This window comes from Manis pentadactyla, chromosome 2 (assembly GCF_030020395.1).
Source record: "Manis pentadactyla isolate mManPen7 chromosome 2, mManPen7.hap1, whole genome shotgun sequence".
NCBI classification, from domain to species: domain Eukaryota; kingdom Metazoa; phylum Chordata; class Mammalia; order Pholidota; family Manidae; genus Manis; species Manis pentadactyla.
Genome location: NC_080020.1, coordinates 18,766,485 through 18,910,663, shown reverse-complemented (window position 1 = coordinate 18,910,663; position 144,179 = coordinate 18,766,485).

Below are 144,179 nucleotides of genomic sequence, written 5' to 3'. Positions count from 1 at the left end.
TAAAGTCATTAAAATAAATCTGCATTGCAGCTGAGTGCTTAGTGGGCAATCAGAGAATTCTGGGAAAGAGCATATGAGGTAAAAATTAGCTTACTGTTACCTAAACAATCCATCAATACAGTTACCTAGCCAGCCCATCAATAAACACTTGCTTGTATAACAATACCCCTTGGAGGCTCCATAGAAAGGATCTCTCCCTGAATATTTGGGGACCTGTCTGACATTAGGTCAGGGACCCTCCGTTACAAAGTGTAATAAACTGCTGGCTTTCTTGACTTCATTGCCTGTTCAGCTTCCCCACATCATCAGACCAAACTCCTTCCTAACACGAGTAGCAGTATGTCAAGTGTTTAAGACATTATGCCATAATTGACTTAAATATTTTTGACAAGTAGAATGATACATAATTACAAAAAAACCACAGTCATATCATCAACAAATGGCAATTAACTATCCTCATGAACCAAATATATAACTGAAAAATTCTCAGTGGTCTCTCTACGTGAACTGTATTGTTCTAACTTATAAAAAGTGAACATAAACCCAGTTCTGCAAACGTCGTGGTTGAAGAGGAAAATTCTGAACTGGTATTAGACCTTTATTTTCCTGACTGAACACATGTAATACTTTTCACTCTCTCCCTCAAATGTCACTAAATATACAATGATTCATGGAATACTTGAGTGTACAATCTCATTCCACCTTTAAATTTTTATAAAACTATTTTTGGGAATATCTTAACTTTTTGCAAAATATTCTCCTATCAGTTTTCTGCTTCAAGCAGCTTAACTGGTGTTAAGGAGAGAGAATCTGAGAAAGAACATGAGCCAGAAAGACAGTGAAAAACACAAAAGTTTCAAAAGAGAAGGCAGAAAGAGAACATGGTTTCCAGTTGTCCCTTCCTACTGCTAGTTGTATTATTTTGCATCTACCTTGTTTTTCAAATTCCTTAGGGGCATGAAAGGTATTTCCTGTGTGGCAGTTCATCAGTGCACAAAGAATTAGCTTGCCTATGGTTCTTGTTTTAACCAAAGGTTTCTTACTTCCAGCAAAAACTTGAAATTAACATTGAGAAGCTCATCCTTCTCCCAGAATCTTTGAAGCTCTGTAAGAAGAGCAACTGTAATAGTTAATAGTTTTATATAAAGTAAACATGGCATTTAAAATTAGTGGGGAAAGGAATAAATAGTACATAAGCCTCACTGGAGTGACTACTATAATAATACTAATAACAATTATAATAATAAATATACCATATTCCAAAATGCACTGTTAAAAATCTAAGTAATTACATTTCCAAATATGAATCATAAATTAATTTTTAAATGGGCAAATATTTATCTGATTTAGTGTGAGAAGAGATTTCTAAAGAGCTCTTATGAATAAACAAGGAAAGTATAAACCACTTAGACAAAAACGGAAAAGTGTATTAGTCACTGTTATTTTGTGTACATTGATTCACATTAGATGGAACCATACACAATTTAAGGGTCATACTTTTTACTACTAAGAATTTCACATGGTTGATTCTAATACACTTATGTGGGAGGTTGGTCAAAATTCTCTAGGGATGCATGAAACAGCATCAGATTAAACATAGACTTGGTCTAATTTATTCCATTTAATTTTTTCTTTTAAGGAAAATATTAAGATTTATTAACAATAATTCTATCTACACCATGTTTAAAATGAGACATTGGATAAACCTAAAAGCCCAACAATAGTAAAATGGTTAGATGAATGACAGAACATCTTTATAGCAGCAGTCTTTGTAGCTAATAAAATCAGTGGAAGAAAAATGTGTTTATACTAGACCACCAAGAGGTGCTGGGAGGTTGGTAGGAAATGTCTTTTCATTTTTTTTCCTATTTCTCAATAATTCATCCTCCACATTCTCCCTGTCTAGCTACTCCTGCTCTAACATTGTCTTGCTCTACCTTGTGGGACATCATCTTAATAATATTGTTTCTGTTTGTCCAGACATAACCAAAGAATAAAAGCTGGTAAAAGCAGGGGTTTCAACCCTAACTGGCTCACATGGATCAGGCAAGGCAGCAGCGAAATTCAATCATGGCAGAGCTGAAGAGAAGGGGATTCTGTGGTATGAAAACACCTGGTGATGGTAGATCAAGAATCCTGGGCTGAGGAAAAGTGGTCAGAAAGACCACAGGATAGCTCAGAGGTACTGCAGGTTGGAGCTGATGTGGAAAGTAGGGGTCTGCAGCTTGAAATGAGCTCTAGATGAAGTTAATATTACAGAGAAATCCGTGGAACTAGGGACCAGGGCAGAAACCACTTGTAGTCAATGGAAGTTGATCCAAATGTTCCTTGGCCATGTGAATATAGTTTGTTATATTGTGCTATTATCTTACTTTTTTAGAACATTATCTGAAAATATTGCACATTATTCAGTATTTTTCTTTTCATGACTGATATGCTAGACCATAAAGGCATTTGTAGCTAATAGGTTTTATTTGCCTTTCATCTTGAGTTATTTTTAAGCATTTGAATCTCTGCATTTTAAGAAATTGACATGGGATATTGGTCAGTAGTAAAATATAATAATAGTAATAGTGGTATTAAAAAAGCGATAAAACAAAAGTTTTAATCAGTTAAGGAGCAAAGATTATTTGACATAATGATGCTCTTGGCAATTAATTATTATGATTTTGTGCTTAGGGTAGGAGATTCTGACAAGTGGGGAAAAAAAAATCCCAACATTCTTTTACATTGTTCCTTGACTGAATTACTGATACAGGATACAGTAGAATTTCACTCATGTCAGGGAACACTTCCTTTTTTCTTTCTGATAATAAGGAATGCTCTTGAAAACAAATATATGCCACAGAATAATATGACTCTAGTCTTCCCCACCGTCAATATAATTTTACATAGTGTGGGGGTAATGAAGTTAAGGGGAAAATATATATCCTTTTAAGACACAATTAAATGTGAAAAATTCTCAAAATGATTGAAAATGTTCTTAAAGTCCAGGTTCACATATAACATTTTCTATGGAAACAAGAGCCAGTTTTCCCCAAGTTTATAAAGTGTTCATGAAATACTGACTGAAATACCCTGCAGGGGCCCATCCCTGACAAGATAGACTTGGAAGAAGACTCTGATCAGACTGAGCTACAACTTCCATGAAGTCTCTCCTCCTGGAATATGAAGAAAAGGGCCTCAACAATTTCAAGTGGGGCAGAGTTACGTCAGAGAAGAACTGTAGCAGGTGGAGGTGCGCCAGATAAGGCGATGGTCACCACGGAGTTAAATGGGCAAGGAAGACTGTATTCAAGACTATTGCAATAAGAAAGAGAGACTGGACTCAACTCCCTGACACAGAAGGCAGTAGAGATTTTTAGGCACTGGGCTGTCAGTGGAAAAGTACTGGGGGACACCTGGAGGAGTGTGGTCAGTGTGATTGGGCTGTCTGTGCTGATAATTGGTATTTGTTGGAATTAGGGTCCCATCCTCCCACAGAGACTGGGAGACAGGGACACTGTTTTTCTTGGTGACTACAGTTCATAAGGATGGCTCTCAGGTCCTTGAGGAAGACATTTCTGGGTTGTAGAAGATTGACATTTCAAAGGAACAGAGAAAAAAACTTATAAAAATGCTCTAAGAAAAGGAAAGTCAAAGGCCTAAAGTCAGGAAGAAATCTGTCTAAATTTAGTCAAGTTAAGGAGAATGGTGAGTTGTTCCCAGTTAGCTGCCTTATGTGACTTGACAGCACACCAATGCTCAACCCACCAAGTCACTGTGGCAGAGACACTATCCAGCAGAAGACAGGCAAGCCTAGAGGTGGAGGTGATGCATGCTGGCATGGTGCAATGATTCCTGACTTTCTGAAGGCTTCTCTACACTTGCTAAGAAGCAAGGTCAGAGTCAAATTTAACCTCAGTCTATATTAAATACCAATAATGGAATTTTGGAGGCAGGAAACCAAGGTTTTGTGATGGCTCTAGTCTCACACCCACCATCAACATACATTTTGTTTTGTTTTTCTAACTCAGTGGCTCAAAGTAAGGACATTAGAAGCCAAGCTATTATTCCTTTTATTTTTTCTGATTATCAGCAGAGAATGTGTAAAACAGTATTATTTACTTCATGGTTGGAAGTAATAAGAGAACATGAAAAGAATTTATAACAGAACAATAGCATGTTAAAGATATTGAATAAAATGGCAAAGATTCTAATCATGGCCCTCCCAATAAATGGCTTGTTATGAATTCTCAGGCAAGACACTTTTCTCTTCTACCTTATTTTTGTCTCAATGATAACAACACCTGTTCTGCTTAGCCAAAGGGATGTTGTGAAGATCAAGTGAAACAATGAATTTGAAAACTTTGCTAAAATACCACACAAACGTATGTAGTATACAAATGTAACTAGTGGTGTAATTAGATGATTGCATTTTCAAAATGTTAGAAATTAGTTGCCTTATCTTAAAAGTCTACAACTTCAAAGCAAACAGATGGCTAAGAATAGCTCTTAGATGCCAAATTCAGCATGCTGTGTTTTCTTGTAGGTATGCTTGAAAGTTGCATCCAAGAAGAAATTGCAGAAATAAAATATCAAGTTCCCAAATAGTGCATGAATACAAAAGGGCTTGTTTATTGCCAAACAAGGAAAAGAATAAAAATATAAACTAAATAAGGCATGAATGTACTCATGAATTTATTATGGGTTAGTGTAACTACAAACAGTTCAAAGGAAGCATTTACTGTAGGGTTAACAATCACTGGGCCTGTTGCTTGATGTTATCGATGTGATTAACCTTAACCATTTCTGTATTCTACATTCTGGTCCTTAATCACTTCCATAAATGTGTTTCATTGCTATAATAGCCTTTCCACTTTTAGTTGATGAGAAAGTTCACAAATGCTTTGGCTTCTCTCAGATAGAAAGCTCTTGTACTTAACTGGCTGTTTTTAAGTAGTTCTTAATTGCAACTGGTTCTTGCATATAATTTCCATTCCATCAGTTTCCCTTTTCTCAATTGCTCCCTACTTATGTTCCATAGACTTTATTAACTTGCAATCATTTTTATGCTACTGAATGGTTATGATTCCCTCATGATATTTTTAGAATTGGTGACAATTTTCTAGGTGATGAACTGCCAGAATTATGAAAATAACTGAATTTTTAAATATTATGAAATTACTATGAAACAAACATTACTACAACAAGAATACCAGTCAATTGTAAGGCATCTTGTATGTGGCTTAGTTCAAAAGTCAAGGAGAAAGGCTAAAATGGTGTTTGCTTACTACATGTACTGAAACATCAGAAAGGAACACAATCATTTAAAAAAATGCTATCATTCATAAATTGTAAACTCAGAGTTTTTATAAATATGATAAGTTTTGGGAAAATTATCATGGGAAGAAAAGTGAAAAAAGTGAAACTGAAACAAGATAATGAACATTTCTGAAATACTCAGAGGCCAGGTTAGAGAATGCTGCTGGGTGTTTTTTTGTTCTCACACAAGAAAAGCAAATTTTATAACTAACATACTGAAGGAGAGATCCTGGAAAAGACTGTTAGCTTAGGTAGAACTTTTTAGTCTATGGTTACACAGAAATCAAGATGTTGAAAATGGTTATGAATAAGGTTTTCATCAGTGACAGTCATGCTGACTCATGCCTTGAGCCATGAGCTCACTATAAGATGGAAGTTAACACATATATGGGAGTAAAATTATATAATCAGGGTGCGGCAAATCTGGGCAATACATTTCTTTTTATGACAAGAAGAAAACCAAAATCAGAATGTTTGTCTGACAAATGAGGTGACTGATGTATGTATGTCAGGCTATGAAGATGCTGGGAAATGTGGGCAGTAAGACCTAGAAGAACACTGGTCAGTGACTCCACTTCCTCTCAAACTAACCCTGCCCACAGATCCCTTACATAGAAAATAAAAAGGGAAGTGACAATTATTTCATAAAACTTACGGAAAATTTTACTAACACATTTTCTCTATTATAAGAACTTCAACAACCAAAAAGAGATGGTGATTGGGGGCAACACATGGTCACCAAAAGAGGGAAGAATTCAGATTGACTTTGCGACCCATAAGTTACCTCTAAGTGGATAATGAGGATGAAGGCAATGAGTAAGAGCTAGCCCTTACTGAGTAGAAACTGAGGGCTCAGTATATGCCAGGCCTTGGGCAAGATGTGCTCTTCTGCCATCCCCATGTGAATATGGAGTGCACCACGCAGCCTGTACCGTAAGTCAGACCACTCCAAAACTAACTTCCAAATCTGGTGAAAATACATTTGAATGTATATTTTGATGTCATGATAGACAAATGAACAGAACTACCATTTTATTCACAATGAATATTAATTTCCAGTTAAAAAAAGTTTAAAAACATAGTAAATAAATACTTCTTGCTTCTTTATCATTTTAACTTTTAGTAAACCACAAACTTAGTTGTAATTCCACAGTGAAATATATTCTCTCCCGTAGGTCACATGGGGCCCTGCTTTTGCGCTCCAATCAAATGGGCTTGCAGTGGCCTCCCTAAGCCTCTAACTATAGACAAAGTGAATCAGGCAATAGGGAAAACTGGCTCATTAGGATCCAATGTGCTGTAGTCAGAATTAAATTAGAGTCTCACCCCATCAAACTCAAGAATCCGCCATAACCCAGACACTGATGAACAAAGGCCACTGTTTCACAATAGAAGGTGGCTCAGTCTTTCGGATTCTGAATGTATACACAGCACAGCCTCCTATTTTGATGTTTCTGGTCAATTCACAAGGTCATCTGGGTTTTTCAAAGGTTACGTTCCAGAGTTTCCTAGGGGTATCCTGGGACTGAGCTGCTCAATGTATTTCAACTTTTTCTTACCACATTTCATCCAAGAGTTTTTCCAAGTGTATTTCTGTGCTCAGACTGTGAAACAGTCCAAGCAATGTGGGGGCTGAGAAAACAGAAGTGAATTAGAGCACAGAAAGCTTTGTTAAATTAGAGTTTGCTTAGTGCTCTATTTATTTCCAAAATAAATTGATATTCAAATTTTAGAAAATGTTTTTCAATTTTTATTCCACAGCCACAAAATGTGATCATTAAGGCCACTGAATATAATCAACATACCTTAGAGGAAAAATGACTAACTGGAGTTTTCAGATGGTTTGTTAAAACAAAAACCTCTCAAAACACTGGAATAGAGAATCAGGAAAGCAAAACTTTTTATAAGGGAAAAAATGACTTTTTTTGACTTTTTGAACGAGAGATTAAATTTATTTTATGTTTTAGATTCCACCGGTGAAGCTAGAACAATTTGCCAACAATTTCAGCATCATTTCCCAAATATTTGGACATTGAATTTCTTTCTTGAGCAGATAATCTGTTCTAATGGGATAATGTTACACAGAAAATGCTTTTAGAAGCATTTTTAAGGATACCTGTGGTCTGTTCATGTAAGCAACAGAATGGTCCTTTATTTTAACCTCTTTGCTTATAAGTGTTACAAAATTTCCTGTTTTGAAATTACTGCTTTGGTTATATTTGCTGAACCAACCCCGTCAACCCTTTGCTGGTGTCTCAGGTTCAGAATGAAGCAGGCCGATAAAAGCCACCTGCTGTATGCAACGGTACTCTTAGAACACACCGAAGTACATTGATGCCCTTGCCCCTATACTGAAAATCTATAAACTGCATGGTTTGGCTTGTCTGTTGTCAGTTTAAAAAAATTAATTTGGAGGACTGCATTTTTACTTTTACTGCATTTCACATTATGGCTTGTTCTGTATCATCCATTGTAAGCATGAACACCAAGTACAAAACTTGTTAGAATGTATGTCACCGGAGGAGTTTGTCTATCAGTGAAATAAACATAAAAGGTTGATAATGACTTGAACTCATACTCTATAGTACACATGGGCGTAACTATATTTAACAGGCTCTGCAGCCTATCTAGGGTAATTCTGATGTAAATTTCCAATTCAGAATTTAAGATTGGCGAAAGCCCTGAACCAAATATATTGTCTGTGATCCTGATTCATCTTTTTTTGGCCCTTATTATCTTTTGCTATGTGTTGTGTGCTACTTTTTTCCTTGACAGAATATTGATTACTTATAACTGAGTCCTTGTTATTATTTGAGGAAACACTAAATCTCAGCTCAGGAGTTTGAATGAAGTCTACTTTCAATACAGTTTTTAAGTCAAGTTAACTGACTTAAAGTGAAGATTTTTAAAATCTGGTAGAACCAACTGGTTACCTTCTAACAAAAAAATTGATGCTCTTTGTATTTTGATAGCCTATGGCTTTCATTTCCTTTCTAGTCTGTATCCTCTGTGTTCTCTGGTCAGGTGTCTCAGTGTTCTGACCACATTGTGCTAATGGGAGGTATTTTTTATTGCCTTTTTAGAGAGAATAAAAGTCTAATTGTATTAATGCTGAAAATAATATGGATAAAATGGATACTACACTGCTTCCTCTGTGGGGCAACATGCTGCCCATAGCAGCTCAGGTCAGCTCCTTAACTGTTTTGCATTCAGTATTTATGTGGGTTGCAAAAGGACTGTGGGGAAGCAGGTGTAGTAGCTGAAGACCTTTTAAGATTACTCCTGGTGTTCAGGTTCATTCAGTAGGAAAACTTGTAAAATATCCGTTTTTAACAGGAAGACAATGCTTAGCAAGTAATGTAGTTCTTACAATTTAGGAGAAAATGAAAGGAAATGATAGAACATTAAAGGATTGGAATTTAAAGAAAATTAAATTCTATAAATAGATTCTTAGTATAGCTTGCCAACCAGGAGAGAGACAGCCGCCAAGGAAATGTGGTGAATTGCTGGGCACTTTTCAATTCAATCACAGTAATTGAATCTAGTATGTGCCAGGGACTATACTTAGGTACCATACATAGAATGTAAAAATAGGTAAAACATAATTCCTATTCTAAGGGATTACTCAAGAGTTGACAGAATAATAATGCAATAATTACAATAACAAATATATGGCTAAGGAATCAGTCTGGACAGAGAAGAAAAGGTGACACTGAGGATGACATCAGAACTGTGTGTTCAAGGGTGAATAGAATCTCCCCAAGTACATAAAGCTAAAGATAGACAATCCATGGAGACAGACCAGCATGTACGTGTTAGAACTGTCTGAGAGTAGGGTGTGTCCTGGCAATTCTGAGCAGCTTGCTCCGGCTTGACTTCAGGCATCCTGTGATAAGAGGTGAGGGTATAAAAGGAGATAGAAACCAAATCATAAAGGGCAGGAGACACCCAGGGCCCTATAACAAAAAGGATAGATGTTTGGCTTTATTTGATGAGAGACAGGAATCTACAGTAGGCTTTAAAAATTGAGTATCGATTTGGGAAAATAAGGTAAGGTCAGGAGAGAAAGTCGAATTGTAAAGCCAGAAGAGCCATTACAAGTAGGTGATGAAACATTATGGTGAGAGTGTATCCTTACCTTTTCTGCCACTGGAAGATTAACCAAGTTGTGTGTCACAATGAACTTAACTTTGGTTAACTGGCCTTTTCTCTCTCTAGGTTGCAATGAATGTCAGATCTTCCTGATATTCTGCGCTGACTGTTGTTTTCCATAACTGGAAAATGAAAACAAGGTTGAAGGACTCAAGGTATAAATCCTGATGCACACTTACCTGACTGATCTTGTTAAAAAAGTTCAACAGAAAGCAACATACATGGCCAGAAGAAAATATCTTTGAAGTTTTAACAAAGGACAAATAGGTGCCCACACTATTGTATTCTTCAGCGAGCTGGTGAAGCAAGAATTCTTCAGGCCATCCATCTTTCTGTGACCAGACCAAGCATTTCATTCCAGTCAATGACTATTCCCATGCTTAATATTGGCCATGGGAGTGAAAGCTTAGATAGGACTCCAAGAAAATGGCCATTTTATTTCTTCATTTTTCCTTTATTGAACACCACAAAGATATTTTAAATAGTTACTAAGATACAGGCTGTCACAGCATCTCTACAAAAAACAGAGTATTTTTCACAACAGTCCTCTTCAGAGTAAATAGAAAGGACCTTATTTTATTTGCTGAGGTTTGACCCATAGCTTGTCAGTTCTGTATTGAAAGAAAAGTACCCATTTTTATTGCACAAAATAATCAAGAGAGCTAAACAGACACTATTATATTTTCCATTGTATAAAATAATCCAGAGTTATGCAGTAAATCAAATGTTTTACTATTATGCTGTACACAGTGACCTACAAATTTTTCTTTTTTTAATTCAGCAATATATTCCGGCTGAAATGCATTCTTTTAGAACATAGTCTAAAAAATCATATGCTTAGGTTTCATTTGCAAAACAGCAAAATCTGAGGAAATGGAAAATTTTCAGTTGTGGGCAAAAATGAAATTAAAATGCACTTAAACTTTAATTCTCATATTGAAAATAAAGACACAAATCATAGAATAATGTGATTAATAAAGTCATTTTGATGCTTTACTTTAAAGCTATTTCCAGAAATGTTTTAATCTTATAAAAACAAAAGTGTTTTCCATGTACATGTAGAAATGAAAATAGACAATGGTCACTTATCATAGGTTAAGTGATAAGAACGCATTTTTCTTTTCCTATATTGCTGTTTTCAATTCTGAAAATCTACAGCTAAAGAAAAGGAGAAAATTATTTCTGTAATTCAGGATTCTTAGTTTTACTCTGGGGAACTAATTAAGAGATACTTCCTCACAGGTCTCATGAAGCAATACATGTTAAATCTCTTAATACAGAGCAATTTTAGAGTCTTAAGGATGTATTTTATGTATGTGCATTTCTCAGCATTGTGCCTTTCTCTGAGGTACTATTTAGTCATCTATTCAACATATTTTTTCCAAACATTTACTCTATGTTATACACTGTGAGGTGCTCCAATAAACTTAGTGTTTTCGACAGAACACCTAGTGAAGAATGTTCGTCTCAGGCGACAGTGCCACTGAAGCCAGCCCATGGAGCAACGCCACCCTGACACTGTCTAGGCCCCAAGTGCTCTGGCATAGAATTATGTAATGTTTCTTTAGAGTTTACTAGCAGTAGTGCTTGCAAAGAAATCATGTTACCACCATACCCAACAAATTCTAACCACATTAAAGTGGTTTAATGGGGTTATTTCCTTTTTATCTAACAGGGTTAGATGCTGTGGGGGATGCAAAGATGAACTCACACAAAACTCTGCTCTCAGTCGTATGCATGCCTGGTGGAAGGCATGCCAATAATAAAAAGAAATTGAAATGTTGTGGGTTTTTTCTTCATTTACAAAACAGATTATGGAAACATAGAGGGGCAAGTCTTCTCTTACTGAGAGAGGATGGTTGACAAGAAAGTTCTACATAAGTGGTCCTTAAAAGGTGGATAAGAGATCATCTGATAGAGTGGGAGAGGGAAACCATTTTAGACAGAACGAGTGAAGTTGATAAAAGCAGAGAGATAAGGCAACCATGGCCGCTTATGGGAAACATAACCACACTAATTCTAGATGTTGTGCCTGAGTGAAGAAAGCCATGAGAGATATTCACAAGTCCACTGAATATAAATTAAATATCTAATAGTTGTATGGTGCCATCAAGCAGAAGGTATGTGAAAAAGAAAATGCAAGCTTCTTTAAGGTCTTTAGCCTTCCATGGGAATGAATTTACCTACCTTAGGAGCCAAAGAAATACAAAATCCAATCAAATGAATAGAAGGAGGCTAAAGTTTGCAGTCTCTTCTTTTTATAAGGGAGAATTAGGTAATATAGAATTAGAATTGAAATTAGATTATGTGACTACCTCGATCTCTGGGTTCCCTCTTGAATTACGGGGTCAACGAAATGGCAACTGTATGCCGGCTGGATATGCATCCCTTAGGTTGTGCACCAGGGTTGATCTTTATATCTCATCAGCACTGACTACAAAAACTCAATCATACACTTGCTGAACTTTTGGTCATTTAGTAAAACCACAGGAACTGAGGAGGCAGACTCAGGAAATCTGCATGAAAGGTATACCAGTTATTGATTGCTGTGCAAAAAAATTACTCCCATGTTTAGCAGCTTAAGATAACGTTTGCTATTTCATGCAATTTCTAAGGACAGGAAACTGGGAGTAGTTTAGCTGGGTGATTGTGGCTCAAAGGCTCTCATGAGGTCACAGACAAGCTGCTGGCTGGGACTCAGTCACCTGGAGGCCCACCTGGTCCTGGACATTCAGCTTCCCTGCTCAGTCACATTGTTCTGGCAGAACTCAGCTCCTCATTGGCTACTGGTTGGAGGGTCTCAGTTCCCCACCATATGGGCCTTTCCCCAGGGCTGTTTCCTCTTCACAGAGGAGCTGGCTTCCCCCACTGAGTGATCAAGGAGGAGCCTGCTGTGTCTTTCATAACGTAATCTTGAGGGTGACATACCAGCATTTCTTCTGTGTTCTGTTGATCACAAAAATCAACCCTGGTACAATGTACAAGGAGATAATGAATCTTAGAGACAGCCACAGAAAGTCACTTCAAAAATTGTTTCTGATGACATAATTATTTTCTTTGTATATGCTTATTTTTAGACCTAAGGATATTTGGAATTAAGTGCAGAATTATTGAAATAATCATAGTATTATATTTACATTTTTGTATTTTATGTAGAGTTTAACTATTTTAGTGTTTAGGCAATTTGGGCTAATTAATGTAAGTTATCCTTGCAGTTTCAATTAAAATTTTTAATTGACTGATACAGATTTTTGATTTTAAACAGAAATCTTAACAAGTGTATATGTTATATGAGATCACTTAAGAATAAAGATGTGAGTAAATCTTATTAAACTTATGAAAAGCATTTAATTATTAATATATTTTAAAAGATTGCATATGAAAATTTCTAAGTACAGTTTAACAAATTTGAACGTTTGATTTGTAAATAGGACTAAGTATCTCTCAAAGTCCACTAAAAGTGGTTGTTAAATTTATTAGATCTTATACTCCACGGCATAGTTCTGAGGATTTAAATAGGATGATGTATACTGTGTACAGTACACAGGGTTTAGAGTAGGCATCATTAAACTGTAATTATTTCCTTATTTTTCTAGCATATGAGTGAGCATCTAGTTGGTTCTTAACAGATATTTGTTAAGATGAATTATATCGGCATTTTACCATTTAATACTAACCTGTCATTAATTCACTTCTTTCAGAGGAAATAGAGATCAAGGGAGATTATAAGTAATGTTAATGATCATAACTGCAATTCTGAAGAGAAGCTCAGCTCCTTTATCCCATGTTAGCATTGTCATTCCAAGTGGGCAGGACGTAAATGGCTTGGGAATGATAGGATTCATTTTACTGTGGGACTGGGAACGTGTCATTGTGAAAAGCATATATGTCTGCTGGATACTGACAGTGAGAACAAGAACAGAATGGGGAGCCAGTGGGAAATGTGCGGGGGATTTTGAGAGCAGAGGGACATGAAGGAGACGAACCAGTGCCTCCCAGCCTGGAAATGCTAACACAGTATTCCTTTTCTCTGAAGGAAGCTATGGAGACATGGAGTCAGAAATGTGCGTGAGCAGGACTATGCAAATTTGCGTAACAAACACAAGACAGGTGTGAACACACTAAAGGACTCAAGATTATCATCAGAGGAACAATAAGAAGGGATATTCTTACCAGAGGCAATATGGGGGGCCAAGGCATGTAGCTGAAACATTGGAAAACAGGTGTTAACATATTTTATAATCTGAGGAGATTGGAACACAATATTTAAATGAGCTCTTTTCCAATCACACACACTTCTGTATTCTATACCTTCATACTAACCCCTACCTACACCAACACTTACACTGTCAGGAGAAGCACAGGTCCTTCTCAGGTCAGGCTGACAGTTTGTCTCCCCACTCCAAGCCTTCCTGCATGTGAAGTTCTCTTCAACATCCGCAACAAATCTAGACTTCTAATTAATGTGGCCCAAGATTAGGAGGCTCAGAAAAACTTTAAGGTATGGGACCTAACAGCGCTGTACATTGTACCAGGGTTGATCTTTATGATCAATAGACACAGAAGAAATGCTGGTATGTCATCCTCAAGATTACGTTACAAAAGATACAACAGCTCATCTAGAAATTTCCTTAATGCGACATTCCCAAAGAAATAATGTCCTCTTCCTACGTTATACCAGAAAGTACACAGAATGTACCTTTAGGGAGAATTTTAGGTAAGAGTGGGACAAAAGAACATCTTTTCTCTGCTCTTTTAGCAGAAAATCATTTCTGATACACAGAAGGAAAATGCAAGCCTATGAAGCTTCCATTAAGTGATAAATTCTTTGAAAAGTACAAGATTTTTCTTGCTTTATAAATCAGTGTCCTAGTGTCTGTACTTTCATTGCTGGCTAAAATATGCTGTCATTTGATACTCTGGAGATGCACTCCTTACAACCAGCTACTTTTCATAAGAAATCATTAAAATTGCAATGTGAAAATCTGCCTTGATTACATACATGCACTTGTTCCGTGCTGCTAATATAAATGTTCATACATTTGACTAGTTTTTCCTGCCTGGAGAGCTGATATTAAGGAGCCATTAAGAAAACCTAAATCATGGATCATTATTCATTCAACAGTCAAAATATTTAAAAAGTTCGTGCGTATTAGATGCCATTAACACATGCTGAATGCCTGTTATAATGATCCCATTAAAGCAGAGGTGATGAACGGTTCATGAAGTCTGACTTTATGTTATTTCTGGAACTTCTGTTTATACATATTCTTTTCTGGAAAAAACGGTCGAAGGCCTGATGTGCCTGGGAGCTATGCTGCTTTTTTCCGCAAGGTTTCTTTGTCCAGCTCCAGGGGTTATAGTTTTCTATTCAGACAATACAGACAGAAAAGGTCATCTCTCAAACACTGTGAAGAGGCCACCGTTTCTTTGCTTTCTTTTTTTTTTTTCTGTGAAATGGAGTGTTTAATGTAGAGATTTAGGCTTAATATTATTATAGTCATTATAACGTGAATAGGAAACAGGATATGTATTAACCTACAAAATATTAACCGTAAACCAATGAGTCTTTCTGTTTTAAGGATACTTCTTGCAGCATGCCCAAGTATTCTCTCTGTGTGTATGAGACGCAGCCAAAACTGTGCTAGCAAAGTAAAATGGAAGTTTATCAATTAGCTCAGAAATTTCTGACAGAATGTTGAATTATCTTGGTAACCCTTATTCTCCTGACCTGTATTAACTGATTGCTGTTTTGATGTTATGAATTTTCCTAGCAAATCACCGCTTTTCCTGCTTTTCATGAACAGAGTAAATCTAACCATAACCATTATACAAAATAAAATTTGCTCATTGAAATAGCCAACCTGAAACAAAATAAAGTATTGTAGAGGTTAAAAGTACATTTAGCTGTCTAGAACAACATTAATATCAATAAGAATCAACTTGACCTACAGTGTCCTAAACAAATAGGAGTCAATATTTCTCATAGATGAAGAAATAAGGAAATAGGTAGCTTGTGACATTAGTTTGAGCAAAAATGTATATCTATGGGTGGTAATGGACGTTACCTAGACTTATTGCGGTGATCATTTCACAGTATCTACAGACTCAATATCACAATATCTGAGTCATTATGTTGTACACCTGAAACTAATATAATGTTATATATCAACTATATCTGAAGAAAAAAGGAGCTCAATGATATTGGTCTTAGAATCTTGGAGTTTCTCTACCTTTTTGTCATGGTGGCATGAACTATGCAGCAGCTCTAAGCCTCATGTATGAGTTTAAGAGGACAGACATGAACGGCACCGCTGCATCTGTTCCTATTTTATTTTTTATTTTATTTTAATTTTTTTTTTAATTTTTTTTTTTTTATTGAAGGGTAGTTGACAAGAGTATTGCATTACATTAGTTTCAGGTGTACAACACAGTGATTCAACATTTATATACATGATAATTCTAGGTACCAGGTATCACCATACCAAATTGTTACAATATTTTGACTATATTCCTTATGCTATACATTACATCCCAGTTACTTATTTATTTTACAATTGGAAGTGTGTTTATATATATATATATATATATATATATATATATATATATATATATATATTTACTTATTTATTTATTTATTTACTTATTTATTTATTTTGTGAGGGCATCTCTCATATTTATTGATCAAATAGTTGTTAACCACAATAAATTTCTGTATAGGGGGGTCAATACTCAATGCACAATCATTAATCCAAACCAAGCCTAATTTTCGTCAATCTCCAATCTTCTGATGCATAACGAACAAATTCTTACATGGAGTACAAATTCTTACATAGTGAATAAGTTACATGGTGAACAGTGCAAGGGCAGTCATCACAGAAGCTTTCGGTTTTGCTCGTGCATTATGAACTATAAACAGTCAGTTCAAATATGAATATTCATTTGATTTTGAAACTTGATTTATATATGGATACCACATTTCTCTATTATTATTATTTTTAATAAAATGCTGAAGTGGTAGGTAGATACAAGATAAAGGTAGAAAACAGAGTTTAGTGTATAAGAGAGCAAATGTAGATGATCAGGTGTGTGCCTGTAGACTATGTGTTAATCTGAGCTAGACGTGGGCAATAAACATCCATGTATGCAGAAGATTTCTCTCAGAACATGAGGGGGGAGGTTTGAAGCCTCACCTCTGCTGCTCCCCATTTTCTCACCAGATGGCCCCCTGCGACTGTGCCTGTCTTAGGTTGTTCCTCCCTTGAGGAATCTTACCCGTCTCTGGCTAGCCAGTCATCTTCTGGGGCCATACAGGGAAATGTTAAGTTGGTAAGTGAGAGAGAAGCCTTATTGTTTGAAAAGGTTAGCTTTTTACTTCTTTGCATATTTATGCCCTGTGGCTTCTATGCCCAGCATTTGTCTTGAGGTGTCTTTACCACTTGGAAGAATTATGATACTCGGTAAATTCGACATGTGGCACGAGTTCTATTTAAAGGTTGTGATTAGGTAGGAAGAAGAAAAGCTATAGAAGTAGCAGGCAGAAGAAAACCTGGGAAGATTGATTATTTCTTTGACATATCTTCTTGTAGAGTAACTTCAGCATGGATAGGTTTTAAACTACTGATTAAATTGTGCACACACATTAACATAGTAGGAATATAGTTACCTAACCAAAGCATACCTGTAATTACCAGCCATCTCCAGTGAAACCAAGAAAACCAGTTAGGCACCTTAGGCATTTGTGAAAACTTATCTATGATATGGTGGATATTGTCCGACTAAACTTAAACAGTCTGAGAGAATTCAGATAAACTAGAACAACCCATTCCTGTGGACTGTTCATATCCCATATGTTCTTTTAACGATAAATAGTCTGTGGTTGTAAGATTTTGCAGTGCTACAATTTGCACTTCTCCTAATTCTTGGTTGAGTTCCAACAGTATAGATCCAGTCCAATTTTTGTTTTACTGTATGCACAGGCCAGCTTAGATATCTCCTTCATCATTCCCATGGCAAGTCCAGGAACTGGTGGGATGAGTGCATCTACACCTGTGACAGTGCGTGGATCTTTGTTGGGGTTTTTTTGTTTTTGCTGATCTTCTTCTGTCATGAGTCTTCCCGAGAGTGCTGATGTTGGAAGTTCTTTTTCATATCGTATCTTAGTTCATTTTCGGGGTAGCCAAATTAGGCTTTGATCCTCGGTATAAACACAAACAGACTCTTTGCCTACACTTTTATATGCCCTTTATATCATTGTGTAGAACTCATTAGAGGTCACCACATAGGAACTGCTTTTTTTTTTTTAATCATTAATCTACACTTACATGACGAATACTTTGTTTACTAGGCTCTCCCCTATACCAGGTCCCCCCTATATACTCCTTTACAGTCACTGTCCATCAGCGTAGCAAACTGTTGTAGAATCACTACTTGTCTTCTCTGTGTTGTACAGCCCTCCCCATTCTCCCACCCCGCTATGGATGCTAATCTTAATACCCCTCTTTTTCTGCCCCCCCTTATCCCTCCCTACCCACCCATCCTCCCCATTCCCTTTCCCTTTGGTACCTGTTAGTCCATTCTTGAGTTCTGTGATTCTGTTGCTGTTTTGTTCCTTCAGTTTTTCCTTTGTTCTTATATTCCACAGATGAGTTAAATCATTTGGTATTTCTCTTTCTCTGCTTGGCTTGTTTCACTGAGCATAATACCCTCCAGCTCCATCCATGTTGCTGCAAATGGTTGGATTTGCCCTTTTCTTATGGCTGAGTAGTATTCCATTGTGTATATGTACCACATCTTCTTTATCCATTCATCTATCGATGGACATTTAGGTTGCTTCCAATTCTTGGCTATTGTAAATAGTGCTGCGACAAACATAGGGGTGCACTGATCTTTCTCATACTTGATTGCTGCATTCTTAGGGTAAATTCCTAGGAGTGCAAATCCTGGGTCAAATGGTAAGTCTGTTTTGAGCATTTTGATGTAACTCCATACTGCTTTCACAATGGTTGAACAAGTTTACATTCCCACCAGAAGTGTAGGAGGGTTCCCCTTTCTCCACAGCCTCACCAACATTTGTTGTTGTTTGTCTTTTGGATGGCAGCCATCCTTACTGGTGTGAGGTGATACCTCATTGTAGTTTTAATTTGCATTTCTCTGATAATTAGCGATGTGGAGCATCTTTTCATGTGTCTGTTGGCCATCTGTATTTCTTTTTTGGAGAAAAGTCTGTTCAGTTCCTTTGCCCATTTTTTAATTGGGTTATTTGTTTTTTGTTTGTTGAGGCGTGTGAGCTCTTTATATATTCTGGAAGTCAAGCCTTTATCGGATGTGTCATTTTCAAAGATATTCTCCCATACTGTAGGGATCCGTTTTGTTCTATTGATGGTGTCTTTTGCTGTACAGAAGCTTTTCAGCTTAATATTGTCCCACTTGTTCATTTTTGCTGTTGTTTTCCATGCCTGGGGAGATATGTTCAAGAAGAGGGCACTCATGTTTATGTCTAAAAGGTTTGTGCCTATGTTTTCTTCCAAGAGTTTAATGGTTTCATGACTTACATTCAGGTCTTTGATCCATTTTGAGTTTACTTTTGTATATGGGGTTAGACAATGGTCCAGTTTCATTCTCCTACATGTAGCTGCCCAGTTTTGCCAGCACCATCTGTTGAAGAGACTGTCATTTCGCAATTGTATGTCCATGGCTCCTTTATCAAATATTAATTGACCATATATGTCTGGGTTAATGTCTGGATTGTCTAGTCTGTTCCATTGGTCTGTGTCTCTGTTCTTGTGCCAGTACCAAATTGTCTTGATTACTATGGCTTTATAATAGAGCTTGAAGTTGGGGAGTGAGATCCCCCCTACTTTATTCTTCTTTCTCAGGATTGCTTGGCTATTCAGGGTCTTTGGTTGTTCCATATGAATTTTTGAATTATTTGTTCCAGTTCATTGAAGAATGTTGCTGGTAGTTTCATAGGGATTGCATCAAATCTGTATATTGCTTTGGGCAGGATGGCCATTTTGACGATATTAATTCTTCCTAGCCACGAGCATGGGAAGCGTTTCCATCTGTTAGTGTCCCCTTTAATTTCTTTTAAGAGTGACTTGTAGTTTTCAGAATATAAGTCTTTCACTTCTTTGGTTAGGTTTATTCCTAGGTATTTTATTTTTTCTGATGCAATTGTGAATGGAGTTGTTTTCCTGATTTCTCTTTCTGTTGGTTCATTGTTGGTATATAGGAAAGCCACAGATTTCTGTGTGTTGATTTTGTATCCTGCAACTTTGCTGTATTCCGATATCAGTTCTAGTAGTTCTGGGGTGGAGTCTTTAGGGTTTTTTATGTACAGTATCATGTCATCTGCAAATAGTGACAGTTTGACTTCTTCTTTGCCAATCTGGATTCCTTGTATTTTTTTGTTTTGTCTGATTGCCGTGGCTAGGACCTCCAGTACTATGTTAAATAACAGTGAGGAGAGTGGGCATCCCTGTCTAGTTCCCGATCTCAGCGGAAATGCTTTCAGCTTCTCGCTATTCAATATAATGTTGGCTGTGGGTTTTTCATAGATGGCCTTTATTATGTTGAGGTACTTGCCCTCTATTCCCATTTTGCTGAGAGTTTTTATCATGAATGGATGTTGAACTTTGTCAAATGCTTTTTCAGCATCTATGGAGATGATCATGCGGTTTTTGTCTTTCTTTTTGTTGATGTGGTGGATGATATTGATGGACTTTCGAATGTTGTGCCATCCTTGCATCCCTGGGATGAATCCCACTTGGTCATGGTGTACGATGGTTTTGATGTATTTTTGAATTCGGTTTGCTAAAATTTTGTTGAATATTTTTGCGCTACATTCATCAGGAATATTGGTCTGTAGTTTTCTTTTTTGGTGGTGTCTTTGCCTGGTTTTGGTATTAGGGTGATGTTAGCTTCATAGAATGAGTTTGGGAGTATCCCCTCCTCTTCTGTTTCTTGGAAAACTTTAAGGAGAAAGGGTATTATGTCTTCCCTGTATGTCTGATAAAATTCCAAGGTAAATCCATCTGGCCCGGGGGTTTTGTTCTTTGGTAGTTTTTTGATTACCGCTTCAATTTCGTTGCTGGTAATTGGTCTGTTTAGATTTTCTGTTTCTTTTTGGGTCAGTCTTGGAAGGTTGTATTTTTCTAGGAAGTTGTCCATTTCTCCTAGGTTTCCCAGCTTGTTAGCATATAGGTTTTCATAGTATTCTCTAATAATTCTTTGTATTTCTGTGGGGTCCGTCGTGATTTTTCCTTTCTCATTTCTGATACTGTTGATTTGTGTTGACTCTCTTTTCCTCTTAATAAGTCTGGCTAGAGGCTTATCTATTTTGTTTATTTTCTCGAAGAACCAGCTCTTGGTTTCATTGATTTTTGCTATTGTTTTATTCTTCTCAATTTTATTTATTTCTTCTTTGATCTTTATTATGTCCCTCCTTCTGCTGACCATAGGCCTCATTTGTTCTTCTTTTTCCAATTTCAATAGTTGTGACATTAGACCGTTCATTTGGGATTGCTCTTCCTTTTTTAAATATGCTTGGATTGCTATATACTTTCCTCTTAAAACTGCTTTTGCTGTGTCCCACAGAAGTTGGGGCTTAGTGTTGTTGTTGTCATTTGTTTCCATATATTGCTGGATCTCCATTTTGATTTGGTCATTGATCCATTGATTATTTAGGAGCATGTTGTTTAGCCTCCATGTGTTTGTGAGCCTTTTTGCTTTCTTTGTACAGTTTATTTCTAGTTTAATGCCTTTGTGGTCTGAAAAGTTGGTTGGTAGGGTTTCAATCTTTTGGAATTTACTGAGGCTCTTTTTGTGGCCTAGTATGTGGTCTATTCTGGAGAATGTTCCATGTGCACTTGAGAAGAATGTATATCCTGTCGCTTTTGGATGTAGAGTTCTGTAGATGTCTATTAGGTCCATCTGTTCTAGTGTGTTGTTCAGTGCCTCTGTGTCCTTACTTATTTTCTGTCTGGTGGATCTGTCCTTTGGAGTGAGTGGTGTGTTGAAGTCTCCTAGAATGAATGCATTACATTCTATTTCCTCCTTTAGTTCTATTAATATTTGTTTCAGGTATGTTGGTGCTCCTGTATTGGGTGCATATATATTTATAATGGTTATATCCTCTTGTTGGACTGAGCCCTTTATCATTATGTCATGTCCTTCTTTGTCTTTTGTTACTTTCTTTATTTTGAAGTCTGTTTTGTCTGATACCAGAATTGCAACACCTGCTTTCTTCTCTCTGTTGTTTGCTTGAAATATCTTTTTCCATCCCTTGACTTTAAGTCTGTGCGCGTCTTTGGGTTTGAGGTGAGTCTCTTGTAAGCAGCATATGGATGGATCTTGCTTTTTTATCCATTCTATTACTCTGTGTCTTTTGATTGGTGCATTCAGTCCATTTACATTTAGGGTGATTATTGAAAGGTATGAATTTATTGCCATTGCAGGATTTAAGTTTGTGGTTACCAAGTTTTAGGGTTAGCTTCTTTACTATCTTACTGTCTAACTTAAGTCGCTTGTTGAGCTATTATAAACACAGTCTGATGATTCTTTATTTCTCTCCCTTCTTATTCCTCCTCCTCCCTTCTTCATATGTTGGGAGTTTTGTTGTGTGCTCTTTTTAGGAGTGCTCCCATCTAGAGCAGTCCCTGTAGGATGCCCTGTAGAGGTGGTTTGTGGGAGGCAAATTCCCTCAACTTTTGCTTGTCTGGGAATTGTTTAATCCCTCCTTCATATTTAAATGATATTCGTGCTGGATACAGTAGTCTTGGTTCGAGGCCCTTCTGTTTCATTGCATTAAGTATATCATGCCATTCTCTTCTGGCCTGTAGGGTTTCTGTTGAGAAGTCTGATGATAGCCTGATGGGTTTTCCTTTGTAGGTAACCTTTTTTTTCTCTCTGGCTCCCTGTAATACTTTGTCCTTGTCTTTGATCTTTGCCATTTTAATTATTATGTGTCTTGGTGTTGCCCTCCTTGGATCCCTTGTCATGGGAGTTCTGTGTACCTCTGTGGTCTGAGAGGCCATTTCTTCCCCTAGTTTGGGGAAATTTTCAGCAATTATTTCTTCAAAGACATTTTCTATCCCCTTTTCTCTCTCTACTTCTTCTGGAATGCCTATGATTCTTATATTGTTCCTTTTCAATTGGTCACTCAGCTCTCTTAAAGTTCTTTCATTCCTGGAGATCCTTTTATCTCTCTCTGCATCAGCTTCTCTGCGTTCCTGTTCTCTGTTTTCTACTCCATTAATGGTCTCTTGCATCTCGTCCATTCTGTTTTGAAGTCCTTCCAGAGCTTGTTTTATTTCTGAATTCTCCTTCCTTAGTTCTTGCATATTTCTCTGCCAGTCCATCAGCATGGTTATGACTTTTGTTTTGAATTCTTTTTCAGGAAGACTGGCTAAATCTATCTCCCCAGATTCCTTCTCAGGGGAAGATGTAGCAGATGCCGAAGCTGTCTGTGTTAGTTTTGTCTGGATCATATTTTTTTGCCTTTTCATGTTGACAGGTGCTATTGACTGTCAGCTGGGAGGGCCAAAATTTTCACTTGCTACTGGCCTTTCTTTACTGGGACAACTGCGACCCCTAGTGGCTTGTGTTGGGTAATTGCGTGTAGAGTGGGTCTTTGTGTCTTGCCTGGCCGGAAGGGAGAAATTTCCCTTTCTGTGGGCGGAATTTGTCTCAGGCTGCTTCTCTGCTTTCACAGCGCCCGGATGGGTAATGGGTGGGGGCCTGCTTGACTGTTTGCCTCCGTGAGGGGTCTCAGAACTGTTGCCCAGGGGGTTAGTGCACCCGGTTTTCCCTGTAATTTCCAGCTGCTGTACTGTGACCTGGGTTGTTTCCGTCAAGCTGTTAAGTCCCTGTCCCTTTAAGACTTTCAAAAAGCCCCCGCTTTTCTTTGTCACAGGGGCATCAGCTTTGGCACCCGCTCAGAGGTCTTACTCCCTGTTCCCCCAGTATCCAGGGCCCCCTGGGTACGTACTGTGTCTGCGCTCTGGCCCGGATGGCTGGGGCTGGGTGTTCGGCAGTCCTGGGCTCCGTCTCCCTCCTGCTCTGCCTATTGTTCTCCCGCCGGGAGCTGTTGGGAGGGGCGCTCGTGTCCCGCCGGGCCGGGGCTTGTATCTTACCCCTTTCACCAGTCGCTGGATTCTCGCTGGTGTAGCTGCAGTCTGGCCACTGTCCTGCGTCTTCTGGTCTCTCTTTTAGGGCTAGTTGTGTTTGTTGTATTTTCAAAAGTATATATGTTTTTGGGAGGAGATTCCCACTGTCCTACTCATGCCGCCATGTTGGCTCCGCCTCCTCTTTGCTTTCTTAAACCAGAGGTGGAAAGTGAACAATCATTCTTTTTGAGGGCCTTTCAGGGTTCCTTCCGTATCTCCGTCATTACCTTCGCTGTTCTGGTGGCAAACATTTCCTACTCCGCTCTCAGGGGCACCTTGCCTCCCCAGGAACTTGTCTTGGGGATGGAGCTACACGCAATATCGAAAGGAGTCAATCAAGATGGCCTCATAAGGCTACCTCCTCTGGAAGGGGCTCTCTGCTTAGTGCTGTCGGCACAGTAACAAATGAAGCCTCAGCAGCAGTTCACCTGGCTGACGGGTGGTGAACGTGGACCTCTATCACCCAGGCTTTCCATAGGGCCCAGCTTGTCAAGAACTGCTGCTGAGGATACCAGATCCCAGCAGACCTCAATAAACGAATTATGCTTCTGGAGAAGAGAGAAGAGCTAATAAATTTTAAGCATGCTAACGGGGGTTCCAGACAGTATTTTCCATGGCTTTGGCATGCATACTGAGAGACTCCTGAGCAAAGTGATTGAGGTCAAAGGGGCCATGGTCGTTACAAAGGAACTGAAACCCTAACCAAAAGGAAGGGAAGACACCAGGGTGAATTTCCAAGAACTGTACATTTAAGAAATATGCAAGTAGTCTTTCAGTAGGTAAAATATTAGGGGGTGATGGAAAGACTCCAAGAGAGAAAAAAGGTGAAAAAGACTATAAGGAAAGTATAAAATAGGCAACAAAGAACATCTGGGAGACAGGACTGAATCATCAACCAGGCTTCAAAAACTCAAAAAAAACTGTTCCTCGTATTTTTTGATGTCTGGCGCACACACAGAAACACATCACCTACATAATCATTGATATAAATTAGGGACTAAAATTATTACTATAGTACAGTAGTATGTATTGACACAAAAGTATCAATGAATAAAAAAGTGTTTATATAATGTGTTGATGAGTGAAATGAGATAAGTTAATTGAATGTGACTTTCCTACTCCACAAAGAAAATCGGTCTGAGAAAATCAGAGACTGAGAGGAACTCTGGGGTCACCTTGTTCAGCTGAGGGTCCGGACATCACCACTACTAACTGCTGGAAAGACACTCAGGTGAGATTTGCAGGATGCCTGTCACAGGTCTACCCAACATCGTGATTAGAAAGTTGAATTTTGTTAGTTATATTTTCTTTACATATGTAATCCCTACCCAACCTTTGAAGGAGAAATACAATTAAAAAATGAAATCTTCTCCCAACACAGAAATTCTCTCCACAAACGTAGTATAGAAAGAAAACACTTTCATTGCTGAATAAGCTTAACCTAGATGTGCATCATGATATATCCACGATTACTGCACACAGCCTGGTCACCTCCCATAACTGGCTTCCCCCTTGTCCCACCCCCTCTGTGGTTAGCAACAGTGGTATTTAAGGCGGTGGGTTGCACCATTTCAAGGGGTTACTCAGTGTTCCTGGGTATTTCCCATGGATACAAGAGGCACACATGTTATTTAATTTCTGTTTGATTTTCTCCTGTTGATCTGTCTTTTATTATAGGGAGTCTCAGCCAAGAGCCTAGAAAGGTAGAGGGAAAATTATTCTTCATCCCCACAAACCCACTACATACAATTCTCTAGATGGACAATAACTACTCTTAAGTGTTAAAAAGAAAGACACAGGCTCACCGTGGGGTCCAGGCCGACTCACCCAGAGCTTAATGCCCAACCTGACTGCAGCTTTCACCTCCTCCAGAAATGCAGGCAGTCAAGGATTTTCTGGTTAGCATTGATCATGTCACATGGGTCCTCTCCATCCCCCAAAGGAATCCATCTAATAAGACCCTTTTGTCCCCAAATGAAGGTGACCTTACTTAAAATAATCTTTTTTTCTGTTCATGACTTCCTTGTCCTGCCTGTAAAAAACCTCTCCCTTTCCATTAACCTTCAGAGCCTCCATGTACTTGCTAGAGATGAGATGCTGCCCAGTTCATGAATCACTTAATACAGCCAATTAGAACTTCAAATTTACTTGGATGATTTGTTTTTAACACAAGTAGAAGACTTGAAAACAGCATTTGTCATTTGTAGTTTTATATGGTAAAACACCATCATTGTAGTTGGAGTGCCCATCTGTGTTAGCTAACTAGCTTTAACCAGAGGAACAACAAATTTCTCATTTCTTTATGACAGGAAGTAATTTTGCAGAATGACAGAGGTGTCCTCTCTTCCACAGAAACTGGGAAATGGGGTGCTATCCCCTCAATGTTTCAATTCAAAGATATAGTTCCCAGGTGCTAGAGAAAGACATTCCTAATGAACACACATTGCAGACATTGGTGACAAATGAACTATCTAGTCTTCAAAAGGATTTGAATATATTTCAAAGAGAAGAGAAACTACGTACAGTTTTTTTAAAGAAAATGTTCTAAGAAAAAATAGGAGAGGGAAACTCCCTTGTTTTCAACAGGGAAAATTAAGGCTTTTCTTTTTAGTGGTATTTGTCCTCATACCCTCCTTTTTTGCAGGGCCTTCCTGTTCCCATACGACCACCCTGAATTAGCACAGTCCTTCACCTGCTGAGCATTTCGCTCCAGTGGCTGGTTAAACCTGAAGTCCATGGATGGCAGTCAGGAAGCCCACAGATGCCCTGAAATCATTTTTGAATATGCTTTCTTTTAATGAATGGGTAAAGGATTCACAGCTTTCAGTATTTTCTTATTTTGTTTTTTCAGGAAATCTTTCTGCATATTGGGTCATTGTTGTCCACTTCCTAACAAATTTCTATTAATATCACCTCCCTCAGAGCCTTCTAAAAGGGAAGATCCTCCTTTTCCCATACTCCTTGCATCAAGTCAAGCCTTCCGTTGGAGCTCTTACTGCTCAATGACAGCAGAGATACAGACAGATACATAGATAGAAATAGATAAAAAGATATGAACATGGAGATACATTTGAAAGTTAACTGATATTAATCTATATAAACACAGTCTCTTAAGTAAGCATAAGGCCTCACAATGATCTGCCTTTGAGAACCCAGCTGTCAAGAGATTCCCCTGATCAGGGTATAGATTATAAGTTATTTAAGTGGAAAGATATTTTATGGGTGTTATTATGGAACCCACTCACTCCATAGGTGAAGAAACAGATGCCCTGAGGTATTAAAGGACTTCTCAGTCTGCTGCTCTGTATTTCTGAAAAGGTAAGCATTTATATTTATTCTGTGCCTAAACTTTTATAGGCTAGGATCTGTTAATTAGGTAATTAGGTAGTTCAAGAATATTTTACTATTTCTCTTGAAATGATTTCCTGATTAATTTTTTAATTGATACACGCAATTCCCTAGACACGGCCTTACCTGGCTGGGTCTCATCTAAAGGAAAGGAATGATGTGGAACCTGGCTATAGGGCTTTTGTGGGGTAAATATAGAACAAAATGTATGGAGTGGCACAGCCTGTCTTCTAGGTGGCAGCAGTCCTCAACATGAAGGTTTCCTAAATATTTAGAAAGGAAAGATCTTTCAAGATGAGGTAAAGGATTTGAGAAGCCCCCAGTTGAAAGGAACAGACACGAACCAAGAGAGAGTCAGAGACTCAAATGCACCAGAGCTGGGAGGGGAGGTAGGGTGCCCGTGCCCCACAGCAACCTGGCTTCAGGCATTCAAGGAAATAAGTATCTGTGTTACAATAACCTGTGGGAGATGAGGGGCAGAAATGGGAGCTAGTAATGTCATTGACCAGAAACTATGCAATTAACAGATGACAAATATAAACTAGAACAGTGGGAATGCAATCAACAGAACTTTTCTAGATCCGCTTGTCAGTGGGCTGGGACCCACAGGGTTTCCCTTTATGTGGCTATCCAGAGACCAAGTGAAAAATGGGGCAGCTGATTCAAGAATGGTACAGGCAGAATCCAATGAAGTCATACTCACTCTCTGAGCTCCCTTGGTAAGTTACTGTAAGAAACACCTAAAATCATAGATGACTTGAAAATGATTAACATGAGATATTTCCACTCAAATCCTTAATCATGTATAAAAGATATCTTTAAAATAATTCAATAATGTACATGTAGATATTTGAAATCTTAAAACTCAAAATCAAAATGTAGAAAGTTATTGTAAGAGGTATTAAATCTAAGTGTATGCTCTAGGTTTAAGCATTTAGCCTTTACCATATGTTTTAATAACATAAATTTATTGGTTAATATAATTTCAATTTTTATAAAGGAAGGTCTTCTTAATATGGTTCATAAAAATATCCTGTAAGAAATGGTGGCCTGGAGTAGCTAACAATAAAGCTGATAACAGCAAGACTAAGGAATTGTAATAAAATTGGTAGCTAGATTCACCATCACCAGAGGTGAAATTCACCATTACAGTGAGTTTAATAGTTATTTATCTATTTCAATGTCAGGAATACTACCTCCCAAATATTAGTTACTTAATAAATATTTTTGATTAAATTATTAATTTTGTCTTATTAGAATATTTGGCTTATTTTGGCCTTGGGAATCAGAAAGACATGAGTCTGAGCTCCAGAAGCACTGCTTGCCATCCGTTTGTCTCTGGGGATATTACTAGCTAACTTTCCTAAGATTCTAGATGAAATTTACTAGGACCTACTTCATTGGTTGTTTTGAAGATTTAATGATGTAAGATATGTCATTGTTAACTTACTCTCTGACATGGAATTCCCTAATACTGTTCTTTTGAGTTGGAGAGATTAAACAAAGAAAATAGAGATGTCTATTTCATAATTAAAAAACAGCCACTAAAAACATTTTCTGAACACAATTAGATTATGATGCTGTATAACACTGAGAAAACCTTTTTAGTGTTTAGGGAGTAATTTTATTTAAAGCCTTCTTTATTTTAAAAACAAAAGGGTTTTTCTGACCAGACGCCCTCATCAAGGGGGAAGAGGTTGACTGTCTCATCAGGCAGTACACCCCTGCCTGTTTTAAGTCCAAGTCCTCCTAGAGAACTCGAAGTTTTGCTCACTGAACCGCAAAATTAAAGTACCATGGAAGAAATCCAGAATAGCCACACTGCCATAATATGTATCACACAATACTGAAAGGCTTCAAAATTACTGTGTTTAAAAAAGGGTTTAACAGATGAAATAAATGAAAGTTTTATGGTCTAAGAAAAGAAACAATTTTAGTTAACTAGCACATTTCTGCTGTTCTAAACCTTTTAATGGGTGCAGAGGGAATTGGCACTTACTGAAGTAGATCAGTGAAATGATAATTTGTCTTTGAATAGAGTACTTTTATCCCATTAATTTCTGCCATTATGGTGGGAGATAAGATGTAAGCCAATGACTAACTGAAAATTAAGGTCCAAAAAAAGAGGAAAAGAAACAGAATAGTTTATGTCACATTATACAGTGTATGTATGACAAAATGAATCTTACATGACCATTTGTTACTATCATTTAATATCAATTACATGCACTTAATTTGCTTGATTTGTCTTTATGGTTATTACAAATCAGTCCCTTTAAAAGCTACATTTCATTGTTTTTTCATAGTTAACAGAAGAGATCTAGAGCAGAGAAAATAGGGAAAAACAAATAAGTTAAAGGATTAAAAGAATAAGTAGATAATTTTAAACCCTTGAATTGGAAATAAGTGTCTTAAAATTATAATATTTCCTCTCATATGTTTCCTAGGTTTGATGCTAAAGAGCAAAATCAATGTCCTCTGAAAAACAATAGTGACAAAGGAGAAAATACTCAGATAATATTTTGACTAAATGACATTTTAAAATTCAAAAAATATTTGCTAAGGGTAAATTAGTATTGAATAAGTTACTAATCAGGGAGATTATTAGGTACATTTTGGAAATTTTAATTTATTATTTTGTTTATTAGAAAATCAATTTTATTTAATAAAAATATTATACAGAACAAACCCATAGAACAATGGACAGACTAGAAAGCCCAGATATAAACCCAAGTATATATGGTCAATTAATATATGATAAAGGAGCCATGGATATACAATGGAGAAATGACAGCCTCTTCAACAACTGGTGTTGGCAAAACTGGACAGCTACATGCAAGAGAATCAAACTGGATTATTGTCTAACCCCATACACAAACGTAAATTCAAAATAGATCAAAAATCTGAATGTAAGTCATGAAGCCATAAAACTCTTAGAAGACAATATAGGCAAAAATCTCCTGAATATAAACATGAGCAACTTTTTCCTGAATGCATCTCCTCAAGCAAGGGAACAAAAGCAAAAATGAGCAAATGAGACTACATCATGCTGAAAAGCTTCTGTACAGCAAAGACACCATCAGCAGAACAAATAGACATCCTACAGTATGGGAGAATATATTTGTAAATGACATATCTGAGAAGGGGTTAACATCCCAAATACATAAATAACTCACATGCCTCAACACCCAAAAAGCAAATAACCCGATTAAAAAGTGGGTGGATATGAACAGATAATTATCCAAAGAAGAAATTGAGATGGCCACCAGGCACATGAAAAGATACTCCACATTGCTAATTATCAGGGAAATGCAAACTAAAACCACAATGAGATATTACTTCACACCAGTTAGGATGGCCAACATAGAAAAGACTAGGAACAACAAATGCTGGTGACTATGTGGAGAAAGGGGAACCCTCCTACACTGCTGGTGGGAATGTAAAATATTTCAACCATTGCAGAAGGCAGTATGGAGGTTCCTCAAAAAACTCAAAACAGAAATACCATTTGACCTAGGAAGTCCACTTCTAGGAATTTACCCTAAGAATGCAGGAACCCAGTTTGAAAAAGACATATGCACCCCTATGTTTATCGCAGCACTATATACAATAGCCAAGAAATGGAAGCAACCTAAGTGTCCATCAATAGATGAATGGATAAAGAAGATGTGGTACATATACACAATGGAATATTATTCAGCCATAAGAAGAAAACAAATCCCACCATTTACAACAACATGGATGGAGCTAGAGGGTATTATGCTCAGTGAAATAAGCCAAGCAAAGCAAGACAAGTACCACATGATTTCACTCATCTGTGGAGTATAAGAACAAAGAAAAACTGAAGGAACAAAACAGCAGCAGACTCACAGAACCCAAGAATGGACTAACAGTTACCAAAGGGAAAGGTACTGGGGAGCGTGGGAGGGAAGGGAGGGAGAAGGGGAATAAGGGGCATTACAATTAGCACACGTTACGTTGTGGGGGGACACGGGAAAGGCAGCATAGCACAGAGAAGACAGGTAGTGACTCTATAACATCTTACTACACTGATGGACAGTGACTGTAACGGGGTATGTGGTGGAGAGTCGATAATAGGGGGAATCTAGTAACCACAATGTTGCTCATGTGATTGTATATTCATGATACCAGAAAAATATTATTATGAGATATTTCATCATATAGAAAGCATAAACTAATACAAGTGCACACATATGCACTTGCCATCCTAAGAAATAAAACAACCAATACAGTTGCAGCTCTCTATGTACTTTGCCAAAACACATTTTCTTCTCATCTACACACAGGTAGCCACTACCATTCATTTGCTGTTTACCACTGTCATGAATTTCTTTATACAGTTATATGCACAGTTACTTCTTCTGGCTTTATTTTTGCTCATTCTGTCTTCTTTTCTAACTTCATATGTGGGATGCTTGCTTCATTAATTTTCAGACTTTATTCTTTCCCTATACAAATTTTTAAAAGTAAATTTTTCTCTGCTGACTACTTTAGATGGATCTCTGAAGTTTTGACATCTAATTTTTGATTCTCATTCAGTTCTAAATATGTTCCCTTTCTGATTATAATTTATTTGATTTGGTGCTATTTAGAAGACATATGTTTGAAAGTATCTTTTAAAATTGATTCCTAACTTTATTAACACTAATACTTTGCTTATATTAAACCAAATCTTTGAAAATTTTTGAGATTTTATTTATGACCTAGTACATGGTCTATTTTTGTAAATGCCCCATGGATACATTTCAAGAATGTGGCCACTGACTTGTAGCAAAAAGTGTCCAATAACTGTAAATAGCCACTTTGGTTTGAAAAAGTTTGCAGTATTCTAGAATTTCATTTCATATAATTCTGCTGAAGTACAACAAAGGCACTTATAAGGATAAATGCACAAGGTTATTCATAGCAGCCTTACTGAAAAAAATTAATGTCAACAGGAGATTTGTTAGTAAATTGTGGATATATGTAAAAAAATCAAAGAAACCCCACTGTTCAATATTTTAAAAAATGAGGTGACTTCTTAGGTATAAACATGAAGGAGCATATATTAAATATTTTTGGGTCTTGGAAAACCTGGGAGTGAATGACCTTTTCCAACACCAATCAGTACATATCAGTAGAATATAGGATACTGTGTTTTGGCATACCCAACTTGAGAAATTACTGTATCTTCAAAATTAAATTTACTGATTCATAGTTGAGAAAAACCTGACTGTTGATTTGAATTTTGGCATCTATATATTGAAAAGAAAATGTGATGGGTTAGTAAGAAATAGAGCTCAAATACAAAGAGGGATAAATATTGTTCTGATAATAATTAGCATTGCCATCTTGAAAGCTTACCCATGTGTGAATCTTGTTAGTCTCTAAGTTCATTAATCACTTATGTTTAGTGAGAGTGTCCTGAGAGATGCTGCCATATGTTAAATAAATACATAAAATTCTAAAATAATAATTTTCTCAAAATTGAGCTCAATTCACCCTTCTGGGACCTGTGAACAACACACAGGTATGATCAGAATTCCTATGGTTAAGTACAAGCAGCCCTACTGTGTTTTGCATGAGCTACAAAGGGAATGGGCTGTGTGTTTCTCCAGGGATTTACTGCCCTCTTTATTATTTGAAGGAGACTCAGATACAACATATTCTGATTGCTGAAGCCTTTGCTCACAATTCAGTCACTTACAATAATTACAGTCTAGCCATCCACTCCTAAACTGCAAATCCCCCTAAGAAGTGGGTAAATGAAGCTCCTCACATCTAAATGGATATGTTCTTAAAGTGGGATTTACAGGCCCACTTCTCCAGAAGCCCCTCAAAAAAGTCATCAAACTGAAAAATGCCAAAGGTTGTGTTCAGGAGACAGTGTCTACACCACCAAATAAATAGAAAGACTCAAGGTGTGTAAAGATGAAAAAGCACCAACTTGGGAGGGAATTCTATTGAACATTTTTCTCTGAGTAGCCTTATTTTAGTGCTATATAAAGGATTCTTCATGTTTTTTTCCCACTGTGCTCACAATGTAATGTACACAGCAACATACTGAATTGTATTGTTGTCTCATAATTTACCTAACATCTCCTTTATTTTCACTTAGTGTGTTTTGTTATTTCCCTTTTGCAGATTTTTTTTATCATATGTATTTCATGTCTACATTTTGGTACAATTCCCAAGAGTTGATTAAGTCTAAACAGACCTTTTCTGTATCTCAACTATCACTAACCTGCTTTTTAAACAAAATCTTTATTTTAATAAGAGAAGAACTGTTTTATACACTGTGCATATCTGACCTTCTTTCCAGAATCCATTTTGGTGAAACAGCTTGCTGAGGACCTATCTAGACATTATTAGGGGTGTTCCGTTGGGTTTCAGGCACACTGCCAAGTGAGTAACTTGCCTGACTTTAGAGGGCTAGCTTGGCCAAGCCAGCTCCATTTCAGGAAAAGCAGACATTGAAAAGTCCACAATCAATGGAACAGATGCTGCTATAGTGCTTCTAAGCCCACAGGGCTCCTGGGGAAGGATGGCAGCAGTTGCCTATAAAAGAAGATATTGTCTTCATTACCCCTACTTCTGCTGGGCCACAGGAGGTTTTCAGTATAGGATTTGGATATGCTGTGATAGAAATCTATGTCAGTATCAAACTCTGACATGGATACATGGGGCAAGGCTTTGAATATCCTATCGATATGAAAATTCACAACAGGTACAGGTCAAGATTGTGTGGCAAACAGGACCAATTACATGTGGAAATAATAAGATAGCAAATAGCACTTGCTAAGTAATATGCAATACTCCTGAGCTGTACATATGAACAAAATATGGCTCCTGTGCAGTAGAGGTACATAATTTAGTGAGGGAGAAATAAAACAAAAATAACTGACACCAGAGGAAACCTGGTATAATCACAAGTGCTCTAGATGAAGGAATTTCCAAACATTCACAAAAGGCACAAAAGGAAGTGATTTTTAAGCAGTATAAAATTGTTGAGTATCATTACAATAGAGTTTGAATTTATTGGTTGCTGGGCAGCAGCAATAACCTGATCTTCCTAAAGGGTACCTTAGTTATATGGCTCCACCAGAATGGCTGCAGGATGTGGATTTTAATAGCAACATTGCAGCCATCCAAATATATAGGACACTAACTGTGTATGCCAGCATTTCTCTCTTCTTTACTTTCCTTTAAGGTGTCTAGAAAAAGAAAGTGGATCCTTCTCATAAGAAATCTAGTTAGACTAAATTACATCCAGTTAGACTAAACACAGTAAAATGCCTATTCTTACTAGACAATGAACTTTTTTAGAGCAGAGTGTATATTTTACTGTATATGAGTACTGTATGACCTAGTACAGTAACTGTCAATGTTGGTGTTCATTAAGTGTTTGCATTAATGAATGAATCCTTCATTATGAGTCTGGGTATGATAGCTGCCTCTAAGCTGGGCTCTGGGGTAGTGAGTGAGCACACAAGCCTTTTAAGAGGTGTTTCTCAGTCCATTACCACCTCGTGGTCTTGGGGTACAAGCCCCATTTGTTTTTTAAAAAATGGGTGTTTTTGCCTAAATAACCAATAGATCAAAAAAGAAATTTAAGGGGAAATAAAAAAGTTTCTTGAGTCAAACAGAAAATGGGAATACAACATATCAGAACAAATTTTGTTTTTATTTTTGGGGGAGTAAAGCAAAAGCAGTTTTAAGAGGAAAGTTCACTGCAATGAATGTCTACATTAAAAAGCAAGAGAGATCCCATATAAACAGCCTAAGTATGCACCTTAAACAACTAGAAAAAGAAGAAAAATGGAGTCTAAGACTAGCAGAAGAAAGGAAATCATATGAAATCGAGAACAGAAACACAACAGAAAAGATTGTCCAGACCAGGGGTTGGCTCTTTGAAATGAACAACAAAATGGATAAATTCTCAAGTAGACTAACCAAGGAGAAAGAATCAGGACCAAATTAACAAAATTATAAATGAAACAGGCAACATTACAACTGATACTACAGAAATTCATAGGCTCATAAGAAGCTACTATGGACAACTACACATCAGCAAATTGGACAATCTAGAAGAAATGGATAAATTCTTAGAAACATATAATTTACCAAGATGGAATCAGGAAGAAATAGAAAATCTCTACAGACCAATTGCTCATAAGGAGATTGAACAAGTTTATTGAAAACCTCCTAAAAAAGCCCAGGGCCAGCTGGCTTCATACCAAACATTTGAAAAAGAGTTAACACCAATCCTTCCCAAACTCTTCCAAGATATCAAAGAGAAGAAAACACTCCCAAACTCTTTTTACAAGGCCAGAATTATCCTGATACCAAAATCATGAAAAGATACTACTACAAAATAAAATAGGCCAATATCTCTGACGAATATAGACACAAAAATTCTCAGTAAAATACTAGCAACTGAACAGCAGCATAGTAAAAGGATCATACACCATGATTAAGGGGGATTTATGCCTAGGATATAAGGATAATTCAACAAATACAAATCAATAATGTGATACAACATATGAATAGAATGAAAAATCAAGAACCATATGATTACTTCAATAAATGCAGAAAAAGCACATTACAAAATTTACATCCAATCATGATAACTCTTTAACATAGTAAGCATAGAAGGAACATATCTCACCATTATAAAGACTTATATGACCATCCCACAAATAATATCATACTCAATGGTAAGAAGTTGAAAGCTTTCTTCTAAGATCAGAAATGAGTTAAGGGTGCCCATTCTCACCAATCCTATTCCACAAGTGAAATAAGTGAGAGAGAAAAACAAACACGAAGATTTCACTTAAATGAAATAGAAAAAGACACCAAACTTGTGGTTCCCAAGGCAGAGGATGGGAGGAGGGGAAGTTTGAGGAAGGTAGTCGGAAGGTACAAACCTCTAGTTATCAGAGAAATAAGGACCAGCGATGCAATGTGCAAAATGATGACTACAGCTAACATTGTAGTGTGATATTTAGGAAAGTTCAGAGGAAATGCTATTATCAACACAAGGAGATATTTTGTTGTTGTTCTTTCTTTTGTATCTATACAAGAAGATGGATATTAGCTGAATCTACTGTGGTAATAATTTCTCAATATATATAAATCAAACCATCATGCCCTAAATCTTAAATTTATATACTGATATATGTCAATTATTTTTCAATAAAAATAGGGAAAAAATTACATGTTTTGGGGGTTCATTTCTAAAGTGAATGTCTTAAATTTGAAGTGCCTTATGTGGAAGTTTGAACTCTTCACTCTTCAGGGTGAAGCTCCGGGTTTTGAACATGCTCCTAATTTTCGGTCACTGCACCAGGGGTGAAGTTTATGGTGAGACTGTGTTCCAGCCTCTGCTTTAATTGTGTCCCAGCACCTGCTTTGATGTAGCTTTCTTTCTATTTGCCTGATGTACAGTCATCACTCAGCTAGGCTTTAGTTTTTTATTGTTGTTGTTGTTGTTGTTGTTTTAAATAATTATTTTTTATTGAAGGGTAGTTGATGCACAGTATTACATTACATTAGTTTCAAGTGTACAACACAGTGGTAGAACATTTATATACATAATACTATGTTCCAGCTATCACCCTACCAAGCTGTTACAATATCTTGACTATATTCCTTATGCTATACATTACATCCTGGTTACTTATTTATTTTACCATTGGAAGTCTGTCCTTTTTTTTTTTTTTTTTGTGAGGGCATCTCTCATATTTATTGATCAAATGGTTGTTAACGACAATAAAATTCTGTATAGGGGAGTCAATGTTCAATGCACAATCATTAATCCACCACAAGCCTAATTTTCGTCAGTCTCCAATCTTCTGAGGCATAACAAACAAGTTCTTACATGGAGAACAAATTCTTACATAATGAATAAGTTACATAGTGAACGGTACAAGGGCAGTCATCACAGAAACTTTCGGTTTTGCTCATGCATTATGAACTATAAACAGTCAGTTCAAATATGAATACTCATTTGGTTTTTATACTTGATTTATATGTGGATACCACATTTCTCTCTTTATTATTATTATTTTTAATAAAATGCTGAAGTGGTAGGTAGATACAAGATAAAGGTAGAAAACATAGTTTAGTGTTGTAAGAGAGCAAATGTAGATGATCAGGTGTGTGCCTGTAGACTATGTGTTAATCCAAGCTAGACCAGGGCAATAAAACATCCACGTATGCAGAAGATTTCTCTCAGAACAGGGAGGGTGAGGTTCTAAGCCTCACCTCTGTTGATCCCCAATTTCTCACCTGATGGCCCCCCTGTGACTGTGCCTGTCTTAGGTTGTTCCTCCCTTGAGGAATCTTACCCGTCTCTGGCTAACCAGTCATCTTCCGGGGCCATACAGGGAAATGTGAAGTTGGTAAGTGAGAGGGAAGCCTTATTGTTTGAAAAGGTTAGCTTTTTACTTCTTTGCATATTTATGCCCTGTGGCTTCTATGCCCAGCATTTGTCTTGAGGTATCTTTACCACTTGGAAGAATTATGATACTCGGTAAATTTGATATGAGGCACGAATTCTATTTAAGGGTTGTAATTAGGAAGGAAGAAGAAAAGCTATAGAAGTAGCAGGCGGGAGAAAACATGGGAAGATTGATTATTTCTTTGACATATCTTCTTGTAGAGTAACTTCAGCATGTATAGGTTTTAAGCTACTACTTAAATTGCACACACACATTAACAGAATAGGAGTATAGTTACATAACCAAAGCATATCTGTAATTACCAGCCATCTCCAGGGAAACCAAGAAAAACAGTTAGGTACCTTAGGCATTTGTGAAAGCTTATCTATGATATGGTGGATATTGTCCAACTGAACTTGAACAGTCTGAGAGAATTCAGATAAATTAGAACAACCCATTCCTGGGGACTGTTCACATGCCATATGTTCTTTTAACAGTAAATAGTCTGTAGTTGTAAGACTTTGGAGCGCTACAATTTGCACTTCTCCAAATTCTTGGTTGAGTTCCAACAGTTTAGATCCAGTCAAATTTGTTGTTTTACTGTATGCACAGGCCAGCTTAGATATCTCCTTCCTCCTTCCCATGGCAAGTCCAGGAACTGGTGGGATGAGTGCATCTACAGCTGTAGCAGTGCGTGGATCTTTGTTGGGGTTTTTTGATGATCATCTTCTGGCATGAGTCTTCCAGAGAGTGCAGATGTTGGAAGTTCTTTTTCATATCGTATCTTAGTCCATTTTCGGGGTAGCCCAATTAGGCTTTGATCCCCTGTATAAACACAAACAGACCCTTTGCCTACACTTTTATATGCCCTTTATACCCTTGTGTAGAACTCGTTGGATGTTACCACACAGGAACTGCCTTTTTTTTTTTTTTGCTTTGTTTTTGGTATCACTAATCTACACTTAAATGACGAATATTATGTTTACTAGGCTCTCCCCTATACCAGGTCTCCCCTATAAACCCCTTTACAGTCACTGTCCATCAGCATAGCAAAATGTTGAAGAATCACTACTTGTCTTCTCTGTGCTGTACAGCCCTCCCTTTTCTCCTACCACCCCACGCATGTTAATATTAATACCCCCCTACTTCTCCCCCCCATATCCCTCCCTACCCACCCATCCTCCCCAGTCCCTTTCCCTTTGGTACCTGTTAGTCCATTCTTGAGTTCTGTGATTCTGCTGCTGTTTTGTTCCTTCAGTTTTTCCTTTGTTCTTATATTCCACAGATAAGTGAAATCATTTGGTATTTCTCTTTCTCCGCTTGGCTTGTTTCACTGAGCATAATACCCTCCAGCTCCATCTATGTTGCTGCAAATGATTGGATTTCCCCTTTTCTTATGGCTGAGTAGTATTCCATTGTGTATATGTACCACATCTTCTTTATCCATTCATCTACTGATGGACACTTAGGTTGCTTCCAATTCTTGGCTATTGTAAATAGTGCTGCAATAAACATAGGGGTGCATCTGTCTTTCTCAAACTTGATTGCTGCGTTCTTAGGGTAAATTCCTAGGAGTGCAATTCCTGGGTCAAATGGTAAGTCTGTTTTGAGCATTTTGATGTACCTCTATACTGCTTTCCACAATGGTTGAACTAACTTACATTCCCACCAGCAGTGTAGGAGGGTTCCCCTTTCTCCACAGCCTCGCCAACATTTGTTGTTGTTTGTCTTTTGGATGGCAGCCATCCTTACTGGTGTGAGGTGATACCTCATTGTAGTTTTAATTTGCATTTCTCTGATAATTAGCGATGTGGAGCATCTTTTCATGTGTCTGTTGGCCATCTGTATTTCTTTTTTGGAGAACTGTCTGTTCAGTTCCTCTGCCCATTTTTTAATTGGGTTATTTGTTTTTTGTTTGTTGAGGTGTGTGAGCTCCTTATATATTCTGGACGTCAAGCCTTTATCGGATGTGTCATTTTCAAATATATTCTCCCATACAGTAGGGATCCTTCTTGTTCTATTGATGGTGTCTTTTGCTGTACAGAAGCTTTTTAGCTTAATATAGTCCCACTTACTCATTTTTGCTGTTGTTTTCCTTGCCCGGGGAGATATGTTCAAGAAGAGGTCACTCATGTTTATGTCTAAGAGGTTTTTGCCTATGTTTTCTTCCAAGAGTTTAATGGTTTCATGACTTACATTCAGGTCTTTGATCCATTTTGAGTTTACTTTTGTATATGGGGTTAGACAATGGTCCAGTTTCATTCTCCTACATGTAGCTGTCCAGTGTTGCCAGCACGACCCCTTGAAGAGACTCTCATTTGGCCATTGTATGTCCATGGCTCCTTTATCAAATATTAATTGACCATATATGTCTGGGTTAATGTCTGGATTCTCTAGTCTGTTCCATTGGTCTGTGGCTCTGCTTTTGTGCCAGTACCAAATTTTCTTGATTACTATGGCTTTATAGTAGAGCTTGAAGTTGGGGAGTGAGATCCCCCCTACTTTATTCTTCTTTCTCAGGATTGCTTTGGCTATTCGGGGTCTTTGGTGTTTCCATATGAATTTTTGAATTATTTGTTCCAGTTCATTGAAGAATGTTGCTGGTAGTTTCATAGGGATTGCATCAAATCTGTATATTGCTTTCGGCAGGATGGCCATTTTAATTATATTAATTCTTGCTAGCCACGAGCATGGGATGAGTTTCCATCTGTTAGTGTCCCCTTTAATTTCTCTTAAGAGTGACTTGTAGTTTTCAGAGTATAAGTCTTTCACTTCTTTGGTTAGGTTTATTCCTAGGTATTTTATTTTTTTTGATGCAATTGTGAATGGAGTTGTTTTCCTGATGTCTCTTTCTGTTGGTTCATTGTTAGTATATAGGAAAGCCACAGATTTCTGTGTGTTGATTTTGTATCCTGCAACTTTGCTGTATTCCGATATCAGTTCTAGTAGTTTTGGGGTGGAGTCTTTAGGGTTTTTTATGTACAGTATCATGTCATCTGCAAATAGTGACAGTTTAACTTCTTCTTTACCAATCTGGATTCCTTGTATTTCTTTGTTTTGTCTGATTGCCGTGGCTAGGACCTCCAGTACTATGTTAAATAACAGTGGAGAGAGTGGGCATCCCTGTCTAGTTCCCGATCTCAGAGGAAATGCTTTCAGCTTCTCGCTGTTCAATATAATGTTGGCTGTGGGTTTATCATAGATGGCCTTTATTATGTTGAGGTACTTGCCCTCTATTCCCATTTTGCTGAGAGTTTTTAACATGAATGGATGTTGAACTTTGTCAAATGCTTTTTCAGCATCTATGGAGATGATCATGTGGTTTTTGTCTTTCTTTTTGTTGATGTGGTGGATGATGTTGATGGACTTTCGAATGTTGTGCCATCCTTGCATCCCTGGGATGAATCCCACTTGGTCATGGTGTATGATCCTTTTGATGTATTTTTGAATTCGGTTTGCTAGTATTTTGTTGAGTATTTTTGCATCTACGTTCATCAGGGATATTGGTCTGTAGTTTTCTTTTTTGGTGGGGTCTTTGCCTGGTTTTGGTATTAGGGTGATGTTAGCTTCATAGAATGAGTTTGGGAGTATCCCCTCCTCCTCTATTTTTTGGAAAACTCTAAGGAGAATGGGTATTATGTCTTCCCTGTATGTCTGATAAAATTCTGAGGTAAATCCATCTGGCCCGGGGGTTTTGTTCTTTGGTAGTTTTTTGATTACCGCTTCAATTTCATTGCTGGTAATTGGCCTGTTTAGATTTTCTGTTTCTTCCTGGGTCAGTCTTGGAAGGTTATATTTTTCTAGGAAGTTGTCCATTTCTAATAGGTTTCCCAGCTTGTTAGCATATAGGTTTTCATAGTATTCTCCAATAATTCTTTGCATTTCCGTGGGGTCCGTCGTGATTTTTCCTTTCTCGTTTGTGATACTGTTGATTTGTGTTGACTCTCTTTTCTTCTTAATAAGTCTGGCTAGAGGCTTATCTATTTTGTTTATTTTCTCGAAGAACCAGCTCTTGGTTTCATTGATTTTTGCTATTGTTTTATTCTTCTCAATTTTATTTATTTCTTCTCTGATCTTTATTATGTCCCTCCTTCTGCTGACCTTAGGCCTCATCTGTTCTTCTTTTTCCAATTTCGATAATTGTGACGTTAGACCATTCATTTGGGATTGCTCTTCCTTTTTTAAATATGCTTGGATTGCTATATACTTTCCTGTTAAGACTGCTTTTGCTGTGTCCCACAGAAGTTGGGGCTTAGTGTTGTTGTTGTCATTTGTTTCCATATATTGCTGGATCTCCATTTTGATTTGGTCATTGATCCATTGATTATTTAGGAGCGTGTTGTTAAGCCTCCATGTGTTTGTGAGCCTCTTTGCTTTCTTTGTACAGTTTATTTCTAGTTTTATGTCTTTTTTTTTTTTAATTATTTTTTATTGAAAGTAGTTGATGCACAGTATTACATTACATTAGTTTCAAGTGTACAACACAGTGATAAAACATTTATATACATAATTCTAGGTTCCAGCTATCACCCTACCAAGCTGTTACAGTATCTTGACTATATTCCTTATGCTATACATTACATCCCAGTTACTTATTTATTTTACCATTGGAAGTTTGTCCTTTTTTTTTTTTTTTTGTGAGGGCATCTCTCATATTTATTGATCAAATGGTTGTTAACGACAATAAAATTTTGTATAGGGGAGTCAATGCTCAATGCACAATCATTAATCCTCCCCAAGCCTAATTTTCGTCAGTCTCCAATCTTCTGAGGCATAACAAACAAGTTCTTACATGGAGAACAAATTCTTACATAATGAATAAGTTACCTAGTGAACAGTACAAGGGCAGTCATCACAGAACCTTTCAGTTTTGCTCATGCATTATGAACTCTAAACAGTCATTTCAAATATGAATACTCATTTGGTTTTTATACTTGATTTATGTGTGGATACTACATTTCTCTCTTTATTATTATTATTTTTAATAAAATGCTGAAGTGGTAGGTAGATACAAGATAAAGGTAGAAAACATAGTTTAGTGTTGTAAGAGAGCAAATGTAGATGATCAGGTGTGTGCCTGTAGACTTTGTGTTAATCCAAGCTAGACCAGGGCAATAAAACATCCACGTATGCAGAAGATTTCTCTCAGAAAAGGGGGTTGAGGTTCTAAGCCTCACCTCTGTTGATCCCCAATTTCTCACCTGATGGCCCCCCTGCGACTGTGCCTGTCTTAGGTTCTTCCTCCCTTGAGGAATCTTACCCGTCTCTGGCTAACCAGTCATCTTCCGGGGCCATACAGGGAAATGTGAAGTTGGTAAGTGAGAGAGAAACCTTATTTTTTGAAAAGGTTAGCTTTTTACATCTTTGCATATTTATGCCCTGTGGCTTCTATGCCCAGCATTTGTCTTGAGGTATCTTTACCACTTGGAAGAATTATGATACTCGATAAATTTGATATGAGGCACGAATTCTATTTAAGGGTTGTAATTAGGAAGGAAGAAGAAAAGCTATAGAAGTAGCAGGCGGGAGAAAACATGGGAAGATTGATTATTTCTTTGACATATCTTCTTGTAGAGTAACTTCAGCATGTATAGGTTTTAAGCTACTACTTAAATTGCACACACACATTAACAGAATAGGAGTATAGTTACATAACCAAAGCATATCTGTAATTACCAGCCATCTCCAGGGAAACCAAGAAAAACAGTTAGGTACCTTAGGCATTTGTGAAAGCTTATCTATGATATGGTGGATATTGTCCAACTGAACTTGAACAGTCTGAGAGAATTCAGATAAATTAGAACAACCCATTCCTGGGGACTGTTCACATGCCATATGTTCTTTTAACAGTAAATAGTCTGTAGTTGTAAGACTTTGGAGCGCTACAATTTGCACTTCTCCAAATTCTTGGTTGAGTTCCAACAGTTTAGATCCAGTCAAATTTGTTGTTTTACTGTATGCACAGGCCAGCTTAGATATCTCCTTCCTCCTTCCCATGGCAAGTCCAGGAACCGGTGGGATGAGTGCATCTACAGCTGTAGCAGTGCGTGGATCTTTGTTGGGGTTTTTTGATGATCATCTTCTGGCATGAGTCTTCCAGAGAGTGCAGATGTTGGAAGTTCTTTTTCATATCGTATCTTAGTCCATTTTCGGGGTAGCCCAATTAGGCTTTGATCCCCTGTATAAACACAAACAGACCCTTTGCCTACACTTTTATATGCCCTTTATACCCTTGTGTAGAACTCGTTGGATGTTACCACACAGGAACTGCCTTTTTTTTTTTTTTTGCTTTGTTTTTGGTATCACTAATCTACACTTAAATGACGAATATTATGTTTACTAGGCTCTCCCCTATACCAGGTCTCCCCTATAAACCCCTTTACAGTCACTGTCCATCAGCATAGCAAAATGTTGAAGAATCACTACTTGTCCTCTCTGTGCTGTACAGCCCTCCCTTTTCTCCTACCACCCCACGCATGTTAATATTAATACCCCCCTACTTCTCACCCCATATCCCTCCCTACCCACCCATCCTCCCCAGTCCCTTTCCCTTTGGTACCTGTTAGTCCATTCTTGAGTTCTGTGATTCTGCTGCTGTTTTGTTCCTTCAGTTTTTCCTTTGTTCTTATATTCCACAGATAAGTGAAATCATTTGGTATTTCTCTTTCTCCGCTTGGCTTGTTTCACTGAGCATAATACCCTCCAGCTCCATCCATGTTGCTGCAAATGATTGGATTTCCCCTTTTCTTATGGCTGAGTAGTATTCCATTGTGTATATGTACCACATCTTCTTTATCCATTCATCTATTGATGGACATTTAGGTTGCTTCCAATTCTTGGCTATTGTAAATAGTGCTGCAATAAACATAGGGGTGCATCTGTCTTTCTCAAACTTGATTGCTGCGTTCTTAGGGTAAATTCCTAGGAGTGCAATTCCTGGGTCAAATGGTAAGTCTGTTTTGAGCATTTTGATGTACCTCCATACTGCTTTCCACAATGGTTGAACTAACTTACATTCCCACCAGCAGTGTAGGAGGGTTCCCCTTTCTCCACAGCCTCGCCAACATTTGTTGTTGTTTGTCTTTTGGATGGCAGCCATCCTTACTGGTGTGAGGTGATACCTCATTGTAGTTTTAATTTGCATTTCTCTGATAATTAGCGATGTGGAGCATCTTTTCATGTGTCTGTTGGCCATCTGTATTTCTTTTTTGGAGAACTGTGTGTTCAGTTCCTCTACCCATTTTTTAGTTGGGTTATTTGTTTTTTGTTTGTTGAGGTGTGTGAGCTCCTTATATATTCTGGACGTCAAGCCTTTATCGGATGTATCATTTTCAAATATATTCTCCCATACTGTAGGGATCCTTCTTTTTCTACTGATGGTGTCTTTTGCTGGACAGAAGCTTTTCAGCTTAATATAGTCCCACTTACTCATTTTTGCTGTTGTTTTCCTTGCCCGGGGAGATATGTTCAAGAAGAGGTCACTCATGTTTATGTCTAAGAGGTTTTTGCCTATGTTTTCTTCCAAGAGTTTAATGGTTTCATGGCTTACATTCAGGTCTTTGATCCATTTTGAGTTTACTTTTGTATATGGGGTTACACAATGGTCCGGTTTCATTCTCCTACATGTAGCTGTCCAGTTTTGCCAGCACCACCTGTTGAAGAGACTGTCATTTCGCCATTGTATGTCCATGGCTCCTTTATCAAATATTAATTGACCATATATGTCTGGGTTAATGTCTGGATTCTCTAGTCTGTTCCATTGGTCTGTGGCTCTGCTCTTGTGCCAGCACCAAATTTTCTTGATTACTATGGCTTTATAGTAGAGCTTGAAGTTGGGGAGTGAGATCCCCCCTACTTTATTCTTCTTTCTCAGGATTGCTTTGGCTATTCGGGGTCTTTGGTGTTTCCATATGAATTTTTGAATTATTTGTTCCAGTTCATTGAAGAATGTTGCTGGTAGTTTCATAGGGATTGCATCAAATCTGTATATTGCTTTGGGCAGGATGGCCATTTTGACGATATTAATTCTTCCTAGCCACGAGCATGGGATGAGTTTCCATCTGTTAGTGTCCCCTTTAATTTCTCTTAAGAGTGACTTGTAGTTTTCAGAGTATAAGTCTTTCACTTCTTTGGTTAGGTTTATTCCTAGGTATTTTATTTTTTTGGATGCAATTGTGAATGGAGTTGTTTTCCTGATGTCTCTTTCTGTTGGTTCATTGTTAGTATACAGGAAAGCCACAGATTTCTGTGTGTTGATTTTGTATCCTGCAACTTTGCTGTATTCCGATATCAGTTCTAGTAGTTTTGGGGTGGAGTCTTTAGGGTTTTTTATGTACAGTATCATATCATCTGCAAATAGTGACAGTTTAACTTCTTCTTTACCAATCTGGATTCCTTGTATTTCTTTGTTTTGTCTGATTGCCGTGGCTAGGACCTCCAGTACTATGTTAAATAACAGTGGAGAGAGTGGGCATCCCTGTCTAGTTCCCGATCTCAGAGGAAATGCTTTCAGCTTCTCGCTGTTCAATATAATGTTGGCTGTGGGTTTATCATAGATGGCCTTTTTTATGTTGAGGTACTTGCCCTCTATTCCCATTTTGCTGAGAGTTTTTAACATGAATGGATGTTGGACTTTGTCAAATGCTTTTTCAGCATCTATGGAGATGATCATGTGGTTTTTGTCTTTCTTTTTGTTGATGTGGTGGATGATGTTGATGGACTTTCGAATGTTGTACCATCCTTGCATCCCTGGGATGAATCCCACTTGGTCATGGTGTATGATCCTTTTGATGTATTTTTGAATTCGGTTTGCTAATATTTTGTTGAGTATTTTTGCATCTACGTTCATCAGGTATATTGGTCTGTAGTTTTCTTTTTTGGTGGGGTCTTTGCCTGGTTTTGGTATTAGGGTGATGTTAGCTTCATAGAATGAGTTTGGGAGTATCCCCTCCTCCTCTATTTTTTGGAAAACTCTAAGGAGAATGGGTATTATGTCTTCCCTGTATGTCTGATAAAATTCCGAGGTAAATCCATCTGGCCCGGGAGTTTTGTTCTTTGGTAGTTTTTTGATTACCGCTTCAATTTCGTTGCTGGTAATTGGTCTGTTTAGATTTTCTGTTTCTTCCTGCGTCAATCTTGGAAGGTTATATTTTTCTAGGAAGTTGTCCATTTCTCCTAGGTTTCCCAGCTTGTTAGCATATAGGTTTTCATAGTATTCTCCAATAATTCTTTGCATTTCTATGGGGTCGTCGTGATTTTTCCTTTCTCGTTTCTGATACTGTTGATTTGTGTTGACTCTCTTTTCCTCTTAATAAGTCTGGCTAGAGGCTTATCTATTTTGTTTATTTTCACAAAGAACCAGCTCTTGGTTTTATTGATTTTTCCTATTGTTTTATTCTTCTCAATTTTATTTATTTCTTCTCTGATCTTTATTATGTCCCTCCTTCTGCTGACCTTAGGCCTCATCTGTTCTTCTTTTTCCAATTTCGATAATTGTGACATTAGACCATTCATTTGGGATTGCTCTTCCTTTTTTAAATATGCTTGGATTGCTATATACTTTCCTCTTAAGACTGCTTTTGCTGCGTCCCACAGAAGTTGGGGCTTAGTGTTGTTGTTGTCATTTGTTTCCATATATTGCTGGATCTGCATTTTGATTTGGTCATTGATCCATTGATTATTTAGGAGCGTGTTGTTAAGCCTCCATGTGTTTGTGAGCCTCTTTGCATTCTTTGTACAGTTTATTTCTAGTTTTATGCCTTTGTGTTCTGAAAAGTTGGTTGGTAGGATTTCAATCTTTTGGAATTTTCTGAGGCTCTTTTTGTGGCCTAGTATGTGGTCTATTCTGGAGAATGTTCCATGTGCACTTGAGAAGAATGTATATCCCGCTGCTTTTGGATGTAGAGTTCTATAGATGTCTATTAGGTCCATCTGCTCTACTGTGTTGTTCAGTGCTTCCGTGTCCTTACTTATTTTCTGCCCAGTGGATCTATCCTTTGGGGTGAGTGGTGTGTTGAAGTCTCCTAGAATGAATGCATTGCAGTCTATGTCCCCCTTTAGTTCTGTTAGTATTTGTTTCACATATGTTGGTGCTCCTGTGTTAGGTGCATATATATTTAGAATGGTTATATCCTCTTGTTTGACTGAGCCCTTTATCATTATGTAGTGTCCTTCTTTATCTCTTGTTACTTTCTTTGTTTTGAAGTCTATTTTGTCTGATATTAGTACTGCAACCCCTGCTTTATTCTCACTGTTGTTTGCTTGAAATATGTTTTTCCATCCCTTGACTTTTAGTCTGTACATGTCTTTGGGTTTGAGGTGAGTTTCTTGTAAGCAGCATATAGATGGGTCTTGCTTTTTTATCCATTCTGTTACTCTGTGTCTTTTGATTGGTGCATTCAACCCATTAACATTTAGGGTGACTATTGAAAGATATGTACTTATTGCCATTGCAGGCTTTAAATTCGTGGTTACCAAAGGTTCAAGGTTAGCCTCTTTAGTATCTTACTGCCTAACTTAGCTCGCTTATTGAGCTGTTATATACACTGTCTGGAGATTCTTTTCTTCTCTCCCTTCTTGTTCCTCCTCCTCGATTCTTCATATGTTGGGTGTTTTGTGCTGTGCTCTTTCTAGGAGTGCTCCCATCTAGAGCAGTCCCTGTAAGATGTTCTGTAGTGGTGGTTTGTGGAAAGCAAATTCCTTCAGGTTTTGTTTGTCTGGGAATTGTTTAATCCCACCGTCATATTGGAATGATAGTCGTGCTGGATACAGTATCCTTGGTTCAAGGCCCTTCTGTTTCATTGTATTAAATATATCATGCCATTCTCTTCTGGCATGTAAAGTTTCTGTTGAGAAATCTGACGTTAGCCTGATGGGTTTCCCTTTATAGGTGACCTTTTTCTCTCTAGCTGCCTTTAACACTCTTTCCTTGTCCTTGATCTTTGCCATTTTAATTATTATGTGTCTTGGTGTTGTCCTTCTTGGATCCTTTCTGTTGGGGGATCTGTGTATTTCCGTGGTCTGTTCGATTACTTCCTCCCCCAGTTTGGGGAAGTTTTCAGCAATTATTTCTTCTAAGATACTTTCCATCTCTTTTCCTCTCTCTTCTTCTTCTGGGACCCCTATAATACGGATATTGTTCCTTTTGGATTGGTCACACAGTTCTCTTAATATTGTTTCATTCCTGGAGATCCTTTTGTCTCTCTCTATGTCAGCTTCTATGCGTTCCTGTTCTCTGATTTCAATTCCATCAATGGCCTCTTGCATTCTATCCATTCTGCTTATAAACCCTTCCAGAGTTTGTTTCATTTCTGCGATCTCCTTTCTGGCATCTGTGATCTCCTTCCGGACTTCATCCCATTTCTCTTGCGTATTTCTCTGCATCTCTGTCAGCATGTTTATGATTCTTATTTTGAATTCTTTTTCAGGGAGACTGGTTAGGTCTGTCTCCTTCTCTGGTGTTGTCTCTGTGATCTTTGTCTGCCTGTAGCTTTGCCTTTTCATGGTGATAGGAATAGTCTGCAGAACTGGACGAGTGATCGCTGGAAGGACTTCCTTTCTTGTTGGTTTGTGGCCCTCCTCTCCTGGGAGGACAGCGACCTCTAGTGGCTTGTGCTGCGCAGCTGCGTGCAGACAGGGTTTCTGCTTCCTGCCCGGCTGCTATGGAGTTAATCTCCGCTGTTGCTGTGGGCGTGGCCTAGCTCAGGCAGCTACTCCAAAATGGTGGAGTCGCGTTGGAGCAGGACCTGCTGGGAGGCTATTTATCTCTGTAAGGGGCCTCCCTGCTCCCTGCAGCCCAGGCGTTAGGGTGCCCAGAGATCCCGGATTCCCTACCTCTGGATTAAGTGACTCGCCCTGCCCCTTTAAGACTTCCAAAAAGCACCCGCCAAAACAAAATAACGCCCACCAAAAAAAAAAAAAGAAAAGAGAAAAAATGTTTAAATTAAAAAAAAAAGAAAGTTTTTAATTAAAAAAAAAAGGTGGTCGTTCCTTTTTCTTTATTCTGCGGTGCCAGCCTCAGGCCTCTGCTCACCGGTCTTTCTGCCCTGTTTCCCTAGTATTGGAGTCCCTATCCCTTTAAGACTTCCAAAAAGCGCTCCCCAAAACAAAACAGCAAAAAAGCAAAAAAAATGGTCGCGCGCTTTTCTTATGTCCTCTGTCGCCCAGCCTCCAGTGCCTGCTCACTGTTCTTGCTGCCCTGTTTTCCTAGTATCGAGCGCCCTGAACTCTGGCCCGGATGGCGGGGGCTGGGTGTTCGGCAGTCCTGGGCTCCGTCTCCCTCCCGCTCTGCCTGTTCTTCTCCCGCCGGGAGCTGGGGGGAGGGGCGCTCGGCTCTCGCGGGGCCGGGGCTTGTATCTTACCCCCTTCGCGATGCGCTGGGTTCTCTCAGGTGCGGATGTGGTCTGGATATTGTCCTGTGTCCTCTGGTCTTTATTCTAGGAAGGGTTGTCTTTGTTATATTTTCATAGATATATGTTGTTTTGGGAGGAGATTTCTGCTGCTCTACTCACGCCGCCATCTTCCGCCCCCTCTGGCTTTAGGTTTTTTAAGAGGAAATTGTTCCATGTATTGTAGACTCAGTGTATCCATGGGAAGAGGTAATTCAAGATCTTTTTACATTGTCATCTCGAACCAGGACCAATATCCCTGATGAACAAAGATGAAAAAATCCTCAACAAAAGATTAGCAAATCAAATTATGCAATAAATTAAAATGATCAAGTGGGATTTATTCTAGTAATGTAAGTATGGCTTGAAACCTGCAAATCAGTGTGATACACTACAAAATGAAAGATAAAAATATTACGATCTTGTTATATGCAGAAAAAGAATTTGATAAAATATAACATCCATTTATGATAAAAATTTTCAACAAAGTGGAGATAGGAGAACATGTCTCAAATAATAAAGGCCATATATGATAAGATCAGAGGCTAACATCACACTCAAAGGTAAAAAATTGAAAAATTCTCCTCTAAGATCAGGAACAAGTCAAGGATGCCCACTTACCAAACTTTTATTCAACATAGTATTGGAAGTCCTAGCCAGAGAAATTGGGCAAGAAAAAGAAATAAAAGGCTTCCAAATCAGAAAATAAGAAGTAAAACTATCACTACCTGCAGATAATGTAAGCAATGAGCTACCACAAAAAGACATACACATTAGTAAGAGAAAGAAGCTAATCTGAAAAGGCTGCATACTGTATGATTACAATTACATTACATTCTGGAAAAGGAAAAATTATGGAGACAATTAAAAGATCAGTGGTTGCCAGGTATTAGTGGGACAGGAGGGTTGGATAGGCAGATCAGAGAGGACTTTTGGGGAAGCAAAACTACTCTTTATGATATTATAATGGTAGGTACATGTCATTTTATTTTTGTCCCAACCCAAAGAATGTAAAAACCCAAGAATGAACTCTAATGCAAACTACAGACTCTGGGCAATAATGATGGGTCAGCATAGGTATGTCAATTCTCTCGGTGGTGGGGGATGTTGTTAGTGGGGGAAACTATGCATGTTGGGGCAGCAAATATATAGGAAATCTGTACTTTCCATTCAATTTTGCTGTGAATCTAAAACTGCTCTAAAAAATAAAGTCTATTAAAAAAGATAATTCAACAAAAAATATCTTTTAATCTAGTATTTTCCTTTCATTTTTTTCTGCAATGTGTCAAGGAGTGTAAGAGTAGACTATAGTAGGTTTTTGGATTAAAGATGTCGGGCATGAGAGTGTATCAACGGTACCTTAATAAAAAAAAGAGTAGACTGTAGTAGAAGATCTAAGGCCCCATGATGGGTTCACTTAACTAAAAAATTAGTCATTGTAAAATATCATATGAGAATCAAAGCTGTCTCTCAGAACAGACCTTGGCCTAGATCATTGTCATCTACTGTAACGGCATGTACTACAAATGTTTCCGTTAAAATAGTTCTAACACAATCCAAAATATATTTATGATGAAACAAAAAATTCTCAGGGTATATAATTAATGGTTATAATGAAAATAGCAATCTCAAATAGCATAACATCTCAGCATAGAACTTACCTGAATCAGCTACCACAGCACGGAGACCGAAAAACACAGTGGAACGAAGCATTGAACCTCACGTGCCAGATAGGCTTTTTCTAGTTGGCAACGAAAACAGGATTTCACTCATGTGAATTGTGCTATGCAATACTCGTGGTTTTTGTTCTTTGATTTCCCTCTGCTTCCTTTGAATTGGAAGTATAAAAGTGGAGAGATGAGAGAAGTTACAAGATCAAACTTTCAGAGGAAAAAGGGTATTATGAGAATATAAAAACAATGAAAGTTAAGTACATGCATAGTTATTTTAAGGGAAGACCCAGCTCTAAAAGGCAATTTCCAGAGCACAACCAGTCCTTGGTATTCCAAACATGCTGCAGCTCCTAATTTTTTTTTACTGAATTAACTTCCTGAGTCGTCCAGAAGCCCATGATGGGTTCAAGCTCTTTTCCCACCAGTTTTATTTAGCTACAACTCTTTAAACATTTTTGGAAATTGTCCTTATTGGTTGATATTATATGCCTCTTACATGTGTTTTATCATCAAAAGCCTCAGCAAAATGCCTGTGCGACCACCCAGCCTTTTCTTATACTACTGTACTAGTACATCAGGGTTAATTGAACTATGCATCAATTTTGAATTTTAGTGCTTAAGTCCAAAGTTGTTATTTCAAATGGAAATCACATTTGGCATGACATTAAGAAGTTATTTTTATAGAATTACATTTAATGGTTCAACAGAATTCTATTGCATAGATTATAATGCATTTTAATCAAACCTACATGGTATTTTCAACATTATTTCTGCTTGTATACCAACAATACACTAGCATTCTATAATTAAATTTTAGTGTTTCCCTGAATTGTTGAAAAAAAGAGTTATATACATTTTTATCTCTTGGCTAATATTTTAGTAAAGTTTATCTCTTTTTCCATTATTCTAACTGTATGTGCATTTCCTCCTACACCTACCAGCTTTAAATATTTATTTTAAAAACTTGTTCCTCCAAAAAAAAGCTACTACCATGCAGATGAGATGAAATGCAATTTGTTGAATGCAAGTATATATGTTTGAGAACAATGGAGGTCTAATTAATTCATCAGATATTTACTTTTAACATTTAAAAATGTGCTAATTTTGTCCTTTGGCTATTTTTATAGGACAGCAACTTTTTATTGATATGTAATGTTTAAAATAATGATAATGAACCTTTTTTCTGTAATTTTCCTTTTAATATTATTTACCTTTTAAGTGCAGGATTATATTTATGAGGTCAAATTAAACTGTTTTAAAGGATATATTCCTATTTATTCATGCCTATCTCTATATAAAATTCTATAAATATCTACTCGATTTTTAATTCTAATAATCCTATGGTTTCTTTTTTTTCTTCTCTTTTTTCATTTTAAGCTTTAAAAGCAGATGTTAAAAGATAGTGATTTGAGTCAAATCATTGAGTACTCCTCTCCCCACATGTCTAGCTGGTGTGTTGTACCTGAGAAAATGGCTTGTTAGAAAGTCGGCCTTTTATTCCTTCACAGTAACAACTAAGGGGTGCTTTGGGGTGTTTGCCAGTTATTTATGCTTCTTGGGCAGAAGGATACATTATTTCTAGAGGGTAAAGAGAGGAGAAATATTGTTATGAATGATAAGGGGAGGAAACCTTCTTAAGGGCTTGGTAGAGTCCTCAACTTTATCTGGCATATCATTACATGTGTTAAACAAGAGGCCACTATTCAAATCTGGGATTGGGGAAACCTATGTAAATTTATTTCTTACTAAGGAAAGGAAACTCCCAATCCTTGTAAAGCAACGATCTAATGTAAGGTAAATTTTGGCAATGTGCAAAGTTAGGGATTAGCGAATTTTTAGAAGCCTGAGTGTTAACAGATTGGTATTTTTAGGGGTAGAGACTAGTAACTACTTATTTTCAGACGTCTTCTAAGGGATTTGCAGTAAGGAGAATGCTACTAAGTCTGCTCCATGAAACTGCTCATTTACCTACATTAAACCTTCACCTTTTTAAAAAATGTATGTTTCTGTCAATCATTATCACCCATATGCATGATATCTATTATGAAAAAAATATTGCAATAAAAATGGACAGTTTTAAAGTGAATCTGCAAGTTACAGTGCAGATATTAGCCCATAATTCAATTTCATGCATGTACAAGAGAAGCTCACCTGGAGAATTGGTCCACTGGATTCCTGGAATGGATTCCACTAACATCCACATTTAGAACTATAAGGGCCTGGGGAAATAACTGGCTGGGCAAGTCAATCATGAGAAAATTCCACCTGTCCTGATAAATTCTGAGTACTTGTGCATAGTGAGGCCAACTCAGTTTTTCTTTTTCTGACCTGTTGAATTTGCTTTGAATTTTCCCCTGAAAAGACTTTAGTTTCATCTCCTAATAATGTAATGATTATTTTCTAACATATTCCAATTGTTGCTTAATATTTATTTTTTTCTAGTTTGTTTAATAATTTCATTGTTGTTGTAAATTATTACCTGTATATTTTAAATAATAGGGAACTTATTTAGGGATTTGTGTATGTGTATATGTGTGTATTCTGTGTTGAAATGCTCCCAAGTTTTCCATACTTTCATTAGAGTATACTGATCCCATTAAAATTTTACTGTCAATACCTGGAAGTGGCACACATCCCTTCTACTTACCATTCAGTGTTAAGAACTTAGCCCTTGTCCAAACCTACTAACCAAGGAGTCTGGGAAATAATGTCTCCAGCTGGCTGATCATGTTTCCAGTCTAAACCTCATAACTATGGGAGAAAGAAAGACAGGTTTTAGGGGTAAATTTAGCAATATGCCACAAAGACTAAGAAGGTATTAAACTCTTCTTTGCACTTGTGACTTATTCAATTGTATCTTATGATTCTATATATTTTATATCATGTTACTCAGCTCAGAGGTTAATGCTCCCTCCCACCTTGCCCCAAAATAAAACAGCAAATTTCCTACATTATATGAAAGCACTCATATGCAAAGGTATAAATATATACATCTGTGTACATAGCGACCATATACACACATAATCATACATACCCACACAGATATGCAGGTAAAATGTCTAAACTCAGGGGTGAGAGAGAGATTCCTGTAACTTCCAGGAAGAAAAATTAGTGTAGTTACAAAAAAATGAAACTCAGAGTCTCAGACTTCTCATATGGGGCTTAAAAATATTTATAGAGTTCTGAGGGTAGGAGTCTTTGAAACCCATTTGTATATGAGGACAAGATAAACACTCTTCAACCATGCAGGAAACTGAAACATATCCCATATATTCTTCTTTTAAAAAAATAAAAAATAAACAAAATGTACTTAGAAAAAAAATTATAATCAGAATAAATAATTCAAGAAAAACATACAACAGAAAATAATACACAGTTGTTTTTAAATAGCCATTGTCATAGTGAAATTTTAATTATTAGGAAATAAAATATAGAGATTAAAAATAATGCCCACTTTAAACTAAGATTATTGCTGATTTCAATAAAATCTTGGCAGTAGGGGGTTCTAGAGAGGGAGAATAAGCATGAGAAAAGGTGTGTGGTGGGTGTAATTTATTTATACTGCTAATCTATAATTTATGTTGATTTAAATATGCTTTTTGTGGGTTATAAATGATAGATATTGCTTAGCTATAATTTTATTTGATGAAGAAATAAGTAAGTAATGTCAACTTTAAGGATATATACTAGATTAAACAAGTAGATGGAGAATTTGTAAACCACTACAACTTAGTAGGAGATGGGACAATAAACAATACTCAATTTTTCATGAAAGAGCAGGAAATAAGGAAGATTAGTAAACAAGAAGCATATGTATATTCCATTAAAACAAAGTAAAGTAAATTATGTCAGCAATAAGACAAAATATGACTAATTATAAAAAATCTGAAATGGCAAAATAATGTGACTAAAGTTCAAGCATTCTTGAATTGAATTGGAAATGCAAAACTTAGCTATGCCCCATTTACAAATGTCATTTACAACTACATAACATATAAACAATTGAAAATAAAGCAAATAAACAGATAAACGCAATGGAACTCTTATCCAAACACTGAACTTTATGACAAAATGAATGAATGTGAATAACAGTGTTTAATATTGAGAAAATGGACCTGCCCTGGGATAACATGCAGGAATCACTGAAGACACCATTGAGAGGGACAAACATAAGTATTTGACTCCATTTATATGCAACCCCTCAAAGTGCAGCCCCTTTGACTGGATGCAGAACCCAGTCCTTCCAGAGCCTGCAAGGCCAAGCTTTCCTCTCCCTTTCCTGTCTCAAAGAATTCCCTTCCCCTCTTCCCTCCCTCCTCTCCCATATATTTTTATATTGCAGACATTTTAGCGGCCAGGTGATCTAGTGAAACCAAGCAGAAGCCACTCCCTTGGTGGTGGCTGAAATGGTCTGGAATTTGTCACTCCAAAAGCATTACCCCTTTTCCAAATTTCACAAATTAGCAGTTCTTTTTCTTGTATGTATCTTTTTTGCTTGTTTTTGTTCCCTGTTTTGGCTTCCTCTTCCCAGTCTGAAAACGACCACAAAGCTGAGACCCGAGCTGCTGATACTACTAGGCTCAAGTCCTCACCATTTTGTGACCCCAACAGAAAGTGGCTTCTTGCTTCCAGGTCTGGACTGGAAAATCCTGGGACGGACTCTGCGTCAGGCCTGTTTTCAGTCCTTGATTCTGCTTCTACCAGCTATGTCACCTCAGGCAAATGACTTAAGTTCCCTTTAAGGGTTCTCAGCGTAAGATGATGATAATAATGGGTCAACTTTATAGGGTGTTGTAAGGAGTAAATAAGGAAATGAATATTAAACTGCAGTATGTTTGCCAAAACTAAATGTTAAAAAACGTTGTTTATCATGGTGCATATAATATGAATTATTGTATTAGTGCAAATATTCTTGCTCTTAACGGGCTGTTCTTGATCATGTATTTTCCAACATTCTGATCAGTTCCTTGAATGAAGACACATTGGGAATATGTATTAAACTTATACATATTAAAAAGGAAGGGTAGCTATTTTTCCTACCTGTATGCATATGTATAACTAAAAATGATGAAATTTAGCAGGAACATAAATTATATTCATTGTACATTAATAATAAGGGTCAAAATATATTTGTATAAATTTATAAAGGGGAGTCAATTAAGCCAGCCATGACTATTTCATATGAAAAGTAAGTACCCAGCATTAATTAGAAATTTGTTATCAATATGCAGTAACCACAGTGATTTGGTTGCTTACAGATCTAATGCCAATTCAGTACAGAAAAACAAAGTACACCTTTATAATGATGCTAAGTAATATTTTTCTTAGTCTCATATTTACTTGTATCACTTTCAGGATGAGTATTAGACAAAGTCTGTGTCTATAGGCTCTGACTTTGTCACTTGGAAACCCTGCCATATATAACAGAAGGAATGTTGTTGGAATATATAATTTAAAGTCATCTTAGAATATGAGTTAAAATAGGATTCGGGTTCAGAAACATTTGATTTAAACTCCAGGTTTGCCGATTGCTATCTGTATGATTTGCCCAAGTTGCTAAATCTCTCTAAGATTTAGTTTCCTGATCTGTAATACCGAGGGGTTGTTAGTATCCACCTTCTGAATATATGGGAAAAACTGCTCAAATCGTTCAAATCTCAAGAACACAGAAACAAGAACATACGGCCCTGCCTTGTGAACTAATGAATTATCCTCCCATCAGTAGAATGGATAATCACCTGTGTGTCATCCTAACTCTACTAGGCTGACATTAGTCTAGAAAATACCTGGAGTCCTTTCTGCTTGGGAGTCTGCATTTGCATAAAGTGCAAAACATGGAACTACGTGCAATGAAAATGCCACGCTTTTTTCAATTAGTTCTATTAGCAGGGTCACCCAGAAAGCTTTACCATCATTTTCGTTGTGGTTCTTAGTCCTTCGTTTGGAGCAAAGCCATTTTATTTTCACCAAAATTTAGCTTCCTGTAGCTACATAGAAAATGTTTTAATTCAACTTTAAGTCCTTTGGTATGATAGCACTTTCACAAGTACTCAGTTGTTCATTGAGTGTTGTCCGTATATCTCACGGAAAACATTTTCAGAGAGTAGTACTCTTTGGACATAATGCCACCAGGCAATGGTTCCTTAAAATAAGTGACAGCTCTGAATGTCAAGAGCATAACCTTTAGTTGCTGCTGTTCAGTTCATTTTTTCTAACTTGTATCACAAGATAATCAATCCCCTTACTCTTTCAAAAGATGGATCCACTGAAGAAAATATTTTGATGCAATTTAAAAATGACACATATTTAACCAAAACACTAAACCAGCATCAAAAAGTAGGCACAAATTAGGCTGATGGTTTTGAAAAGAAATGTTTAGTTATTTTCAAGTAATGCAGTATTACTACTTAGAATTGTTTTTGTCATTTACCAAAAATCGTTTAGACTAATTGATTATTTAAAGTTTTCCTTAGGCACTACCACTTGGTATGTTTAAACAGCAATCTTGGCGGGCACAGATAAATTCATGGAACATTTTTTTAAATGAAATGCATGCATAATACTTCTCAATATTTCAATAACTATTTATTCTGCTAAAATGAGGAGTAGTGCACATGGTTCAAATTTCATTCTTAGATGGGTCTATTTAAACATTTTCACAGTTAAAAACAATTAAGAGCTACTGTTCAGTATGTACCCCAATTCTGTAAAATTTAGCCATTACTCTATAAAATGTGTGTTTGTCGCAGATGTGTCAATAAAAAATGTATCAATCAAAAAAACATATGCCCAGATAACAAGGGACATTTGATTTTGGGTCTTAACTACAGGTTTCAGGTAGTTCTCCTATACATATTGCTTTTGGTAATTTTTCTGTTTTTCTGATGTGTGGCTATTCTGTATTATTGCTTTTTAATTATCTACATTTATAGAGCCATAAATGAGTTTTCTTTGGTAACTTGCCTATTTCCCATTGTTTTTACTTAGTTAGTACTTATGAGAAACTTGCATCCAATCGTTTTTTCCCTATCAGAATTTTTAAAATTAAAATTGGTAATGAAATATTAGTTTTTTAACTACAGTTTTGACTAGCTGCTTAAATTGTGCTTTCCATACATTAGTACAGTTTTAAATCTTAATTATGCGTTAACTCTAGGGGGAAGAAAACTTAAATTATCAGCAAAAATAATTTGTCTTTTATCATGCTATAAAATGCACACTTTTGGTAGACGAAACATATGAAAAGGTTTGAAACTTTGGATAGATTGTTCTTTCTTTTATTCTCCCAGAGGAGCAGTCTATAGTGGAATTTATAGAGCCTGGCATGGATTTATGTAATTAGCTTGGTTGCAAACCATCCTTCCCGCAGGTCAAGCCCATTAAAGGATAACCAGGGGGACTCGGCTCCAAGCAGCGGCATATGGCGCAGCGGCACTAACGCTCACTAGAGAGGGGGGAAAATCACATGGATTATAACTTGGAAATGAGATGAAAGTGGATGCTGAACTCAAGCTCCCTCCCTTTATGTTTTCGGTCTGGGCATTTTGCTGCGTGCTCTCTTCTTAGGTTGAGCATGTCCTGTTAGGAGTGGGGAGGAGGCGGAGGAGGCGGGACGCGTCTCACTCACCGCGTCGCTTGACACGTTGTCATCTAAGATCTCCCTCCCTTCTTGGGCCTGTGGGTGGTGCTCACAAAGGATCCAACTTCCGCAGCATCGCCGAGGCCCAGGGTACTAAGAAATCAGCTTCCTCCCTCAGAAGCCTGGGAGATGAGCCGTAAGATACAGGCAGACATTCAATCAGGATCATTTGGGAATCTGGAAAAACCTGTTTTTTAGTATAAATACAGTATAAAAATAATATGTGAAAAAAGTAGTGGGAATGAATCACGTTAAGACTGTATTAAACAGTGACCATAAATAAAATGACTATCTTCACAAATTTCCTTATGAATTTAGGGTAGAGAGGAGAGATGATAGAATAAGAAAAAAGGAGGTGTGGAGTTAGTCGTTACACAAGCCAAACTGCTAGACCGCGTCAGTTAATGGCGCTCCACTCAATGCCCGGAGTGTGAACAGGCAGCCTCACGAACGTGTAGATGTTCATTATTACTTAATTAAAAGTCCTTCAGGTCCCACCTCAGGGTGAACTTTAGACTGCAGAACAATTTGCCTTCGACTGTGATGGGACTTCAATCCGTTCTGCAGCTTCTTCCCTTGACTCTGCTCCTTTGCTCATTTTAAGAACTGAATTGTAAAAACTTAAGCTTAAAAAGTTAGAAAATTGAGCTATTTTAAGGCCTTTTAAAAAGACTTCACACTGCAGCAAAAATTAGCTGGTTTTTACTTAGTTAATACTTATGAGAAACTAGCATCCAATCATTTTTTCCCTATCAGAATTTTTTAAATATTAATTAAATAATTAAAAGTCCTTCAGGTCCTACCTCAGGATTAACTTTAGACTGCAAAACAAAATTGGATAGAGTACTGGAGATTTCTTTTACTTCTGTTGCTAAGTTGCTGCATGATCTTAAACACATCTAATTTTACCTCTCTGCGCCTCAGTTTCCTCATTTGCTAAGTATTGGGGTCTGGGGGTGGATACATTAGATAGATGATATGAGGTTCCCTCTACTTTGAAATTTCTCAGAATGTAATCTATCTATTTTTACTAATCAGATTTTACTCTGCAGTCGCGATTGAGATGAGGTGAAATTATTTAATCAAGTACGAAGAACTAGAAAGGATAAATGAGTTACTAATATCACAAATAATTGCTCTTTTGAACAAACACACTAGAATGTTGCATACTATGGCGTGGGGTCTGTTCCCTTTGCCCAGTCTTCCTCCTCGAGAAGTAAGCTGCAGATCTAACCCTTCATCGCTGGGCCTCCTTTCTCAGATACCTTTATTGTCTCATTTGCCATTTTCCCCTGAATTGCTGGTATAATATGGCCATTGTTCCTTAGGGGGCCTAGATTCAAAAGACTGTTCTGTGTAGAATCGCATTTAATGCCTAATAATATCAGTTTACACACCTACAAATGCTTCATTTAAGTACTTCTTTTCTATGTTCAGAGGCTAAGTCCCATTGGGATACACAGTATTCTGCTGCGAAAGATGCATTACATGGGAAAATAATTTTTACTTTTCAAATCTGCTGCGGTTGAATTTATAAATACTGGAAGTAACAGATACCTTTTACTGTTATGATTTACTTATGTCTTGCAAATATTAATAGAGAAAAAGTTCATGCACTGGCTATTTTATTTCCTTCTAAAAATCCATAAGCAAACAGCATGTTTTTCCTGAGCCTGCATCTGGCAAGGGGCTAAAGTTTTTACCTTATCTATATATACTTTGTACAGAAAATAAATGATACCTCTGCACTTATTTTAAGATGCTACCAGCTGGTAACAAATATTGTAGCAGAATCATCTTTTCATTAAAAAATAAACAAAAGTGGGTGTGTGAGGCTTCTGTCATGTCTCTCTGTACTTACAGTGAAAAGTCAGTTCTAAGCAGTTTGTATCGAAGATGACAGCATTTCTATCAAACTCTCCATCAGTTGCTTCTAGCTGCAGCCAGAATTGTCCCCCTTCACTGGGCTGTCTTGCTTTATCATATCAATTAGTAAACAATCTGTTTTGTTGTGGCACATGATACAACCAGGATGCACAACAGAGTGACTGTGAGGCAAGATGTTTTTCCAGGAGAAGGCTGTTTTTCCCAAGCGTGGGGAGGGAGAAAGGACACCCCTCTTCTGTCAGTCCTTCTTTAATTGCCACCAGTGTCAGTTTATTGACACTAATGCAATGTAATTATATTATGAGGTTACCTGTTGTTTTTATTTTTTCCTAATGATGTTAATATTTGATTTTTTAGAATTTACAGCTATCATGCCTTTCTTTCTTTTTTTAAGTTTCAGTTGTTCTAGAATTTATGTTCAAACCTGTACTAAGACTGTAGGAAAAAGAAAATGAAAAAAAACCCAAAAAACACATACTCCACATAAAACAGCAGAGAAGGTACGCTAGAGGGCGCTAGTAAGCCATCCTTTGTATTTATTTATTTTCATATGCCATTATAATTAGCATGTCTTTAGGCATGCTTTCACTGCTTAATCTCATCTATTTAAGACTACTCATTTTTCTTTCTTCGTTGCTCCTTTTTTTTTTTAAGACCAATAAGCTCACCAGGAAAGTTTTAGACCTTCACGTTCATTATTTTGATAAGCTTTATCCCATATGGATTGTCTGGATGGCCTTTACACCTCTATTGAAACCTTGCAATCTTGTCCTATGACATTTCTGATGTTTTTTGAAAGAGCATCTCCACAGCTGCAAGTAATTGCTACTTGAGCTCAACTGTCTGGGCTTCCAGATATACTCAAATCACTCCTGGGTTTTTCTTTTAAGCCACATTTAAACTCCAGTCTCCAGAGGTGAAAGGTGAGATATTTAAGTAATCTGCCACCTGGATCACTCTAACGTGATTGCTAGAGGAGACAAATTCATCTCCTGAAGACTATACAAGAACAATTTTTCCTAAAAGGTCAAATGAAATTTATGCTTCGTGCTCAAAACTTTGGCATTTAAATTAACTTTTAAAAGTCACAAACAATATAGTGAGCTCTAAAATATGCTTTAAGAGAAAATACATTGTGTTTAAAGAACATAAACCAAATTTAATGACTTCCTTAGCATAAGTTGTTCTTGTCTCTTTACAAGATCACAAAAAATTTTCTAAGTTCTATCATACTAGGAACGTTCTTTCCTCTAATCCATTTGTTGGGTTAGTAGTGTACTTTTATCCTTATAGTTTTATTCTCTCTTGAAATACTGTTTTTAAAAGTCATGAGTAAAATGATAAAACAGTTATTTCACAAGTACACATGATGTAAAGAATGTAGGAAATTAATAATAATAGTAATTATAATGTTAATGGTTTTAGCACTGTTACAGCAGGTAGACAGCCAGCTATGAGCAGTGAGGGACATTGGCTAGTGTTTATATTTAGGTTAGATGCTTGTTTATATTCTAAACATTCCTTATAAACTGTTCTCCAGGATGTAGGGAGAGAAGGTATAGGTAATGGACCTGCCAAAACTGGACTGGTTCCAACACGGAGAAGCTGACCCAGACTTCACCTCCAAGTACATTATACACCTATTCGCATACTGAAGTCACACTCTTGGGCCCCATGACAGTTCTGAGGCTGACCAGCTAAGGACTTAAAGAGGGCATCAACTCATATCCTGAAGATCCCCTCCCTATCCCAAGGAAACACCTATCCCAGTGAACATTCCACCGCCTGCTTAACTCCAGCTATAAGGCCACCCAACCTGAACCCCACCATGCTGCTCCCCTCTGGAGCATGCCCGCGCCCCCCTTGAGTGTGTACTTCTGCTTCATTAAACTGCTCTTTGCTTGTATCTGCTCAGCCTGCTCATGAATCCTTCCCTGATCAGAGTGAAGACCCTCTCCCAGGTTGAGGTCTCACCTGGCGCAAGGAGATTTCCTTGGACTGGAGTGCCAGTGAGACACAAGTGAAACCTTGATCATAGTACAAAGCCACTCTGTTGAAATAAAATATTTTACAGTAAAATATTTCTTAGGATTTCTGCTCTCAAAGACTCAGCTTCATTTCTCAACTACAAAAACACAAGACTTCCAGTATGTATCTCATGTTAACATGTTTTCATTCTAAGATGCATGTGCTGTCTTTCTCAAAACAGATGGAGGTCACCTCAAAAAGGGATGAAAGAAATTCACCTTGATTCATCTTACTCCTCTCGTCCCCAACTTCCCCACACTATGTACAACTGCATGGCCATCTTGTCTCTTGTTAAGTTATTTTTAAGGTTTAGCAGAATTTTCTGAGTTTGAAAATTGTGAAGAGGGAAATGCATAGAAGTTAGAATTCTGCTCAGCTTGATAGCATTTTCTGTCCCTTTTGCTGTTAGGAGTTATTTTTCCAGTTTGTTATGTTTGTGCCATCAGGTTAAAAAGTCATTACAAACATAGACTCCTCATGTAATAGATCAAATGGGATTAAAATGAATAATTAATTCGATCAAAGTCATCTGGTGGACAATGGAGGGGCCAGTCCAAGGCTGAAACCAAACAGACTTGGCTTCAAGTCCCAGGCTCTGCTTGCTTTGTAGAAGTCAGAATCGCCACCCAGACAAATTATTACAAAGTATTTAAGATTATTATAGGAGGTCAATTTTTATTCAATGAAGAGCTCACTAAAATTACTTTCAGATAAAAGTGTATAAAGAAACAACTTCTGAGTAAGAAAATACCTACCTAATGTTTAAGCATGCATATTATAAGGGAGTATTTCCCTCCTTTTCCACTTATGACTTTTGAAAATCAGCAGTTAGAAAGAGTTGTGTGTTACATTTGTAAATCTGAACAAACTGTTCTTGAGTGCTAGAAGTACTTGATATCCTGAGATGTTTTATTGTCCTTGGAGGTAGGATTTCATTTAAAACATTGACTGGGCCATATGATTTGTTTTAAAATTAGTTTATGGCACTTCCAACTGAAGTACAAATACTGTATTTAAAAGTAAGACAATCATGCCTTCCATAAATCTGTGCTTTATGAGGTCATAAAGTAATTATTTAACATTCTGAGAATACTGCCATGATCAGTTCTATTTACATGAAAAAGACTCATAATATTAAATGCATGCATTTAAGCCTTTTTGACCATTTGTCATCTGTACGACTATACTTCATGCTGTCTCATTTTTTATAACATGTAATTTATAGAGAGACTATCACTATAAACCATAGTAAATTCAATTACAATGCTGCAGAGATAGTTGTGTTCATGTGAATACACACATGAATGTTTATAGGGATGCCAATTACGTTGATACTATAGGCACACATATGGAAGCTAAAATCACATTTAGAAGGTTATATTAACTTAATCAGTGGAAAGCTGTGTTTATAGTGTTTTTAAACTATAAACTAAAACAAATTCCCGAAGGACACAAGTGTAGTTGCATTAATTTTTTAAGGAAACATGCTGTTACAAATAACACACTGCTGGGGCAGAACCAAGATGGTGGCGGGAGTAGGACAGTGGGAATCACCTCCCAAAAACATATATATTTTTGAAAATACAAGTACAACTATCCCTAAAAGAGAGACCAGAAGACACAGGACAAGAGCCAGACTACATCCACACCTGCGAGAACCCAGTGCCTGGTGAAAGGGGTAAGATACAAGCCCCGGCCCGGCAGGACCTGAGCGCCCCTCACCCCAGCTCCCGGCGGGAGGAGAGGAGTTGGAGTGGGGACGGAGAGGGAGCCCAGACTGCTGAACACCCAGCCCTAGCCATCCACACCAGAGCACAGACACAGTGCATGTGTGGGGTGCCGGATACTAGGGAAACAGGACAGTAAGTCCTTCGAGAGGGTCCTGCAGCCCGCGCCTCTGGAACAAAGAAAAGCGAGTACTTTTTGAAAGTCTTAAAGGGACAGGGACCCCAAAGCTGGACAGAAGCATCCCAGGTCACAGTCCAGCCGCTGGAAATTCCAGGGAACTCCGGGTGCACTAACCCACTGGACAACAGCTCTGAGAACCCTCACGGAGGTAAACAGCCAAATGGCCCCCCATCCATTACCCCTCCGGGGCCCCACCATAGCAGAGCAGCAGCCTGAGGCTGGCCACGCCCACAGCAAGGGAGCGTCCTCCATACCGGCCGGGCAAGATACAGAGAACCACTCTACACACAATTGCACAACACAAGCCACTAGGGGTCGCAGTTGTCCCAGTAAAGAAAGGCCAGGAGCAAGTGGAAAAAGTCTTGGCTCTCCCAGCTGACAGACGAGTCAAAAGCAAACCACTGCATTTTTCAACAAGAAAAGGCAAAAAAATTTGATCCAGACAAGACTAACCCAGATAGGTTTGACATCTTGTACATCTTACCCTGAGAAGGAACCTGGGGAGATAGATTTAACCAGTCTTCCTGAAAATGAATTCAAAACAAAAGTCATAACCATGCTGATGGACTTGCAGAGAAATATGCAAGAATTAAGGAGGGAGAATACAAAAATAAAACAATCTCTGGAAAGACTTCAAAGCAGAATGGATGAGATGCAAGAGACCATTAATGAACTAGAAAACAGAGAACAGGAATGCAGAGAAGCTGATACAGAGAGAGATAAAAGGATCTCCAGGAATGAAAGAATATTAAGAGAACTGTGTGACCAATCGAAACAGAAGAATATTCGCATTATAGGGGTAGCGGAAGAAGAAGAGAGAGAAAAAGGGATAGAAAGTGTCTTTGAAGAAAGAATTGCTGAAAAATTCCCCAAACTACGGGAGGAAATGGCCTCTCAGACCACAGAGGTACACAAAACTCCCATGACAAGGGATCCAAGGAGGGCAACACCAAGACACATAATAATTAAAATGGCAAAGATCAAAGATAATGACAAAGCATAAAAGGCAGCCAGAGAGAAAAAAAAGGCCACCTCCAAAGGAAAACACATCAGGCTATCATTAGACTTCTCAACAGAAACCCTACAGGCCAGAAGAGAATGGCATGATATATTTAATGCAATGAAACAGAAGGTCCTCCAACCAAGGATACTGTATCCAGCACGATTATCATTTAAATATGAAGGAGGGATTAAGCAATTCCCAGACAAGCAAAAGTTGGGGGAATTTGCCTCCCATAAACCACCTCTTCAGGGCATCTTACAGGGACTGCTCTAGATGGGAGCACTCCTAAAAAGAGCACACAACAAAACACCCAACATATGAAAAGGGAGGAGGAGGAATAAGAAGGGAGAGAAATAAAGAATCATCAGACCATGTTTACAATAGCTCAATAAGCGAGATAAGTTAGACAGTAAGACAGGAAAGAAGCTAACCTTGAACCTTTGGTAACCACAAACTTAAAGCCTACAATGGCAATAAGTACATAACTTTCAATAATCACCCTAAATGTAAATGGTCTGAATGCACTAATCAAAAGACACAGAGTTATAGAATGGATAAAAAAGCAAGACCCATCCATATGCTGCTTACAAGAGACTCACCTCAAACACAAAGACATGCACAGACTTAAAGTCAAGGGATGGAAAAAGGTATTTCATGCAAACAACAGAGAGAAAAAAGCAGGTGTTGCAATACTAGTATCAGACAAAATAGACTTCAAAATAAAGAAAGTAACAAGAGACACAGAAGGACATTACATAATAATAAAGGGGTCAGTTCAACAAGAGGATATAACCATTATAAATATATATGCACCCAATACAGGAGCACCAACATATGTGAAACAAATACTAACAGAAATAAAGGAAGAAATAGAATGTAATGCATTCATTTTGGGAGACTTCAACACACCACTCACTCCAAAGGACAGATCCACCAGATAGAAAATAAGTAAGGACACAGAGGCACTGAACAACACACTAGAACAGATGGACCTAACAGACATCTACAGAACTCTACATCCAAAAGCATTAGGATACACATTCTTCTCAAGTGCACATGGAACATTCTCCAGAATAGACAACATACTAGGCCACATAAAGAGCCTCAATAAATAAAAAGATTGAAATCCTACCAAGCAACTTTTCAGACGACAAAGGCATAAAACTAGAAATAAATTGTACAAAGAAAGCAAAAAGGTTCACAAACACATGGAGGCTTAACAACATGCTCCTAAATAATCAATGGATCAAGGACCAAATTAAAATGGAGATCCAGCAATATATGGAAACAAACAAAAACAGCAACACAAAACCCCAACTACTGTGGGATACAGCAAAAGCAGTCTTAAGAGGAAAGTATATAGCAATCCAGGCATACTTAAAGAAGGAAGAACAATCCCAAATGAATGGTCTAATGTCACAATTATCAAAATTGTAAAAAGAAGAACAAATGAGGCCTAAGGTCAGCAGAAGGAGGGACATAATAAAGATCAAAGAAGAAATAAATAATATTGAGAAGAATAAAACAATAGCAAAAATCAATGAAACCAAGAGCTGGTACTTCAAGAAAATAAACAAAATAGATAAGCCTCTAGCCAGACTTTTTAAGAGGAAAAGACAGTCAACACATATCAACAGAATCAGAAACGAGAAAGGAAAAATCACAACGGACCCCACAGAAATACAAAGAATAACTAGAGAGTACTATGAAAACCTATATGCTAAAAAGCTGGGAAACCTAGGAGAAATGGACAACTTCCTAGAAAAATACAACCTTCCAAGACTGACCCAGAAAGAAACAGAAAATCTAAACAGACCAATTACCAGCAATGAAATTGAAGGGGTAATCAAAAAACTACCAAAGAACAAAACCCCCAGACCAGATGGATTTACCTCGGAATTTTATCAGACATACAGGGAAGACATAACACCCATTCTCCTTAAAGTTTTCCAAAAGATAGAAGAGGAGGGAATACTCCCAAACTCATTCTATGAAGCGAACATCACCCTAATACCAAAACCAGGCAAAGGCCCCACCAAAAAAGAAAACTACAGACCAATATCCCTGATGAACGTAGATGCATAAATACTCAACAAAATATTAGCAAACCGAATTCAAAAATACATCAAAAGGATCACACACCATGACCAAGTGGGATTCATCCCAGGGATGCAAGGATGGTACAACATTCGAAAATTCATCAACATCATCCACCACATCAACAAAAAGAAAGACAAAAACCACATGATCATCTCCATAGATGCTGAAAAACATTTGACTAAATTCAACATCCATTCATGATAAAAACTCTCAGCAAAATGGGTATAGAGGGCAAGTACCTCAACATAATAAAGGCCATCTATGATAAACCCACAGCCAACGTCATACTGAACAGCAAGAAGCTGAAAGCTTTTCCTCTGCATTTGGGAACAAGACAGGGATGCCCACTCTCTCCACTGTTATTCAACATAGTACTGGAGGTCCTAGCCATGGCAATTAGACAAAACAAAGAAATACAAGGAATCCAGATTGGTAAAGAAGAAGTTAAACTGTCACTATTTACACATGACATGATATTGTATATAAAGATCCCCAAAGACTCCACTCTGAAACTACTAGAGCTAATATCGGAATTCAGCAAAGTTGCAGGATACAAAATTAACAATCGGTGGCTTTCCTATACACTAATAATAAACTAATAGAAAGAGAAATCAGGAAGACAATTCCATTCACAATAGCACCAAAAAGAACAAAATTCCTAGGAATAAACCTAACCAAGTAAGTGAAAGACTTATACTCTGAAAACTACAAGACACTCTTAAGAGAAATTAAAGAGGTCACTAACAAATGGAAACTCATCCCATGCTCCTGGCTAGGAAGAATTAATATCGTTAAAATGGCCATCCTGCCCAAAGCAATATACAGATTCGATGCAATCCCTATGAAACTACAACAGCATTCTTCAAGGAACTGGAACAAATAGTTCAAAAATTCATATGGAAACACCAAAGACCCTGAATAGCTATAGTAATCCTGAGAAGGAAGAATAAAGTGGGGGGGATCTCACTCCCCAACTTCAAGCTCTACTACAAAGCCACAGTAATCAAGACAATTTGGTACTGGTACAAGAACAGAGCCACAGACCAATGGAACAGAATAGAGACTCCAAACATTAACCCAAACATATATGGTCAACTAATATTTGATAAAGTGGCCATGGACATAAAATGGGGAAATGACAGTCTCTTCAACAGATGGTGCTTGCAAAACTGGACAGCTACATGTAAGAGAATGAAACTGGATCACTGTCTAACCCGATACACAAAAGTAAATTCGACATGGATCAAAGACTTGAATGTAAGTCATGAAAACATAAAACTCTTAGGAAAAAACATAGGCAAAAATCTCTTAGACATAAACATGTGTGACCTCTTCTTGAACATATCTCCCGGGGCAAGGGAATCAAAAGCAAAAATGAACAAATGGGACTATATCAAGCTGAAAAGCTTCTGTACAGCGAAGGACACCATCAATAGAACAAAAAGTTATCCTACAGTATGGGAGAATATATTCATAAATGACAGATCCGATAAAAGGTTGACATCCAAAATATATAAAGAGCTCACACACCTCAACAAACAAAAAGCAAATAATCCAATTAAAAAATGGGCAGAGGAGCTTAATAGACAGTTCCCTAAAGAAGAAATTCAGATGGCCAACAGACACATGAAAAGATGCTTCACATCGCTAGTCATCAGAGAAATGCAAATTAAAACCACAATGAGATATCATCTCACACCAGTAAGGATGGCTACCATCCAAAAGACAGACAACAACAAATGTTGGCGAGGTTGTGGAGAACGGGTAACCCTCCTGCACTGCTGGTGGGAATGTAAATTAGTTCAACCATTGTGGAAAGCAATATGGAGGTTCCTCAAAATGCTCAAAATAGAAATTCCATTTGACCCAGGAATTCCACTTCTAGGAATTTACCCCAAGAATGCAGCACTCCAGTTTGAAAAAGACAGATGCACCCCTATGTTTATCGCTGCACTATTTACAATAACCAAGAAATGGAAGCAACCTAAATGTCCATCAGTAAATGAATGGATAAAGAAGATGTGGTTCATATACACAATGGAATATTACTCAGCCATAAGAAAAAAACAGATCTTACCATTTGCAACAACATGGATGGAGCTAGAGGGTATTATGCTCAGTGAAATAAGCCAGGCAGAGAAAGACAAGTACCAAATGATTTCACTCATATGTGGAGTATAAGAACAAAGGAAAAACTGAAGGAACAAAACAGCAGCAGAATCACAGAACCTAAGAATGGACTAACAGTTACCAAAGGGAAAGGGACTGGGGAGGACGGGTGGGAAAGGAGGGATAAGGGCCGGAAAAAAGAAAGGGGCATTACGATTAACATGTAAATTGTGGGTGGGGGGCATGGGGAGGGCTGTGCAACTCAGAGAAGACAAGTAGTGATTTTACAGCATCTTACTATGTTGATGGACAGTGACTGTGAACAGGTATGTGGGGGGGACTTGGTGAAGGGGGGAACCTAGTAAACATAATGTCCTTCATGTAATTGTAATTGTAGATTAATGATACCAAATTAAAATTAATTTAAAAAAATAACACACTGCTAAATTTTTGCAGAGACCTTGATCCTGCAAAAGTACAAACAACAGACTTCATATAAATATTAGTATGTGAGCAAAACAAAGACCTTTATTTTTTGTTGCAATTAAATAATCTATTCATCCAGTTTGGAGATTATGGGCACCATGCATTTAACTTTGCCCCATTTCTACAGGATGGTCTAAAACTATTGAATGAAGTAATGTTGTGGAAATATGCTACTGCGACTGGTGACAGGGGCACAAAGAAATTCAATTTTACATCACCTCTTAAATTTTCCAAGAGCATATCAACATGACATTATGCCTCGAATTCAAAATTCAGGAACATTTTTAAATTGAACAGTTTTCAGAGACTGTAACTGAGGGCTGCACAGGAAAAAATTTCCCCTGGTCCCAACATGGAGAGAAGGAAAAGAAGGAACAGGAAGAAAGGGACCTTTAAAAAGTATTTCCCTGATAATCACTGTCATATTACAATGTTAGCTTATTTCATATTCAATAATTTCAAATTCAAGTATTTCAAAGGGGATAATGCAGACGTGTACCAATCTACCAAAAGTAGAGATAGAAGTGCTTGTCTATGAAATATTCTGGTAAAGTAGGTTGTTTGGTTGACTAGATTGTTCATCAGGGAAGAGACACAGTGAATGCAGGCTAATAATCTTGTTATTCAAGGCATTATAATGTGGTCTGTATGTTTGTGCGTGTGCTCATACATGCAGCTGTATATGACTGTGTGTGTGTGTGTGTGTGTGTGTGTGTGTGTGTGTGTGTAGGAAGTGGTAAATTAAGATTGGAGATGAAGTTATTTGACCTTGAAATTCTAAAACTAACTGAGCAAGTTTATGAATAGCTGATTTTATTCATCTGTCTGATAATTTAAGCTTAAACAAAAAGTCTATGACCTTCTGTTGGAAGGCCTTGAGACCACCCTCAAGCTTGATGATTGGCTAGAAGGATTTAAATAGTTCAGAATAGCTGTCACAGAATGGCTATGGTTTATTTCACAAATCACATTGCAGCAAAGAAAGCAGAGTAAGCTCGGCAAGGGCAAGGGCACCTGAAGCAGAGCCCCAGAGACTAGGTGCAAGCCCTAGCTGTCCTCTCCCCATCTCAAGATCTTTAATATAATCACATTTGAGGCCCCTCTGCCAGGTCAGGTACCATATGCACAGGTTCCAGGGATGAGGAGGTGAACACCTTTGTGGGTCATTATTCTCAAAAGGACACAAAAGGACAAAAGATACCCACTGAACAGCTGGGCAAGAAGGAAACTTACAGCAAATTCTCCTTCTCAGTGTTGGGAAGCCCCTCGGGTCCTAAAAGAAGGTGGCTGAAAACTTATCTACCTAGAGATTGCCATCAATCAGTGGATGGACTATTAGTCTCAAAGGCTCAGCAACATTTAACAGGGATTTGTCCCATTCTGTGGGCCAGAAAAACCAATGGTTAGTAATTCAGGAGATACTTCTTATACTAAGGGATGGCTCAAGCTAATGGGTATGAAAAATGATTGATTTAATAACTGCCATTTGTTTTGTATTTATGATTAGGTCACATTTAACAAACCGAGTGCTTATGTTATCTCATGCAGTAGTCACTCCAGCCTTTAGAAACAGGGCTGCCTGCTCCTTGATGAAGGGAATGGGTCTGGTGCTCACCACCTGCCCGAGGTGGCTCAGGAAGCCAGCGGACAGAGACAGCATATGAAACCAGACGATTCCAAGGCCTTGGCTTTCTCTACAGCAGAATGCTCACATGTTGATTTACAATGTGTTACCCACTTCATGGACCAAAATTTTTTTTCTTTTGAGGGCATCTCTCATATTTATTGATCAAATGGTTGTTAACGACAATAAAATTCTGTATAGGGGAGTCAATGCTCAATGCACAATCATTAATCCACCCCAAGCCTAATTTTCGTCAGTCTCCAATCTTCTGAGGCATAACAAACAAGTTCTTACATGGAGAACAAATTCTTACATAATGAATAAGTTACATAGTGAACAGTACAAGGGCACTCATCACAGAAACTTTCGGTTTTGCTCATGCATTATGAACTATAAACAGTCAGTTCAAATATGAATACTCATTTGGTTTTTATACTTGATTTATATGTGGATACCACATTTCTCTCTTTATTATTATTATTTTTAATAAAATGCTGAAGTGGTAGGTAGATACAAGATAAAGGTAGAAAACATAGTTTAGTGTTGTAAGAGAGCAAATGTAGATGATCAGGTGTGTGCCTGTAGACTATGTGTTAATCCAAGCTAGACAAGGGCAATAAAACATCCACGTATGCAGAAGATTTCTCTCAGAACGGGGGGGTGAGGTTCTAAACCTCACCTCTGTTGACCACCAATTTCTCACCTGATAGCCCCCCTGCGACTGTGCCTGTCTTAGGTTGTTCCTCCCTTGAGGAATCTTACCCGTCTCTGGCTAACCAGTCATCTTCCGGGGCCATACAGGGAAATGTAAAGTTGGTAAGTGAGAGAGAAGCCTTATTGTTTGAAATGGTTAGCTTTTTATTTCTTTGCATATTTATGCCCTGTAGCTTCTATGCCCAGCATTTGTCTTGAGGTGTCTTTACCACTTGGAAGAATTATGATACTCAGTAAATTTGATATGAGGCACGAATTCTATTTGAGGGTTGTAATTAGGAAGGAAGAAGAAAAGCTATAGAAGTAGCAGGCGGAAGAAAACATGGGAAGATTGATTATTTCTTTGACATATCTTCTTGTAGAGTAACTTCAGCATGTATAGGTTTTAAGCTACTACTTAAATTGCACACACACATTAACATAATAGGAGTATAGTTACATAACCAAAGCATACCTGTAATTACCAGCCATCTCCAGTGAAACCAAGAAAACCAGTTAGGCACCTTAGGCATTTGTGAAAACTTATCTATGATATAGTGGATATTGTCCAACTGAACTTGAACAGTCTGAGAGAAATCAGACAAATTAAAACAACCCATTCCTGGGGAATGTTCACATCCCTTATATTCTGTTAACAGTAAATAGTCTGTAGTTGTAAGATTTTGGAGCCCTACAATTTGCACTTCTCCTAATTCTTGATTGAGTTCCAACAGTATAGATCCAGTCAAATTTGTTGTTTTACTGTATGCACAGGCCAGCTTAGATATCTCCTTCATTCCCATGGCAAGTCCAGGAACTGGTGGGATGAGTGCATCTACAGCTGTAGCAGTGCGTGGATCTTTGTTGGGGTTTTTTGATGATCATCTTCTGGCATGAGTCTTCCAGAGAGTGCTGATGTTGGAAGCTCTCTTTCATATCGTATCTTAGTTCATTTTCGGGGTAGCCCAATTAGGCTTTGATCTTCTGTATAAACGCAAACAGGCCCTTTGCCTACACTTTTATATGCCCTTTATACCCTTGTGTAGAACTCATTGGAGGTTACCACACAGGAACTGCCCTTTTTTTTGTTGTTTTGTTTTGTTTTGTTTTTGGTATCACTAATCTACACTTACATGATGAATATTATGTTTACTAGGCTCTCCCCTATACCAGGTCTCCCCTATAAACCCCTTTACAGTCACTGTCCATCAGCATAGCAAAATGTTGTAGAATCACTACTTGCCTTCTGTGTTGTACAGCCCTCCCTTTTCTCCTACCCCCCCATGCATGTTAATCTTAATAACCCCCTACTTCTCTCACCCCCTTATCCCTCCCTACCCACCCATCCTCCCCAGTCCCTTTCCCTTTGGTACCTGTTAGCATGGACCAAATTTTTATACCCATAATTCAGGATATGTCCTTCCCAACTGCCAGAATAAACATATGGTTAATAACTAGGATTTCCTGGTTGAGGATGGATTAAATCTTTGGGTGGAAAACAGTGGGATCCTATCAGAAGGCTAATATGAAGGCTGGTGAAAGCTTTCTTTTCCTACAACAGAACACACCCCTGAACTGGTAGAGACCCTCAGTCTTGTTTTAGAAAGGCGAACCATTAGTATAAGTGGTGGAACTATTTTGATAAACATAATTAGCTCCTACCTTTCTTTAATACTGTCTGAAATTTTGAAATGAATTAAATAAAACTGAAGATACATTAAAGCAGTGGCAATTTTAGAAAGTAAGTCATTTGGATTTAAGATAGACTCCCACACCTTGGATTTTCTGTTATCAGAGTGATTATTTACTATTTGTACAAGGTTTCTCTGTGTGGGGAGAATACAGAGCATGTTGAATACCAAACTTGTACACTTGCTTTCATAGTGGAAGTTGAAAGAGGGGGGAAAACAAAAACAAAAACAAAAAACACAACTTCCCGAATATATGAAAAAAGGAATAGTGACTGACTTGTGAAAAAAAAAGCAGTATTTCTTACTCCTGGCTAGACTTTATCCGAGACTTCCTCAGTTATTCAGAAAACTGGTCAACTTTGAGTTCCAAATATTTTTCTTGGCTACCATGAGGCGAAAATGGGATACCAGGAAGGAATTCCCTTTCGTGGGTAAGTGAGACCGTAAGCTATCACATCAGGAATCTATCACATAAATTCATCCTGTGAAACAAACTAAATTCCATTTTACATATTTTCTTGAAATAATTTCCATGAATCTTTTCTTTGAATGTACCACTAAGTCAAAAACTGATGTATTTTTAGAACTAATACACTCTACTCCTAGTGATATTTCAGCTCTAAGTTCTTGAAACACAATATGACAAAAATGATGTTGCTCCTAGTCCTTGAAGTTCTGCATTCATTGTATTTAAAGTTTTAACTGTATCTGCCAAATACACTGAGCTCCCCTGAAATTGATCTTTTTAGAAGTCTGAAGCAGTTGGTCTTTTCCCTAGTGTTCCAAAAATAGGGCAATGGCATCTTTCAGCTCATAAATCTGTGGATGCTTATATCTCTCTGTTAACGAATAATCCACAATGTGCAAAAAAAAGGATTTTGCAATCAATATGAAAATGTTCACAGAGCAATGAAAATAACCTGATTTTGACTTGTTTTTTATGCAATTGACCATCTTAGGTTAAAACTGAAGTACTGTAGTGAGGTCACAATACAGGGACTTCTGAGCAAGTGCTTAACAAGTGAATGACACAGAGTGTCCCAATAAAAGTGCAGTTTTTCTGTTTAAATAATCAACATTTTTTATTTTGAACCCAGATTTTTAGAATATGAACTCTAATAAATGTATGAGTTTATACGTATATGTGTGCACATGTATACATATGGGTGTGACATAGCTTCAAATAATCATCAGCATCAGTGGTGGTCTCCAGACTTTGATCAGCAGCCGTTCTTCCTTATGAGAATACACACCCTGTCAAAGATAATTCCTTTCAGCAGTAGTGTATTCAAAAGGAGGTGTGTCTATGAAAAGACTGCAGACTAAGGAGGTGATGGATGTGTTTATCACTTTGATTGTAGGGATGGTTTCATTGCTGTATGCATATATTCAAACCCATCAAATGATATGCATTAAAAATTATCAGTTTGTCTATCAATTATACCTCAAGGAAGCTGTTAAAAAAATAATCAGACACTTAAAAAAACCTAATACTAAAAAAGAACAATTTAATTTATTTTGCAAGACCATGATATTTTTTTGCTAAGTCATTAATCCAGTGATTAACTCTAGAATGTGCAAAAAATACATATTCTGGTAATTCTTCATCATAATGTTTTGATATTGCCCAGGAGCAATGCTTTTGTGACAGTTTTTTCAGTGGTATGAAGTTTACCTTGTGATTGGTAATTTAAAAAGCAGTAACAACATAAACTTTAATAGCCTTTAAGGTTCCCAATAATCATTTCCAATAATGTCCAACTGGGTATGCTCCACAATATTGTACCAAGCAGGAAATAATGTTTGCATGAATTTTAAATCAAACGCTCAGGTTGTGAGGATTCCACTTTGATGATATTGCTCAGCTTCTTTAACAAACCCAGATAAGTGGGTATCTTCAAAGAGAGGTCTAGCTAACCATCAGTTTCATTTCTTCTATATGGAAACGGTAGCTAAATCTCCCAGCCTCCTTCTGGCCTCATCCTAAGGCGAACTTCCTACCCACTGTACAGCTCGCTTTGAGGGTTGGCCTATATAAATCTCCCATATGAGATCCTATATGTGATCTTTTCTTGCTGATTAGAAGGTAGAGGGCTTCATGGTAAACTTGAGGGCCAAGTGTTGCCATAAAATGGAAAGACCCCTTCTCTAAACTGCTCCTGGGAATAGAGCAACACAGAAGAGCTGTTCCAACAGGAACACACCCTGGCTCTACCTTTAAATAAATCCCATAGGAGCACACCTGCCCCTGAGGCTTTGTGTCCAGCAGTGCAAAAGAGCTTCCTCTTTCTGATGAATATATAATATTTAATGCTACCAAGATTGTGTCAGCACTGACTGTTACAAATGAAGGCAGGATCCTAAAGCTTTGTCTGGGAGTATCAAAATACGGTAAAACCCAGAAATTTGTCCTTCTACACTCCTATTAGGCACCTTTGGAATCACAATCTGATGGCTCTAATTCTACTTTTGGAAGGTAGCACTCTTAACACATGTATTTAAAACCATGTAGATCATTGGTTTCCAAATGGGTTAGAATCATCTGGGGATCTTTTAAATTTTCTAAGGCACAGACCACAGCCCAGGACAATTATATCATAATCTTTGGGGCTGGGAATCAGCCTTCAGAGTTTTTGGTGAATCTGAATCTGCAGACAAATTGGGAGCCACTCACAATTATTTAAGAATTTTAATAAGGTTATCATGCGAACTTCTCAACAGGGGTTTTATTCAACCTAGATTCATATTAGAGGATGCTCAGTAAAACAAATAGCATTATTTTAATTCAAAGATGATAGAAGTTCTAAAAATTTAACATAGCAAACATAAAAAGCACTGAAATTAAGTTAATTATAATCTTCCCAACCCATAAGCACTGTAAATACATATAGATATTTTAGATATTTTCAACCAATCTAAATTCTAAAAGAGTGTGAGTATATGCATGTGCTTTTTTACTGACCACTCTATTTTATAGTCTTTTTCTTTTAACAATATCAAATCAGAGAAACTGTATTATTAAATGTTGTTCCAGGTTTACTTTCAAATGTGGCCCTATTCTATAGTCTTTTTCAAAAGCTCTTCTGGACAATGATACCATTTTCTTTTTATATATATATATTTATTGATCAAATGGTTGTTAACAACAATAAAATTCTGTATAGGGGACTCAATGCACAATCATTAATCAACCCCAAGCCTAATTCTCAACAGTCTCCAATCTTCTGAAGCATAATGAACAAGTTCTTACATGATGAACAAGTTCTTACATAGTGAATAAGTTCTTACATGGTAAACAGTGCAAGGGCAGTCATCACAGAAACTTTCGGTTTTGATCACACACCATGAACTATAAACAATCAAGTCAGATATGATTATTCATTTGATTTTTATACTTGATTTATATGTGAATCCCACATTTCTCCCTTATTTTTTTAAATAAAATGCTGAAGTGGTAGGTAGATGCAAGATAAAGGTAGAAAACATAATTTAGTGCTGTAAGAGGGCAAATGTAGATGATCAGGTCTGTGCCTATAGACCAAGTATTAATCCAACCTACACAAGGGCTACAAAACATGCACGGATGCAGAAGATTTCTCTCAAAACAGGGGGGATGAGGTTCTAAACCTCACCACTGTTGATCCCCAATTTCTCACCTGATGGCCCCCCTGCGACTGTGCCTGTCTTAGGTTGTTCCTCCCTTGAGGAATCTTACCCGTCTCTGGCTAACCAGCTGCCTTCCGGGACCATACAGGGAAATGTAAAGTTGGTAAGTGAGAGAAAAGCAATATTGTTTGAAAAGGTTAGCTTTTATACTTCTTTTAAGATTTATGCCCTGTAGCTTCTATGCCCAGCATTTGTCTTGAGGTATCTTTACCACTTGAAAGAATTATGATACTCGGTAATTTTCTATATGAGGCATGAATTCTACTAAAAGGCTGTAATTAGGAAGGAAGAAGAAAAGCTATAGAAGAAGTAGCAGATGGAAGAAAACATGGGAAGATTGATTATTTCTTTGACATAACTTCTTGTGGAGTAACATAAGCATGTATAGGTTTTAACAAACTACTAATTAAATTGCATACACACATTAACAGAATAGCAATACAAATACATAACAAAAGCAGACCTACAATTACCAGCCAGATCCAGAGAAACCAAGAAAACCAGTTAGGCACCCTAGGCATTTGTGAAAACTTATCAATGATATGATGGATATTGTCTAACTGAATTTGAATATTTTGAGAAAAATCAGACAAATTAAACAACACATTCCTGGGAACTGTTCACATCCCATATGTTCTTTTAACAGTAGATAGTCTATAGTCACAAGAAGTTGGAGCGCTGCAACTTGCACTTCTCCTAATTCTTGGTTGAGTTCCAACAGTATAGATCCAGTCAAATTTGTTGTTTTACTGTATGCACAGGCCAGCTTAGATATCTCCTTCTTCATTCCAATGGCAAGTTCAGGAACTGGTGGGATGAATGCAGCTACAACTGCAACAGCACCAGGATCTTTGTTGAAGTTTTTTGATGATCATCTTCTGGAATGACTCTTCCAGAGAATGTCGATGTTGGAAGTTCTTCTTCATACCGTATCTTAATTCATTTTCTGGGTAGCCAAATTAGGCTTTGATCCTCTGTATAAACACAAACAAACCCTTTGCCCACACTTTGATACGACCTTTATACCATTGTGAAGAACCTATCGGAGACCACCACACAGGAACTGTTTTTTTTTAAGAGAAAGAAATATTATCAGAAAAATGTACTTCCATAGCTGATCATCCGACACCGTTTAAAAGATCAAAATTAAGGTTATGTAAAGCATGCATTAATCATTGATTTGCAGTTAATTTTATCCTATCAGGGAGTAATCCCCCTCTTTTTTGTCATCATTAATCTCCAATTACATGAAGAGTATTATGTTTACTAGGCTCTCCCCTACACCAAGTTCCCCCCACAAACCCCATTACAGTCACTGTCCATCAGCATAGCAAAATGTTGTAGAATCACTACTTGTCTTCTCTATGTTGCACAGCCCTCCACTTTCCCCCACCCCCCACATTATACATGCTAATCATAATACCCCCTTTCTTCTTCTCCACCCTTATCCTTCCCTACCCTCCCATTATCCCCAGTCTCATTCCCTTTAGTAAATGTTAGTCCCTTCTTGGGTTCTGTGATTCTGATGCTGTTTTGTTCCTTCAGTTTTTCCTTTGTTCTTATACTCCACAGATGAGTGAAATCATTTGGTATTTCTCTTTCTCCGCTTGGCTTATTTCACTGAGCATAATACCCTCTAGCTTCATCCATGTTGTTGCAAATATTAGGATTTGTTTTCTTCTATGGCTGAATAATATTCCATTGTGTAAATGTACCACGTCTTCTTTATCCATTCATCTACTGATGGACACTTAGGTTGCTTCCATTTCTTGGCTAATGTAAATAGTGCTGCGATAAACATAGGGTGTATCTGTCTTTTTCAAACTGGAGTGCTGCATTCTCAGGGTAAATTCCTAGAAGTGGAATTCCTGGGTCAAACGGTAAGTCTATTTTGAGCATTTTGAGGAACCTCCATACTGCTTTCCACAATGGTTGAACTAATTTACATTCCCACCAGCAGTATAGGAGGGTTCCCCTTTCTCCACAACCTCGCCAACATTTGTTGTTGTTTGTCTTTTGGATGGCAGCCATCCTTACTGGTGTGAGGTGATATCTCATTGTGGTTTTAATTTGCATTTCTCTGATAACTAGCTATGTGGAGCATCTTTTCATGTGTCTGTTTGCCATCTGAATTTCTTTTTTAGAGAACTGTCTGTTCAGTTCCTCTGCCCATTTTTTAATTGGATTATTTGCTTTTTGTTTGTTGAGGTTCATGAGCTTTTTATATATTTTGGATGTCAAGCCTTTATCGGGTCTGTCATTTATGAATATATTCTCCCATACTGTAGGGTACCTCTTTGTTCTATTGATGGTGTCCTTTGCTGTACAGTAGCTTTTCAGCTCGATATAGTCCCACTTGTTCATTTTTGCTTTTGTTTTCCTTGCCCAGGGAGATATGTTCATGAAGAAGTCGCTAATGTTTATGTCCAAGAGATTTTTGCCTATGTTTTTTTCTAAGAGGTTTATGGTTTCATGACATACATTCAGGTCTTTGATCCATTTTGAATTTACTTTTATGTATGGGGTTTGACAGTGATCCAGTTTCATTCTCTTACATGTAGCTCTCCAGTTTTGCCAGCACCATCTGTTGATCATTTCCCCATTGTATGTCCATGGCTCCTTTATCGAATATTAATTGACCATATATGTTTGGGTTAATGTCTGGAGTATCTAATCTGTTCCACTGGTCTGTGGCTCTGTTCTTGTGCCAGTAACAAATTGTCTTGATTACTATGGCTTTGTAGTAGAGCTTGAAGTTGGGGAGTCAGTACCCCCCACACTTTATTCTTCTTTCTCAGGATTGCTTTGGCTATTCAGGGTCTTTGGTGTTTCCATATGAATTTTTGAACTATTTGTTCCAGTTTGTTGAAGAATGTTGCTGGTAATTTGATAGGGATTGCATCAAATCTGTATATTGCTTTGGGCAGGATGGCCATTTTGATTATATTAATTCTTTGTAGCCAAGAGCATAGGATGAGTTTCCATTTGTTAGTGTCCTCTTTAATTTCTCTTAAGAGTGTCTTGTGGTTTTCAGGGTATAGGTACCATTTTCTTTTTTATAATTATTTCTCTTCTATCTGCGCTTAAAGAACTTTGTCTTTGGGACAAAGAAAGGTGACATCATTCCAGGTGAATTTTCACATGTTTGTCTGCTTAAGTGAGAACTAGGTATTTTTCTCTCAGTTCAAATCAGAAATTTAACAGTGTTCCTGCAATTAGCTGCACCAGGGTCATTTGGAGAGATAGTTAAAGCATCTACGCACAGCGCCACCCCAGTTTCTGATTCACTCTTTTCCAGAGGTGGGGGTGGGGCCTGAGAATTTGCATTCCTAACAAGCTGCCTGCCACTAATGTCTGTGCTGCTGGTTAGGGAACCACACTTTGATGCTATTTTAGGGAAGACCCTCCTTTTTCCACTTCCTCAGTTTTACTCTGTTTCACCTCTATGTGAAAACAGTTTACATTTGTTGCTGGCTTCATAAACACCCATTTCTGGTTAGAAGTTTCCAAATACGTCATGGAAATATTTAATTTCTCCCAAACTGACTTAGACAGAGAGCTCAACTTCTGAATAATAGCTCAAAGTTGCTGATATTTATCTTAAATATAAATAAAATAAAGCCTCCTCATATGTCCAAGGGATAAGTTAGAGTAACTCAACTCTCTTCATCCTTGAAAGAAACAAAATGATACTGCTTTTTGCTCCAGCAGGAAGTCAGGGGGAGATGAACAGGAAGAAGACGGCTTTGTCCGGGTGCTTGCTTACATTCTACACATTCTGTGCAAGCTGTTCAGGCAGGATGGGGAGTGGGAATATAGATAACAGAATGGTCAGAACAGGCTAGTTCCAAATGGAGGATAAATTGACCCAAACTGCCCTCAAAATCCATTAACAGAGTAAAAATCACACCCCTGTCATTAGCATTGTAAAAAAAATCACACCTCCCGGTGTGTGACAGCGCCCCTGGGGACCGAATGTGGCTACGAATCCTGCGCCCAGCGGGAGGGCGGAGCGAGCCCCGAACTCCAGGAAGGCTCCGCCTACTCCCTCTGGAAGCTCACCTCCCTTGGTGACTGCCCATCTCCGGGTATATAAAAACGGCTCCCTCTTGTCCCTTGGTTTACCTCTTCCGGGACTTCTCACAGCCCCGCTCTTGGCCCTATACTCTTCCCTTTTTCTATAATCTTGTTTTCCAAATACACTCTTAATGCTCAATGGCTTTTTGTGTTCATTCTTGAACTTTTTTCCCACAGTGAGATCCCAGAGCTTGTCCCCATTCACACTGCCATCCAAATCCTGAGGGAGGCATTTACCGTAATTTTGAGACCTCGGGGAAAAAAGAAACTCTTGTAGCTTCTATGGCAAAATGTTTCTGTTATTGCAGAATATTTTTGGACATCCACCTGGGAAAAGCAAATTCCTACCAAGTTGCAGATTTAAGATGAGCTGTGTTTCCTTCTGATGCAACCTTTAAAAACCTTTTTCTTTTCAAGTGCTAATTCCTCCAGTAGAGATAATCTGTTCTCTTTTATGTCTCCTCCTTGGGCCATACGTTTCAAAGATTAATATAATATGGATTACAAACCTGTGTGTCTTGCTTAATTCAAAATACTTAGGATATTATTTCTGGCTTGGGTATTTTGGGAAAATTTATATCTAGGAGGTTTAGAATGCTCACTTATCAGAGATGTATTGCTGCATGTCTGGTCCTGGCAGTTTGCCCACATACCTAGAAGGTCATTAATAAAGGCTACAATTGCTCCTACATTCAGATTTTCTTCTATACTGATTCAGGTGTAGCAGCTGTCATTTTACACTGTCGTGGATCATTAAGAAGTTTCACCTAGCAAACTATTAAAAGATGCTCTATTCCTCTTTAGGTTAGACCTGTTCTTCTACCCTAACTCACTTACCTTTCAAATTAGATTTTTTTTAAACAGACGATATCTGGTGTAAAATATTTTAATAAACATCTCAGAATGCAGTAAGTAATGGTTTCAACTCTAGTTCCTTTGTGACTTAAAAATCAGGTATTTAGAAAATGCCTTCAGCAAGAGTACAGTTTGGGATTTATTTTATGGCACAGATTAAATTATTGCTAGCTTACTTCTTTCAGTTGAAATGCATAATTGATATTTTACAGCAAGTTTAGATTCGTCGTTACATTTTCTTCTTTATTTAATTTTCAAAGTTACTTAAAGCCATCTGAGCCCTAGTATTTTTTTTTTTTAATTATTATTTTTTATTGAAGGGTAGTTGACACACAGTATTACATTACATGCGTTTCAAGTGTACAACACAGTGGTAGAACATTTATATACATAATTCTAGGTTCCAGCTATCACCCTACCAGGCTGTTACAATATCTTGACTATATTCCTTATGCTCTACATTACATCCCGGTTACTAATTTATTTTACCATTGGAAGTCTGTCCTTTTTTTTTTTTTTTTTTTTTTTTTTTTGTGAGGGCATCTCTCATATTTATTGATCAAATGGTTGTTAACGACAATAAAATTCTGTATAGGGCAGTCAATTCTCAATGCACAATCATTATTCCACCCCAAGCCTAATTTTTGTCAGTCTCCAATCTTCTGAGGCATAACAAACAAGTTTTTACATGTAGAACAAATTCTTACATAATGAATAAGTTACATAGTGAACAGTACAAGGGCACTCATCACAGAAACTTTCGGTTTTGCTCATGCATTATGAACTATAAACAGTCAGTTCAAATATGAATACTCATTTGGTTTTTATACTTGATTTATATGTGGATACCACATTTCTCTCTTTATTATTATTATTTTTAATAAAATGCTGAAGTGGTAGGTAGATACAAGATAAAGGTAGAAAACATAGTTTAGTGTTGTAAGAGAGCACATGTAGATGATCAGGTGTGTGCCTGTAGACTATGTGTTAATCCAAGCTAGACCAGGGCAATAAAACATCCACGTATGCAGAAGATTTCTCTCAGAACGGGGGGGTGAGGTTCTAAGCCTCACCTCTGTTGATCCCCAATTTCTCACCTGATGGCCCCCCTGCGACTGTGCCTGTCTTAGGTTGTTCCTCCCTTGAGGAATCTTACCTGTCTCTGGCTAACCAGTCATCTTCCGGGGCCATACAGGGAAATGTGAAGTTGGTAAGTGAGAGAGAAGCCTTATTGTTTGAAAAAGTTAGCTTTTTACTTCTTTGCATATTTATGCCCTGTGGCTTCTATGCCCAGCATTTGTCTTGAGGTATCTTTACCACTTGGAAGAATTATGATACTCGGTAAATTTGATATGAGGCATGAATTCTATTTAAGGGTTGTAATTAGGAAGGAAGAAGAAAAGCTATAGAAGTAGCAGGCGGAAGAAAACATGGGAAGATTGATTATTTCTTTGATATATCTTCTTGTAGAGTAACTTCAGCATGTATAGGTTTTAAGCTACTACTTAAATTGCACACACACCTTAACATAATAGGAGTATAGTTACATAACCAAAGCATATCTGTAATTACCAGCCATCTGCAGTGAAACCAAGAAAACCAGTTGGGCACCTTAGGCATTTGTGAAAACTTATCTATGATATGGTGGATATTGTCCAACTGAACTAGAAGAGTCTGAGAGAAATCAGACAAATTAAAACAACCCATTCCTGGGGACTGTTCACATGCCATATGTTCTTTTAACAGTAAATAGTTTTTAGTTGTAAGACTTTGGAGCGCTACAATTTGCACTTCTCCAAATTCTTGGTTGAGTTCCAACAGTATAGATCCAGTCCAATTTTGTTGTTTTACTGTATGCACAGGCCAGCTTAGATATCCCCTTCCTCATTCCCATGGCAAGTCCAGGAACTGGTGGGATGAGTGCATCTACAGCTGTAGCAGTGCGTGGATCTTTGTTGGGGTTTTTTGATGATCATCTTCTGGCATGAGTCTTCCAGAGAGTGCAGATGTTGGAAGTACTTTTTCATATCGTATCTTAGTTCATTTTCGGGGTAGCCCAATTAGGCTTTGATCCTCTGTATAAACACAAACAGACCCTTTGCCTACACTTTTATAAGCCCTTTATACCCTTGTGTAGGACTCGTTGGAGGTTACCACACAGGAACTGCCCTTTTTTTTTTTTTTTTTTGCTATCACTAATCTACACTTACATGACGAATATTATGTTTACTAGGCTCTCCCCTATACCAGGTCTCCCCTATAAACCCCTTTACAGTCACTGTCCATCAGCATAGCAAAATGTTGTAGAATCACTACTTGCCTTCTCTGTGTTGTACAGCCCTCCCTTTTCTCCTACCCCCCCATGCATGTTAATCTTAATACCCCCCTACTTCTCCCCCCCTTATCCCTCCCTACCCACCCATCCTCCCCAGTCCCTTTCCCTTTGGTACCTGTTAGTACATTCTTGAGTTCTGTGATTCTGCTGCTGTTTTGTTCCTTCAGTTTTTCCTTTGTTCTTATATTCCACAGATAAGTGAAATCATTTGGTATTTCTCTTTCTCCGCTTGGCTTGTTTCACTGAGCATAATACCCTCCAGCTCCATCCATGTTGCTGCAAATGATTGGATTTGCCCTTTTCTTATAGCTGAGTAGTATTCCATTGTGTATATGTACCACATCTTCTTTATCCATTCATCTATTGATGGACATTTAGGTTGCTTCCAATTCTTGGCTATTGTAAATAGTGCTGCGATAAACATAGGGGTGCATCTGTCTTTCTCAAACTTGATTGCTGCATTCTTAGGGTAAATTCCTAGGAGTGCAATTCCTGGGTCAAATGGTAAGTCTGTTTTGAGCATTTTGATGTACCTCCATACTGCTTTCCACAATGGTTGAACTAACTTACATTCCCACCAGCAGTGTAGGAGGGTTCCCCTTTCTCCACAGCCTCGCCAACATTTGTTGTTGTTTGTCTTTTGGATGGCAGCCATCCTTATTGGTGTGAGGTGATACCTCATTGTAGTTTTAATTTGCATTTCTCTGATAATTAGCGATGTGGAGCATCTTTTCATGTGTCTGTTGGCCATCTGTATTTCTTTTTTGGAGAACTGTCTGTTCAGTTCCTCTGCCCATTTTTTAATTGGGTTCTTTGTTTTTTGTTTGTTGAGGCATGAGAGATCCTTATATATTCTGGACGTCAAGCCTTTATCAGATGTGTCATTTTCAAATATATTCTCCCATACTGTAGGTATCCTTCTTGTTCTATTGATGGTGTCTTTTGCTGTACAGAAGCTTTTCAGCTTAATATAGTCCCACTTACTCATTTTTGCTGTTGTTTTCCTTGCCCGGGGAGATATGTTCAAGAAGAGGTCACTCATGTTTATGTCTAAGAGGTTTTCGCCTATGTTTTCTTCCGAGAGTTTAATGGTTTCATGGCTTACATTCAGGTCTTTGATCCATTTTGAGTTTACTTTTGTATATGGGGTTAGACAATGGTCCAGTTTCATTCTCCTACATGTAGCTGTCCAGTTTTGCCAGCACCACCTGTTGAAGAGACTGTCATTTCGCCATTGTATGTCCATGGCTCCTTTATCAAATATTAATTGACCATATATGTCTGGGTTAATATCTGGATTCTCCAGTCTGTTCCATTGGTCTGTGGCTCTGCTCTTGTGCCAGTACCAAATTGTCTTGATTACTATGGCTTTATAGTAGAGCTTGAAGTTGGGGAGTGAGATCCCCCCTACTTTATTCTTCTTTCTCAGGATTGCTTTGGCTATTCGGGGTCTTTGGTGTTTCCATATGAATTTTTGAATTATTTGTTCCAGTTCATTGAATAATGTTGCTGGTAGTTTCATAGGGATTGCATCAAATCTGTATATTGCTTTGGGCAGGATGGCCATTTTAACGATATTAATTCTTCCTAGCCACGAGCATGGGATGAGTTTCCATCTGTTAGTGTCCCCTTTAATTTCTCTTAAGAGTGACTTGTAGTTTTCAGAGTATAAGTCTTTCACTTCTTTGGTTAGGTTTATTCCTAGGTATTTTATTTTTTTGGATGCAATTGTGAATGGAGTTGTTTTCCTGATTTCTCTCTCTGTTGGTTCATTGTTAGTATATAGGAAAGCCACAGATTTCTGTGTGTTGATTTTGTATCCTGCAACTTTGCTGTATTCCGATATCAGTTCTAGTAATTTTGGGGTGGAGTCTTTAGGGTTTTTTATGTACAGTATCATGTCATCTGCAAATAGTGACAGTTTAACTTCTTCTTTACCAATCTGGATTCCTTGTATTTCTTTATTTTGTCTGATTGCCGTGGCTAGGACCTCCAGTACTATGTTAAATAACAGTGGAGAGAGTGGGCATCCCTGTCTAGTTCCCGATCTCAGAGGAAATGCTTTCAGCTTCTCGCTGTTCAATATAATGTTGGCTGTGGGTTTATCATAGATGGCCTTTATTATGTTGAGGTACTTGCCCTCTATTCCCATTTTGCTGAGAGTTTTTAACATGAATGGATGTTGAACTTTGTCAAATGCTTTTTCAGCATCTATGGAGATGATCATGTGGTTTTTGTCTTTCTTTTTGTTGATGTGGTGGATGATGTTGATGGACTTTCGAATGTTGTACCATCCTTGCATCCCTGGGATGAATCCCACTTGGTCATGGTGTATGATCCTTTTGATGTATTTTTGAATTCGGTTTGCTAATATTTTGTTGAGTATTTTTGCATCTACGTTCATCAGGGATATTGGTCTGTAGTTTTCTTTTTTGGTGGGGTCTTTGCCTGGTTTTAGTATTAGGGTGATGTTAGCTTCATAGAATGAGTTTGGGAGTATCCCCTCCTACTCTATTTTTTGGAAAACTTTAAGGAGAATGGGTATTATGTCTTCCCTGTATGTCTGATAAAATTCCGAGGTAAATCCATCTGGCCCGGCGGTTTTGTTCTTGGGTAGTTTTTTGATTACCTCTTCAATTTCGTTGCTGGTAATTGGTCTGTTTAGATTTTCTGTTTCTTCCTGGGTCAATCTTGGAAGGTTATATTTTTCTAGGAAGTTGTCCATTTCTCCTAGGTTTCCCAGCTTGTTAGCATATAGGTTTTCATAGTATTCTCCAATAATTCTTTGCATTTCCGTGGGGTCCGTCGTGATTTTTCCTTTCTCGTTTCTGATACTGTTGATTTGTGTTGATTCTCTTTTCTTCTTAATAAGTCTGGCTAGAGGCTTATCTATTTTGTTTATTTTCTCGAAGAACCAGCTCTTGGTTTCATTGATTTTTGCTATTGTTTTATTCTTCTCAATTTTATTTATTTCTTCTCTGATCTTTATTATGTCCCTCCTTCTGCTGACCTTAGGCCTCATCTGTTCTTCTTTTTCCAATTTCGATAATTGTGACATTAGACCATTCATTTGGGATTGCTCTTCCTTTTTTAAATATGCTTGGATTGCTATATACTTTCCTCTTAAGACTGCTTTTGCTGTGTCCCACAGAAGTTGGGGCTTAGTGTTGTTGTTGTCATTTGTTTCCATATATTGCTGGATCTCCATTTTGATTTGGTCATTGATCCATTGATTATTTAGGAGCGTGTTGTTCAGCCTCCATGTGTTTGTGAGCCTCTTTGCTTTCTTTGTACAGTTTATTTCTAGTTTTATGCCTTTGTGGTCTGAAAAGTTGGTTGGTAGGATTTCAATCTTTTGGAATTTTCTGAGGCTCTTTTTGTGGCCTAGTATGTGGTCTATTCTGGAGAATGTTCCATGGGCACTTGAGAAGAATGTATATCCCGCTGCTTTTGGATGTAGAGTTCTATAGATGTCTATTAGGTCCATCTGCTCTACTGTGTTGTTCAGTGCTTCCGTGTCCTTACTTATTTTCTGCCCAGTGGATCTATCCTTTGGGGTGAGTGGTGTGTTGAAGTCTCCTAGAATGAATGCATTGCAGTCTATATCCCCCTTTAGTTCTGTTAGTATTTGTTTCACATATGCTGGTGCTCCTGTGTTGGGTGCATATATATTTAGAATGGTTATATCCTCTTGTTTGACTGAGCCCTTTATCATTATGTAGTGTCCTTCTTTATCTCTTGTTACTTTCTTTGTTTTGAAGTCTATTTTGTCTGATATTAGTACTGCAACCCCTGCTTTCTTCTCACTGTTGTTTGCTTGAAATATGTTTTTCCATCCCTTGACTTTTACTCTGTACATGTCTTTGGGTTTGAGGTGAGTTTCTTGTAAGCAGCATATAGATGGGTCTTGCTTTTTTATCCATTCTGTTACTCTGTGTCTTTTGATTGGTGCATTCAACCCATTAACATTTAGGGTGACTATTGAAAGATATGTACTTATTGCCATTGCAGGCTTTAAATTCGTGGTTACCAAAGGTTCAAGGTTAGCCTCTTTAGTATCTTACTGCCTAACTTAGCTCGCTTATTGAGCTGTTATATACACTGTCTGGAGATTCTTTTCTTCTCTCCCTTCTTGTTCCTCCTCCTCGATTCTTCATATGTTGGGTGTTTTGTGCTGTGCTCTTTCTAGGAGTGCTCCCATCTAGAGCAGTCCCTGTAAGATGTTCTGTAGAGGTGGTTTGTGGAAAGCAAATTCCCTCAGCTTTTGTTTGTCTGGGAATTGTTTAATCCCACCGTCATATTTGAATGATAGTCGTGCTGGATACAGTATCCTTGGTTCAAGGCCCTTCTGTTTCATTGTATTAAATATATCATGCCATTCTCTTCTGGCCTGTAGGGTTTCTGTTGAGAAATCTGATGTTAGCCTGATGGGTTTCCCTTTATAGGTGACCTTTTTCTCTCTAGCTGCCTTTAACACTCTTTCCTTGTCCTTGATCTTTGCCATTTTAATTATTATGTGTCTTGGTGTTGCCCTTCTTGGATCCTTTCTGTTGGGGGTTCTGTGTATTTCTGTGGTCTGTTTGATTACTTCCTCCCCCAGTGTGGGGAAGTTTTCAGCAATTATTTCTTCTAAGATACTTTCCATCTCTTTGCCTCTCTCTTCTTCTTCTGGGACCCCTATAATACGGATATTGCTCCTTTTAGATTGGTCACACAGTTCTCTTAATATTGTTTCATTCCTGGAGATCCTTTTGTCTCTCTCTATGTCAGCTTCTATGCGTTCCTGTTCTCTGATTTCAATTCCATCAGTGGCCTCTTGCATCCTATCCATTCTGCTTATAAACCATTCCAGAGTTTGTTTCATTTCTGCGATCTCCTTTCTGGCATCTGTGATCTCCTTCCAGACTTCATCCCATTTCTCTTGCGTATTTCTCTGCATCTCTGTCAGCATGTTTATGATTCTTATTTTGAATTCTTTGTCAGGAAGACTGGTTAGGTCTGTCTCCTTCTCTGGTGTTGTCTCTGTGATCTTTGTCTGCCTGTAGCTTTGCCTTTTCATGGTGATAGGAATAGTCTGCAGAACTGGGACGAGTGACGGCTGGAAGGACTTCCTTTCTTGTTGGTTTGTGGCCCTCCTCTCCTGGGAGAACAGCGGCCTCTAGTGGCTTGTGCTGCGCAGCTGCGCGCAGACAGGGTTTCTGCTTCCTGCCCGGCTGCTATGGAGTTAATCTCCGCTGTTGCTGTGGGCGTGGCCTGGCTCGGGCAGCTACTCCAAAATGGTGGAGTCGCGTTGGAGCAGGAGCTGCTGGGAGGCTATTTATCTCCGTAAGGGGCCTCCCTGCTCCCTGCAGCCCAGGGGTTAGGGTGCCCTGAGATCCCGGGTTCCCTACCTCTGGATTAAGTGACCCGCCCTGCCCCTTTAAGACTTCCAAAAAGCACCCGCCAAAACAAAACAACGACCACAAAAAAAAACAAGAAAAAAAATTTTTTTAATTAAAAAAAAGGTGGTCGTTCGTTTTTCTTTATTCTCCGGTGCCAGCCTCAGGCCTCTGCTCACCGGTCTTTCTGCCCTGTTTCTCTAGTATTGGGGTCCCTGTCCCTTTAAGACTTCCAAAAAACGCTCGCCAAAACAAAGCAGCAAAAAAGCAAAAAAAAAAAAATAATGGTCGCGCGCTTTTCTTATGTCCTCTGTCGCCCAGCCTCCAGTGCCTGCTCACTGTTGTTGCTGCCCTGTTTTCCCAGTATCGAGGGCCCTGCATTCTGGCCCGGATGGCTGGGGCTGGGTGTTCGGCAGCTCTGGGCTCCGTCTCCCTCCCGCTCTGCCTGCTCTTCTCCCACCGGGAGCTGGGGGGAGGGGCGCTCGGCTCCCGCGGGGCCGGGGCTTGTATCTCACCCACTTCGCGAGGCGCTGGGTTCTCTCAGGTGCGGATGTGGTCTGGATATTGTCCTGTGTCCTCTGGTCTTTATTCTAGGAAGGGTTGTCTTTGTTATATTTTCATAGATATATGTTGTTTTGGGAGGAGATTTCCGCTGCTCTACTCACGCCGCCATCTTCCCTGAATTCTGAGCCCTAGTATTTTTACATCACAAACCATAAATCACATTAAATGTTGGAGTCAGGGAGCTCTAAGACTACATTTAAATAAAAATCACTGTAAACCTGCAGTTTATCTAGCCATGTTACAGGCTGTCCCCTAACAATAAATAACCTCAAAAGTTTCACAGCAGTTTTGTCAGAACAGCCACAATTCCACAATAGGAAAGTATGCAACAAATGATTAAATTATAAAGAATATGAAAATTCTACTCTTGCTACTCCATTAGAAGATGTTGTGGTTTGGGGCTTTATAGTAGAATTTTAAAACCATAAATTCTTCAAATATCATTTTGTAAGCATCACCTTGAAAATATATTCATTTTAAAGAGTTTTTAAAGAACATGACAATGTCTATTTGCGGGGAGGGAAAGTTATAATGCTTCCACCTGAGACTACGGGAAGCACATGATCTAAAAACCATTATCTGTCTCCTCATGAGTGACTAGTATGGTAAAAAGTAAAACTTCATATTGAAACAGAATCCTTTACAAGATACCGTGAATCACTGGAATAACACATAAGCAACAAATAATCACATAATTGCATTTTAAGGAAGTTCTGTTTTCTCCTTGTTCATTTAAAAGTAGCAAAGGAAAAACAACAAAATAACCTAATAAGTAAGTAACTTAATATCCAAACTTAATATCCAAACCATAACTTAATATTCAAACAGGGTTGGCTTTTTTAGAGGAAGTGCAGTAGGACACATAAGTGTAGTTAGCTCTCCAGCCACACAGATGTGCTGGCCCTTGGCTGTGTTACAACAGGCAACTCATTAACCTCCCTAAGCATCAATTTCCTCAACTTTTGAACCACAATAATAACGTGGTTAATAAGACCTAATGCATATTACCTGTCAGAATTACCTTGAAGTGCTGTATGTAATAGTAGTAACTCTGTTGGGGTGAAATTAAATGATGTATGTACAGCACCGCCCCTGACTGTTGATCCATGGCAGGTTTGGTATGTATTTGGGATGTGTGATGTGAATATATGTACAAGAAAGTTGCCTGTCTTATTCACTTCAGTGATATCCCCAGCACTCAGAACATGTGTGCTGTGTAGTATATGCTCCATAACACTTACAGGGGTGCATGTGTTCTGTGCCTACATGCATGTGATCAAGGCATTTCTAAGATGTGTTGAGCTAGTGAATGTGCCAAGCTATTGCTGGGTAGAAACTAAGAGAAAATAAAGGAAGATTTCAATATAAAGTTTTCACCAGATTTACAGGACACTCAGTTCAATTTTAATTTCAGGTAAATGATGAATTTTTTATTGTAAGTATGTCTTAATAATGCATGACACACTAAAAAAAATTGTTAACCTGAAATTAAAATTGGACTGCATGTCTTATATTTTATCTGGCAACCCCAACATGAAGACAAAGAAGGTAAAAACTCTCAGTAATCAAGAATAAAGTCATCTATGTGTAATCAAAAAGTAATAATAATAATAAAAATAACACACACTTAGCATAACTTTTGCCCCTTCCCCAGCTCCTTGTAGTACAGCCATAGTGGTCTTGTTTCAATTTCTGGAAAGTAGCAGATATTTGTCTCATGATAGGTTATTTGTGATTTCATCTACCTGGAAGGAATCCCCCCTGCTCATCTCCAAACACGTCATCCTTAGACAGCTCAGCATCTCAGGCTCCAGGACACTTTCCCTGACCTAGAGTCCCCCACCCCCCCCCACCTTCCTGCTCCCCACCCCAGGTTTACTGTTATGCTCACTCAAACAGTGCAGTTCACTTTTTTCAGAGCACTTAGCTCATTCTGCAACAATGAATTAATTAATTCAATTACAGCATCAATATCTGTCTCCTCTACTACATGGTAAACTCTGACAACTCTTTCTGTCTCTCATATGTAACCACATATTCAGCATACTTGACCACACATTTAATATGAAACTGTACTTCACTTCAAAAGAAGGCTGCTGAGCATTGAGATAAAGGCAAGGTTATGGCTGCCAGGCATTTGTAGGACCTACTCAGCAAACCCCTCAGCCCATCATACTTTGATTTTGCATCTTTAGGACATGTATTTAAACTCTCTGGACCTCTTTGTTTGGTTTCTTTAAGTTGGAACTAACAACATTTCATCGTAGTGTTCTGAGGATTTAAAAAAATGTTTGCATTTCACATACTGCATGAATCTAGCCAATGTTCAAGAATAGGCAGCAAGGACAGTAAAAACAGTAACTGAGAGGTAAAGCTAATAAGTAATGATTACAATTTAAGAGACAATTTACTTCTGATGTTGCTCACGGAAGGCTTTTCCTAGGAGGTGAGACTTCAGCTAGGTTGTGAAACAGAGGTGGTGGTTGGGGAGATACTGGGAGGGGTTGGTGCAGTTATTCCAGGCACCGCCCTGCAGCTCAAAGGTTAACACTCTGAATGTTCAGTCTCTGTGGCTTAAGAACTCAAAATATAGTCCATTAACATCACTTGGGAACTGGTTAAAAACGCAGTATCTGTATCCCACACATTCTTAAATTACTGGATCAAACTTGGACTTTAACAAGATTCCCCAGGTGTCTGTGTGTACATCAATGTTTGGGGCAGTGCTTCACAGACATGGGTATAAAGTGCACTTGCCAGACCAGTAGCATCAGCATCATTTCGGACCTCATCACAAATGCAGATTTCCAGACCTACTGTATTCGTCTACTTTGGCTGTCATAACAAAGTACAAAATTCTACCTCTCACAGTTCAGGAGGCTGAAAAGTCCAAGGTGAAGTTGCCAGTGACAAAGATGTCATTTCAAGGTGGCTTCCCCTGGCCAGTAGGGAGCTGCCAGCTCTGTGTGCCCATATAACCTCCTCTCCGCGCTGGGCAGCAGGGCTCCCCAGCATTTCCTTTTGTAAGAGCACTAACCCTCCGACCTTCCATGCCCATCTAGGCCCCAACCTCAGGACCTCACTGACCTGATGCCTTCCCAAGGCCTCTCCCTCCAAATACCATTGCACTGTGGCTTAGGGATTCAATCCTTAATGTGACTTTGAGAGGGACATACTCAGTCTACAACACCTGCTTAATAAAAAACCCTGCAGTAGGACTTAGACAAAGCCCAGTATAGAGAATACAGAGGTTCCATGGCCAGAGTTCTCACCTGATCCTGGTCTGCCTACACACTGTGAACATGCAAGGCTCATGGGCACAGGCTTGCACACGTGTGGGCAATGAGTTATTGATTACTGACCATATAAGGAGTTATGCCCAGTTTCATGGTTTCATGACTCTATATAAAGAGTCCTGCTCTGGGGCTGTAAGGTGGTGGACAGGAACAGAGGCAGAGGCCAGATTGCTGCAGGCAGACATGCCCAAGGTGGACTCCCACTCTCTTCCCCCTCGGGGATAGTCACTTTGCAGTGTCTGTGAGTCTAATGCTGTTTTGTTCCTCCTGTTTTGCTTTGTTTTTATATTCCACAAATAAGTGAAATCATATGTATTTGCCTTTCTCCACCTGGCTTATTTCACTGAGCATAATACCTTTAGATCCATCCATGTTGTTGCAAATGTCAGGTTTTCTTTTCTTTTTATGGCTGAATAATATTCCACTGTGCATATGTACCACTTCTACTTTATTCATTCATCTACTGATGGACACTTAGGTTGTTTCCATATCTTGGCTATTGCAAACAGTGCAGCAATAAACATAGGGGTGCATATGTCTTTTTGAATCAGGGATTTTGTTTTCTTTGTGTAAATTCCTAGGAGTGGAATTACTGGGTCAAATGGTATTTCTATTTTTACTTTTTGTGGGAACTCCATACTGCTTTCCCCAGTGGTTGCATCAATTTGCAGTCCCACCAACATGTATGAGGGTTCCTATTTCTCTGCACACTTGCCAGCATTTGTTATTTTTTGTCTTTTGAATAGTGGCCATTCTAACTGGTGTGAGGTGATATCTCATTGTGGTTTTAATTTGCATTTCTCTGATGACTAGTGATGTGGAGCATCTTTTTATGTGCCTGTTGGTCATCCATATTTCTTCTTTGGAGAAGTGTCTGTTCGGGTCATCTGCCCACTTTTTGATAAGGTTATTTGTTTTTAGGGTGTTGAAGTGTGTGAGTTCTTTATATATTTTGAATGTTAACCCCTTGTCAGATATGTCATTTATGAATATATCCTCCCATACAGTAGGATGCCTTTTTGTTCTAATGATGGTTTACTTTGCTGTACAGAAGCTTTTTAGCATGATGTAGTCCCATTTGTTCATTTTTTATTTTGTTTACCTTGCCCAAGGGGATGCGTTCAGGAAAAAGTTGCTCATGTTTATATTCAGGAGATTTCTGCCTATGTTTTCTTCTATGAGTCTTATGGTTTCACGACTTACATTCAGTTCTTTGATCCATTTTGAATTTACTTTTGTGGATGGGATTGGACAATAAACCAGTTTGATTCTCTTACGTGTAGCTGTCCAGTTTTGCCAACACCAGCTGCTGAAGAGGCTGTCATTTCCCTATTGTATATCCATGCCTCCTTACCATATATTAATTGGCCATATATGTGTGGGTTTATACCTGAGCTCTCTGTTCCATTGATCTATGGGTCTCTTCTTATGTCAGTACCAAATTGTTTAGATTACTGTGGCTTTGTAGTAGAGCTTGAAGTTGGGGAGTGTAATCCCCCCAAGCTTTGTTCTTCCTTCTCAGGTTTGCTTTGACACCTCCAGGTGATTCTGATGAACTCTAAAGATTAAACCACTGCCTGAATGTAGAAATCACCTTCATGCTTCTGTAGTGCTGATGCCAGGTCTCGTTAAGGTCTGGTGACTTTACAATGCAGTCAAGTTTAAGGACCATTAATAAGAGAGATTTTCTGCCCAAATATATAAAATATATCCCAAACTATTCAATACATTTGTCCACTGGTTGAGAATTTTTCTAGACAGCAACAGATGTAGGCAATCATCATGCACTGATGGAGACACTATGTGTCCTGTGTAAGTAATGCCTGCAGCAGCCACGTCATTGTGTCATTTGCTGGGAGAAGGTACTTTAAATATTAGGACCCTCTGCATACTTAGCCTTCAGGTTGCATGACTATTTTTGTATGTCCGAGTGAGAAATTCTATCATCCTTGTATTTAGGAGACTTTTGTTTTGACCTGTGGTGTAATTGATTCCTTTCAAAAACTATGTTTTATAAGTGAGTCCTGCTGAGTTTAAAGTAAAATGCACATGGGACCACAATTGCCTCAGGTAATTTCTATCTTAGATATAGTTCTGCCCAGTGCTTTAAGGATATACAAACAAGAAAATTTAAAATGACCCTTTAGGAATTTTTTTAATTGAAAATAAATAAGCTTCCAGTGGCAGAATTCCCTGGGATGCCTAGACTTTTTGAAGGCATTCGTTTTTCTGATGTCAGCAACTAAGATCATAAAATCACATTGATGACTTTGATACAGGAACAAAATGGCGGAAGTAGTAAAAGCTGAGAAGTGGTTTACAGTCTGTGTTCATGTTTTCATACAGGCCTCCTTTCTGAGTTCTAAGAAAGCCATAAAACATATCTATCTGTCCCCCTTTCCTGATAAACAAAGCAAAGCAAAGCATGCTTAACATTACAGAAATCTTTTTGTTATGAAGATAATTCCTCCTTTAAGAACCAGAGACTTCTAAGAGTCTGTTTTAGGAACAACCTTCTCTTGCCTCCTCATCCGCCCTTCCCTTGACTTAGGCTATAGGCATGTGAAATAAACAGCTGGAGTGTAAAGTGTCTTCAGAAATTCTGCGTGATACAGACCAGTGTCATCACCAATATGAATCCTGCCATCAGTGACTTGTCTGCAAAGACATCTTACTTTGTGGTTCCCATTTCATTTTGGATTTCCACTTGTGTTTGTTTAAAGCTACTGCTAACCCTATGATTGTGCATACATCTCATCCAGTCAGCTGTAGCCCCACTAAAATAAATACAGGGCCATTCAAGAATTGTAGTAAAGATCTGTGTTTTCAGGTAGGACCAGGAGATTTTTAGCCACAAAAATAGACATGCTTGGAAGCTATTTGATGATGCAGAAACCACAAGAAAAGCCTAGCTAATATATGTTAAATTCAAACTGATTAACTTTTATTGAACCCTCACTAGATATAAATACTACATGGGGTTTTATTCAGTTCTCTGTCCTTAGCATCATATTCAAAGTTAGATAAGAAACTGGTCCAACCATTGATCCAGTAACTGCTGGGATAAAGCAGGAGAGTTAATGGGAAAACCCTGAGCCTAGCCCAGCAGGAATGTCGAACAAGGTCAGTTCATTCAAGCTGACATGGAATTGAGACTCCAAAGCCTGGGCATGGAGAAAGGTGGGCAGGGTGGAAGGATGGATGGGTGGGATCCTGTGACGAGTGGTCAGCCTCAGGGGCTAGCATTTTCATGTGCTTTGAGAAATATGAGTTTATTCGTATTGTCTGTTAGCTGGACTGCTTTTCCCTAATTCCTAACCTCAGAATTCTGAAGCCAACAGGCAGGGCCCTATTCCTGACCTTTGCTCTGGGACACAGTTACGTGACTTGGAAACAGTTTGATCCTTTTGGTTTATGCTTGTATGATTTAAGATTTGTTAGGAGCGTCTGAGGCAGTGCTCAGTCTAGGGCTGATTGCTTCCCTCTATTGAGGCAAGACCTCCCTGGGTTCTGTACCTGATGCCTCATGAATTGTGAGTCTTGCTGGTAGGAATGCACTATTCCCAGCTCTATGTGAGTGTGGACACTACCCCCTCTACTATTTGAGATGCTTCTTCCCTTGGCCTCTGGATGACTCTGCTCACACATGCGGTGACCCTGCTGTAGACATCTGGGATTCTCCTCCTGTGCAGGGCTCACTTCTCTGGTTCTCTGTTCTATGAATGCCAGTCACTTTATCTCAGCCGTATCTCGCTCAACACAAAGAGGCTGCTGGGTCCACCTCAGTGCCTCCTCCCTGTGCCATGGCCTGGGACCTCTCTCAAGGCAGCCCTCTGGAGCTGATGCAGGGTTCACTTCATTTGCTGTCTGTCTGTGATGGTGAGCATATCAACTTGACTGGGTCACAGATGCATAGATATCTGGTTAACCATTATATGTGGTATGTGTGTGAGGGTGTTTCTGGATGAAATCAGCATTTGAATAGGCGGTCCAAAAAAAAAGTTTATCCTCCCCACTGTAGGTGGACATTATCCAATCAGTTGTGGGCCTGAATAGAACAAAAAGGCAGAGGAAGGGTGAATTTGGTCTCTGCACACCTGGCTCAGTGGGGACATCAGCATTCCGCTCCAGTTCCCAAGCCTTCCGCCTTGGCTTAGGACCTACATCATGTGCTCCAGGTCTCCCAGGCCTTTGAGCTACACCACCTTATTTCCAGGGCCTCCTGTGATAAAGCATGGGCCTTCTCAGCTCCCACACTCAGGTGAGCCAATACCTCGCAATAACATATCCATTCTCTTTCTCTCTATTTATATATCTTGGTGATTCTGTTTCTGTAGAGATCCCTGAATAATACGCCAACTCTGAACTCTGAGGGATCACTGTCTTTTGTTGCTCAATAATTAGGACAAGGAAAGCTGTTATTTTATGTATTTGGTTATTTTTAATTTAGTTAATTATTTTTTTTTCCAGGCAGGGGGTTAAATACAGCCCTAACTATTCCATTTGGCTGAAAGCAGAAATGTTACAGGTGAGCATTTAGATGATATTCAGTATTTTACTTTTATAAATCTGCAATGAATACTCTTGCATGCATATTGTTTTTTGTTAGTAGAACATAATATTTCAGTGTAAACTTATAGATGTAGGGCTGCTGGGTCAAAGGTGATTGGCTAATTTTGTGAAGTCCTGCCATCTCCCCAATTAAGTTGCACTAATTTGTAACCTTGCATTTGAGAATGTCTATTTTCCTCCAGCCTCACTAACAAAGTATGTTGTTAAACTTGTGGAAGCCTGCCAATAGGAAAGGAAACACTCCCTCAGGGTGTCTTAGTTAGTGTTTCCCTGTTTTTCCTCAAGTTGAGCTATGGCTCACATGTTTAATGGTCACTTGTAAAGAATTCACTCTGTAGCCAGCCCCTCATTGTTTTGGCCAGTGTATCCTACCTATTCCAGTCTGTTTATATGTGCATACATGGACTTTAAAATCAACTTATCTCCATAAAATAATAATAAAAAACAAGTTCCCTGAAGTTTTGTTAGGATCACATTACCTCATGGGAACCTGACTCATTTTTAAGGTATTGATAAATATTCAGGGTGAAAAGTTAAAGAAAAACTCTTTGCCTCACTCATCACCTTGATATTTCACCATATCCGTATTTTTGGGGGAAGCATAATTACACACTTTAATTTTTGTCAAACCCTGACCTTTTATTGTATGTATAGACAGAGCCAATTTTCCCTGCATATATTTTCATGCAATGAGGATCTAAGGTAATCTCCATATAATTGAACAATGATGCCACTGACTATATGAATGACAAACAATAAAACACCATGAATAAAGTGCTGAATTCCTTTTAGTGCTGAAAATGAATGGGCTTTATGCCTGCTCTTTTACTGTGCAGATGCTCTTTGAAAGAATGCATCATGTTGAGAAGCCTGTGGGAAATTCATTTACTAAAAAAGAAAAAGTTTAAGCTCATTACTATTAGTAGGAGACTTGGGTACAAAAGCATTCATAGAACAGTGCTCTCTGACTGTTGCTGACAGTTTTGCATTTCTGTTGGAATGGTAGTTAAGTTGGTGTCCAAAAAATGAGATTCTCAAGAAAGATGATTAAATTCAAAAATAGTTATTACTTGTACTTGCAAGAATTAAGCCAAAGCTTTGATTTTACCTTGATATCTTACTGTCTCTCTTAAGAATGCTAAGGAGGTTCTCATTGAGAGCACACACTTTTTTGCTACACGTAACTGCAGAGTGGAGTGCCAAGAGTACAAAAGGACTCAAAGTAGGAGGAAGGGTTATTTCCATAGTATCATAATTATACTTCCTCACAGGGACAAATTATGGGGATAAATTATGCCCTTTGAGCTAGGTTTTTTCTTATTATAGTGTCATATTAAATCATATCTTGGATTCAAGAACATATGCTACATAATTCACAAAAATATTTACAGAGCACTTTCTAAATGTCAGGCAGGCACTGACTGAACCACCACATCAACCAGCTCTGTCTACACATAGAGTGGGAAGTCAGAATATGACACACCTGAAATGTGTAACTATCCCAAGGAAAAAATACATGGACACACTAAAATAATCAGGTAAAGCAAAGACATTTAAGAAAACTAACTTGTGTGCTGGTCAGCACTAAAAAAAATCAACTTCATACAATATAATCAGGAAAATAATACAATTCTAAAATTATCCCAAATTTAAACTAATCTGAAATGGGACTTGTATTCTTTTCCAGTCAATGTTAGCTCCCAGGGGTAGGTTATATATATATACTTCCATATGGCATGCCAGGGGGAAAGGGAACCTATTTCTAAGGTAAGGAGGAACAGAAGGAAACAGCAGTACCACAGGTGAAAAACAAGACAGAAATGCCTATATCCTGGACAGGGATTAAGAAATCATGTCCACACAAGAACCTAACAACCCAGTACATTTCTGTCCTGGGTTTTGAGAACTAGAAGGCATTCAACATGAAGAGATTAGGCAAGGCTCCACTCCTGAAGGCACACAGGGAAAAGGCTATCAATGTTGGATGCAGGCAGCTAGCTCCAAAATTCCATCTCAAGTATGGTAGGAAGAGCAGGGCTCAGCCACTGAGAAGTAAAGCTGGAAGGAACAGAAGCCCTCCTCTGAGTTACAGGGCAGGTGCCCTTGCCCTGGGGAGGGCAGAGACCCTAACAGCACAGGAAGCCTGAGCACAGATGGGCCAGGTGAGCAGGCCTGCTGTCTCAGGGGAGTGCTGGGGGACCTGTCTGCCAGCCAAGCCCCAGTGGTGCCAGTACTTCCAGAGTAAGAGAAGTAAAGACCATTTCAAATCCCTCTCAGTTAATATAATTGCTTGTCTCTCACTGAAATGGATAAAGGAGGAGTTCCAGGAGGAAAAACTGATAATTTTGATGAACGGGGGTGGCTCAAGCAAATGTACATTAAGGCTAAACTAAAATACTGTTTATCAAGAAGCAGCAACATCTTAAGCAGCAGAAGCAGCCTTTTTAGTAATAATTTCATTAGCACTTTAAAAAACTCTCCAGATTATAAATACTGGGTAACAATTATAAGAAGGTAGAAAAAAGTGAACATCATACCATTTGGTATCTTTATTTCATTTTATTTATATTCTAGAAAATGGATAAGATTCAAGGATATCGAGGCAGCAGTTCTATAAAAAAACTGATATTGAAGAGTAGCTTAAGTATATCAAAGATTATATTTTGAGAACATTTTTTACATAAAAACTCACTCAAAAATTGGTCAGAACTGTATCTCACTTTAAGCAGGAGAAACAGACATCTGTTCCTCATAGACCTCTCTGCTACTGAGTGAAAAAGAAAAAAAAATACACTTCGGTTATTATACACTATGGGTCTCTTATATTTTAAAAAAGATCCGACCATCTGTCACCAGATGCATTTTAATTTGGGAGTCATATTACTTTTTAGTACATTAGGGGTAATATTGCAGATGACAACTCTGCTAAGGAATAATCACATATTCCAAAAGACAATTATTATTTCAATTTGATTTAGAAGGACTATTACTGATTCTTATTTTGGTTTACAATTTTAATAAGTAATAAAGACTTGATCTATCAACTCATTAAGAACAATTTTCACAGGGGAGGGAAGTTTATAAATATGCTATAAAAAAAGTCTTGTATAGTTTAGATTCCAGCATGAGTGATGTTATTAATTTCTGTTTATTTATGGCATGGTTCAATTTACTGGATAAAGAAGCCCCAGAATTCTGTGATTTAGTCTTCTTCAGTATCTTATGTGGAGACACTCTATCTAAATTCAATGCAGTTCAATCACTTGGTTAATTTAGCTGAATATGAATGTTGCACTTACACCCCATGCAGAGCACTGTACTGACAAGCAAATAGCTGATTGCATTCAAGCAATGAACTACAGTGATATAAATAATTGGGAGCCTTCTTTACTTTTTGGAATCCTACATTTGTTAATGGACCGGTAAAGCTGTCACCTATCTACCCTCTAGGTGAACCTGTATTTAAAGAAACAATACAAATGTGTTGTGACCTTTTATATTTTTTGTATGATTTGTTTTAGGAATTTGTTTCTTCATTCATATGATCATTGAGACCTTCACTCAACATTCAACTTGGATACATTAAGCATCTACTATTATCCAGAAATCTTACCAGCCACTAAATACCCAAGTTAGTCTATTCTCTTCAATAGCTCATGACCTAGAAAATTATGGATAGAAAATATGTGGTACATATGCACAGTGGAATGTTATTCAGCCATGGGGAGAGAACAAATCCTACCATTTGCAACAACATGGATGGAGCTAGAGGGTATTATGCTCAGTGAAATAAGCCAGGTGGAGTAAGACAAGTGTCAAATGATTTCACTCATCTGTGGAGCATAAGAACAAAGAAAAAACTGAAGGAACAAAACAGCAGCAGACTCACAGAACCCAAGAATGGACTAACAGTTACCAAAGGGAAAAGGACTGGGGAGGGTGGGTGGGAAGGGAGGGATAAGGGGGAAAAGGGGGCATTATGATTAGCACACATAATGTAGTGGGTGGCACAGGGAAGGAAGTATAGCACAGAGAAGACAAGTAGTGATTCTATAGCATCTTACTATGCTGACGGACAGTGACTGTAATGTGGTATCTGGGGGGGACTTGATAATGGGGGGAGTCTAGTAACCATAATGTTGCCATGTAACTGTATATTAATGATATCAAAAAATAATAATAATAAAACACAGGAAATGTCTAGGAGAGTTATCCTTTCAGTTTTAGAAATGGGAACCAAGAGCTTCTTAGAAAAATGGACATGTAAAGGAGGCCTGAATAATGATACCTTTGACAGACTAAGGAGGTATCCTGTAATTTGTTTTGCTATCTTGTAGGAAGTGTGAGTATGACCAATATCTAGGCCTATCACTTCCTCGTAGAGACTTTTTGTGCATAATTTGCCTGCTTATAGTACATGACCCATTATGCTGGACAAAGAAGGTTGGATGAGAAATGGATGACTGAAGCAAAACTGGCCTTCTGTTAACTAGACAGCAGCCCATGGGGTGCCCTCACCTGAGCTCTCTATCCAAAGAGAGAGTCTGCTAGATCATGCCTTGCCAAATTAGAATCTGTCTCTTGAGATATTACATTTATTTTTTCACACATTCATTTATATTTCAACAAATAACAATGTATAATATATGCAAATTACTGGCATATATAGATGAATATGGTAAGACAGATATGGTCTCTGCCTTCTAGGAATTTACAACCATATCATGTGACTCACAAACAAGTGACAACATGGGAAAGACATACTATGATGCATCAAGTGTAGAGTGTATGCCCAGAGTACAAAGGACTTGTGCTTTAATGCATTAATCTGGATTTAGGTGTCCATGGGGAATGCCCAGGGGTGCATTTGAGTGGAAACACAAAGTTAAGAATGAGATAGTCTGGTGATAGATCAGACAGTATACTTCAGGAATCTTGCTTGGAAACAAGGTTGGGGGAGGGAGAGAACTGTGCTATATATAACATAAGGAAAGAGTAGATTGTCTTTACTGAGGCATAGTATAGCATTAGCATTGTACAGGAAAAATAAGAAATAATCCAAAATGGTAAGAAGTGTCATTTAAAGAATGGCCATGAGTAAGTAGCACAGAGTTTGGACATTATCCAGAGGATAATGGGAAGCAATTAATAATTTTAAGACACAGAGTGTTGGAATCAGATTTACATTTTTAAATTTTTAAATTTACAGAAAGCTTCAGATAGTGTAGTATCTGGTGTAGCAGTCTGCCAGTAACCTAGGAAAGAAGTAATGGCCTTAACCAGGGAATTAGTACGTAAAGAAACCAGTACAATGATATCCAGGAGATAGAACCAATGTTGATTGATTAGATGGGGGTTAAGGATGAGAAAGAGAAGCCAAAATGATGAGTAAGTTTCAAGATTGGAGCAATTTGGTAGATAGTAAGAATGAAAGAAAATGGAATACAAAAGTGAAAGATGCTCAGGTTTGGACTTAGTGCATTTGGTGTTTGGGGACTGCCACGTCGAACTATGTGGAAGGAAGTTAGATGTAGTACTAGGGAGCTTTGTAGGGAGATCAGTCTCATCTCAGAATTTCTCTTGCTGAGTCATCAATGTGTAATTAATTGAGGCTATGGATCTGAATGAGATAATTCCAGAAAAAAGCATTGTAATGTGTGATGTGGGCACAGAACAAAGACCTGCTGGGCACAAAAACATGGACAAAGAAACAGCCTAATTCATATGAAGGTGCAAGAAAAAACAGGAGGCAATAAAGTGGGGAAGAGTGTTATCCTAGAAATAAAGAGAACAGACTGTCTGAAGAAGAAATGAGTGGTCAAAAGTGCTAACAGCTGGTAAGAGCCCAAGTAAAACATGGAAGATTCTAATGGATTTAACCTCGAGGAGCCATCCTCAGGAGCCATTTCACACCTGGCAGAGTGATATAACAGTTTGTGTTTGGAATTCAGGTGAGGAATAAAAGGGAGGTGGGGGTGTGAAAGACATACAGAATTATGTCTATAAAACCAATGCAAGTACAGATCTATTTTTCAAGATGTATGGATGTTTCACTTTGATTTTGAAAGATATAAATAGGTTGATATTTGGAAGGAGGTATATTGAAGTACAGGAAGTACCCCCAAATTTATGGAGTAGGCATGATTAGGTTTAACACTTACGGGTAGAGGATAATAGAGAAGACAAACAGGAAGAGGTGCTAGTTTTAGGCATTAATGACTTGGTGGCATTCATTCACATGCTTGTGTGATTTTCTGACAAAAGCATATTTTAGTTGATTCCAGTTTTCGATGTTTCTGACCTAGAACAACAGAAAGTAAAGTGGGAAGGACGTTGGATTTTGGCAAGGGGTGAGTTACACAATTCAAAGTGGGTAGGCCAGGAAGGGAAGCATTCATGTTGCAGAGAGAAGTAAGAAGAAGAATTTCTTGAGTCTCATGAGTTTGGAGAACATTTACAGTGGTAAAATGTGTGAAAGTCATATTATGATAAGATGGATCATTTGGATTTAATATTTCAGAGATTAAGTGGTCCTGGTTTGTAACCAAGTTTTTCTGTGGCAATATGAGTGGGCAGTTGAAGCGGGCTAGAGATTAAGTTCATCGGAGGTGAGGAGATCAAGGATGCAAGAGAGAACACGATGAGATTGGCTTTCCCATGGGCACTGGAGTGATTTCATATTATCAAGGTCCTGGCATAACTCAGAGATATTGTGGGTTTGGTTTCAGACCACTGCAATAAAGCGAATGTTGCAGTAAAGAAACTCAATGAGTGTTTTTTTTTATTTTTTGTCTTCCCATTGCATAAAGTTTATATTATATTGTAGTCTACCAAGTGTGTGATAGAATTATGTCTTAAAAACAATGTACACACCTTAATTAAAAAATACATTGTTGCTAAAAATATGCTCACCACCATCTGAGCTTTCAGGGAGTCATAATCTTTTTGCTGGTGAGGGTCTTGCCTCAACCTTGATGGCTGCTGACTGATCAGGGTAGTGGGTGCTGAATGCTGGGGTGGCTGTGGTCATTTCTTAAAAATAAGACAATACCAAAGCTTGTCATATCAACTGACTCTTCCTTTCATGAGCAATTTCTCCGAAGCATGTGATGCTGTTTGATAGCATTTTACCCACAGAAGAACTTCTTTCAAAACTGGAGTCAATCATCCCAAACACTGCTGCTGTTTTATCAACTAAGTTTATGTAATATTCTAAATCCCCTGTTGTTATTTCAACAGTTTTCATAGCACCCTCACCAGGAGTAGATTTAATTTTAGTAAACCATTCCCTTTGCTCATCTATAAGAAGTAACTCCTTACTGATTCAACTTCTATCATGAGTCAGCAACAGTTCAGTCATATCTTTAGGCTTTATTTCTAATTCTAGTTCTCTTGCTCCTCCCACCACATCAACAGTTATTTCCTCCATGAACTCTTGAAAATCCTTCCAAGTCATCCATGAGGGTTGGAATCAAATTCCTCCAAACTCCTCTGCATGTTGACATTCTGACTGCTTCCCATGAATCACAAATATGCTTAATGGCATCTAGATGGTGAATTCTTTCCAGAAGGTTTTCAATTTTCTTTCTCCAGATCCATCAGGAATTACTATCTATGGCAGCTATATATGGCCTTACAAATGTGTTTCTCAAATAATAAGACTTGAAAGTTAAAATTCTTGATCCATGGGATGCAGAATGGATGTTGCATTAGTGGATATGAAAACAGCATTAATCTCATTTTCCATCTCCATCAGACCTCTTGGGTATGACCAGTGCATTGTCAATGAGAGTAATATATTTAAAGGCAACAGTTTCTGAGTACTAAGTCTCAACAGTGAATATAACATATTCAGCAAACCATGTTATAAATGGATGTGCTGTTGTCCAGGCTAAGCTGTTCCATTCATACACCACAATCCCCATAGATTTAGTGTAATTCTCATGGGCTCTAGGATTTTCAGGATGGTAATTGAGCACTGACCTCAACTTAAGGTCAGCAGCTGTATTAACTCCCAGCAAGAGAGTCATTCTGTCCTTTGAAGCTTTGAAGCCAGGCACTGACTTCTCCTCTCTAGCTATGCAAATCCTAGATGGCATCTTCTTCCTGAGTTTTGTCTACATGGAGAATCTGTTGCTTAGTGTAGCTCGATCTTCTGGATAACTTGCTGCATCTTCTACATCAGCACTTGCTACTACCTCTTGTACATTGACCTTATAGAGATGGCTTCTTTACTGAAACCTCACAAACCATCCTCTGCTAGCTTCATACTCTTCTTCTGCACCTTCCTCCTCTCTCTTGGCCTCATGGACTTGAAGAGAGTTTGGGCCTTGCTCCTGATGGGCTCTGCCTAATAGGAATATCGTGGCTGGTTTGATCTTCCGTCCTGACCATTAAAACTTCCTCCAAATCAGCAATAAGGCTGTTTTTCTTTCGTACCATGGGTGTGTTCACTTTGAATTTCCTTCAAGAAATCTTTCCCTTTAGCCAGGTTGGCTCACTGGTGCAGGAGGGCCCAGCTTTCTGCCTGTCTTGGCTTTTGACATGTCTTCCTCCCTGAATTTAATCATCTCTAGGTTTTGATTTAAAGTGAAAGATACATTTACACTTGAACACTTAGAGGCCATTGTAGGGTTATTAACTGGCCTAATTTCAATATGGCTGTGTCTCAGGAGAGGGGGAGAGACGCAGAACAGCTGGCCAGCACAGCAGCGGAAACACACAACATTCAGTGATTGAGTTCGCCATAATGTAAGCATGGTTTGTGGTTCCCCAAAACAATTGCAACAGCAACATCAAAGATCCATGGATCACACATCACCATCACAAATATAATATTAATTAAAAATTTGAAATATTGTGGGAATTGCCAAACTGTGACACAGAGATGTGAAGGACAAAGGCTATTGGACAAATGGCACAGATAGACTTGCTGGATGCAGGGGTTGCCACAGCCTTCAGTGTGTAAAAAAACACAGTGTCTGCAAAGCTCAGTGAGTGGAGCACAGAAAGGTGAGCTATGCCTGCTATGGAGCAAGAGAGATACTGCTCTCTGGGCCTGTGCATCCTCCCGGAGGGGGAGTATGGCAGTAAGGTACAGCCGGAAGGCCAGAGCTCCCAGGGAATCTCTTCTTTTTGTATAAGAAGGTGGAGGAGGAACGGCTATAGTACTGGAAAGGGTAAGTGATACCAGTGCTGGTCTCGCTTTGTAATTCTGAATCGAGTGAGCTGCAGGACTGCCTGCCTCAGGCTGTGGGGGAGCTGGGATCACTGAGAGCACAGTGGTGAAGCAAACAGCCAGTGGAGAGTGGGAAGCAGAGGGGTTTTCTATTATGACACAAAACTTGAGGAGGACCCAGTAAAACAGCTGCAGAACAAGGGTAACATTTTGGTGAGAGAAGAAGAAGTGAGCAGTGTGCATGTGATAACAACGGGGAAAGCAGAGAGTCCGAACTGCTCATCTCCTGGTGCTGCCCGGTAATAGTTTAGGTGATCAGCATGGTCTGTTATTCTGGTCAGGTTACAGAGCGAGTCAGCTACTGCCCAGGGCGACTACAGGCTGCTCAGTCTTCCGCGGAGATGCGTGTGGCTGTGGCGGATCAGCCTGCCGGGCGCTCCTCTAGGTGGGGGATGTAACTGCAGCTCTCCGAGAAGGGTTACATAGAATAAAAGGCCCCTGTGGGAAGGGAGGGTAGAGGCTGGTCTCTGAGGGGCCCAGAGGGTAGAATCCGTATTTTAGAGACCGTGTCTGAACACGATAATGGGGTATCACCCTGGGATAGGTGGAGAGTAGCCTCAGGTTACCTTCTGGACAGAGAGGTGAGGATGGACTCTGAGGTTGCCCACTGCTTAACTGTTATCGGTGACCCCAGTCATTTCACTTTGGATTGCCATGAAATGTAGAATCTGGGTAAAACAACTTTTTTTCACCTAAGCATTGATTTGTTTCCTTATGAGGTTTTCATAGGGATTTATCCAGAGTCAGCTCATTAAACCCTGTGGACGTTTAGCCAGGTATTGGAGCCCTGGATCAAATATGGATGATAAATGTTCTAACTAAGGCCATTCAGCAGCATGCAGAGGAACCAGGACACGTGATCGGTGTGGGTTTGGAGGAAAATGAGTCTCTAAATTTTCTGTGGGATCCCTAGAAAATTCTTCAGCTCGTCTATTCCCACTCCACTTACTGGCTGTTACTTAGGATTTTCTGTTCTTGTGTTTCCAGCCTCGTGGGGATTCCCAAGGCATTGTATGTACCACAAAATAGCCGAAGGCACCATGAAGACTCAAGACAACTTTTACAAAATAATTGCTTAACCAAAATAATGCTTCTCCAAAATACTCATTCCTCTACTACAGTACTCACTGCATGTTCTTTCAGGCCTTGCTGGTCACACTTTCAAACACATTTTACATTTTAAAAAAGTCAGTCTGGAAATATAAATTTTGATTCCCTCAATGTGACTATACAAAGTTCCAATTCTGACACTTCTTATTTCTCACAATTTTCTACTACCTAGAGACAGTTTATATCAGCTATGTGATCTGAATTATATTTGACTTCATTGTTTTAGAAGGCAGACAGAAAGGTTTAGATTTACTATTCTTCAGCCCCGGTTGTTGGTGGCCAAGAATTTGCATCATACCCTAACCAATTTCTTTTTTTGTGTGTGTGGGAGGAAGGCTGAGCCAAGTTTCTTTCTCTCTTCTGCTCTGTCTCTCCATCTCTCTCTCTCTCACTAGCCTTTAGTATTCAGAAAGAGGAAGCTTATTATCATTCTTTTAAATCCTGGAACAACTGGGCTGGAGTGATTCAACCCTTTTGTCTCTTGGCCTCTGCTATGTTCTTTTATATGGTTTTGTAAACATCCAGCTTTCAATAATCATGTATGTTATATATATGAGATTATATATAAGACCTAAATAATATGTAAGAACAACTCTTCATAGAAACTTAGTTAAATGTAGCATTTAATCTTCCCAAATTCTTTTCATGGTATTATAAAGAATCTTTTATCAATCACTATAAATGTTAATAACAAGAATATAGTCCATAAATAACTTGCTATTTGGAAAGAACAGTGAATGTAATTTTCCTTAAGAACACAGCAATTATCTTCAAATTTTTAAAATTTTATTTCAGCCACAAGGAAAAATATTTTCAGTTATAACTTCCTTTGACTTAATAGAATTTAATTTCCTCCTTAGTTTTGGTGTGATCAAACATTAAACAGTACATTCTGATTAAATGGAAATAGAAGACTGATCTTATCTGAAACAATTACTCAAGTAAAATAATGTCTAATTTTAATGTGGCTGTAGGTAGCCATCTGCAGAACCCCTGTTCAAAAGCAACTTACAGTAATGCATCTGTGTATTCACCTGATTTCTAATTAGATCACCAAAATAGAATGAAATTAACCAAATATCTATATCCTTGAACTTCAGTAATTTGAAGCCATATTTTTTCTTGATTAAGAAAGAATTAAAATATTTAAAGTATGAACATATAAGTACATCATTTTACTAATGTTATATCTTTATGACTTATTATGAAGATTTTTGTAAAGCATATTTGTACTCAAATCAAGTTCATATTTTTTCCTTCCTTTCCCATGTTTCCTTGGTAATGTTATACTTCTGGTGTGTATCTCTGAGCTTTTATTCATAGCAAGACTAGAATTACGACATGGTAAAAGAGAAGCTTTCCCTACTCAGCCATAATATTTTTACTCAGTGATATAATTTCCACATATAAAATGTCCTGTCTATAAATATACACTTAGAAATTACACCTGTATCCAGAATGGTTACTCTGTAAATTCTTGCTTTTTAAAAATTTTTACTTGAAAAAACAATCATGTGAAATCCCACTTTTTAATGAATGTGTAAATAGTAAAAAGAGATCATCTCGGTCCCCATCCCATCACTCTGGCAACCACCCACAGTAAGCCATTAAAAGTTGGGAGTACATCAGAGACTGAAATTTTCATTGGACCCTATTACCTTCTGTGCATGGAAACAATAACTGAGGTGCAAACAGCCTCGGAAGGAGCAGTTGCTGGACTCACACTGCCAGGTCCACAGGTCACACATGAGTGCCTGAGCAAATTTAGAACCAGGGGTTTTGGAACTCTCTGCACTGAATGAATTAAAAAGCCCATGATACTCAGGTGAGAGGTATGAGGAGAGAAGCCCAGTGTGGGGAGCCTCACACCAAGTAGTGCCCTCTACCCACGGCTCCCACTGCCATCCTTACTGCTTTTCTTTTTCAGTTGGCACTCAGTCATGCATCTCCTGTCTTTTCTACCTGACTGCAGCTTCTTCAGTGTGGCAAGCTCACTTAGTGGCTCTCTGGCTGTGGACCCCTTTCGCCTTTCACCACATTACCTTTTCTAAATGGACCTCCCCCCGTGAATACTGGACAGAATGCCTGCTGCTATCCTGGGCCAAGCAGCTCCCCTTTTTGGTCTGGACACCAGCCCTGTACACAGAGGCTAGCAGAGACGGAGAGATGTGGCAGGCCACTCCAGGTTGGTAGGTGGAATTTTCATAAGCAAGGGACCTTACCAAATTTAGTTTGTCTCAGGTGGCCACAGGAGGAGTAGATTTCCACACTAACCTGCCAGATCTTAGATGTTCATATAGAGGCCTTCACTGAGTTCAGTCACATGCACCTTTGAGATAGCCTCAAATCCACAATTCTATCTCAAGTCTGTGTCCTTGGTCAATGTCTGAAAACAGAGAAAGCAAGCAGAATGCACATTACAATAACAGGGAGGGGTAGTGGGGAGCCTCTAATAGTCCTGATCCTGCTTGTGGGTCAACCTGTGGTCCTGTCTTCTCAAGGACCCCCCTCCTGTATCCATACAGAGTCCTTTTTAAGGGACTTCTTCCACAGAACTAACAACACAACACCACACTTCTGGTTCCTAATTTTTTTGGTCCAGGAACTGGCACTTGCTCCCAGATAATCTGTCTGTTGGACAGCACCTCATAATGTGGTCTTTCAAGGTACTCCCCGAAGTGGGATGATCAGGATTCACTGGACATCAGGCCTGTTATAGTGCTGTGAGAAAGTAGAAGACAAAAACATACATTCAAAATAGCTACTAAAAGACAGATGCACAACGATGGTTAGGGACAGTTTCCGAGGCAAGTTCTTGGGACTGCTGTAGCTGAAGGATTACAAGGTAACCTAGCTGACAGACTGAGTGCAGGTGCAGTCAGGCCACCCTAGCTTATGCAGTTTTCTGTCCTTTAATTCTGCTCGACTGTTTTACCTCTCCAGGCTTTTTGTGAGAAGTAGCTGAGATATGCCTGTCCGTAACCTTACACCAGATTTCCATTACTGGATGGAACTGAGGTGAATCCTTCCATTGAAATCAAAAAGAATATAGTACCCTAACTCACCTGACAACTTGAATCTTCTGAATGGTCCCTGGGTAGCTGGTATGGGGTAGAAAAAGTGTGTGAATGAACCATATCATTCAACACTCCAATCTGTACCCCACTTACCTACATCTGCTTTAGGACCTAATCAACAAGAAAGGGCTCCAGGACACTAACAGATATTATATGTAAAGTTACATTATATTATATTTTATCAACAAATACCTACCATGTGAAAAAACCATAAACTACACTCTAGAATTCTCTCTGACATGGGGAACATTCCCAAGGGAAGGGCTGACAAGTACACTTGGGTAGAACATTCAGATTTGTGGTTCGGTATTGTTACTTGTGGATTTTAGTTTTATCTTAAATGTTCAGCTTGGGGATAAAGAGCTTCATAATGTGATATAAAGATCTTGGCTTAATAGAAAAATGTAAATTTTGATTGTCAGATGAGTAATCTAAAATCTCTAGCTACAGAGGGATTTCAGATTCTGAGTAATCTATTTAGACAAGGGTAATTATAGAAAGTGAGTGTTACTTTTCTAAAGTTAAATTTGAAATTTGGTAACTAAAAATGAATTATTATTTATTCAGCTGCACCATGCTAACTAATATACCTACCAAAGAGCATGGTTTCACATTCATACATCTGACTGCCTTATGAATATTTCCATTTTTATTTTTGCAGTATTTTTCAAAACTTCCTAATGTTTTCATTTTTCTTCCTAGGTATTCTAATCATGAAACTCAAGGAAAAAAATGACCAGAAAGGGTTAAGTCTTTTTGGTAACTGATAAGAATCACAGAGATCTAGTCTCCTAACAAACTTTTTTTTTTTAATAATTATTTTTTATTGAAGGGTAGTTGATGCACAGTATTACATTACATTAGTTTCAAGTGTACAACACAGAGGTAGAACATTTATATACATAATTCTAGGTTCCAGCTATAACCCTACCAAGCTGTTACAATATCTTGACTATATTCCTCATGCTAAACATTACATCCTGGTTACTTATTTATTTTACCATTGGAAGTCTGTCCTTTTTTCTTTTTTTTTTTTTTTTTTTTTTGTGAGGGCATCTCTCATATTTATTGATCAAATGGTTGTTAACGACAATAAAATTCTGTATAGGGGAGTCAATGCTCAATGCACAATCATTAATCTACCCCAAGCCTAATTTTCATCAGTCTCCAATCTTCTGAGGCATAACAAACAAGTTCTTACATGGAGAACAAATTCTTACATAATGAATAAGTTACATACTGAACAGTACAAGGGCAGTCATCACAGAAACTTTCGGTTTTGCTCATGCATTATGAACTCTAAACAGTCAGTTCAAATATGAATACTCATTTGGTTTTTATACTTGATTTATATGTGGATACGACATGTCTCTCTTTATTATTATTATTTTTAATAAAATGCTGAAGTGGTAGGTAGATACAAGATAAAGGTAGAAAACATAGTTTAGTGTTGTAAGAGAGCAACTGTAGATGATCAGGTGTGTGCCTGTAGACTTTGTGTTAATCCAAGCTAGACCAGGGCAATAAAACATCCACGTATGCAGAAGATTTCTCTCAGAACAGGGGGAGTGAGGTTCTAAGCCTCACCTCTGTTGATCCCCAATTTCTCACCTGATGGCCCCCCTGCGACTGTGCCTGTCTTAGGTTGTTCCTCCCTTGAGGAATCTTACCCGTCTCTGGCTAACCAGTCATCTTCCGGGGCCATACAGGGAAATGTGAAGTTGGTAAGTGAGAGGGATGCCTTATTGTTTGAAAAGGTTAGCTTTTTACTTCTTTGCATATTTATGCCCTGTGGCTTCTATGCCCAGCATTTGTCTTGAGGTATCTTTACCACTTGGAAGAATTATGATACTCGGTAAATTTGATATGAGGCACGAATTCTATTTAAGGGTTGTAATTAGGAAGGAAGAAGAAAAGCTATAGAAGTAGCAGGCGGAAGAAAACATGGGAAGATTGATTATTTCTTTGACATATCTTCTTGTAGAGTAACTTCAGCATGTATAGGTTTTAAGCTACTACTTAAATTGCGCACACACATTAACAGAATAGGAGTATAGTTACATAACCAAAGCATATCTGTAATTACCAGCCATCTCCAATGAAACCAAGAAAACCAGTTAGGCACCTTAGGCATTTGTGAAAACTTATCTATGATATGGTGGATATTGTCCAACTGAACTTGAACAGTCTGAGAGAAATCAGACAAATTAAAACAACCCATTCCTGGGGAATGTTCACATGCCATATGTTCTTTTAACAGTAAATAGTCTGTACTTGTAAGACTTTGGAGCGCTACAATTTGCACTTCTCCAAATTCTTGGTTGAGTTCCAACAGTATAGATCCAGTCAAATTTGTTGTTTTACTGTATGCACAGGCCAGCTTAGATATCTCCTTCCTCATTCCCATGGCAAGTCCAGGAACCGGTGGGATGAGTGCATCTACAGCTGTAGCAGTGCGTGGATCTTTGTTGGGGTTTTTTGATGATCATCTTCTGGCATGAGTCTTCCAGAGAGTGCAGATGTTGGAAGTTCTTTTTCATATCGTATCTTAGTCTATTTTTGGGGGAGCCCAATTAGGCTTTGATCCTCTGTATAAACACAAACAGACCCTTTGCCTACACTTTTATATGACCTTTATACCCTTGTGTAGGACTCGTTGGAGGTTACCACACAGGAACTGCCCTTTTTTTTTTTTTTTTTTTGCTATCACTAATCTACACTTACATGACGAATATTATGTTTACTAGGCTCTCCCCTATACCAGGTCTCCCCTATAAACCCCTTTACAGTCACTGTCCATCAGCATAGCAAAATGTTGTAGAATCACTACTTGCCTTCTCTGTGTTGTACAGCCCTCCCTTTTCTCCTACCCCCCCATGCATGTTAATCTTAATACCCCCCTACTTCTCCCCCCCTTATCCCTCCCTACCCACCCATCCTCCCCAGTCCCTTTCCCTTTGGTACCTGTTAGTCCATTCTTGGGTTCTGTGATTCTGTTGCTGTTTTGTTCCTTCAGTTTTTCCTTTGTTCTTATATTCCACAGATGAGTGAAATCATTTGGTATTTCTCTTTCTCTGCTTGGCTTGTTTCACTGAGCATAATACCCTCCAGCTCCATCCATGTTGCTGCAAATGGTTGGATTTGCCCTTTTCTTATGGCTGAGTAGTATTCCATTGTGTATATGTACCACATCTTCTTTATCCATTCATCTATCGATGGACATTTAGGTTGCTTCCAATTCTTGGCTATTGTAAATAGTGCTGTGATAAACATAGGGGTACATTGGTCTTTCTCATACTTGATTGCTGCGTTCTTAGGGTAAATTCCTAGGAGTGCAATTCCTGGGTCAAATGGTATGTCTGTTTTGAGCATTTTGATGTACCTCCATACTGCTTTCCACAATGGTTGAACAAGTTTACATTCCCACCAGCAGTGTAGGAGGGTTCCCCTTTCTCAACAGCCTCGCCAACATTTGTTGTTGTTTGTCTTTTGGATGGCAGCCATCCTTACTGGTGTGAGGTGATACCTCATTGTAGTTTTAATTTGCATTTCTCTGATAATTAGCGATGTGGAGCATCTTTTCATGTGTCTGTTGGCCATCTGTATTTCTTTTTTGGAGAACTGTGTGTTCAGTTCCTCTACCCATTTTTTAATTGGGTTATTTGTTTTTTGTTTGTTGAGGCGTGTGAGCTCCTTATATATTCTGGACGTCAAGCCTTTATCGGATGTGTCATTTTCAAATATATTCTCCCATACTGTAGGGATCCTTCTTTTTCTATTGATGGTGTCTTTTGCTGTACAGAAGCTTTTCAGCTTAATATAGTCCCACTTACTCATTTTTGCTGTTGTTTTCCTTGCCCGGGGAGATATGTTCAAGAAGAGGTCACTCATGTTTATGTCTAAGAGGTTTTTGCCTATGTTTTCTTCCAAGAGTTTAATGGTTTCATGGCTTACATTCAGGTCTTTGATCCATTTTGAGTTTACTTTTGTATATGGGGTTAGACAATGGTCCAGTTTCATTCTCCTACATGTAGCTGTCCAGTTTTGCAAGCACCACCTGTTGAAGAGACTGTCATTTCGCCATTGTATGTCCATGGCTCCTTTATCAAATATTAATTGACCATATATGTCTGGGTTAATGTCTGGATTCTCTAGTCTGTTCCATTGGTCTGTGGCTCTGCTCTTGTGCCAGTACCAAATTGTCTTGATTACTATGACTTTATAGCAGAGCTTGAAGTTGGGGAGTGAGATCCCCCCTACTTTATTCTTCTTTCTCAGGATTGCTTTGGCTATTCGGGGTCTTTTGTGTTTCCATATGAATTTTTGAATTATTTGTTCCAGTTCATTGAAGAATGTTGCTGGTAGTTTCATAGGGATTGCATCAAATCTGTATATTGCTTTGGGCAGGATGGCCATTTTGACGATATTAATTCTTCCTAGCCACGAGCATGGGATGAGTTTCCATCTGTTAGTGTCCCCTTTAATTTCTCTTAAGAGTGACTTGTAGTTTTCAGAGTATAAGTCTTTCACTTCCTTGGTTAGGTTTATTCCTAGGTGTTTTATTTTTTTTGATGCAAGTGTGAATGTAGTTGTTTTCCTGATTTCTCTTTCTGTTGGTTCATTGTTAGTATACAGGAAATCCACAGATTTCTGTGTGTTGATTTTGTATCCTGGAACTTTGCTGTATTCCGATATCAGTTCTAGAAGTTTTGGGGTGGAGTCTTTACGGTTTTTTATGTACAGTATCATGTCATCTGCAAATAGTGACAGTTTAACTTCTTCTTTACCAATCTGGATTCCTTGTATTTCATTATTTTGTCTGATTGCCGTGGCTAGGACCTCCAGTACTATGTTAAATAACAGTGGAGAGAGTGGGTATCCCTGTCTAGTTCATGATCTCAGAGGAAATGCTTTCAGCTTCTCGCTGTTCAATATAATGTTGGCTGTGGGTTTATCATAGATGGCCTTTTTTATGTTGAGGTACTTGCCCTCTATTCCCATTTTGCTGAGAGTTTTTAACATGAATGGATGTTGGACTTTGTCAAATGCTTTTTCAGCATCTATGGAGATGATCATGTGGTTTTTGTCTTTCTTTTTGTTGATGTGGTGGATGATGTTGATGGACTTTCGAATGTTGTACCATCCTTGCATCCCTGGGATGAATCCCACTTGGTCATGGTGTATGATCCTTTTGATGTATTTTTGAATTCGGTTTGCTAATATTTTGTTGAGTATTTTTGCATCTACGTTCATCAGGGATATTGGTCTGTAGTTTTCTTTTTTGGTGGGGTCTTTGCCTGGTTTTGGTATTAGGGTGATGTTAGCTTCATAGAATGAGTTTGGGAGTATCCCCTCCTCCTCTATTTTTTGGAAAACTTTAAGGAGAATGGGTATTATGTCTTCCCTGTATGTCTGATAAAATTCCGAGGTAAATCCATCTGGCCCGGGAGTTTTGTTCTTTGGTAGTTTTTTGATTACCGCTTCAATTTCGTTGCTGGTAATTGGTCTGTTTAGATTTTCTGTTTCTTCCTGCGTCAATCTTGGAAGGTTATATTTTTCTAGGAAGTTGTCCATTTCTCCTAGGTTTCCCAGCTTGTTAGCATATAGGTTTTCATAGTATTCTCTAATAATTCTTTGCATTTCTGTGGGGTCGTCGTGATTTTTCCTTTCTCGTTTCTGATACTGTTGATTTGTGTTGACTCTCTTTTCTTCTTAATAAGTCTGGCTAGAGGCTTATCTATTTTGTTTATTTTCTCAAAGAACCAGCTCTTGGTATCATTGATTTTTGCTATTGTTTTATTCTTCTCAATTTTATTTATTTCTTCTCTGATCTTTATTGTGTCCCTCCTTCTGCTGACCTTAGGCCTCATCTGTTCTTCTTTTTCCAATTTCGATAATTGTGACATTAGACCATTCATTAGGGATTGCTCTTCCTTTTTTAAATATGCTTGGATTGCTATATACTTTCCTCTTAAGACTGCTTTTGCTGCGTCCCACAGAAGTTGGGGCTTAGTGTTGTTGTTGTCATTTGTTTCCATATATTGCTGGATCTGCATTTTGATTTGGTCATTGATCCATTGATTATTTAGGAGCGTGTTGTTAAGCCTCCATGTGTTTGTGAGCCTCTTTGCTTTCTTTGTACAGTTTATTTCTAGTTTTATGCCTTTGTGGTCTGAAAAGTTGGTTGGTAGGATTTCAATCTTTTGGAATTTTCTGAGGCTCTTTTTGTCGCCTAGTATGTGGTCTATTCTGGAGAATGTTCCATGTGCACTTGAGAAGAATGTATATCCCGCTGCTTTTGGATGTAGAGTTCTATAGATGTCTATTAGGTCCATCTGCTCTACTGTGTTGTTCAGTGCTTCCGTGTCCTTACTTATTTTCTGCCCAGTGGATCTATCCTTTGGGGTGAGTGGTGTGTTGAAGTCTCCTAGAATGAATGCATTGCAGTCTATATCCCCCTTTAGTTCTGTTAGTATTTGTTTCACATATGCTGGTGCTCCTGTGTTGGGTGCATATATATTTAGAATGGTTATATCCTCTTGTTTGACTGAGCCCTTTATCATTATGTAGTGTCCTTCTTTATCTCTTGTTACTTTCTTTGTTTTGAAGTCTATTTTGTCTGATATTAGTACTGCAACCCCTGCTTTCTTCTCACTGTTGTTTGCTTGAAATATGTGTTTCCATCCCTTGACTTTTAGTCTGTACATGTCTTTGGGTTTGAGGTGAGTTTCTTGTAAGCAGCATATAGATGGGTCTTGCTTTTTTATGCATTCTGTTACTCTGTGTCTTTTGATTGGTGCATTCAACCCCTTAACATTTAGGGTGACTATTGAAAGATATGTACTTATTGCCATTGCAGGCTTTAAATTCGTGGTTACCAAAAGGTTCAAGGTTAGCCTCTTTAGTATCTTACTGCCTAACTTATCTCGCTTACTGAGCTGTTGTATACACTGTCTGGAGATTCTTTTCTTCTCTCCCTTCTTGTTCCTCCTCCTCCATTCTTCATATGTTGGGTGTTTTGTGCTGTGCTCTTTCTAGGAGTGCTCCCATCTAGAGCACTCCCTATAAGGTGTTCTGTAGAGGTGGTTTGTGGAAAGCAAATTCCCTCAGCTTTTGTTTGTCTGGGAATTGTTTAATCCCACCGTCATATTTGAATGATAGTCGTGCTGGATACCGTATCCTTGGTTCAAGGCCCTTCTGTTTCATTGTATTAAATATATCATGCCATTCTCTTCTGGCCTGTAGGGTTTCTGTTGAGAAATCTGATGTTAGCCTGATGGTTTTCCCTTTATAGGTGACCTTTTTCTCTCTAGCTGCCTTTAACACTCTTTCCTTGTCCTTGATCTTTGCCATTTTATTTATTATGTGTCTTGGTGTTGTCCTTCTTGGATCCTTTCTGTTGGGGGTTCTGTGTATTTCTGTGGTCTGTTCCATTACTTCCTCCCCCAGTGTGGGGAAGTTTTCAGCAATTATTTCTTCTAAGATACTTTCCATCTCTTTTCCTCTCTCTTCTTCTTCTGGGAGCACTATAATACGGATATTGTTCCTTTTGGATTGGTCACACAGTTCTCTTAATATTGTTTCATTCCTGGAGATCCTTTTGTCTCTTTCTATGTCAGCTTCTATGCGTTCCTGTTCTCTGATTTCAATTCCATCAATGGCCTCTTGCATTCTATCCATTCTGCTTATAAACCCTTCCAGAGTTTGTTTCATTTCTGCGATCTCCTTTCTGGCATCTGTGATCTCCTTCCAGACTTCATCCCATTTCTCTTGCGTATTTCTCTGCATCTCTGTCAGCATGTTTATGATTCTTATTTTGAATTCTTTTTCAGGGAGACTGGTTAGGTCTGTCTCCTTCTCTGGTGTTGTCTCTGTGATCTTTGTCTGCCTGTAGCTTTGCCTTTTCATGGTGATAGGAATAGTCTGCAGAACTGGACGAGTGATGGCTGGAAGGACTTCCTTTCTTGTTGGTTTGTGGCCCTCCTCTCCTGGGAGAACAGCGACCTCTAGTGGCTTGTGCTGCGCAGCTGCGCGCAGACAGGGTTTCTGCTTCCTGCCCAGCTGCTATGGAGTTAATGTCCGCTGTTGCTGTGGGCGTGGCATGGCTCGGGCAGCTACTCCAAAATGGTGGAGTCGCGTTGGAGCAGGACCTGCTGGGAGGCTATTTATCTCCGTAAGGGGCCTCCCTGCTCCCTGCAGCCCAGGGGTTAGGGTGCCCTGAGATCCCGGATTCCCTACCTCTGGATTAAGTGACCCGCCCTGCCCCTTTAAGACTTCCAAAAAGCACCCGCCAAAACAAAACAACGCCCACCAAAAAAAAAAAAAAAAAAAAAAAATTTTTAATTAAAAAAAAATAAAGATTTTAATTAAAAAAAAAAAAAAAAAAAGGTGGTCGTTCGTTTGTCTTTATTCTCCGGTGCCAGCCTCAGGCCTCTGCTCACCGGTCTTTCTGCCCTGTTTCCCTAGTATTGGGGTCCCTATCCCTTTAAGACTTCCAAAAAGCGCTCGCCAAAACAAAGCAGCAAAAAAGCAAAAAAAAATGGTCGCGCGCTTTTCTTATGTCCTCTGTCGCCCAGCCTCCAGTGCCTGCTCACTGTTCTTGCTGCCCTGTTTTCCTAGTATCGAGCGCCCTGCACTCTGGCCCGGATGGCTGGGGCTGGGTGTTCGGCAGTCCTGGGCTCCGTCTCCCTCCCGCTCTGCCTGTTCTTCTCCCTCCGGGAGCTGGGGGGAGGGGCGCTCGGCTCCCGCGGGGCCGGGGCTTGTATCTTACCCCCTTTTCGACACGCTGGGTTCTCTCAGGTGCGGATGTGGTCTGGATATTGTCCTGTGTCCTCTGGTCTTTATTCTAGGAAGGGTTGTCTTTGTTATATTTTCATAGATATATGTGGTTTTGGGAGGAGATTTCCGCTGCTCTACTCACGCCGCCATCTTCCGCCCCTCTCCTAACAAACTTTTAAGTATATGGTATACTACTGTTAACTATATGTACTCTGTTGTACAGCAGATCTCTAGAACTTTTTCATCTTGTATGACTAAAGCTCCATACCCACAAACGGCAGTACCCTATTTCTCCCTTCCCATAGCCCCTGACAAATACCATTGTACTTTCTGCTTCTGTGAGTTTGACTACTTTAGATATCTAAGTGGAATCATACAGTATTTGTCCTTCTGAGACTGACTTGTATCACTGAGCATGATGTCCTCAAGGTCAGTCCATACTGTAGCATATGACAGGATGTCCCTGTTTTTTAAGGCTCTTTGGTGTCTTGTGTGTAGTTCTGCAAGTTCTCTACAAATGGCCTAAGTGTCTTTTGCTCTATGCACCTCCCTGACTTCTAGTATGCAGGGTCCCATTAGTGGTCAGAGTTAGGTGGTCCCCAGTCCCTCGGGAAGTCCTGTGAAAAGCCACTCTATTGGATGCGTGCTTTCCTTTGGTCTCCCCGCAGCCTGCCAAGCTGTGCTGGCCTCTCTCTGCTGTCCCGGGGGTCTCTGTAGCAGCAGCAGACTCTCTCTGTTTCCTAGCAGTCCCCAGGCATCTGGGGTATGCCAGGTCACGTCAGGGGATAAAGAAGGTTCCTGGGGCAGCCAAATTTTACTGCTGGCTTCGATGTGGGTGGGTTCATGCTTCTTTGGGGTTCAGGAGCCTGTTCATTGTTTTCTGGATTTCTCACAGAAGGAATTGGTCCATGTATTATTGTTGAATTAGTGTCACCAAGGGGGGAAGGAGGGATCGAGCTTCCCTATTCAGCTTTCTTGCTGATGTCCTTTAGTGGAGATTTCTACTTGTATATTCTGTAGATGCTTTAACCTCAACTCCAAAACCAACAGTTTCCCATCACCTATCTGAAACCTGTCTTTTCCTCTAGGTGCTATCTTACTCCCAAATCCCAGGCACCAAGTCCTATAGATTCTACTTTCCTCTCTGGTTTAGGATGCGCCACTGACTGAAGCTTGGGTAATCTGAGCACTTCTTTAGGAGTCCAGAGAAGACACTGGCCTCAGTTGGTGGGCAAAGCAGTGGAACAAGAGATGCAGGATCAGAGCAGCAATGTTTCCACTCCTACAGAGGAAGCTAGTCTGAGAGATTCAAACAAGCATTCAGAGGAAACTGGATGAAATATGTAGACACTGAGTCCTGTTCGCATTTGAATTCTCAGTTCCTGTTGTTCTCGTGGCATGGTAACATCTTCCGATGGTTTGGTTTCCTGAGCTGATAGGTGCTTATCTTCCTTAAGGTAATTCAAACTGGATTTTGGCTACCCTTAACATATCTGATTTATATAGATGACAAAATTAAAGGAGTTGCTAACCTAAGGCAGGATTTACATCATTAAAATTTTGAGAGAAGATGTAAAATAAATGTTTGACCCACCCACAGAGATTTAGCTTTTCCTAAAACAGGAGGAAATAAGCTAGATGAATATGTTAAAAAGAAAGCCCAGTGAAATTTTGTTGAGGCTTCTGTTTTAGGGGTGCTTAAAACAGGATAAGAAAGAAATTATCATGTACAGCCTGAGTCAGGAGAATGAATTAAAAGTGTGGGACCATCAGAAATCCTCCCAAGCATAAGCCATAACAAGTGAATGTTGTTTAAAATGTCAGAATTAAGGTGAGAATTTGATTGCATTAATACAGTATTAAACAAAGAAGATACAAGTAAGCTTTGCCTCTCACCCCTCAGAATTCTGTGTGGTTACTGAGAATGTTTTATCACAAAGAATTAAGAAAACTGTAAGTCAAAAATGCCGCACTCTGATATTAACTAGGTTGGTTCTTAGGTATTATGAGTCTGATAAGCAGTCTTCCATTCCCTGGATCTAAATCCAGGCTGTGACACATTTGACCCAGCAATGCTACACGAGTGAGTCACTGGTTTGTGGCTTTATAAACACTGTACAAAATTCCTTGTATACTTATAAACTACCCTGCATCTGATCCTTTGTCTATATTTTAGCTTGAGGAATTTTTTAAAAACTATAAATTTATTTTTAACTTGAACTTGCTTAAATATAGTCAATGGATGTCATTAGTCCTCAAGATACAGTACAAACCCTTAGAAGAAATCACAGTATTTCTGGTTTCCATTTATGTATGTCTTTTGGGGGCTTCCCTTAGCACCCAGTAATGGATTGGATATTGTCCCCCTTCATTGTGAAACTTTATCTCCAAATAAATACTCTAATTATCACAAGTCCTATATTCAATTATAATTTCCTTACAGTTCCCAAGTAGACTAGAAAACTTTCAAACCAGTAATTTTTTTTTCTTCATGACTGGTTTCACCATTTGTCTACAACAGTGCCTGAAACATATTTGATACACACACACAAAAATGTTTCTTTAAAAACAAAAGGCTAAAATCACATTTTAAGTTAAATGTAAAAAGCCTGGTTAGGCTACCAAATGATATATTCAATTTTTTCTTTGCTTTTCAAACCTAAAGATCTCTAGTCAATGTAACTCTCCTATATTGTATAAGGAATTGAGTGTCATCTGGTAAAAACTACCAGAAAACTGTTAAAATTAAAATTCTCTGTGGAGCCTGCTTCAGGTTTCTAGTCTCTTCTGAAGTAATATAATTATTATATTGCCAGTGAATTAAAAGAAAAGAGATCATTCCAAAATATTAAGGTTACAGATGAATGCACACAGTTTATAGTTTCTCTTCCCTAGCTGAGGGCACGGATGATTGGGATCACATTTCTTCTGCAATTGAAGATGAGCTCAAGCTCAAACATGTTCTCTTTAAAAAGGCAAAAGGGAAATGATGTAATGTTTTGCATGTCACATTTAATTCTGCTAGTAGTTTTTGTAATGACACTTAATGTGATTTTGTGTTTGAACTTTTACAAAAGGAAATATAGCACTGAATGGTCTTATCTAGCTGGTTTTGTTCATCAAACAAGTGAAAGGAGTTTAAACCTAACAGAAAAAATATATTCTTCATGTTTTACTATAAAATGGAACACTAAAACTCTTTAAAATATGCATGATTACTTTTGGTGATTCAAAATGATGTGTGAAATCACCCTATTTTCTGCAGTGATGTTGCACCTGTAATAATAAATGTAAAAAAATGTGAATAACAAGATAATTCAATTGCTTACACCCAGTTTGGGAAATTGATATTTATTCATTGTATGTCCAGTGAAATAAGGATCTGCTAGTAACAGAATTTTTCAAGAGCAGAAATATAGAACCCAAGTCAAATAAGTTTACAATGTTTGTCTTTTCATTTAATCATTAAATTTGAATCAAATTAAGAATAACACTATTTTTAATATTATTCTCCAATTTGATATAAGTACCAAATTCACATTTAAAACATATATTTAGCATTCTGATTCTCAAAAATGGATTGATAAGCAAAAAAATGATTTATTACTATAATCATTCATGCAATATGAAATACAGAGTGGAACTTCTGAGAAAATTCTGTTTTTAGGTAGCTAATATTTCTACATATCTATGGTGTTATTAAGATTGATTCATGGATTTTTCCTAAGTTATTTCTGTCAAAAAAATGTTTTCAAATTCGTTTCTTTTTACTTTTGGTAGATGGGTAGGAAGAGGAATAGGGACTAAAAGACTTGAAATATGATAAAGGTACAGGCACAAACGGCAGAATGACAGCAGGTCCCTGGGCCCCAAAGAGTCCACTTCATTCCAGATTCGTCCTTGATGTGTTACTTTTTAATTGTATTTTTTAATTAAACATATTTCACTTCTTTAGTTGGAATAACTGCAGATGCACATGTGGTTGTGGGTACACATTGCCTAGCTCCTCCCAGTGGTGATGTTTAGCAAAACTACAATACAAAGTAACCCTAGGATATTGACATAAACACAGGTCCCTGAATTATTATAAAAGCCTGGACTGTAATTACGTTACTTGGCAATTTGTTTTCCTTTTCATTCAGTTTCCTGATGTGAGATCAATATTATAACTGAATGCAAATAGTGCTTACAGAAATCAGTGTAATTGTTAACTTGTACTCATTTTATTTGAAGTATACTATTTATATTACCAACTACATACAAGCCACAAAAAGCAAACATCTTCTTCCTCTCTCTAAATATGTGTGTATGTGTGTGTGTATATACACACACACATATATATGGTATTTTGTTTCTCTATTTTGATAATTGTGTAATAGTCATTCTAATGATATTATGTTTTCAATTTTGATCATCTGTGTGGTGTGAATTTTCCTTGATAATGTATTACTCGGTCAGGACTATTCTTGACCAGAGTTCAAAGGGTTCAAAAGTGCTCAACACATGTCTTGAAATAATTTTGTCAATGGGTTTGGATAACTTTCCCAGTAGACTTTTCATGTGAATCTAATATTTAATGAATAATTTACTCTTGCCTAAGAAATCTTGTTGCTACATGACCCTCGTGGTTCTCTCAGTTATGCAAGGAAGAGGCCAGCAACATGGCTCATGGTTTTTGAAGAGTTATTAATCCTTAAGACATTATTCATCTTTGAGCAGCATTGCTACTATTAAACATAGAGCAGGTACAGGTGCTGGCATTCTCTCAAACTTTGCTGTATTTTATTACCAGAAGTAGGGAAAAAATCATGTGTAATTATACGTTTACATTCTCCAAGCACAGAGTTGACTCCATGAAAACTATCAAAACATATTTTCTTCTTCATTTCTTTTGCACAAGATGATACCAAGTAGCAAATGGTTATGCAGATATTTTTGGGATAACACTAATTTACAGTGCATTCTTTAAGTATTTCCAAGAGAATGGAGAATTAGGTTATCTTGGTTTAGTATAAGAATATCTTAACAATATCTAAGATCTAGGACACTCCTGAAAAATGAAAGCAAGTAGAAACTGGACCAAAGAAGGAAGCCACAGGACAAACCATGAGGAGCTGTTGTGAATGCATATTATCCAGCCTGCAGCAGAGAGACCTGGGGGCCTCGGGACCCCTACCTGCTCCCAGCACCACCAACGGGCTGGGAGGACGGAGGTTCCTCGGGAGGATCAGCCATGGGCGGCAGGCTCCTCGTGCAGCTTTCTTCCCCACACCCACCTCCGAGCCCAGGCAGAGGCCACTGTATGTTCTGCCTCCAGGAGTGGATAGTAAGTTTGAGAACTCAGGAGTAGAAATAGTGCAGAACCCTTGATAACTCGGAATATCCTGGATAAAGGCCCCCCACAGGCCCAGCAGGACAAACATCCAACAAACAACAAATACAAAGGCAGCTGCATAACACAGAATCACAAATATTTGCCAAAATCAAGTAACACAGAAGCAGCATGGAACACTGAACAACAAACTGAAAACAGAGGGAACCACAGTTAATGGAGCAAAAAACAAAATAAAAAAAGGAGAATGTAGAATAAATAACATTGTCTGTATGTGTCCACAAAGATAAAGTAATACAGATAATATAAATAAAACATTCATTCAATGAGAATAAACTAGCAAAGAGAAGAGCTCAAAATATGAGCTAAAAAACAGGTGCATGAGTTGAAATGAATTAGTGAGACAACATGACCAAACTGCTTTTCCCAAAAAGCAGAAAGTATGTTTCAAAGTACAGCAGGAAGAGGCCTAGAGATGGCTATGGAATTTGTAAAATCTGTGCACATAGAGATGCACACACACTGACATACTGAAATTTTAAGGCACTAAAAATAGAGAAAAAACAAAAATTTTCTTTAGAAGAATATCGGTTCCTCCACAAAAGAATAAGAATCACCATAACCTCAAACAGATTTTGACAATACCATCTTGAAAGAGGTGATAGAAAAATCCTATGAAATTTCAGATTACGCAAATTTGGGTTGTGATGTGGCCATCCTCTCCTTTTCAAGTTTCCATTTGTTTATTCCCTGGGGTCTTAAAAATGATACACCTAACACTGTGAAAGTTAATCTCCACCTTTTTAGGACCACATATGAGATTAGTACTCACTCTGTATGTGTAAGACTCAGTGCTTCAAATTTTAAAAAGTGTCTCTTTTTGTTCTTAATTTTGAGTTCCCTTATAAATTCCTTTTTGATTAGCTCATAGTTGGGAGATGCTAATTATTTCTCCCATCCCCATTTCCAGTTTTCATGCCACCTAAGATTTTACTTCAAAACTGGACAAAGACTTTGTGTTCTTTGGGTTTTTCTTCCTACCTGGTATTATCAAATTCCTTTAATTTATCTTTACATTTGTACTTATTTTCCATGCAACTTAATTATATAGGTATTAAAGTTCTGGATTTCATTTCAGGGCCTTGGAGTTGTTACAAACATGTGTCCAAGCTGCTACGTTGGCTTGGAAGCCTGGTAGGTATGTTTTTAATGTTTCTGTGACAGCCCTTCCTTTCTAACATAATGAAAGGGAAAGGGGTAGACCTTCACATTCTCCTGCAGCCTCAGAAGGCAAAGCGATTTGCCTTTTTGATACTGTACACCATCAGCTTCCGTAGAGATTTGGAGGGAAGAACAAGGCCTACCTGCTGCCTCTGAGATTGTACACAACCTCAGAGACTCAAGAGGATGCTGCCGCAGCTGTTCTCCAGTCTGAATGGCAGTTGAGAAAGAATTTTCAGTGACTCCAAGCAACAGCATAGAAAAACTAGGATCTTAGGATTGAATGGTCTGAGGATAAACTGAGCAGAGCACCATGTGACCCCGCACTGTCTTTCCTCGGCTCTTCCTGGCTGAGCTACGTTTACCAGATGCATGGCATGCAGCAACTTCTGCCTGGTGCAGGCAAAATATGTTCTCTTGAGACAGAAAACATGTCAGAGAGGTTTTGGTTTATCAGAATGAACACTCATATTGAAGAACTGATTTAGACAATGAGACCCCCTTACTGCAAAAAAAAATGGTGGCTATTTCTTCTTTAATGAAAATAAAAAACACACTCAGAAGAGAGGCCCATAATTGCAAATCTTTTGCGTCAATTAAAACTGGAAATGCTGGCTGATGCATGCCATGACTATTTTATGCTGGCAGTGGATCTGAGGTCGTTGTAAACATTTCAAACATTTGTCATGCTCTTCAGTTATTATCATGTCAATGTACTCAGCACATTACAAACAAATGAGTGAAAAGAAAGCAACTAGAAATTTAGTATATATTACTCTGTACTGTGCTTTGTTTTCATTTTTCTTTTATTTGTTTATGTGGTAAAATATGTGCATAGCTTCTCAAAGGCTGACCTACCCCATAAAGGATGTAAATAGTAGGTTTTATTTCGAGGAAGTGCAACTGTGGGTTTTTAGTTTAGCATGTATTTTCCAATCACACTGACTTGTGCACTGCTGGCTATATCTCTGGCTGAGCACCCACATTCCCTTACTCACTGGCAGGGCAAATGGATAGGGAGACTTAACATCAAGGTCCTAAATAAAGAAAACAGTACTCTTTAGTAGGAAAAGTAGACAAGTAAATTTAAAAAGAAAGTGTCTAAATTCTCTGCCTGCATTTCCTTTTACCTTATCCCTGACTCCCGGGGCAGGACAACTGTGGGACTCTGTATTCTTGTAAATGGATGTGCTTAGGGATTTTAAAAGTCCATTTACTGGTTTCCTACCTGTGGGTGCTGAGATTAAGCGTGGGCTGTGGGGAGGGGGCACTGCATAGACTGACTGGTCTCCCGCAGCACCTAAGCATGGATGGTGTTCACTGCATCACTGAAGCTGCTCAGTTTTCCCAACTCCCTGTTCAGGTCATAGAGGGTGGGTCCCATTCCAGTGTACTTACCTGTTAAAATGGTGGTAACAATAGATATGACTCACATGGTTGTTTTAAGAATTAAATGAGTGACTCTTTGCTAAGGAAAGTAGCATGATATCTAACATACAATAAGCATCTTGGGTCTAGGAAGATGGCAGCGTGAGTAGAGCAGCGGAAATCTCCTCCCAAAACCACATATATCTATGAAAATATAACAAAGACAACCCTTCCTAGAATAAAGACCAGAGGACACAGGACAATATCCAGACCACATCCGCACCTGAGAGAACCCAGCGCCTCGTGAAGAGGGTAAGATACAAGCCCCGGCCCGGCGGGAGCCGAGCGCCCCTCCCCCCAGCTCCCGGAGGGAGAAGAATAGGCAGAGCGGGAGGGAGACGCAGCCCAGGACTGCCGAACACCCAGCCCCAGCCATCCGGGCCAGAGCGCAGTCACAGTACGTGCCCAGGGGGCCCTGGATGCTAGGGAAACAGGGCAGAAAGAACAGTGAGCGGGCACTGGAGGCCGGGTGCCGGAAGACATAAGAAAAGCGCGCAACCATTTTTTCTTTTTTTTGCTTTTTTGCTGTTTTGTTTTAGAGAGCGCTTTTTGGAAGTCTTAAAGGGATAGGGACCCCAATACTAGGGAAACAGGGCAGCAAGACCAGTGAGCAGAGGCCTGAGGCTGGCACTAGAGAATAAAGAAAAACGAGCGACCACCTTTTTTTTTTAATTAAAAAAATATTTTTTTTTTTGGTCGTTGTTTTGTTTTGGCAGGTGCTTTTTGGAAGTCTTAAAGGGGCAGGGTGGGACACTTAATCCAGAGGTAGGGAATCCGGGGATCTCTGGGCACCCTAACCCCTGGGCTGCAGGGAGCAGTGAGGCCCCTTACGGAGATAAATAGCCTCCCAGCCGCTCCTGCTCCAACGCGACTCCACCATTTTGGAGTAGCTGCCCGAGCCAGGCCACGCCCACAGCAACAGCGGACATTAACTCCATAGCAGCCGGGCAGGAAGCAGAAACCCTGTCTGCGCGCAGCTGCGCAGCACAAGCCACTAGAGGTCGCTGTTCTCCCAGGAGAGGAGGGCCACAAACCAACAAAAAAGGAAGTTCTTCCAGCCGTCACTCATCCCATCTCTGCAAACTATTCCTATCACCATGAAAAGGCAAAGCTACAGGCAGACAAAGATCACAGAGACAACACCAGAGAAGGAGACAGACGTACCCAGTCTTCCTGAAAAAGAATTCAAAATAAGAATCATAAACATGCTGACAGAGATGCAGAGAAATACACAAGAGAAATGGGATGAAGTCCGGAGGGAGATCACAGATGCCAGAAAGGAGATCGCAGAAATGAAACAAACTCTGGAAGGGTTTACAAGCAGAATAGATAGAATGCAAGAGGCCATTGATGGAATTGAAATCAGAGAACAGGAACACATAGAAGCTGACAGAGAGAGAGACAAAAGGATCTCCAGGAATGAAACAATATTAAGAGAACTGTGTGACCAATCCAAAAGGAACAATATCCGTATTATAGGGGTCCCAGAAAAAGAAGAGAGAGGAAAAGAGATGGAAAGTATCTTAGAAGAAATAATTGCTGAAAACTTCCCCAAACTGGGGGAGGAAATAATCGAACAGACCACGAAAATACACAGAACCCCCAACAGAAAGGATCCAAGAAGGACAACACCAAGACACATAATAATTAAAATGGCAAAGATCAAGGACAAGGAAAGAGTTTTAAAGGCAGCTAGAGAGAAAAAGGTCACCTATAAAGGGAAACCCATCAGGCTAATGTCAGATTTCTCAACAGAAACCCTACAGGCCAGAAGAGAATGGCATGATATATTTAATACAATGAAACAGAAGGGCCTTGAAACAAGGATACTGTATCCAGCACGACTATCATTCAAATATGACGGTGGGATAAACAATTCCCAGACAAACAAAAGCTGAGGGAATTTGCTTTCCACAAACCACCTCTACAGAACATCTTACAGGGACTGCTCTAAATGGGAGCACTCCTAGAAAGAGCACAGCACAAAACACCCAACATATGAAGAATCAAGGAGGAGGAACAAGAAGGGAGAGAAGAAAAAAATCTCCAGACAGTGTATATAACAGCTCAGTAAGCGAGCTAAGTTAGGCAGTAAGATACTAAAGAGGCTAACCTTGAACCTTTGGTAACCACGAATTTAAAGCCTGCAATGGGAATAAGTACATATCTTTCAATAGTCACCCTAAATGTTAATGGGTTGAATGCACCAATCAAAAGACACAGAGTAACAGAATGCATAAAAAAGCAAGACCCATCTATATGCTGCTTACAAGAAACTCATCTCAAACCTAAAGACATGTACAGACTAAAAGTCAAGGGATGGAAAAACATATTTCAGGCAAACAACAGCGAGAAGAAAGCAGGGGTTGCAGTACTAATATCAGACAAAATAGACTTCAAAACAAAGAAAGTAACAAGAGATAAAGAAGGACACTACATAATGATAAAGGGCTCAGTCAAACAAGAGGATATAACCATTCTAAATATATATGCACCCAACAAAGGAGCACCAGCATATGTGAAACAAATACTAAGAGAAATAAAGGGGGAAATAGACTGCAATGCATTCATTCTAGGAGACTTCAACACACCACTCACACCAAAGGATAGATCTACTGGACAGAAAAAAAGTAAGGACACAGAGGCACTGAACAACACATTAGAGCAGATGTACGTAGTAGACATCTATAGAACTCTACATCCAAAAGCAACAGGATATACATTCTTCTCAAGTGCACATGGAACATTCTCCAGAATAGACCACATACTAGGCGACAAAAAGAGCCTCAGAAAATTCCAAAAGATTGAAATCCTACCAACCAACTTTTCAGACCACAAAGGCATAAAACTAGAAATAAACTGTACAAAGAAAGCAAAGAGGCTCACAAACACATGGAGGCTTAACAACACGCTCCTAAATAATGAATGGATCAATGACCAAATCAAAATGGAGATCCAGCAATATATGGAAACAAACGACAACAACAACACTAAGCCCCAACTTCTGTGGGACACAGCAAAAGCAGTCTTAAGAGGAAAGTATATAGCAATCCAAGCATATTTAAAAAAGGAAGAGCAATCCCAAATGAATGGTGTAATGTCACAATTATTGAAATTGGAAAAAGAAGAACAGATGAGGCCTAAGGTCAGCAGAAGGAGGGACATAATAAAGATCAGAGAAGAAATAACTAAAATTGAGAAGAATAAAACAATAGCAAAAATCAAGGAAACCAAGAGCTGGTTCTTCGAGAAAATAAACAAAATAGATAGGCCTCTAGCCAGACTTATTAAGAAGAAAAGAGAGTCAACACAAATCAACAGTATCAGAAACGAGAAAGGAAAAATCACGACGGACCCCACAGAAATACAAAGAATTATTAGAGAATACTATGAAAACCTATATGCTAACAAGCTGGGAAACCTAGGAGAAATGGACAACTTCCTAGAAAAATACAACCTTCCAAGATTGATCCAGAAAGAAACAGAAAATTTAAACAGACCATTTACCAGCAACGAAATTGAAGCGGTAATCAAAAACTACCAAAGAAAAAAACCCCGGCCCAGATGGATTTACCTCGGAATTTTATCAGACATACAGGGAAGACATAATACCCATTCTCCTTAAAGTTTTCCAAAAAATAGAGGAGGAGGGGATACTCCCAAACTCATTCTATGAAGCTAACATCACCCTAATACCAAAACCAGGCAAAGACCCCACCAAAAAAGAAAACTACAGACCAATATCCCTGATGAACGTAGATGCAAAAATACTCAACAAAATATTAACAAACCGAATTCAAAAATACATCAAAAGGATCATACACCATGACCAAGTGGAATACATCCCAGGGATGCAAGGATGGTACAACATTCGAAAGTCCATCAACATCATCCACCACATCAACAAAAAGAAAGACAAAAACCACATGATCATCTCCATAGATGCTGAAAAAGCATTTGACAAAGTTCAACATCCATTCATGATAAAAACTCTCAGCAAAATGGGAATAGAGGGCAAGTACCTCAACATAATAAAGGCCATCTATGATAAACCCACAGCCAACATTATATTGAACAGCGAGAAGCTGAAAGCATTTCCGCTGAGATCGGGAACTAGACAGGGATGCCCACTCTCTCCACTGTTATTTAACATAGTACTGGAGGTCCTAGCCACGGCAATCAGACAAAATAAAGAAATACAAGGAATCCAGATTGGTAAAGAAGAAGTTAAACTGTCACTATTTGCAGATGACATGATACTGTACATAAAAAACCCTAAAGACTCCACACCAAAACTACTAGAACTGATATCGGAATACAGCAAAGTTGCAGGATACAAAATCAACACACAGAAATCTGTGGCTTTCCTATATACTAACAATGAACCAACAGAAAGAGACATCAGGAAAACAACTCCATTCACAATTGCATCCAAAAAAATAAAACACCTAGGAATAAACCTAACCAAAGAAGTGAAAGATTTATACTCTGAAAACTACAAGTCACTCTTAAGAGAAATTAAAGGGGACACTAACAGATGGAAACTCATCCCATGCTCGTGGCTAGGAAGAATTAATATCGTTAAAATGGCCATCCTGCCCAAAGCAATATACAGATTTGATGCAAATACTATGAAACTACCAGCAACATTCTTCAATGAACTGGAACAAATAATTCAAAAATTCATATGGAAACAACAAAGACCCCGAATAGCCAAAGCAATCCTGAGAAAGAAGAATAAAGTAGGGGGGATCTCACTCCACAACTTCAAGCTCTACTATAAAGCCATAGTAATCAAGACAATTTGGTACTGGCACAAGAGCAGAGCCACAGACCAATGGAACAGACTAGAGAATCCAGACATTAACCCAGACATATATGGTCAATTAATATTTGATAAAGGAGCCATGGACATACAATGGCGAAATGACAGTCTCTTCAACAGGTGGTGCTGGCAAAACTGGACAGCTACATGTAGGAGAATGAAACTGGACCATTGTCTAACCCCATATACAAAAGAAAACTCAAAATGGATCAAAGACCTGAATGTAAGCCATGAAACCATTAAACTCTTGGAAGAAAACATAGGCAAAAACCTCTTAGACATAAACATGAGTGACCTCTTCTTGAACATATCTCCCCGGGCAAGGAAAACAACAGCAAAAATGAGTAAGTGGGACTATATTAAGCTGAAAAGCTTCTGTACAGCAAAAGACACCATCAATAGAACAAGAAGGATCCCTACAGTATGGGAGAATATATTTGAAAATGACACATCCGATAAAGGCGTGACGTCCAGAATATATAAGGAGCTCACACGCCTCAACAAACAAAAAACAAATAACCCAATAAAAATATGGGCAGAGGAACTGAACAGACAGTTCTCCAAAAAAGAAATACAGATGGCCAACAGACACATGAAAAGATGCTCCACATCACTAATTATGAGAGAAATGCAAATTAAAACTACAATGAGGTATCACCTCACACCAGTAAGGATGGCTGCCATCCAAAAGACAAACAACAACAAATGTTGGCGAGGCTGTGGAGAAAGGGGAACCCTCCTACACTGCTGGTGGGAATGTAAGTTAGTTCAACCATTGTGGAAAGCAGTATGGAGGTACATCAAAATGCTCAAAACAGACTTACCATTTGACCCAGGAATTCCACTCCTAGGAATTTACCCTAAGAACGCAGCAATCAAGTTTGAGAAAGACAGATGCACCCCTATGTTTATTGCAGCACTATTTACAATAGCCAAGAATTGGTAGCAACCTAAATGTCCATCAATAGATGAATGGATAAAGAAGATGTGGTACATATACACAATGGAATACTACTCAGCCATAAGAAAAGGGCAAATCCAATCATATACAGCAACATGGATGGAGCTGGAGGGTATTATGCTCAGTGAAAGAAGCCAAGCGGAGAAAGAGAAATACCAAATGATTTCACTTATCTGTGGAATATAAGAACAAAGGAAAAACTGAAGGAACAAAAAGCAGCAGAGTTAATTGGTGGGATAGGTGAGGGGTTGTTATTTTAGAATTGACTAACAGTGTACCAAAGGGAAAGGGGACTGGGGAGGATGGGTGGGTAGGAAGGGATAAGGGGGGGAGAAGTAGGGGGTTATTAAGATTAACATGCATGGGGGGGTAGGAAGAAAAAGGGAGGGCTGTACAACACAGAGAAGGCAAGTAGTGATTCTACAACATTTTGCTATGCTGATGGACAGTGACTGTAAAGGGGTTTATAGGGGAGACCTGGTATAGGGGAGAGCCTAGTAAACATAATATTCGTCATGTAAGTGTAGATTAGTGATACCAAAAACAAATCAAAAAAAAAAAAAAAGGGCAGTTCCTGTGTGGTAACCTCCAACGAGTTCTACACAAGGGTATAAAGGGCATATAAAAGTGTAGGCAAAGGGTCTGTTTGTGTTTATACAGAGGATCAAAGCCTAATTGGGCTACCCCGAAAATGAACTAATACGATATGAAAAAGAACTTCCAACATCTGCACTCTCTGGAAGACTCATGCCAGAAGATGATCATCAAAAAACCCCAACAAAGATCCACGCACTGCTACAGCTGTAGATGCACTCATCCCACCAGTTCCTGGATTTGCCATGGGAATGAGGAAGGAGATATCTAAGCTGGCCTGTGCATACAGTAAAACAACAAATTTGACTGGATCTATACTGTTGGAACTCAACCAAGAATTTGGAGAAGTGCAAATTGTAGTGCTCCAAAGTCTTACAACTACAGACTATTTACTGTTAAAAGAACATATGGCATGTGAACAGTCCCCAGGAATGGGTTGTTTTAATTTGTCTGATTTCTCTCAGACTGTTCAAGTTCAGTTGGACAATATCCACCATATCATAGATAAGTTTTCACAAATGCCTAAGGTGCCTAACTGGTTTTCTTGGTTTCATTGGAGATGGCTGGTAATTACAGATATGCTTTGGTTATGTAACTATACTCCTATTATGTTAATATGTGTGCGCAATTTAAGTAGTAGCTTAAAACCTATACATGCTGAAGTTACTCTACAAGAAGATATGTCAAAGAAATAATCAATCTTCCCATGTTTTCTTCCGCCTGCTACTTCTATAGCTTTTCTTCTTCCTTCCTAATTACAACCCTTAAATAGAATTCGTGCCTCATATCAAATTTACCGAGTATCATAATTCTTCCAAGTGGTAAAGATACCTCAAGACAAATGCTGGGCATAGAAGCCACAGGGCATAAATATGCAAAGAAGTAAAAAGCTAACCTTTTCAAACAATAAGGCATCCCTCTCACTTACCAACTTCACATTTCCCTGTATGGCCCCGGAAGATGACTGGTTAGCCAGAGACGGGTAAGATTCCTCAAGGGAGGAACAACCTAAGACAGGCACAGTCGCAGGGGGGCCATCAGGTGAGAAATTGGGGATCAACAGAGGTGAGGCTTAGAACCTCACCCCCCCTGTTCTGAGAGAAATCTTCTGCATACGTGGATGTTTTATTGCCCTGGTCTAGCTTGGATTAACACAAAGTCTACAGGCACACACCTGATCATCTACATTTGCTCTCTTACAACACAAAACTATGTTTTCTACCTTTATCTTGTATCTACCTACCACTTCAGCATTTTATTAAAAATAATAATAATAAAGAGAGACATGTGGTATCCACATATAAATCAAGTATAAAAACCAAATGAGTATTCATATTTGAACTGACTGTTTAGAGTTCATAATGCATGAGCAAAACCGAACGTTTCTGTGATGACTGCCCTTGTACTGTTCACTATGTAACTTATTCATTATGTAAGAATTTGTTCTACATGTATAAGAACTTGTTTGTTATGCCTCAGAAGATTGGAGACTGACGAAAATTAGGCTTGGGGTGGATTAATGATTGTGCATTGAGCATTGACTCCACTATACAGAATTTTATTGTCGTTAACAACCATTTGATCAATAAATATGAGAGATGCCCTCACAAAAAAAAAAAAAGGACAGACCTCCAATGGTAAAATTAATAAGTAACCGGGATATAATGTATAGCATAAGGAATATAGTCAATATATTGTAACAGCTTGGTAGGGTGATAGCTGGAACCTAGAATTAAGTATATAAATGTTCTACCACTGTGTTGTACACTTGAAACTAATGTAATGTAATACTGTGCGTCAACTACCCTTCAATAAAAAATAATTATTTAAAAAAAAAAACCTATATGCTAACAAGCTGGGAAACATAGGAGAAATGGACAACTTCCTAGAAAAATACAACCTTCCAAGATTGATCCAGAAAGAAACAGAAAATCTAAACAGACCATTTACCAGCAACGAAATTGAAGCGGTAATCAAAAAACTACCAAAGAAAAAACCCCCGGGCCAGATGGATTTACCTCGGAATTTTATCAGACATACAGGGAAGACATAATACCCATTCTCCTTAAAGTTTTCCAAAAAATAGAGGAGGAGGGGATACTCCCAAACTCATTCTATGAAGCTAACATCACCCTAATACCAAAACCAGGCAAAGACCCCACCAAAAAAGAAAACTACAGACCAATATCCCTGATGAACGTAGACGCAAAAATACTCAACAAAATATTAACAAACCGAATTCAAAAATACATCAAAAGAATCATACACCATGACCAAGTGGGATTCATCCCAGGGATGCAAGGATGGTACAACATTCGAAAGTCCATCAACATCATCCACCACATCAACAAAAAGAAAGACAAAAACCACATGATCATCTCCATAGATGCTGAAAAAGCATTTGACAAAGTTCAACATCCATTCATGATAAAAACTCTCAGCAAAATGGGAATAGAGGGCAAGTACCTCAACATAATAAAGGCCATCTATGATAAACCCACAGCCAACATTATATTGAACAGCGAGAAGCTGAAAGCATTTCCTCTGAGATCGGGAACTGGACAGGGATGCCCACTCTCTCCACTGTTATTTAACATAGTACTGGAGGTCCTAGCCACGGCAATCAGACAAAATAAAGAAATACAAGGAATCCAGATTGGTAAAGAAGAAGTTAAACTGTCACTATTTGCAGATGACATGATACTGTACATAAAAAACCCTAAAGACTCCACACCAAAACTACTAGAACTGATATCGGAATACAGCAAAGTTGCAGGATACAAAATCAACACACAGAAATCTGTGACTTTCCTATATACTAACAATGAACCAACAGAAAGAGAAATCAGGAAAACAACTACATTCACACTTGCATCAAAAAAAATAAAACACCTAGGAATAAACCTAACCAAGGAAGTGAAAGACTTATACTCTGAAAACTACAAGTCACTCTTAAGAGAAATTAAAGGGGACACTAACAGATGGAAACTCATCCCATGCTCGTGGCTAGGAAGAATTAATATCGTCAAAATGGCCATCCTGCCCAAAGCAATATACAGATTTGATGCAATCCCTATGAAACTACCAGCAACATTCTTCAATGAACTGGAACAAATAATTAAAAAATTCATATGGAAACACCAAAGACCCTGAATAGCCAAAACAATCCTGGGAAAGTAGAATAAGGTAGGGGGGATCTCACTCCCCAACTTCAAGCTCTACTATAAAGCCATAGTAATCAAGACAATTTGGTACTGGCACAAGAACAGAGCCACAGACCAATGGAACTGACTAGAGAATCCAGACATTAACCCAGACATATATGGTCAATTAATATTTGATAAAGGAGCCATGGACATACAATGGGGAAATGACAGTCTCTTCAACAGATGGTGCTGGCAAAACTGGACAGCTACATGTAGGAGAATGAAACTGGATCATTGTCTAACCCCATATACAAAAGTAAACTCAAAATGGATCAAAGACCTGAATGTAAGTCATGAAACCATTAAACTCTTGGAAGAAAACATAGGCAAAAACCTCTTAGACATAAACATGAGTGACCTCTTCTTGAACATATCTCCCCGGCAAGGAAAACAACAGCAAAAATGAGTAAGTGGGACTATATTAAGCTGAAAAGCTTCTGTACAGCAAAAGACACCATCAATAGAACAAAAAGGAACCCTACAGTATGGGAGAATATATTTGTAAATGACACATCCGATAAAGGCTTGACGTCCAGAATATATAAGGAGCTCACACGCCTCAACAAACAAAAAACAAATAACCCAATTAAAAAATGGGCAGAGGAACTGGACAGTTCTCCAAAAAAGAAATACAGATGGCCAACAGACACATGAAAAGATGCTCCACATCACTAATTATGAGAGAAATGCAAATTAAAACTACAATGAGGTATCACCTCACACCAGTAAGGATGGCTGCCATCCAAAAGACAAACAACAACAAATGTTGGCGAGGCTGTGGAGAAAGGGGAACCCTCCTACACTGCTGGTGGGAATGTAAGTTAGTTCAACCATTGTGGAAAGCAGTATGGAGGTACATCAAAATGCTCAAAACAGACTTACCATTTGACCCAGGAATTCCACTCCTAGGAATTTACCCTAAGAACGCAGCAATCAAGTTTGAGAAAGACAGATGCACCCCTATGTTTATTGCAGCACTATTTACAATAGCCAAGAATTGGTAGCAACCTAAATGTCCATCAATAGATGAATGGATAAAGAAGATGTGGTACATATACACAATGGAATACTACTCAGCCATAAGAAAAGGGCAAATCCAATCATATACAGCAACATGGATGGAGCTGGAGGGTATTATGCTCAGTGAAAGAAGCCAAGCGGAGAAAGAGAAATACCAAATGATTTCACTTATCTGTGGAATATAAGAACAAAGGAAAAACTGAAGGAACAAAACAGCAGCAGAATCACAGAACTCAAGAATGGACTAACAGGTACCAAAGGGAAAGGGACTGGGGAGGATGGGTGGGTAGGAAGGGATAAGGGGGGGAGAAGTAGGGGGTTATTAAGATTAACATGCATGGGGGGGTAGGAGAAAAGGGAGGGCTGTACAACACAGAGAAGGCAAGTAGTGATTCTACAACATTTTGCTATGCTGATGGACAGTGACTGTAAAGGGGTTTATAGGGGAGACCTGGTATAGGGGAGAGCCTAGTAAACATAATATTCGTCATGTAAGTGTAGATTAGTGATACCAAAAACAAATCAAAAAAAAAAAAAAAGGGCAGTTCCTGTGTGGTAACCTCCAACGAGTTCTACACAAGGGTATAAAGGGCATATAAAAGTGTAGGCAAAGGGTCTGTTTGTGTTTATACAGAGGATCAAAGCCTAATTGGGCTACCCCGAAAATGAACTAATACGATATGAAAAAGAACTTCCAACATCTGCACTCTCTGGAAGACTCATGCCAGAAGATGATCATCAAAAAACCCCAACAAAGATCCACGCACTGCTACAGCTGTAGATGCACTCATCCCACCAGTTCCTGGATTTGCCATGGGAATGAGGAAGGAGATATCTAAGCTGGCCTGTGCATACAGTAAAACAACAAATTTGACTGGATCTATACTGTTGGAACTCAACCAAGAATTTGGAGAAGTGCAAATTGTAGTGCTCCAAAGTCTTACAACTACAGACTATTTACTGTTAAAAGAACATATGGCATGTGAACAGTCCCCAGGAATGGGTTGTTTTAATTTGTCTGATTTCTCTCAGACTGTTCAAGTTCAGTTGGACAATATCCACCATATCATAGATAAGTTTTCACAAATGCCTAAGGTGCCTAACTGGTTTTCTTGGTTTCATTGGAGATGGCTGGTAATTACAGATATGCTTTGGTTATGTAACTATACTCCTATTCTGTTAATGTGTGTGCGCAATTTAAGTAGTAGCTTAAAACCTATACATGCTGAAGTTACTCTACAAGAAGATATGTCAAAGAAATAATCAATCTTCCCATGTTTTCTTCCGCCTGCTACTTCTATAGCTTTTCTTCTTCCTTCCTAATTACAACCCTTAAATAGAATTCGTGCCTCATATCAAATTTACCGAGTATCATAATTCTTCCAAGTGGTAAAGATACCTCAAGACAAATGCTGGGCATAGAAGCCACAGGGCATAAATATGCAAAGAAGTAAAAAGCTAACCTTTTCAAACAATAAGGCATCCCTCTCACTTACCAACTTCACATTTCCCTGTATGGCCCCGGAAGATGACTGGTTAGCCAGAGACGGGTAAGATTCCTCAAGGGAGGAACAACCTAAGACAGGCACAGTCGCAGGGGGGCCATCAGGTGAGAAATTGGGGATCAACAGAGGTGAGGCTTAGAACCTCACCCCCCCTGTTCTGAGAGAAATCTTCTGCATACGTGGATGTTTTATTGCCCTGGTCTAGCTTGGATTAACACAAAGTCTACAGGCACACACCTGATCATCTACATTTGCTCTCTTACAACACAAAACTATGTTTTCTACCTTTATCTTGTATCTACCTACCACTTCAGCATTTTATTAAAAATAATAATAATAAAGAGAGACATGTGGTATCCACATATAAATCAAGTATAAAAACCAAATGAGTATTCATATTTGAACTGACTGTTTAGAGTTCATAATGCATGAGCAAAACCGAACGTTTCTGTGATGACTGCCCTTGTACTGTTCACTATGTAACTTATTCATTATGTAAGAATTTGTTCTACATGTATAAGAACTTGTTTGTTATGCCTCAGAAGATTGGAGACTGACGAAAATTAGGCTTGGGGTGGATTAATGATTGTGCATTGAGCATTGACTCCACTATACAGAATTTTATTGTCGTTAACAACCATTTGATCAATAAATATGAGAGATGCCCTCACAAAAAAAAAAAAAGGACAGACCTCCAATGGTAAAATTAATAAGTAACCGGGATATAATGTATAGCATAAGGAATATAGTCAATATATTGTAACAGCTTGGTAGGGTGATAGCTGGAACCTAGAATTAAGTATATAAATGTTCTACCACTGTGTTGTACACTTGAAACTAATGTAATGTAATACTGTGCGTCAACTACCCTTCAATAAAAAATAATTATTTAAAAAAAAAAACCTATATGCTAACAAGCTGGGAAACATAGGAGAAATGGACAACTTCCTAGAAAAATACAACCTTCCAAGATTGATCCAGAAAGAAACAGAAAATCTAAACAGACCATTTACCAGCAACGAAATTGAAGCGGTAATCAAAAAACTACCAAAGAAAAAACCCCCGGGCCAGATGGATTTACCTCGGAATTTTATCAGACATACAGGGAAGACATAATACCCATTCTCCTTAAAGTTTTCCAAAAAATAGAGGAGGAGGGGATACTCCCAAACTCATTCTATGAAGCTAACATCACCCTAATACCAAAACCAGGCAAAGACCCCACCAAAAAAGAAAACTACAGACCAATATCCCTGATGAACGTAGACGCAAAAATACTCAACAAAATATTAACAAACCGAATTCAAAAATACATCAAAAGAATCATACACCATGACCAAGTGGGATTCATCCCAGGGATGCAAGGATGGTACAACATTCGAAAGTCCATCAACATCATCCACCACATCAACAAAAAGAAAGACAAAAACCACATGATCATCTCCATAGATGCTGAAAAAGCATTTGACAAAGTTCAACATCCATTCATGATAAAAACTCTCAGCAAAATGGGAATAGAGGGCAAGTACCTCAACATAATAAAGGCCATCTATGATAAACCCACAGCCAACATTATATTGAACAGCGAGAAGCTGAAAGCATTTCCTCTGAGATCGGGAACTGGACAGGGATGCCCACTCTCTCCACTGTTATTTAACATAGTACTGGAGGTCCTAGCCACGGCAATCAGACAAAATAAAGAAATACAAGGAATCCAGATTGGTAAAGAAGAAGTTAAACTGTCACTATTTGCAGATGACATGATACTGTACATAAAAAACCCTAAAGACTCCACACCAAAACTACTAGAACTGATATCGGAATACAGCAAAGTTGCAGGATACAAAATCAACACACAGAAATCTGTGACTTTCCTATATACTAACAATGAACCAACAGAAAGAGAAATCAGGAAAACAACTACATTCACACTTGCATCAAAAAAAATAAAACACCTAGGAATAAACCTAACCAAGGAAGTGAAAGACTTATACTCTGAAAACTACAAGTCACTCTTAAGAGAAATTAAAGGGGACACTAACAGATGGAAACTCATCCCATGCTCGTGGCTAGGAAGAATTAATATCGTCAAAATGGCCATCCTGCCCAAAGCAATATACAGATTTGATGCAATCCCTATGAAACTACCAGCAACATTCTTCAATGAACTGGAACAAATAATTAAAAAATTCATATGGAAACACCAAAGACCCTGAATAGCCAAAACAATCCTGGGAAAGTAGAATAAGGTAGGGGGGATCTCACTCCCCAACTTCAAGCTCTACTATAAAGCCATAGTAATCAAGACAATTTGGTACTGGCACAAGAACAGAGCCACAGACCAATGGAACTGACTAGAGAATCCAGACATTAACCCAGACATATATGGTCAATTAATATTTGATAAAGGAGCCATGGACATACAATGGGGAAATGACAGTCTCTTCAACAGATGGTGCTGGCAAAACTGGACAGCTACATGTAGGAGAATGAAACTGGA